This window comes from Strix aluco, chromosome Z (genome assembly GCF_031877795.1).
Source record: "Strix aluco isolate bStrAlu1 chromosome Z, bStrAlu1.hap1, whole genome shotgun sequence".
NCBI lineage: Eukaryota > Metazoa > Chordata > Aves > Strigiformes > Strigidae > Strix > Strix aluco.
Window position 1 is genome coordinate 56,531,986 of NC_133971.1, and position 144,179 is coordinate 56,676,164.

The window sequence follows — 144,179 nt, forward strand, 5'->3', positions numbered from 1 at the left end:
CAGTTGCAGTCAAATTTGCATCAGAAGCTGCTTGCTCAGGAAAGATTTCTCACTCCAAGTACTTGCAACATATTGTATTGCCAAGATTCTATTCAAATAAATTGCTTTCTGATAACATTTAGCTGATACAACCACCTACAATGTAGACAGTCATGTACACAGTACAACAGTGGATTTTTGCAGCAACAGAAATTTAATCAGAAATTGGTTCTAAGTTCGAAATAATAGCTCATGTGTTATTTCTTGCAAACATACGGTCCCCTCTAAGGGTAAGGTGTTGGAGCTGGTATTGTAGCACTTCTGTGTCAGCAGGTTCCTTAATGCTCATTTTGTCTAAATTGAGGTAGTCCAGTGATTTTGAATGAGCCCTTTTGCCTTTTAAAAGGCAAAGAGGCAGGGGACCATGAAGTGCCTTGTAAGGTTCATATGGTAAAGCCTTAGTGCATTTATCCCCTGAGCTGGGCATCCGTCGTCTCCTCCTTCCATTTACTGCTGGGATCTCATATGGCTGATAGTACCTACTTCTAGTTTTGTACAAACGGGAGGAACGTGCAAGTCCCGAATCAAGCTGTTTGGAACACAAGTTCGACCCAGATTCCCCTTTATTCTCTTCAATTTCTGTACACTTCTGGGCTAATTTTAGCAGCTCCTCTCCAGTTGTGAAGCCAACCAGGTAGTTAGAATCCATGTGAAGGATCTGATATCCTGCAACCATCCGTCGCATTGGTGAGCAGGGGGTACTGGAACAGCGGGGCTTCTCTGCTTCCATCCTGCCCACAGGACTCACCTCTGCAAGAGGCACAGGGAGAGTGGATAGGGTAGTTCTGGACTCTCCATTTATGTCTACTTCCATTTTACACACAATGTTATCCTCCTAAAAATAAAACAGAGCTTGATCAGAAATAGAGCCTTTATGCAACATGAAGAGTTGAGAGAGGACAGCAGAAATGAGATTTTGTATCACCCAGAAACTCATGACCAGAACTTCTCTAGTCAGCCTTGTCTTATGCTCTGCAGGGTGTTGCATAACAAAATTATCACCAACATCTGCCTTTTAAAATTATCTTAGATTTTTTTTTAATAAAAGATACCATAAATATACTCCTGATATTCTTAAACGTTAAAAACATTCTTGAGTAGTACTGTACACAAAAAAGCAGCATCTTTCCAGTCCATTTTTTCATTCTTTTAGTCCATTTGATTCCTTATAGCCCCTTGCCTCTGAGGCCATCTACACCCATTAGCATATCCACAGCAACTTCTCCCATATTCAGCTGTGAAATTTTTTTATTGATAATCTCAGTAAACAAAGCTTTTTTAAAAAAATATGTCTAACAGCTGCTACCTCAGTCAAGCACGACCACAGACTAGACCTGATCTGCTCAGAGTACTGCAATACTTCCCTCTTCCAGATGTGCAGACAGCTTGCTTTAGATTCAAAGAATGGCATCCTGGCTGTTCAACAACTGTCTTTATATGTCATCAGTAATCCTACCCACCTCTTCCCTCCCCCCCCCCAACCTATCATCTTATTCACAATCAACCAAACTCATACTATTTTATTCTAATGTATTTCTAAGAAAGGAAACAGTATATTAGCATTTAATGAATATAGCACAAGATTCTTATAAGCATCTTAAGAATAACCAATATTGTGAATTCTGTGGTTTTCTATTTCTTTTGGGATATTCTGGTTTTGGACTGCTATGGTTTTCTATTTCTTTTGGAAACAGACTATTTCACCCTGACCTTTCTTCCCTCACAACTATTCCAAATACATCGTTTGGTGCCTTTACAGATACAGCTGTCTGCCACAAGCCATTACCATCTCTAACGTGGAAAGATAAAGTCAATACCCCAGCAAGTATACACCAGTGGATGCCAGAACACAGAGAAGGCTTAATTCTTTTAATTTCTTTGTTTTCAAAATCTACACCATCTTGGTGGCTCAGCTACTTAACAAAATAGAAAGGTCGCATTTGTTTCCAAGTCCTTCCTCCATTGTTAGCCTCACCTTTGCTCTAAACAGTAGCTAGTAGCTCTCTAGTTAATATAATTCACAGAAAATTCAGCATGGCTTTGTAATGTTTAAAGGCAATGAGACTCAAAGAAGAAAGGCAAGTTAGTATGGAAGTGTCAAGCAGAAACAAAATTCTGAATTTCACTATAGGTGACCATAAACCACATTCAAAAGCTCAGTAATGTTTCATAAATGAGACTGTCTTAAAACATGCTATTACCAGTTTGCAAACTTTTAAAGCTGCTACTTGCTGCCATTCTGAGGCTTAGGAGGTCACAGGCTGAGTAGCAAGATGCAACAAACAAGGGAATACTTTATTCAAACTTTGGCAATTAGACATCCTCAAAAATTCTATCAGGTTCAATCTCCATTTCTCTTAAAATAAGAGGGAAAGCTGTGTGCATATCTCACTTGCAAAAGAAAATAATCTAGATTCATGCAAGATTTAAGCCTGCCTTGTTTCTATTCAGGGACTGGGAAGGAGCATTTTAAGTAGTGTTCCCATCTCTGCTTCCCTATTTAGTCTCAAATCAACCTGCTGCTTCCTATACTAATAAACTAGAAGTAGATAAAATCTCCAGTTTTGCTGAAGAGGGTCTTATTTGCCATTGACAAACTTCTATTATGGAGACACTATTACTAATGTTCCTTTAGTCTTAAATGTCCTTTTTCAGTTCTCAAAATGGCGGTCTGCTTCTTCAGTATAAGTTTTGTGTAGCATAACTTTTACAGATACACTTCATCCAGTCAGCTTTTAGAGCATTTTGAATTTTACAATACAGGTAGCACACCAAAAGATAAATAAAGAATTCAAATACTGAAGCAAACCAAACACCAAAATTTCTTGCTGAAAAAAACATGCACGTAAAACTCAAGAATGTTGCCCATTATATTTAACTGACTTTGAAATATATTTATGGGGTCAATTAAAACTTTCAGAATAGCAGAAGCAGTTGCTGTTTCCTACTTTAGCACCATATCTAGTAGTGAGACAATAAATATGGTGAGGTTTCAGCCACTGAGTTAAAGATATTCATGACAACTCCTTAAGTAGGAATTACAGTTCCTGCACCATCAGGAATCATGGTTACTGGAGGCATAGCACACAAAAATTTTACATTAAAACGTTTGGCTACCCTGTGGTTTTAGCCAAGAAACCTAAATATTTACCATTCCTGTTATTTTAATTCCCAATTTTTACCCTGCAGTTCAGAAATCTTGTTAGCAATCTTCTAGAAAGACTCAACCCATTCTGTTAAAAAGGTGAAATGATGCTAGAAAAAGTACAAGTGCTAGAAAAAGTATAAATAAAATAGTCAGACAGCAAGGTTAGAAAGGACTCATGTTGCCTAGTCACATATAAACAGCAACAACAACAAAAAACCCAAACCCAACAATGACTTGCAACAGCAATACATGCCCTAAGGAAAAGGAGGAAGAGATGTCCTCATGCACTTTTTGAGTTAAAAAAGCCTTGAGAGCTTGAAAGCAACCTGAAAGCTCTTCTCAGAACACAGCTTTTAAAATTCATTTACTTCTGTTTGAAACATGGGTGTGTGCCCTGGTAACAAAAAGCAATCAACTTTGAAGAGTAACCACAAACAGGAGGGAAGGAGGCAGGATTCATTGCCGAACAATTACCCCTCACCAGTCAAAAACAGTACAAAGGAAAATCAGAGCAGAAAAGCCTTCAAGTCAGCAAGCTCCAGGCTAGTAGTTCAGCCTGAAACTGCAGAACTTCTTGTCTGTGCTCCAGTGTGAAGAATAGTCCACCCCTAAAACCAATAAATCCAACAGACACTTGAAAGCAACAGTAGTGTCAGAAGCTAGTGCCATAAATGTCAGAAGCTCAAGGGAACAAGGGAACAGCACTGCTAGCTGGTGAGAGGAATGACAGGCCAGCTCCACAGGCAGAGGTCCAAAACTCAGCATGTATGCATGTGCTCAGCTGTTCTTTCCCAAGACTTTTAATGGGAGTTACTCAAGCTGCCATATGTCTTCAACATGCTTTGTCTCCTTATCTGGTGAAAAAAGATAAACATTATTTAGAAAACTTCTATAAGAGAAAATAAATTGAGATTCACAGTACCTGTGAATGTAGATACCATTACATACAAATATTTATTCAGAACTTTTAGACTGCATTTTTAGGCCATTTCCATGGTTATAAGGCATTAGATGACTGCTATTATATTCATTGCTACGTAGTGATGTAAGCTCATCGGTAATTCTCAGCATCAATTATAATACTGAAAAAAACAGTACTTCAATTTAAAAATATTATTTCTTCAGATCACAACTGCCTTGTCTCTTGCTTTTTAAAAAAGAATGACAACAGAGTGATGCCAATTCAAGACAATTTATAATTAAAGATTTACTACAAAATCAAAACAAGGCAAAAAGGAACAAGATGGCATAGCCTTTTCTTTGCTGCCGCTTCACATATTGTAAGAAGTATGGAAAATAACTGAAAATAATAGTTACCACGAGAATTCACTTGACCAACACACACCAGAATTGCTTTCAGAATACAATTCACTTCATTAAGATTTTTATCGATTCTCTTTATAATTTAAAGCAGGCTCTGCATATAAATTAATCTGACCCAATCCACTAAATATCGAGAAAATTGTCTAAAACACAGAGAAGAGAAATAGTGAATAGAAAATCTAGGTTAACTACTATAAATCATTGTATTGCCTCAAAGAATACGTTAATATGCTTGGGATAGCTCAAGGGTAAAAACATCAAAACTTCCACATTTTGCAAATATAAAGGTTTTCCAATTATAGAATCTTTCACAAGGAGGCAGAATGGAAATATGGCAATAGACTCATAAGTGTCAAACATACTGGATAGAGAGATCAACTGAGTTTTTACACTTTCCCTTCTCTGTGCTGCCATTACTTAATATATACAATGCACTTAAAAGATATGTTTGTCTATCAAATATCAGGAGTAAGTAAAGTCATCCTGCACATGTGAAGCACATGTGAAGCCAGCACACATTTTTAATTATTTCAGTTGTCTCTGTGAAGGGGAAGAATAAAGTCTACATCTTTCCCCTTGCAATCTGAAAAGAAATATGTGGTCTTGGAAATCCCATCTCATTTCTCTGTCACTGAAATATCCTAACGGAATTTTTGTAATTGTAGAGCAAAGTTTTCTGGAAATAATTATTTCCAATCTGCGACTAAAACAAGTTAAATACTTAGTTAAAAGGGAAAAAAAATCAAGCTAAAATTCAGCTATGTAAGAGTATCCACAAAGGTGCCACATTTCTTTTCTAGAGCTGGGGCAGCCAGGCCATAGGCTTTGAGATGTATGCAGCTTGTAGGTTCTTCTAGCACAAGCTGGTGATACTGCTGCATGTGCTGCCAGAGAGTTTTTAGCTGTGCTCTTCACATTCAGCTGAAGGGACTTAGACTAATGTTGCTTCACCAGCCTGCTGAAGGTCCCCTGTAATAGCTGTGTTATGTTTTACAGACTGATACCATGTTTGTAGAGACAGGAAAAGGCGGGGCTGTGCGGGGAGAATCACAGAGAACAAGCTCATGAAAGGTACCAATAAACTACTCATGTTCTTCACCAACTCTTGCTGTTCCTTAGGAGAAATTCCAAAATACTCTAAGCTAAAGAAAAACAGAATGGGGGTAATATTAAATTGCTGCACCACATGAGACAACATTCAGATGGAGTATGAAAAAAATTTAGCATGGATTTTTTCTCAAAATTACATGCAAGAAAATGAAATTATGCATAAAGCATATGTTATGATCTTTCAAGCCTTAAGAAAACAAATTAATGGATATTACTGAATTAATAAAGCCAGTGCCATAATTTCAGGATGTGATGCAAAACAACAGTCCACAAAACAACCAGTAAAAATGATAACTGCAGAATAGTTGGAGGGGAGGTTCTTGTCAACAGTTGAAATATTAAGCCTTTCAGCAATCCAGTATACTGGACAATAAATACCATATGACTTATACAGAACATGGAATTATTAAACACTTTGCAAAAGAAAATTAAATTGATTTCTAACAATATGTTCCTACTGCAAGAAGCAAGAACTATTTAACCAGTTTGTTAATCTTGTTATTAATGCAGCTTTAAACAGAAAACAATTATGATCCAGGAAACTACCTTTTAAAAATGAAGAGGATCACAAACTAATTACTGAGTAACTACAACTGGCAACTCCAGTGACTAGCTCAGACCAGATCAGCATGACAGAGCATACAATTTACACATAAAAGAGACAGATGGAATTTCAAAAGTTGGTCCAGGCTAATGAATTTTGCATGAGCAGACTTAGCAAGCAGGGAAAGTAAAAGAAAATGGTGGGAAAGAAGGCCATTTAACTTTTAACATCTCTTTGCTAAGCAACATTAGATAGAAGTGTTTAACAGAGGGTAACCTTTGTGAAACATTTAGAGTCTTTGAAATAAACACTGCAAATTCCTTGCTGGATGGAATCACAGATGAACACTTCCCTGCTCCATTCCATCAGTAAACTGATGGTCCTGGCCAGCATAAAGGTAGCTGATGCATATTGTAAAACAATTTTTATTCCTTAGTTCATCAGTAAGTTAAAGGAATATTTTCTTTATAAGTAAATTTTGTTTTTCTGTGTTTTTGATTTTCATCTTCTCATAGCTTATATATATTGTCACATCTGAAAATATGGCTCTGCAGATATTATCTTGAGACTATCAACCTAAACAACAACAATATTATATTCAGCCTTTGCCTAGGAACAGCTATTCAAAGAAATATATTAGTTAAAAATACAATCTACTCAAAGATCTCAGGAAAAATATGTTTAATATAATTGAGTTTGTTTCATTTTCTTTTTTAACTGAAGCACTTTAAATGACTAGTTCGTCTTGATGTGATCTGCAGCAGATATTTAGGTGTTTGTTGGACAGATGTCTCACTCGCTTAATACCATCCACATTGCTAAAGGTCACTTCCTCAAGCTTACTAGTTACATTTATAATGGCTTTAAAGTTTTGTTCTCTGCCTCCTTCTCAAATGCTCCTTTCCATACTTAAATGCTACCTAAAACCAAGTGTTTAAGTGTAACATATGTATGAAATAAAAATTAATTAAAGCCCAGCAGCACATGCAGGTACAGTAAATTTGTATTAAACTTACAAGTAGTGCAAACAGAAAACTTTGTCCTGGAATACTCAGTTCATCTGACTCTACCATAACATACTGCATTTGCATATGATGGCCAAGCTAGCAGTATAAGTACAATGTTGGTACTGTTATGCAATAACTTAATTTCAGTGATCACATTGCCATTGCCTCACTTCCCTCTGCTTCAAAGTCACTGTGAGAACCACCCTCCTCCATCTTCATTATACTAACAAGCACTCTCCCCCAAGGGGAAAAAAAAAAAAAAAAAAAAATAAAAGCAAGCACACCACTCAAGACAGAATATGGTTCAAAATACACCAACAGCAGCAGGGTGGTGGGAGGAGAAGCTTTCAGTAAGGGAGATGATTGGGAAAAAGTAGGAAAAAGAACCAGTGCTGCACACTTCTACTCCCCATGACAAAACAAAGCATCGGTTCTGCAGTCCTCACTACACCCTTTTTGGAAATACTCCAAGGACTCTTACTGTATTCAGGATGAGCCATGTCAAAAGTTGGCCAACTACTGGTAAAAGCAGCAAGTCCTCCCCATCACAGATCCTCTCCATCACTCCCACTGAGCTCTGTGTAACTGCAGGCTACTGCCATTGATTCATTTCTACATACAGCTATGCAAGCATGTATGTATGTACAGTGACTCAGTCACTATATGTACAGTACTGCCTCACTCTAGAGAGCACACTAACAAGCAAAGACATGCTCATAGAAAACATCTACTAATGCACATAATCTTCTATTTTCTTTATAGTAGGTACATATACACACTTATGTCAGCTAAACCCCTTATGTAATATAGGATATAAATAACTTATATATAAAGAAATTAAGACCTGAGACTATTTTCCTACAGATCTGTAGACCACTCAAAACAGCACCTCAACTGTTCAGCAGTTCCCCAATGCAGAGACAGAACTGGCAAAACACACCTGTCAATAAACCAAAGTAGCTTGAGAAGCTTCATACTCTGTAAAGTAACAAACACTTTAATGCACATTGGAGTGCACAAATGCTGTCAATGAGTATCACGGATGGTACAATCAATGTCTAAACAGAGCTTTGAACCTCCGTTTACCCTTCACTAATCAATCTTTATTACAGAGAAATACAAAGTTACCTACAGAAAGCTGGGCACTTTGTTACTACCAGACTGAATAGTAAGGTCATATTCAGGTTTAGCGTTGGCCGAAGAGTATTAAGAACGGTATGGCGTCTGCTGGTGGTTGCAAGTTGCAACTGGAGCGAGCTATACATGGTTATGGAAAGATACAGGTGCTAACAGGTGAACTCTTGTCTTTTTCACCGTTTACACAGTTACCAGCGGCTGGCACGGAAAGCGCACTTGAGCAACCTCACTGCAGGCTTCAGGCCCCACATGACAATTCCGCAAGCGGGTAGCGGGGCCAACACCCTCGTTTCCTCCTAGATGTGCCCGGACAGCTCCACGAACGCTCTGCGGTAGTTCTCACCGCTGGCTTACTTCCACCGCGTTCATCAGCTACTGCTGGGGAAAGCGAAGCAGCCGTGGGCTGGGAGCGCAGGGTGCACGGACCTGCGGGGAGCGTGGGGCCCGCCGCTCGGCTCACGGAAGAGGCGGGCGGTGGATACGCGCCAGAACCTCCGTGCTGCGCGGGTAAAGCCCGTTTTACGCGCCCGCGACCCCAGACCCAGCCGCTACGCGGCTTCCAAGCCGGGAGCGGCCCCACCGCGGCGCCCAGTACCGCGGGAGGGGGCAGAGGAGCCGCCGCTGCCGCCCGCGGGAGGGCTGGGCCGCGCCCCGCCGAGCGGCTCCCCGTGACTCCCGCCCCGGTCCGGGGGGGGGGGGCGGGCCGCGGGCGGCATCACTGCGGCTCCCAGGCCAGTCCCGCCACGGGCCGCGCCCGCCTCCCCTCCAAAATTGCCGGTCGCCCCACACCGCCCCTCGACCCCACCGCACGGCACCTCTCCCGCCGAGCCGCCAGGGTCGGCCCCACTCCCCCCGCCCTACGGCCCCTTCCGGTGCCCACCCGTCGCCCCCCGCTCTGGTATCCGCTCCGCGAGGCGCGGACAGGGCCCGAGGCCGCGGAGGCCGAGGCACCGCCCCGACGGCTACGCGGAGAAGCACCATCCCCGCCTCCTACCTGCGGCCCAGGGCGGCGGGACCCGGCGCGGAAGGAGCAGCGAGGCAGCCAGCGCGGTGCGCTCCGCACGCCAGGGCTAAGGGCGGGGCGCAGAGGTGGCGGGCGGGCCGCCAGCTAGTGGCGGCGGTGGGCGGTGCCGGGTGGCGCCGCGCGCTCCGGTCTGGGCCAGCCGCGGGATGGCGGGACCCAAAGGCAGCCGGTGGCTCCCCGCACCCCGCAGGGGGATGGATCCAACCGGGGTCCGGCTGGCGCCGTGGCCCCCTGTGGTCTCGACCCCTTCTCTCCCATGCTCCCTTCTCTCTGTAAAACCGCCCCTCGCGTGCTAGTGTCTGTGAGGAGAAGGCCGAGGCTACGCTAGAGGCTGCCGCGGGACAGGCTGCGCTGGGCCCCGAGGTGAGCAGCACCTCGGAGGGCAGCCCTGGGCTGGCCCACAGCACCTTGGAGTGGGGCAGGGGCTTGCTGGCTCCATGCAGCTCTGCGGCTTCCTGTGGTTTGGACCAGGGCTGCACTGGAGGAGGCAGGGGACATCATCAGCTGGGGCGTGAAATGAAGTGTCAGGATCCTCCTGCAGAGGCGACTCTCTGGAGTGATAGGCGGTAAGCCTTCTTGCTCAAGCCTTGTCCTCCACCCCTTCCACCTATTCAGATACTCTCTGACTTAATAAGCTTCAGTCTCACATATCTTTTTGCTTTGTACACAACTACAAGAAAGGATCAAGTAGTCATCTCTTGGTGACTTTCTCTTCACTGAAATACTGCCAGTCTCCATCTATAACCTCTGTGGTATTTTCACATCTACAAAGTTTGAACACTGACTAGATAGAAACCTTTGGTAATGGCTTTGCCAGCAGCCAGTTAGATTATTTCCCTGTTTTATTTTGCTACGCAAGGATTAAGCAAAGATGCTTACTGCACTGAACCTTGCAAGCAATTGCCTAACTTCCCTCCTGTAAGTAAAAATAAAAGGGAAGGGGAAAATAAACTGTGACATCATAGTGCCTTTCCCCCCTGTGGTGGTGCAATTCTTACCCCCCCCCCCCCCCCCCCCTTTGTTGGGCTGCTTGGTGCTAGGTGCGATTCCACCCATCCCCCGAGCTATACACCAATCTGTGGAGATAAGGACTGACAATGTTAACGAGCCTGGCTCCTGCCCCTCCCGATTGCTCGGAAATGGTTAAAATGGCCCATCAACTCCTAAGGGCCTGGCACACCTGTGCCTGGGATGTGGTCAAATGGGAACAATAACAGAGTCGCACATTAATCAAATTATTTTGTGACTGCTGGAAGGCACCAGAAGGTATTTGACAAAAGTCAATTATCTTGGACCCTATAAATGGCGGCCACCAGGGAGACCCTTTGAGCTCTCCTGGATCGCAGCGGCCTGTGACCAGCATCTCCCCTGAGCTGAGATGCCTCTCAGGTACCAAACCCTTAAGGTGTCGTCTGCTCCAGACGGAAGGCCAGGGCGAAGTCCCCCGCTCGAGTCTCAATTATCGCCCGTTGAGGAATGCCAAGGCATTGTGAGTATTTGCTCTAAACTCGAGAGGGAAATTTTCTTTGAGCTAGCTTCTCTTTACTCTGTGTGTGTGTGTGTGGGTACGTACCCTTGTTTCTGTGTGTGTATGTCCGTTCTGTGTTCATTCTACTGAATCCAAACACCTTTGTTTCTGTATGTTTGTCCATTTTGTTATGTGCATGCATGTGTATATATATATATAGGTACCGTTAAGTAAGTTAGTGTGAATCTTGTCATTTTAGAATCTGAATAAGTCGCTTTTCTTTCTTTTAGTATTTCTGAATTATTTTATAATAATAAATTGCTGTTAGTTATTAATAAACCTAGATTTCTTACTAAATATTACCGTGTCAATACTTTCATCTGCGACACCCCCCCTTCTCAATAATAGTTCGTTGGAAGCTGAACCGCGCAGCTGTATTTCTAATACCCCTGGGGTGAAACTGAGCCAGATTTTGTTCTAAAACTGGGTCTTTAAAGACACATGCTTAAATACATAGTGTCCTGGTTTAAGGCCAGAGGGCAACTGAGTACCACTCCTTCCCACTCAGGGATGGAAAGGAGAAAATAAAAGGCTCAGGAGTCAAGATAAGGGCAGGGAGGGATAACTCACCAGTCACAGTCATGGGCAAAAGACAGACTTGATTAGGGAACAAAAAAGAACATAAATTTTGTTTGAACACTGTCACCACCAACACTGATTTACCAATCAGAGTAGGACAGTGAGAAATACAACCGCATCTTAAAAACACCTTCCCACCACCGCTCCCTTCTTCTGAAGCTTAACTTCACATCTGATTCCTCTACCTCCTCACCCCAGCAGCACAGGGGGCAGGGGATGGGTGTTGTGGTCAGTTCATCACCCATTGTTTCTGACCCTCCTTCCTCCTCAGGGGAAGAACTCCTCACACTCCATCATGGGATCCCTGTCACTGGAGACAGTCCTCCATGAACTCCTCCAATGTGCATCTTTCCCACACGGCTGCAGTTCTTCATAAACTGCTCCCAGCAACAGACTGCTCCAGCACAGGCTTCCCCCAGAGTCATGGCTTTCTTCTGGTGCAGTCACCTGCTCTGGTATGGGGTCCTCCACAGGCTGCAAGTGGGCATCTGCTCCACTGTGAACCTCCATGGGCTGCTGGGGAACAGCCTGCTGTCTCACCACAGACTGCAGGGGGATCTGCTCTGGTGCATCACCCCACTCTCCAACAGACCATGGTGTTTCCTCCTCCTCTCAGGTTTCCCTTCTTAAATATGTTGTCACAAAGATGCAGCTACCATCCCTAATTGGCTCAGCTGTGGTCAGAGGTGGGTCTGACTTGAAGCCAGGGAGCTTTGAGGAGCTTGTCACAGGAGACTGTATGCCCTCCCCTGCTACCAAAATCCTGCCACACACTTAGCTAAAATTTATTACCCTCTTTGGGAATGCCTAGATGGCTTCTGTACAAAGCCCATGCTCTGGCCTCCCTCTGGCCACAATGATCAATAAAGCTACAGGTCATCTAGTCTTGTATTGCAGAGAAGATACTCATCCTGACTAGCCAGACTAGGTTCTCATTGTGCACCCAGATACACCTGGAATTTGCGTTTCTTGCAAATTCTCAGCTAGAACAAACAACAGAAAAACAAAGAACAAGGGTTTTGAAGGAATTTTAGCTACAGCCTCTTTAAGCTCTGCAAGCCCTTAAGAGTCAATGGTTTTGCAAATTCACAAAAGTGTTCTAAGGACTAAATTAGTAGATTTAGTACAGAACACAGAGAATACATCTGGTCAAGCAGCAGTGTAAGAAAAGGAATCTGGAGTGTAATTCAGAGTCATTATGATACTCTATGTTGCTTACAGTACACAAACTCCTTTAGTTCATGTTGACATTTGCAATACTAGTTTTAGCCTGAGTGAAATCTCATCTTCCTATGTTGTCTTGCAGTACAAATGAGGCTATAGAATCATGTGAGTCAGTATATCAGAACTTTCCCCCAACAAACTTCCCCCTTTTGCTGTCAACTGAGTTGTCAGTCAGTCTATGAGATGGACTTCCAAGGCTGATGGTCGGGAGGAGGGTCGATGGGCAGCAGTGGTATATGACTTTAGGAGATAACAGATGCTTGGGGGTGATCCTAGAGTGTTCTAGATGAGTAACTATTTAAAATAAAACATGCTTTACAGATTAGCCGTTTTCCCCAGCAAATCAGGTATTTTAGCATTTAATGAACTGCAATATGTAATAACATTTATCGCACTGACAGGATTAATGCGGTGCAAAATTGTCTTTTAAATTTCTAGATACCAAAAGGCAGATCCTGAAAACTTCTCCTAAATATAGGATCCGAACTCCTCACCAAATATTTGAAAATAAACCTAGATCTTCCTAAAACTGCATAATTTTAAAAGTTCTGCATTTTCCATGCAACAGGCAATGTCATTAAAGTTTTTCCAAGACTGACTACTGTATTCCAAGACTGACTGACTAGTATTTCACAATTTTTTGCAGTGCTCTTAAAGTCATCCAGGATTTTACATGCAGAACAAGGATACTCCTTAGATATTCTCTTTAGAGAAGACTTTTTATCCTTGCTTTTGTATATTCCGGGCTTGTACATTGGAAACTGCTATGGTGATTTGAGCATTAATGAAGCTATTAAATCACAAGGGCTGAAAGCTGAGCAATTGAAACTCAGTGTGTTTATTTCTTTGTTTTTGTGCACATGGATTTAATTCCAAAACCTAATGAGACAAACATTTTTTAATTAAATATTCAGTTTCTTTTCCCTTATTAAAGATTGGAGCCATTCTGAAAATCGTTTTGGCTGGAAATCCTTAACCACATTCTGGATAAAATATAAAGTACTTAATCTGGGGGAAGGAGGAAACAGAAAAACAGTTCTGACTGTAGTAGTAGCATAACTTTTGCACTGAAAAAAATAATTAAAACTGGAATATTTTTATATTAAAAGACAAAAAAGAAATATCTATTGCCATACAACTTGTCCATTTTTGCCATCCAAACCCAAAAGCTTGGTCATTTTTTAACATCTCTTAAAAGGCTATTCGGCTAACTTAAAAGAAACTATAGTGAAATTTACTTAAAACTAAACAAAAGGTCTTAAGTACACCATTTAATAAAATCCTGCCTTTATTTTTTATATAGCAAGCTAAAAAAATTTAGTGAGTGCAAAAAGTATCCCTTGGTTTACTTTTTGGGACAAATTCACTTTCTGCCTAATTAAGCTGATTTCAGTAGGAATTGCAGCTACTTAAGCAAGGCTGAATTTGTGTCCAGATGGAGATAGTAAACACAGGAAAGAATGTGAAAAAGGTGGTGGTTTTAGAGCTTTGTGTGTTTTGCAGATGTTCAGTTAGTACCAACTCTGATTCAGACCATCCTGAAGCAACAAATAGAACCAACCAACATGAAAAGATGCACTCTGTCCTACTCTGTAAGATTTAAAAGTTACTGGGAAAGGGAAGTGAAGTTTTGGGTCAGCCTTGGACAAATGAGGCATTTAATGTGCGCATGTAAAGGAGAAGGCAACAGAAAGTACTTGCTAACATTGCTCTAGAGCTGTTAAGTGAACCTAAGTAAGTTTATCAAAATCAATATGTAAATCTATTAAATAAGCAAGAGAAGCCATGAAGACATGTTCATGACCAGCCCAGATTGCTCACAGAGATGGTGCAGTCTCCATCCTTCAAGGTTCTCAAGCCCAAACTGGATGAAGACCTAGGTGACCTGGTCTGATCTCAGAGATAACCCTGATTTGAGCAAGAGGTTGGACTAGAGACCTCCTGAGGCCCTTTCCAGCTTGAATTATTCTGTGTTCCTATGATCCTTGTTTAACCTTATTGTTTCTGGTTTTAATGCATAGCATATGTTGAGGTCAAAATGTATGGGAATTAATAATGGTTTAGAACAGAATGGAGTAGGATAGGATAGAATAAAATATTTCTGTTGGAAGGGACCTACAATGACCATCTCATCCAACTGCCTGACCAATTCAGGGCTGACCAAAAGTTAAAGCATGTTAAGGGCGTTGTCCAAATGCCCCTTAAACACTGACAGGCTTGGGGCATTGACCACCTCTCTAGGAAGCCTGATCCAGTGCTTGACTGCCCTCTTGGTAAAGAAATGCTTCCTAATGTCAAGTCCGAACCTTCTCTAGCACAGCTTTGAACCATTCCCAGGTGTCCTGTTACTATATCCCAGGGAGAAGAGATCAGCACCTCCCTCTCCACTTCCCCTCCTTCAGGAACTGTAGAGACCAGTGATGTCACCCCTCAGCCTCCTTTTCTCCAGACTAGACAAACCCAGAGTCCTTAGCCACTCCTCACAGGACATGCCTTCCAGTCTTTCCACCAGCTTTGTTGGCCTCCCCTGGAAGCATTCAACTACCTGAACATCCTTCTTAAATTGTGGGGCCCAGAACTGCACACAGTTTGAGTCAATGTTCACTTGTTCGTATCTAATATTCAACCTAGAAAAGGCAGGAATTTCCAAGCTTTTACTTCTTTTTTCCATTTTATTTCAAATACAATATCATTTCAGTCTTTTGAATTCTTTTGGTTTCTTTTTCTCCTTTGCAGACCTCAGTAGCTTGTAATTCTACATTTACTGTGCAAGCACTATTTAAGAACTACTATAGACTCTTAGTTAAGATTCACAAATGGTTCAAAATATTTCCCAGAATAGTCCTTTAAAATAAGTTATGGAGACTTTAGATACAATGTTTTAAGTCTAACTATAATCTCAGTGCTCACCCAAGAGGAATAAAAAATTTATCAAGAATATGAAGACAAATAAGACAGGAGGTCCAAATGGACTTGTACTCAGATTTTAAGAGATTCACAAGAGTTTTAGTATTTATATTAGTATACAAGAAATAATTTTATGAAAGGAGCAGTTATTCCTATTCAAAAGATGTATTAAAACAGGGCATTTAGTGAGATGTGAACCCAGACCAAATAGGCTTTTTTGGAAGCAAAGATAATTGCAATTACATTAGGAGAATTCTTGGTCTGGTACAACATGTGCATCACCCAATTACCTTGTTATTCCCTGTTGGTGACTTCTGTCCCTTTTACTGAACAGAACAGAGATATGTAAGTGCGGTGCATCAGCAAATGGGTTTGATGGTATTTCCATTATACTTGGACATCAGGTTATATAGATCAAGAATGTTACACAAAAAGTGTATTTCTCACCAAACACGTTGGGTAAAAGATGTATCCAGGCAAAAATAGCCTAATATACCTCCCTTTTAAGCTAATCCTGAGATACCCATGTAAAATATGCTAATTTCCTTTCCTGTACTTCTCATTTTTCACTTGATTAAAACCAAATAATTTCTCACTAGAACCTGTCAACCACATAATCCTGTTTAGATCAGAACAATTATCACCAAATTAGGCTCTTTTTGAAAGAGCTTGCACCACTAGACATTGTAATTTCCACATAAAAGTTTGTCTTTTCCAGCAGCTTTATGACAGAAAAATATACATTCATGGCAGTATAGCTTGAAAGACAAAAAAAGATTTCTAGTCATGTTCAGTGTTATTTCAGACAGTTGATTCTTCCTTTAGTAGCAGATCACATGATAATTTATAATTCTTAGAAGTCTGGACTAGAAGTCTATTTCTGCACACTACATTCATACATTATGTCACGTGGTGACACACTGTTTTCCATCCATTTGATGTCTTTTTTTCTTTTTTTAGCAAGTACATGTTAGAACTCTTTTTGTATCAGTGCAAAGACTTTAAGCTTCTTGTAAGGTCTTTCCAACTCTAGCTTCTACCTCTTTTATGTATGGATGTTCTCTGTATTTAGTGCATCCTCCTCCTCAAAGAATGACATTTGATGCCACTCACACACACTCAGATCTTTCTAAGATTTTTCTACAGTGTGAATGGCAAATAGAACTTGTCTCCAAAGTACAGATGATTTGCAGGGCTGTCATATTGTATCATAGTTCAGCTTGTTCATTGAAGGAAGAAAGAGGGATCAGAGACAGAACTGCACATCCTTTGAAGACTGAGCCAAACCTCCAGCTAGCTACTATGCAGGGAACTTCAGAGATGGAATACTGAGTCTTTGCTATTAATGGAACTGTATTTGATTAGACCACAGGACTGTTACATTTAGAAATGAATAGTTAGAAAGCTGATGGAGATAATACAGCATGTGGTCTAGAGTATGCTGGGTTTTATTGATTTATTTATAGATATTTGATTTTTTTATTCAGCATCTGTTATCTACAATAATACACTCTGGACTGCTTTGTTGTCATACTGGTTTTTATATTTCAGAGCAGAAGATGGTTGTTTTTAAGGGCTAAGTGAGGCAGACAAGAAATTAGTATTTGAAAATACTCAATAAAATTTGTCCTCTCTACAAAACCAAGCAAAATGAAAATGCTTGTTTAAAAAGAAAAATAAAAGAACATAAACAATGACTAGAAAATACCCTTCTTTTCTTCCACCAGTTCTTCCAGAACTGTTTGGAAAAGCTTTTGCAATTTTTTCTTTAACAAATCACTCTTGTGGGTCTATCAACAATATAATTGCTATAAACTGATAAAGAAAAAATACAGGAAAAATAAAGGAATAATATGCTTCCATCTGTGTTAGCTGACAGGAAACAGTGTTAAATCCCTACATTGTGCCACTTGAATAGTCTATTGCATTGAAATGGCTATTAAAAGTCTTTGATACATCTCTTCTGCCATCTTCCTTTGAACTCTGCTGGTTTTTGTTATTAATCAGTGTATGATAATTATTTCTTTTGTATGCATACCTCCCTAAGCTTGTTTATATGGCTTCCTACAAAATTAGATCAAAGCACATGAGCTTCTCTTAACAAATATTACTTGCTAATATATTTATATAGAAAACTCAAATTTATGTGTCTATTACAATAAAGAAACAAAACAGATAAAACAAAATTAAAAATAATTTTAGAGTTTTTACAAACTTTTTTGTGTTTTGGTCTGTTTGGTAGTGATGCTTAATATTTGAAGGAAATGTTAAATGTTTACTTAAACTACATTTCAGGGAGTTACTGACATTTTTGGGAAAAAAACTACATTTTTGGGAGTTACAGTCATACTCAGCCACTGATTTTCTGTGAACTTTTTCTCTGACCTCTGTCACATCTGTTTGGAATAGGATGTGCAGTTCAAAAAGTTTAATGTGAGAGAGAGTCCAACTGCATAAAGAAATTGGACTAAAACCAGGTTCAAATCAGCTCAGTACAGTCTATGTTCTTACCTTCTTATTGCCAGAGTAGTAATAGGAAACAGAAAAGCAGCCACAGTGGTTCTGTATTTAATGTTACCGTTCTGGAACATGAGGAAGCACTGCAGAACGTGTGACTATGGTTTACCTTTTTGAGGAGTGATTTCAGTACAAAATGATAAACACTCATTTTTTATATGTCCTCTGCTGCCAAGAGAAAATTTTGCTTATTTGTATATTAATGGCTGTCCTGGTTTAACCAGGATAGGGTTAAGTTTCCCCAGCAGTGGGGGGAGCTCTAGCCGGGTTATTCAGATACCATGCGGACATCACATCCTGGCAGGTCACATTTTCCTGGCGCGGGAGCACGGTGCACTCGTGGTTTTATACATCGTGCTTCCCACTGCTGTATTTGGTAGCTCTTTTGCTCTGTTAATTGCTATCACTATTACTGTTATTGTTATTGTTGTTGTTGGTTGTGTTGCTATTGCACTGTTGTATTAAACCTTTCCTTATTTCAGTCTTGGGGCTTTGTATTTCACTCCCTTTGTGGGGGAGGGGCAGCGGCCGCGTGGTCTCAGACCCTGGCAGGGGCTAAACCACCACAATGGCTTATTTGTAAATTGTTTTCCACTAAGCCTACTGAGTCAACTACTCGCTGTACTTCACATATACTCTTAAAAGAAAACCGATGGAGAGAAGTTGCCAGCTAACTTGTTTTTATTTAGGAGCACGTAAAAAAAAGTTATGCCAAGCTTTGGTTGACTGGAATGATACACATACATAAATTTTAACAGGTTTTTTTTTAAATGATAAACAAGTGTACATTCAGTTGTGTGCAACACCAACACTGTCAATAACACAATTACACTACGAAAAATGAAATGTTTTAAGTATAGAGCTGTGAAACCCTTCATATTTTTGGTATCTAACAAGTATTTAACCTGTATTTTTAGAATTAGTCTGCTGAAGCCATTTCACCTGTGGTAAACACTGAAAACAGACCTTGTGTCAAAGTGAATGTAATTATAGTTGCACTGGCTCTGGAGAGCCCTACTCAAAAATACTACTGGGAAGCTATGTCTTCTGCAACTTAAATGTGAAAGGTATTAACTAACTTGTACTTTATGAAGTCCGTTATTAACAACCAGCCCACTGAACTTGCAAAAGTGGACAATATTTTCATACATTTGGGATAATTGTAATAATTCAATAATTTTTCATGCCACAGATAAAAATCACAAGAACTTCTGAGACAGGATGATTACATAACCCAACAACTCAAAGTTCCACTGACTTACTAATGCTTCTCACAGCTCTTATAAAATCTTTAATTATTTTATTTTTATGAGAGCTGTTGTTAACCACCTAGATTGGAAGGAGAGAGGTATGAAAATTCCCAGGCCATGATGAATCCTGAGTATTTTGCAAGAGTAAGCACTGAGTTCTGGTAGACCATAGCCTCTTTCTACTGTGGAGGGATGGTAATAAAGCATAGATGGATTATTTACAATTTTTAGGAGAAACTTACTAGCAGACCAGCTGTAACCATTTCTATTTTTACAAAATCTGCTTTTTAGTATCACTGTCACCTTTTTGTAGAAACATACGGCAAAGCAAATAAAACTGTCTTTTTAGTAAACAAAAGAAGGTTTTGATAAAAACATATAAAAGACAGTTTTATCCACTGAATGATATACAGGTACCCATATACAAGCATGTATACTAAACAACAAAAGAGAAAGTGTATTTGAATGTTACAGGTCTGATGTAAACACAGAGTAAAAATAAGGAGAGTCAAAAGTGACAATACATTAACTCATTCCACCATGCCTAAATATTGCAGCATATATGATATAAAATAATTCAAATGCAGAAAACATCTGCTTATCTTCAAAACCAGGCAAAAGAGATCTCTTTGGAAATGTAGCTAAATTTAAAAAATGCTTGTAGCCAAGTTGTGTGTTACATTTCAGCCCACAAAAGAGATTCACAGGGAGATTATAAACTCCTGAAAATAGAAGTTTATAATGACAACATACAACGCCTACAGTGAAATCAAGAGCCACTGTAACACATACCACTGCATTGGTATTTTCTTTTTGTACAAGTTTACAGTAGATATTTGAAGACACTGAAAAGGGTCATGTGCAGCTTTTCCATTAAAGGTGTGCAGTTCAGTATTTCCTGAAATGTTTTAGAAAATGAGGAAAGACATTTGACCTAAGTATGTAGCGTGCACACTTCTTAAGTGCACTATGAACTGCAAACCTCAATGGCTTTTGAAAGCTCAGTAATTTAGTTGAATGCACACTAAAGAATTGTTTTAAGTTGCTTCCAGTTTTGTCTGATCAACTTCATTTCTTCTCAGAAAGAGTTTCACCACTAAGTTCTACATCCAGCGAGGCCTCTTCAAGAGATAGCTTAACATTAGATACAGAAACAGAAGATCCAGGGGTAGCTGTAAAGAAACAAAAAGTATTAGATTTTACACTTAGGAATATCCATGCTAAAAAGCATCAAAAGCAAGAAAAATGAAAGTTACCTAGCAGAGAAAAAAAGCACTACACTGAATCTAATGAAACCAGAAATGCAATGGGATGATGTTCTAGAGGCCCTCTAAAGAGCAGAGCCATCCAAAAGCAGACTGTAGCTGGCTGACAGTTCAGACTGAATATACTAATGACTGAATGCATCATCAAATATTGGCAGCTTTAGTCAGAACCTGGTCACAGAGCTCTATGTTCAGAAAACATCTTAGAAATTCTGCTATTTACATAAATAAATTTCTTTTGCTTATCTTACTTGGAGGTAGCTGGAAATACTGTCATACTTAGAACAAAACAAGACCCCATGAATTTTCAGGCTATAGTAATTCTTTCACACACCTCAGAGGATAAGAGAAAGTAAATACTAATGCAGTTTTACTGCTAAAACTATTTATGCAATGCTATTGAGTTCTCACTGACCCGTGAAATGATCCCACTTACATAGACAGGGAATGTTAAGAAATAACTACCCTAAGAAATTATGTAATATATAAGAAAGAATCCTACTGCTGGAAATAATGTAATCAAGTTAGCCATTCTGCCTGTGACAGAACTTACATAAGGTTGGTTTCTCTATTGCTAGCCTTTCAGGCAAAGTTTCAAGTGATGTTGGTTGAATTTTTGCAGGGGTATATGTATTTAAAGAAATTTTTCTTCCTGACAGTGGAATCATGTAAGTTGGAGAAGCTGAAAGGGGGGGGAGAAAAGATACACATCATTAATAATAAAATACTCTCATCTGAACAAAATGTCAAAAATTGTAGCCATGGAACCGTGTATCTATCCAGCAATATAGATGCCACAGTTACACAACATGCAGCTCAGCTACTGATTTTTGACTCTAGTGTCAAAACTTCAAAGCATGAAAGACCAATCTAAAGATCTCTTTTTTACCTCGGAAAGCACATGATAACTTCATGCTGCTAAGGCAGCCAAGCCAAATTTCAGTAACAGCTGCCTTGCCAGAAGACTGCCAAAAGCATTAGTGCTACTTCTCATAGGTTATAAAGATTGCACTGGTATAGGCATTTAGTCCAAAACGCCTATGAAAAGTACATACAGTACGTGATTCTCTAGACAACTTCCAAATGTTAAAGGAAAGCAGAATGAAAGCAAAGCACCTATGGCCTCAATTCTATCAGGTCTAATTTCCAATCACTCCTTTGTAGAAAGGTGACAACCAGACTACCACAGGAGTATGACAGTTTTTAAATATTTTTTCATCTTGTGTACTCTAAATTCTGAACTAATTTTCAAGAGACACAAACTTCCTAATCAGTGTAACAAAGCAGTTCAAATAGAACTTTAAAACACTTGTAAGCCTCTCTGAGTTCTTTTTCAGTCACGTTTTCTTAAATTGCTTATTTTCCTTCTCAGAGGTAGAAGGCCTACCCTATCAAATTAGCTGCTGATCTAAATCTAAACGGTATAAAACTAAAATAACAGGAAAAAAGAAGGGAAAATCCTGTAATAGAAAAAAATGAAAAAAATCCTGTAACAGCAAAAAGGAAAAAAATCCTAACAGCTAGGTACCCTTTGTATCAGTAGTAGCAAGTACAAATTTTCTGATCAAAGCATGAGTCTGTAGACATTTCCTCAGGAAGAATGATTTTCAATCACCTGACATGACACATGAATTATAAGCATCCTAATATGTGGTAAATCTGACCTAACTGAAACCGTTTCCAAACACACAGCAGTAGAATCACAATGGGAAGTCATCTTCCCAGAGACATGCACCTGGATAGAACTCAGTTTGCATTTCATTTCAAGATCACTTAAACATTAAACATGCAGCACAAACTACTAAAAAACTAAGTAACTGCAAGGCACTCCACAGGTGAAACCCCAAGTAATATCGAAAGAAACAGGAAATAACACAGGTTTAAGGTGTAAAAGGCTTGTAAAAGACAACACTACTCTGCTGAGGTTACTGCTGCTACAACAGTACAGTATAAAGCTGAAAATACTGCATGCTCACTAAAAAGCTTTCCTTGTAATTCAGCTGTCAGTGAGGACAGTACGGGTAAGATCTTAATGTGAGGAAATAAACAATCACGATTTCATTAAACCCTTAGTTTACTACCCCAGTCAACACAGACATTATTTCAAAGAATTATGAGTGTCCATACTGCAAAACTTAAAATTATGCCCTATGTACACATTTCATTTTTCAAAATGCAGTATTGTTAGTTTACTTGTTAGCTGTAAAATACTGGAAAGATTGACTAGACAATATTTAACAATTTCAAATTAACATAATTACAAACTAAAATTAGTACATGTCTCCTGTAGATTTTCCCTTGATGGAGCAGCAACAGAGGCAAGAAATTCATCCACCTGCTTCAGAGACAAGGAGTTGTGCAGAGTTTCCAAAGGGCAAATAGAAGGAACCATGGAATATAGTTCAAAACCTGGAAGAAAAATAATAAAAAAAAAAAGGATATTTTCAAACATAAGACAGGATTTAAGCTACTGCATGGGCAAGTATTAATGCATGATAAAAAGTATTACTTTAAATCAGCACATGCAGACGTAGTCTTGAAATCATGGACACTAAATATTATAGGAGTTGGAACAAGATGTGCCAACTTCCAGGGTGTACTAAACTAAAGATAGCATGTAACATACCATGGGATACAAATCCCATGTAAACAAAAAGTGGTCTTCAAATATTACAACTGTGCTCTACTCCCAAATCAGTTCATGAAAGATAACTTTCTTCTAAGACAAACTTAGTAAATCACTAAAAAAAAAAGTCAGGAAATGGTAGTATTTCTCCTACTCATTCTCATACCTGGCATAACACTAAATAGGTAACTCATTCATGCAAGTAAACTAGGATAGCTATATTGTTAACTGTTAGCAGATGAGCTAAAATGCTACAACTTCCAAGAAATAAATTTGCAGAATTCACGTTCTAACATCTTCAGTATTCTGTGAAAACAAACTGTTGCCTTCAATATCAAAAGAAAACCACTGTTAGCACTTTTGTACCTTGAGGTTACATGTTTTAACTTTGTAAGACAGGTTTACACCTACCTTTATGCATTTAAACACAGTACTTACAAGAATAGAAGTTTCATGTATTAGAACACGTAAGTACAGAAATCCGAAATCTAAAAATTTATTGGACTTTGGTTTTCTACATTAGTATTGATTATACACCAACCATGCATATCCATATTACTAACATACTAAAAAGCATTTAAACATTTCAGCAAAAAAAAAAACAACCACCAGTTCTCTAAAGTGATGCAGGTTTGATAACTCAATAAACAGCTCTTCACCCAACTGCATTTCAGAAGACGAAAATATGTCCATTAATGTTTCCAACATACAGCTGTAACATTACAACTCTGCAATTCAATATTGTAAATTTACAGTTGCTACATTTCTTTTAAGCTATTTAAATGAAGAAACAATAGTGAACGAAATAATGTTTAGAATTTCAGTTCAAGGTACATTTATAAGAGATAGCATTATGACTGTAAACTGTTCCCTCCCCTAAAATAATAAACATCAATATTCCTGTGATATCCAGTGTTCCCCAGTCACTCCCCATAGAGAAGTAACTCAACAAAATTTCAACCTCCAAATGTCTGTATTCATATTTGGATCCACCTTGGCCATACTCAAATTTGAAGGACAGTCGCTTCAAATATACAATCAACTGAAGTGTACTTATGTCAGCTTCACTTATATTACAAATAAAATGTTGCATTTCATGGAAACGTGGTTTTCATGTACAAAAGAAACGCTACCACATACTTAATTTCTATTTTCCTATAAAGGCAGTAGCTAAGCTTCACTGTAAGCACTAAGATGTTTGGCATACATATTAATATCCTAAATAACTGTGCATGCATGCAAAGCGCAAACCCTTTCTTTGCATTACAGTAAAATATGAGATTTATCTCTTTACCCTGACAAAAAAGTCACTATCACTTGAACGAGAATTTATTTTTTTAATTTTGCAAAGAATGTAGTGGGACAATGTCAGGTTAACTTTATAGTAACTATTACTGTTATAGTTCAGAGGAATTTCAAAATACACCAATGCCCTTTAAAAAAAGAAAAGAAGTTTTCTTCTTTCAGGAATTCTCCCTCCATAGGTTTTTGTTCAGTTTTAACAACTCTGCTATCAGACAGCCATATCCCAGCATGTTGTTGTAGTATCTCTGCATCTAAGGGATATGACTTAAAAGATTCCCTGGAAATCTATCTGCAGTGTTATATTTTAATATTTTATGACAAATATTTTATGATAATTTTTTATAATAAATATTTTATGATGTTATGAGAAATAAATTTGAATTTTAATGATGAAGCAGCCTGACAGTATCCCGTTAAAAAAGCAATTTTCTGTAAACTAACAGCTTTTGAGTTTTGGCTATATTTATTCTTAAAGCACTGTCCCCATCAAAAGGCAAGACAATGAAAGGGTAAACGCAGCATCTCAAAAAGCCACCCTGCTGTCTTACATTTAAAAGCTATAGAGACATACCACTGGAGCCTAGAAATTCCACAGAGGAAATGGACCAGCACCTAAAGAGGTGTGAGTGTTCTGCACAGGGACCCAGAAAATAAGGTAAAGCACTGTCAGAAGATACTTGTTTCACCATGTTCCTTGAACTAAAGATGGGGGGGTAGTCTGAAATGAGTTAAGAGGGTGTGATAACAACATAAAAATAAGAAAAAACAGAGTGAAAGGGACAAGGAGAATCAAAATGATAGTCCAAAGGACAAACAAAACAACATCAATATGTTTTTATGTTAGTAGAGAACCCTTGGAAACCTGCAATACACTTAAGTTTCATAGGAGCTCAAAGAGCATGCATTAATCTTGTAAGAGATGGGTGGTAAAACTGCTGTATTAAATGAATCAGAACAATCCATGCATTCATTAAAAGCGATTTAGCTCATTTTTTAAAGAATGAGTCACAGAAAGTGCTAGATGGAACAGAAACTAACCAAATTATTAGACACTGAAACTCAAATGCAGTTCTTCCTGACCTTGTATTTTTTTGAAACACTATTTGGTTTGAGTCTAAAGATAACAAATGGACTCCTAACCTTCCTATTTGAAATAGGACACTAGAATTGGCCTTTTAGATCAAACACTGTCTTAATGGTATTAATTCAGCCTTACTATAGCAGTTTCCCTTCAAGAAGCACTGCAGTGCAAAAAGTCACCATGGATTCCAATTGAGTATAATAAAGGACACTCTGCTTCTCAGCAAAGCCAAACAAAAAGTCTTTTTTTTAACCTTGTTTCTAAAGCAAATATATTTCAAATCTAACATAAAAATGCCAATGATTTCCACTGTAGTTTCAATACTATCACCATCAATGTACTCAGCCAACAGTCATCCACATTTTAAAAGTGCAGTTAAGAAATCTGGAAAAGCTACATTAAGATCTGGTCGATGCTGAAGACCGAGCCTAGTTTCCATGAACAGGATACATTTTGGGCCTATATAATCACACAGAAAGGTAGGCATGAAATATTTTGCTGAGGAAGAGAAAGACATACCTCTGTCCTGTGTGTTAAACCAGACTTTTTTTGTAACTATAGTAGACTGAAGACAAGTTAACTCTCAACTCTTGAAGCTCAAGAGGTCAATGTAAGCAACAGGCAGCTCTCTTGCTGTGATTTTTAGTGCAATATTTAAGTAATTTGGACATCTGATGAACAGAGAAGTATGATAAAGTGAAATAAATTTTTGTCCGATGATAAACATAGCAATTTAGCAGGAGTGGAACCAAAATTGTGCTTTAGTTTTTTAATTTAGCATCACTTCAAGAAGATAGTCAAACTCCAGTTGTCAGTTCAGTGATTTCTTTTAGCGTCAGGAGGCTCAGGGAAACAGCTCAGCAGGAGAAAGACAAAGAAGAAACAGCAGCTATCAAGAAGTGTATGCCCAATAAAGATCAGGTTTAATTCTGTTTTTATCTTGTACCATACAGTCTGATCACAAAAGAAATTGGGAAGAATAATTTATTACAGAGATCATGATTAACAGTAGCACTTCAATTTTTTCAAGGATTTTTCTAACAAATGAATTTTGATGTTATATTTATACTAATGAATGGTAAAGAAGGGATTTAGGATATCTGATGATTACAAATATATTTGGAGTTGTGCTTGAAGTTAGAAACAACAGATGGCTGGATGATACTGTACACCCCGTATTTGAAATAAAAATAAAAGGGTTGAAGCAAGGAACCTTTTGTTTTTGTTTTTGTTTTTAAAATAAAAGCAAAACGTACCATTGGTTGGGTGTCGAGCAAATGAGATAGAAAACCTTTTAACAGCAGAACCGCGTGTGGTGTCTGAGAAAGAGAAAAACAGGTACCTGAAATTTGTAACAGCTACCAAAAGAGGGACATTTTAAAAAAGGAAAGGAAGAAGAAAGAAAAAAAAGAAAAGATGAGAAGGTATTAGAACTGAGTGGCATGCAGAAGGGACCAAGGAAAAGGGCTAAAATCTAAATAGAGGTTAAAAAGAAGAAAATTTGGATTGCTGGCAACTACAAGATATGTAATGAAGTGTATGAAAACAAGCAGAATGAGCTGGTGATTCTTGCATACAAGTTTATATCACGTTAGAGTCGAACACAGAGTAGTGAATTGGGGGAAAACTAGCATGAATACTGTTTCACCTCAGTTATAAAGGTGTGCTTTGGCATCTTTACATTCTGAAATCTAGTGAGAGTTTCTTCTCTACCCCAGATTATCCAAAACTGAAAATCTCCTGCTCCTTTGTAATCTAAACCCCACTGAAAAAGGTTCAGGAATCCTAAAATTTTCACCATCAGTATTTAATTTATTAGTTTATAATTTCTTTCATTCCTTGTATATGTTCCAAGTAATTTATTTCATTTCAAGATCCATAAGTAATACTAAAACCTGAAGTTTAAAATGAGAAAAGAATTTCAAACCTAAAATTTTAGTTTACTTAAAAAAGTTTACTTGCTGAAATCTCCTAGCACGCATTACAAGTATATGAACTAGTGTTCAATTCAAGACACAAACAAGAATTAACTATGCTATTAAGTTAAACATAAAGCAAGCTATGGGCAATAAAGAAGCAATAGAAACTCATACAATTAATACTAAGGCAAAGGATTCTAGGATTCCATTAAAATCAGTAACCTAGGATTTAACTTTAGAAGTTTAATGTGGCACATGGTTTGTGCGTGCATGTGCGAGAGTGTGCACATACCATCTATGAAGCCAGAAGAAGTCAGCTTTTTACGATGAGTACGAGCATAATCCTGTAGGTTAGGTGCACTTGAAGAACCCCCGAGCACTGAGGTGCTAAACAGGCCCGCGCAGTGAGACCCTGATGGGAGTTAGAGAAAATACACACAACAACCAGGTGTTCGTCCATTCACATTGGGAATGCATGCAGCATGCAAGCACATGGCTCTTACCACACAAAAGGCAGCTTTTGGCAGTGCCTTGGACAGGTTCACAATATGCTTGTAATGTCAGAGTGGTACTTGTAGGCTGAAACTATCATATTATATTGTGCTTCCACTCATGACACAGCACCCTCTGCTATATGTGCAAAGAGAGGACTGGCTTTAACAAAGTGAATTCTTGTCCTGTTTTCACTTTTGGTAAAGAAAAGTTACCAGTTAGCATCAATGTAAACATAACCAAAACAACAAAACAAAACCAAGATGATGATGATGATGTGAAAGTTGTGTGGTTTAAAACCTGCAGTTCTCAAACAAATATAAACTGGAAAAATACTGCTCATTGTTTTCATCCATATCAACCTTTGAGGCTGCAATGTAGTTGTCATGCATTTCCACAGACTTAGTATGGAAATATTTCTTTTCTTACCTCAACAAATTGTAAATGTGCTATTCATATTTCAGGTACCATCACTGACAATGTTACAAACTGAAAATGCCTAGAAGTTCCATCAAGTTTAGCTTGACTTCCTTTCCTGAGAAGACTTTTGTATATTTCCATGCAAGTGAGAGTACTTTTGTTACAACTCATACATTCCTGCCACTAGGATGAGAGTTTTAACAAATCACTGAAACCCACAGACAGAAAAGAACTTTTATAATCATCAACCATAAATGAAATTTACATACAACAATGAACAAAATGGAAAAAAAGTTGCCATTTTTTTCCTTTAGTTTTTACTGCTAGCTGGAAGGAGAAGTGGTTTTTCATTCAGAACTTATCTTCTACATTCTAGATAAGTAACAGCAGATTTTTTTTTTAAAATCAACTATCTATCCAGTGATACTTCCTTTCATTACTTTTAATGACCCACTGAAGGGAAACATTACTAGCACATGTGACCAATCACAACCAAAATAAATTGGTGCCTGGTCTGTGGCAAAAGCCTTTCACAAACGTAATACCTTAATCTATGCACAGAAATACATCAACTTCCACAAACCATATTGTATCTCACATTGGCAAAAGAAAAGTTGATTAATTTTAGCAAGCACACAATAAAAAACATGACTTTGATAAAAAGAGCACCTGATATATGCATTTTACTAAGGGAAAAACATAATAGGGAGAAAAGTATCACAGAGAGATTAGACATATAGATCTTTACAAAGAAACGAAAAATCTACTTCTGCATTTATGCATACGGCTTATGCATTTTCTGCACTTTTTTCCATGAAAAGACACACAGAAAAAAAATGCAATATTGATTTACAGTAGTGCAAGATTTCATATTTTTGCATATGAGTCATATGTATGCCTGTTTCAAAGAAGCAACAGAAAAGCACCACTTGAACTAAAAGAATTTGAGACAACTCACTGATTACAGTATGATTCATTCTAATGCTGAAAGGAGAAAATTGATTTTAGGGGAGAGAATGTGTGCAAAACCCCTGATATTATCAAGAAACTTGAGGTTTGTTTCCCATCCCCCTCCCCTCAGTAAAACACCTTCCATTCCATCAATTGCTCACAGTAGGAAACGTTAATTTTCAAGAAAAGTGTTTTTATCAGTTTCCAGTGCAGGCCATTTCAATCCAAAAGATTCTTGCAAACCCCAAAAACTCAGTCATGAACTAAATTATATCTTAGAAATCTACTCTATGTTAAAAGTAATCCTGTGTACCTGTTGTGAGCAGTACAGAGTCAGTAGTGTGGATAGTCTCAAATAATTTGCTCTTTTCAGTTATAATTTATTTAAAAACTTCTGCTGCAGAAATATTGTCCAGTTCATAGGCAGACACTCAGCATATATTATTGATAACAAGTACTATTGGATCCTGTTAACATAAAAGCTATTCAAATAATGTATAACTGTACACAAAAACAGGCAGATGAAAAGCTGCTAACATCGAACAAAATTTCAATTGTAGGCACATACCTAGACCACTCTGCTTTTGTTCCAGAATAGTTCTCGGTGTACGTAAGTTACTATTGCTTTCTGATAGAACCTGGATATAAAAAACAGAAAAATAAGGGGAAGTAGAATAGCAGCATGAAACATCCATTTAACTTGATATAGCAGCCTGTTTCAGACAGACAAGTGTTAATAAGCTGTATGATAAGTGTTAGTAAAAATATGTAAAAGAAACATGAAAGATCATGCAACATCCCCTTCTGAAGGGAGTCCATTTCACATATGAGTTCCTTGCAATGAGGTGGTGCAAAGCAAGCATTCAGAATGAGAAAGGACACAAACCAAGACCAATATGAGAACAGACATTTGAGACATTTTATTTCATTTTACCAAATTCACTCTCTTAAACTGCGCCTGTATTGAAAAAAGGAGGGAAGGGAAGGAAAGACAGACAAGCTATTGAGGACACCATACAATCACTGATCCATGCACGGGCTCAGTCAGTGTAATCAATCTTCAGATGCTCACAGCCTTTACTGATACAAACTTTTCCTATGTAAAGTTTTAGAATTTTCCACAATAAAAAGAAATTATGAACATTTTCAAAGAAAAAGGATACAACTGACAGAACACCATCCATTGTCACACATGTAAACAATATCTTGACATACTAAACAATCTTTAGGTCTTCACTGGTACTTCAAAAAGATTTACTGTTTCTTTTTTCCCTGCCTTTCCCCCCCGATATTTAGAAAAATAGTCAAAATAGTGCACAAGTCAATGGATGATGTACTGTACTGGGAGTTTCAGACACCTCTGGATACAGAAAGCAAGAATTATTAGCGCTAGAATTTTTTCCTTGCAATAGTTAATACCAGGCCACTGAAAATATGATATATGCAAAACAAGTTTTGAATAGCAATATAAAATTATTTTAAATGGTATTGGTTGCAATTATTAAACAAAAAGTTTTTCAATTTACCTACCACCAAATTAAGCAATGCTGTCTTTAAAGTCTTAAAGGACAACTAAACCAAAGCAGAAATCTGTTTCATTATGCAGTAGACTAAATCTTTTTTACAGTTGTAACATTTGCAATTCCTATAAAGAAACCAAATTTTTAGGAAAACATATAACACATTCAGTGGAAAAACATGCACTTGCTCTTTTTCCCCCAAACATTCTCGGGAAGTAATTTTAAGAAGTGGAAGAATTTGCTTCAAACATAATCCATAACAAGGGATTAGATGTCCTTAAAGACAGTTGGTTGTTGCTTGGAATGCATAATAATGTTTAATGAAGTAAAGTTTAAAAACCTGTTGCCATGAGCCAAAAATACTGGATGTGAAAGCCAATGATTTAGGGGAGACAGGGGAAGAAGTGATTTGTTCCCCTGATCTGCGTCTTCGACGCCCAGTACCCACACCACTGGTGTAATGCAGCCAGGTACCAATACACTCTGGGCTAGACACACTCAGGGGGCTCTCTTCCTGGAAGTGAGAAAGGGGGCAAAAAACAGCAAAGCATGCAAAGTTAGATTCAACAGAGCCAAATGAACAGAAAAGAAAAAACCCAATCTGCTTGCACCCTTTTATATACTGCTTTTAAAACTATTAAACAGTGATTAGGGAAGAGTAATATTACAATATTAGGAAGTTATCAGATCCACTTTTATCTCTTCATCCAATTATATCTTTTAATACAACATTTTATTCAAATTTCTGATAGACTAATTATTAGATATAAGAGGAAAGTAATTGTTATCAATAATTCACTCATAATTTTAAGAATTTTCCATATGTTGGAAATAGAGTATCTGTTATCCCTGACATACTGTTCAATAGTTTTCCCCCTTTAAGTACATTAAACTTTCCTATTTATTACTTATTTTCATTTCTAGTCCATAACCTTATCTAAAAGATTCTCATTTTTAGAATTGCCTTTGAGACTTTACAGCTGACTCACTGGTAGTAGCACCAACCTAAGCAGTAGTTTTCCAACATTAAAAAAGCCCTAAAAATTATCTGATGCTGGCTGGACACCTATTAAGACTTCAAGGGAGGACAGTCTCAGGCTGAGTCCCCCATGCCCTACATCATTACGTATCATTAGCAATCAACATTTTCAGCAATACAGAATTTGATTTCCAATGCAGATGAGCCTTAATTCCTTGTTTTACTCTTAGAATGCTGCTGCTTTTTTTTTTTCTTTTTATTTTCATGACTCAATCAGTTGCAATCCTTCTATAAATACTCCTAACTATATCCCAGATCAAAACTTTCATATAATCTCACACTCACACCTGAAAGTGTACTTTCACATGAAATGGACATAGGTGAAGAGAGAATTGCCTTATAGGGTTAAAAAAAAAAAATGTTCAAGGCAGTTGCAGTTTAAGTTGCAATGACTTTTTTTTAAACACTTCAAAATACCAACTGGTTTAAACATTACAAATACTGGTTTTGCAAATTTCAGTAGGCCAGATGCAACTTCCAATTTTACTTTTTTAAAAAAAAGTTTCATAGTGTATATTTTCTTTAAATCAGTTATCTTCTTCCAGCAAATAAACAAGCACTGATTGCTGAAACACATTCCATCTGAACACACATTACCTGCACAGCCAAAATTTAGTAATTTATGTTATTGATACCTTTTGAAAGTAATTTCTACATAATTTATGAAAATGAAAATGGTTCAAAGTCTGAAGTGTATGTGAACTCATAACTAGGAGGGGAGTTTGCATGATCATAGTGAAAACAGCGTTTCAAAATCCCAAATATTGATGTTGTGAGCATTTATTATGATAAAACTTGGTTATAGAAAATGTAAGACATTCATATTTATTATCCTTATTAATTTATGAAAGTACTGTGAAATTATACAGATTTCCTTATAGAAGGGAACCATGCATCTTTTTCTCTCCACACTACCAATAACCAAGTTACTTGCAAATCTGTAATGCTTTCACTGAATACAAACAGTCCATTCCCAACACAAACATGAAAGGAAAAGCTCTTGGTGTGACTCTCCATTTTGGATGGTTTAAAGCAACTGAAAATGAGGCAATAAGAAGCTGTTAGTCTGCTTCTAGCATTAATATCACAGAAGTGCCACTATGTGCTATCTGAAGCTTTGCCACTCAAAGGTAAGCATGGTATCAGTGATATGACCGCGCAACCCCCTACCTCTGTGACACTAAAGCTGTATCTGTGAAGCACATCTAGATGTTATGGCCTTCAAGACAGGAGACTAGACTGCTCAGGATGTTATCTAAAGAATTCATGAAACACAAACCCCACCCACTTAAAAAAAAAAGCTTCCAGTTCATTCTCTTACCTTGCTTGACAAGTGGAGTGACTTTCACACCACTTAAAAGCAAATACAGCAGAAGACATGTCTCTCACCTCCTGTACCTCCCCTACTGCCCCCAATCCCTCCATCCCCTCTCAGCATGATCACCCTGAAGGTTTGCTTAATTCCCAATAGCAGCTGTTATTATGTATTATAAGGATGAATAAAAAAGCAATGTATGTTAGTTTGAAGATGTAGGTTTAGACTGAAAAAGTCTTCATTTTCAAATATTGGCTTTTCTAAAATGGCTTAAAAAGAAAAAAGGAGAGAAGTCTTATCACAAAATAATATTCCATTTAAAAAAATCCCAAACCTCCTTCAGACAATTTACTGCCATGGAGGATTTCTCATAGAATAAGAGCAATCCTTTTGTGAGACATAACATCATACTGGTTCTGTGTAAGCAAAAGCAGAATTACATTTGTTTTTGTTTTGTTAGAAGTAAGCAAAAGTTAATTTCTGTGAAAGACATTATCTGGAACATAAACACTTACTTCAACAGAACCAATCTTCCTGGATCTTGGAAGGGGTGACTTTCTGTGTATGTGAATTGGGTCTGATACCATTGGCTTGAACATCACTACCGACCGATCTGCTTCATCTCTTTTAGGAGCGTGTGCCTCCTCATCACTATCATTTCTATGAGAGGTTTTCTTCGAGCCTTCATTCTACAGACAATACATAATTCATTTTCAATTTAGCTGCCCACCTTGCAACATGTAGACAGACGTGGCTTTTAAATATATCTTCTGTATAAACATAAAGCAAGCTGATTTTAAAAATACAAGAAGTAAATCACATATTATTGAACAAATTGCTCTAGACTTTAATAATCTGTGTGCACTTGTCCTAACCAGCCACTGCATATGATAGTGTGGTCCTAATCAACCACACTGTTCAGCCAACCTATCTTACTCCAATTTTCTGTTGACACAGTACTAAAATCCTGACCCTGAAGTGAACAGAAGAATTCCAGCCAAACTTTGCTTTCATTCATTTGTCAAAAAGCAGGTGGTAATTCCACAGACCTGCCCATAAATCTTTGAAAATATCGATCTGTATTCATAAACATGCCAAACTACCTTACTTTCTTAAATATTTCTTTCAGTTGCCAGACTAACATTGATATGACACTGATGTTGATATCACTTTTCTTAGAATAAATATTTTGTATTTCTAGCAAAAATCTGGCAAAGCCACAGAAGGTCCAAATTGTCCATGTCCATTACCTCAGTGTCCATTCAAAATGGAATAATGCACTGGGACTGATTGTATTTTGCTAGATATTTTTCTACCAAAATAAAAATCACTTTTGTAATTTTTACCTAACAATTTCCCACGTTTATTTTAGGTATGTCCGCATCCAGAAAAACTAACTTTTGCTTTAAAGAAAGGCATAATTATTACCTCTCTGGAGGCAGGTCTGTATCCATATCCAGCTGGTAAATTTTTATCTTCCTCACAGCCTTTGGCTCCTGGACTAAAGTGCAGCTCTACATGAAAACGTTCTTCTGAAGAAAGTTCCTGAAGGAAAATGATTAAATAAGTTTACACTTTAATACATAGCTTAACACCACTCATTTCTGAAGATATTTATCCAATTTAAATACCTTGTTTGGATCCTCATAAAGCATGATAACAATCTGTGTCATGTAATTGAGTTCATTGACAATATTTAAATAATCCATAGCTCGTTTCCATTGTTCATCTTTTGATTCCTTATGAAGAGAGGGAAAAAAAAATCAATACATAAACCCCAGCTATTTTCTTGAAAGAGACTGGTAATTTCCCTTTTTCCACTTTTACATGGATTTTGCATTCATAGTAGAAGTACGAATCTTTTCATAACTAAGGAAAAAGCAGAGATACAACCAGAAAAAAGAAGTGACTTAAATTACTCATCAAATCAAAGAACAGTGAAGATCGGAACTTCTCATATTTTATTTCAGTGTATCTTTCATGTTCTTTCACCAAACATGATATATGTCTTGTAGACAGAGGCACCATTTTAAACTCTCCTGATGGGAATTGTTAATTTTGCAATAAACTCATTTCAACTAGTACATTGTGGAAAATATTTCTAGATATCACTCTACCAGTCAGACAGAGTAAATGAAGGCTTCTAGTATTTAGAGGAAATTAACCATCACATCCCAAACTACTTAATATGAATATTCACCTTTTTTCATGCTCTAGTAAAAATACCTTTAGCAATCCACCTTAAAAGGAAATTTAAGCTAGGAGTGTATCTGCCCTGGCATATGTCACAGAGGTAGAGGATTAAAAATGCTTTTGCCATCAGTGAGTTTAGTCATCCATTACCTGAAGCAAGCATGTCAATACAACTATTTCAAAAGTTAGTATCTTAATCAAGCTCTGTCTTAGAAGCAGATGTGTAGGCTTTGTGGTGCTGCATTTGTCCTCTCCAAGAGCTCAGTTAGATCACTTCTGAATCTGAAGACCCTGTCTTTTTCAGTCCTTGGTTTCAAAGCCAATCAGATGGATAATAATGCACCACCTTCAAGGTATTCTACAACAGTACAGTAAAGTAAGACAATCCACTGAACAGGAGAAACTTTGCACTACATGAGCATTCTTGAAGTCAGGTAGGGGGGTCTTGACAATATGCCAAAGGTCAAAAATATTAAGCCAGTCCAAAAGTGAATTCAAGAGAACCCTGAATGGTAACTTGGAGGCAAAAAGAGTTGGGAGAATTATAGGTGACAACATAAGACAAAAAAATGGATTATCTGCCCTTTTCAAATCTCTCTGAGACTGTAACATATACAGCTGAACACACCAATGGAACTTAGCATTACTTTAAAGGGCATGATGATTTCCACCAATATGCATTCAAGCAATTTGAAATATGTCTCTGCATATGTAATAGGAAATCAGATGTTTGAAAAAGTGTGATAAATTTCAAAGCCACTTAAGAAATTTAAGCTTCTAATTGATTTAGTTTTAGTAAGATTGTTTCAGTCAGTTTTAGTAAGACTTGAGTCCTTCTGGTTCCTCTCAAAATTTCAGACCTTTAACAGAAAGAGTGTTCAACTTACATCACATAAGGCACCATAACGAAGGGTAGATAGCAGGGAGTGGACATGACTCTCACTGGTGAAATACAACCGTGTACGAACATGGCGTTCAGGGGACATAACACCCCTGGAGTAACTTGAAAGAAAAAAAACCTTATTAGACCATAATGAGATGTGTCCCTATTTTAGAAATAGCTGTAACAAATAAATAAATCACACTTTTTAATTACTATGAGCTAGTAAGATATTTTAGACATGAAAGCTACGGAGTATCTCTATTAAGTCTTATGGAAATTAATATAACTGTGTAAAAAAGTAAAACACTTACAGAGGGTGAAGCTTATTTACAGTATCATCATCTTGAGTTCTCTGAAGGTCAGAACGAATTTTTCTAACTAGAGGAGTACAGTAACCTTTGGCAATCTCTAGTTTCTCAGCCTTAGAAATACCATATTCCTGTGTAAGAAGAAACTGACTTTTAAAATTCAGTTAAAAATTAAAATGCCTTCTAATTCAAAGCTTGTATATTAGAGCCAATTAATCCTCTATTTGTTTGCTCTGACTGCAAACAGTTTTGTTTAACATTTTTATTATATTTGATTACTGACATCCCTTCAAGGAACAAGCTGTTTGCCTTTTGCTGTTTGATTTGATACCAAGAAACAGTTTTTAATTGACTAGTTAAACCACAAAGTCATTTCACCTTCTGGTATGATGAAGCATTTTTTCTCAAGCAAAACGCTTAGGGAGTTATTTCTCCTCCCTACTCTCCTGGATTTAGACATCTATGATGCATTTTACCTCACCTGATTTTGAGTAACTTTTTTTTTTAAGTAGTCAATAAAGAGACATAGGCATATTACCTGTCTAATATGTCTAGCTTAGTCTGGGGTAAACCACCCCACAGAAGATCTCCTATTCACCTCAAATAATACTGAAAAATACAACTGGAAAATAATACATCTGCTACATTATCTACAATATTTAAAAATCTGTTCTTCCAGAAGCTTCATGCTCTGTGCTGCACATGATCTGAAAGTTCTCTCATCATTATGATGGATCTTCAGTTTTCTCTAGAAAGCAACATAAGCACTTCTCCTTTGCATTATTTAGGCTTATCAAGTTTTGTTTTTCTTACTTCAGTACGTGTCCTCACTCTCTAACACTCTATTAAAATTTAAGATTAACAGGCCCACATAACAAAACACATACTTAGTACCATTGCTCTTTTGTCCTCGCTGTCAGGGAGTTTGAGAGACGGGGAGAGGAAGAAATTCCCTCACTTGCGGCATACAATATGGATAATACCTGTCTTACAACAGTACTCTCTAACTGCAGGGACACTTGGGGAAAGCTTTAGTTTGTTCTGTCCTGTTATCACAAAAGTTTCAAGTCCTGCAGCCTACAACATTTCAGAGCTAACTTGAGTTTAACAGCCTGTGGTATAAGTTTGACTTGTCTGCTTCTCATCTGAAATTCTATGTGTACATTTTTACCAGGGAGTGTTAGCATTTTGAAGCAGCAGCAAAGTCTTTTTAAATTCAAATTGCTTAAAACAAGTGAAATTAGATTAGGATTACGTGTTACTTGCAAAAAGCCTAAAAATTAAATTTCTGAAAGCAGGAAGAATGAAATTAAATGCAATTTTAGAACACACAGCTGTTCACAGGGGCTCCATTTAAATCTGACAAATGGCTGAGATAAACCACTTTAAGACACTACAGTAAACAAAGCAGATAGGTTCACATCTTAAATTGCTAGAAAAATTCACTTTGAACAGAGCTTAATGAATTATGAATCAAATTTTCTTAAAAAATCTAATCAGCTTGCTACCAGAAATAAGAGGTAATGTTAAAGGCTTCTATTACTGCAAAACAGACAGAGTAAACATTTTCACAAAATTTGAAAAAGCATCTGTTCTACACTTCATTCTGTTTAATAACTGAGAATGCTTACCTGAGGGATCACAATGTCAGCTAAAGCCTTTGAAAGTCTGTATAATTCCATTGTGTTTTCTAATTTTAAGGAGCCATTGTGCTGCACGTCGTATTTTATACAGTCGTAAATATCAGGAATTTTGCTAATATCATATCTTCCATTTTTTGTTTTAAAGTCTTTTTCTAACTTGGCCCACCTGCGCAGCATCAGTTCTAGTGTTTCACTGTGGTACAGCTGAATATCTGGATAGACACATATCTCATATAAGCAATTAAGTTCATTCAAATAATAAAAGGGAGATTTTAATTACCTGGTATTAACAGTTGAATACAGAGAGATAAAAGGGATCAAGTAAGTTAACTGCATTACTTCTAAGAAGAGGGAATAAATGCGCATATGGTTAATTTTACTGCTGAAAACATCACAGCTACATAGCTACATCAAGATAATAGAAAGCTTTGCTGCAGAAGTGCACCACTGGACTTTTAATCAAAGCTAGAGCACCAAGAATAAAGTATCCTACAGCACAGATCGTATATATAAAAAAAAAAAAAATCAACAAAAAAAAGGCTGTAAGAAAATTCTAGGAGGGACAAAGTGGAACAGGAAACATCTCTGTTTTAGAACAGACCACATATTCCATTTGTCTCTCTCTCCTGCATGTGTCAACAGCAAGAGTCAAGCAACTGGTAGAAGGGATGGATCATTCCCATCCCAGGAGAGGAGATAAGACCAAATAGACAAAACCCACTGATACTATGTACAGCTGACACTTGTACTGCTCAATCTCAGAACAGAAGCTGTTTGTATACTATACACTGCAGAGAACATTGATAACAAGTATTCCAGTATTTAGCTAGTATGAAAAAAGCACTCTGGTCACTTCCAGCATCACTGGTTCACCACCATTAATACTGATCATCATTCTATGCAATACTACTACACATTATATAGTAAACAACAGATCTTCAGCAAAGATACTTAAATATAAAAATCTACCTACGTAACTTAGCTTTAGTACCATCTGCTTTTCCTGCTACTTTTGTAGACTGCTGAGTTTCAAATAATTAAGACAAGAATTTCTGTAAACATTTGAGGAACTTCTGAACACCACACAGAGCCCTTACCTGCAACATAACCATGTGTTCCTCCCGCTTTTTACTTTAAAATTATGCATATGGAATCAGACTGTGAAAATCCCTAACACATTGTTGATGAAAGCTCTGCTAAAAGCAAATTTAATGAAGAAGAGTTACGTTACAATTCTTTCTCAGATATAAAGAGAAACTAAATAAAACTACAAAAATGTTTAAGTACCTGCAGACTTTGGATCTTCCATTCTTTGCCTGATCTGAGAAGTCAAGCTCTGGATCAAGGAATAGACCTTATCACACGTCTTTACAGGATTTTTAATAACCTGCATTGATTTTATCAATGAGATGCTTCCAGATGGAGTAAGCTGCAATTTGACATGAACACAAAATTATGTAAACAATCTGACTAGACTTAAAAGAACTGGGGAGATAAGATGGGACATAGGAAAGATTCCAAGTATTGGAGAAAAAGCATTCAAGCAGGTTGCAATTAATTTCTGAAAGCATTTCTCAATTATCTACTCCCTTTGAGGCTTTAAGAAAAGATAACATATTGAAAGGTAGTAAGATTTACTAGATTCAAAGGTGACAAGAAATTCACAGGGCAACTAATTCTATACAGTAAACATATGCAATTTCAGGAGTTCCTAAACCTCTTTTTTTGTTCCAAGACAGGAAAACCGAAAAGATTTTTAAAACTCTGCACGCACTTATCAACTTTCCGTAACTTTCTTTCAAATAACTATTGTATTCAAAAGCTTACAAAAAAGAAATGTTATCATTAGGCTATGTGTCCCACAAAATACTTTTTGTTCTGTGAAGTACCCTCCTCAGCACAACTGGAAGGAAGAACCGGATTTGCAGCAGAAACTGATACCTGAAAAAAAGTTTGGCTGTTCCTGTTTCAGGTTTTTGTTTCTACAGGACTGCAGCACAAAAACAGAAACAAAAAGAAACCCTTTAAATGCACATATATCAAGAACATAGAAGATGTCCTTCAGTGCTGACTTAATTATAGAAATTGCAGAAGCTGCAAATTATCAGCATCAAGATGAGTGTCACTAAAACAATACAGTCAATATCCATGTAAGTGAGGCTTTGTCTAATTTTTTCAGAAAAGTCTGCATAATCCAAAGTAAGCAAACAATGATATTAAACAATAAGTTATATACATAACACACATACATATCTGCACTTTCCCCAGCTTCCTCAAATGCACAGGATGATTTGGATATGGAAAACTTCTGCCCTCCACCTAATAGTAAGCAGATTCCTAGCTCTCTATTGTGACCAAGTAAATCATTAGGAAGGGTGCTCTGGCACAGAAAAAAAAACCACCTTGTTTTCCCAAATGGCAAGTAAGTTAAAAACAAAAACCCCCAAAACCCACCTAAAACCCCAGAAAAGTTATTATCATTTTATGATCCCAAAGGTTAGTTACTTTCAATGACTGTCTTAGAAGAGTGTGCTGTATCAGTTCCAGGCACATTTCAAATCCTATTATATCTATATTGCAAAAAGAAGGGGTAAAATAAATATATCCTTGAGACCTTGTACTCTCTCACTTTTTCCAAGTACTGCTGAATCCACTGCTGGCGTGGTTTGGATGATACTTTAAATCCATATATTTAAACAAACCCACATAAAGCATACACGCAGGGTAGTAAATTGTTTTTTAACAATTTGCTCTCAATACCTTTTAGAAAATAGCAGTTTAACTTAAACCTCATTTGAGGACTTGTATTCAGTTGTTATACCAGACAGAGTACGGGATATTGAAAGAGAAAGTTTCTTAACAATAATAAACATCATTTACATTTAAAACCAGGAATAATCATTTGTGTTCTGTACAGCATAAACTATATTAATATGCATTAATTTAGCATGCTAATGAGTCATTGATTAGAAAGTATTCTACTGGTTTTCAGCATCTTAGTATTCTTAAGAGTTTTTTTTAAAAAAAGGCCTTGTAGCAGATTAAATATTGAAACAACTACAGACAATACATTTTGTAATACTACTCACCGTCAAAGTAGAGATTACAGGAAGTGTAAACAATATAGTTTCATTTCCTGAATAATTAAAATATTTTTAATGGAAAAGTGGAAGAGATTTATGAGTGAGGTCCCTATCTATCTACTCCTATTTCAAAGTTTGTAGCTATTCTGATTACTCAAATTGCAATACAGCTCAAAATATCTAATATCACAATTGGTACAGCTTCCTTTGTAGTTCAAACTATTTGCAAGCACAAAATTTTTCAGAACAGATGCATAAAATCACTGCAGAAATTTGTGTGGCTATTTATATCATTTCATAGGAAACTAATCATATGCTAACCTTATCATAGTCATCAGCAGTAAATTCTCTGTCTCTCTGGAGAATTTCATGGAGTCTTGCTTTAACACGATGCTGACAGCTGCTTAAAGAATCACTGTCACTGTCCAACAGACCATTCATATTAGCACTTTTCACCATCTGGACAAGAATAGGAGTCAGCTCTCCCTCTAAGGCCAGTAGTCCCTGAAGCAAATAATACAATTAATCAAGCAAACAGAAAAAGATGAGAATATAAGACTATCTGAAAAATACACCCAAATCACTAACTTAAAATTCAAGACTGTATCACTTGTCTATGGATTAGATAAACAGGGACTTGGCAGACAATGCAGATATTTGCATAGGAATGTTCCCAAAACACTGCCTTGGTGTGCAGGATTTCTACAGTTGGTGCAACAGTGATGGTGACATGTCATAGAGCATGTTCCCCAGCAGCAGCTGAAGTGACCCTAGTATCTCAGTGGTGCCAGCATTGCTCCTGGGAGGCCACAGCTGTTCAGGTCTTGGGCTGCAGGGAGTGCACAGCGCCTCCCTGAGGCTGGGAACAACAGCAGCCTGACTTGTGTGGGACGTGCTCTGCTCAAGGCATTGAGTCACCAGATAGCAGCTATGGGAAGAGTTAGCAAACCAAATAGCATCTGGGAGGACAAATGGGAGATAGAAAGGATCTTTGCAGAGACCCTACAGAGGCAAAACCCCAAACTCTGTGTGGCACAGGAGGACAATCAAAGGCTATAGTTGAACAAGAGGTGAATGGAGACTTCCAAAACGGAGAAAGCTGGAGAATTTGTGACTTTTCTGGAAACAGAAAGGCTCTGAAGTAAGGAAGGAAATGAAGTGGTATCTCCTCAAGCCTGCTGACCAAGCAGAAAGCAGGACAGATGTCTGAAATACTTCTCCATCAATACATGCAGCATGGAAACAAAGAGAAGAAATAAGAAGCCTGAACACTTGCAGAGCTTTAAGTTTATTCAGATTACAGAGATGCGCTGGAATAGTTCACACGAATGGAGTTTTGCTATAGCTAGATACAGGGCATTTTGGAAGCCAGGAAGGCAAGGAGGCAGCAGAGTTGGCTCTATTCAATGGAGCATCTTAAACACCGGGACCTTTGCTTTCAAACCAGTGACAAGCAAGTTGTGATCTTACTTGTAAGGATCAGAGGACAAATAAGCACAGGGCAACATCACGGTGGGCCTCTGCTACAGACCACCAGATACAAAATGGGAAACAGATGAAGCCTTCTTAACAGAACTGGAGGAAAGCTGATTGCAGGCCCTGTTTTCCATCGGTGGCCTTAGCCCTGGGTACCTCATGCATGGGCAATATTGCAGGGGATAAGCAATCCAGATTTCTGGAAAACCTAAACCCCTCTCTATCACTCTGTATTACTGAAGGTCATTCACCTAAGAAGTATTTATGTGACACTAGCACTGTCTGTGTCCTCTCACACAGTATCACTGAAATGAGGAAATAAGTGAATAAATTATTAACCAGTAGAAGTATTATGCATGCAAAGGGCTATTCAGGAGGAGGAGCAAAAGAGGAATTTGACTAGCATGAAGACAGGTAAAAGAATACTTTGGCAAATATTATAGATGTAGGAAGTTCTGGATTCTGTGTTTTGTACTATAGTTCCTATAAATTCACGTTTGTAACGAAAAAAAAAAGTCTATGCTTTTTAAATATCACCACAAAATTTATAATTTCACATCAAAAAATACATGTAAAAAATATTTCTATGAAGTGCCAAGACATAGTACTGCTACCATGCCTTACTTACTAGGCATCCATTCTGACTGGCCCAAAGTAAAAAGTCTCCTGTAAAAACTTTAAGAAACTACTTCTGTTAATTTCAAAAAAAGCATCAATGTATGGTCTGTACAATTTCCCATTAAAATATATGCAAAGTAGTTTATTTATTCCACATTTCTAATAGCTTCAAACCCACTAATTTCCTCTATAAAGTTACAAATCAATAAATGAAAGATAGTTGGAATGAAAAGTGTTGTCTTCTGAACTCCAAACCTTCTGGTTCAAATCACTGAAGTGACTGAAAATTGAAATTTTTGCTCATGTAAAATGAATACATTATCTCAAATCAGTTCTAATGTCTGTGCTTTAACCAACACAAGCATACAGTCTGTCACAGAGATCTGACAAAATTTGAGGAAAGTAAGCCCTAAACAAATAAGCAAACTAAAAATGTTGCCAGTCACATCCTGGGCTGCATCAAAAGAAGTGTGATCAGCGGGTCAAGAGGTGATTCTTCCCCTCTGCTCTGCTCTTGTTAAGACCCCACCTGGAGTACTGTGTCCAGTTCTGGGGCCCCCAGCATAAGAAAGACAAGGACCTGCTTGAGCGGGTCCAGAGGAGGGCCACAAAGATGATCGGAGGGATGGAGAACCTCCCTTATGAGGACAGGCTGAGAGAGTTGGGGTTGTTCAGCCTGGAGAAGATATGGCTCCAGGAAGACCTTATAGCGGCCTTCCAGTACTTAAAAAGGGCCTACAGAAAAGATGGGGAGGGACTCTTTCTCAGGGTGTGTAGTGATAGGATGAGGGGTAAAGGTTTTAAACTGAAAGAGGGTAGATTTAGATTAGCTATAAGGAAGAAATTCTTTACTGTGAGGGTGGTGAGACACTGGAACAGGTTGCCCAGAGAAGCTGTGATTGCCCCCTCCCTGGGAAGTGTTCAAGGCCATGTTGGACGGGGCTTTGAGCAACCTGATCTAGTGGAAGGTGTCCCTGTCCATGGCAGGGGGTTGGAACTAGATGATTTTTGAGGTGCCTTCCAACCCAAACCATTCTCTGATTCTATGATTCTGGAGGTTGTTATTGGAAAGGACTAAGGTATATTGCTAGGACTGTATAATTAAAACCTGTCTGCATCTGATAAAAGAGCTTCAAATGCTTGGCCCATTAATTGGATACTTTTTCACACTGAACTAAATATTCCTTGAAAATACATTTCTTTTAAAACACAGCCTCATTATACACTGCGGACTCTAATACACCATAAATCTCCCCCAGTCTTCAAAAGAAAAAATAAACTTGAGAACATCAGAATTTTAAAAATTGAAAATACAGTTTAACATTGTACCTTTGCAAAAGCTGCTGCAGTCATCTGAACTCGTCCCTCATCAGAAGCATAGATTTTGAGATCATGTCGGTAAGTGCTATGTAATCTAAGTAAACCACATCCAGGAAATCCAGCATAATCTCCTACCAAACAAACATTTTGCTCAAACTCTCATTTTGCACTTGATTTATGAAGGGATTTATGCAGGTCAAATTTCTTTTTAATTATTATAATTTATTTTTTTTACCTTGTCCACCTGGATACATACACCTGAAAGCCCTTCCAAGCTCCTCTGCTTGCACCCTGCCTGCAGGAGTCAATTCTCCTCCCCATTTTAGAACCAGAAGCAGAGACGGCTCATTTCTTCTATTATCTAATTGTACACAGAGAGAGGGGTTTAGTAGTGAAGTATATTCTAAATATTTTGGGTTTTTTTGCAAATGAATGAAAATATTTGGACTATGCAGGGCTTCAGAAAGGATCTCTTCAGCATTATGAATCTTTAATAGCATTCTAACAATAAGAAAGTATTGAACCGAAGAACTAAAAGGGTACTTAAGCAGAGAAACCTGAAGTAGTTAAATTATGGAGAAAACATAAGTGTAAAATATTTAGCATGCAGTCTGAAGCAAAAAGTAAACTGAGACAGAAAAATTAAAACAAATTGGATGCTAAATACCCTACAGTTATTTCAGTCAATAACCATTGGTCAAGGATGAGAAAAACTTATAAAAGTTTTTAAAACAGCAGTAAATGTTGAGGGGATTTTCTCATCTCAGTCCAAAAACACTAAAGCTTCTTTTCACTCTACTTTTCTGTTACAAAAAAGCAGTGTTAGAATACAAAATTACTGCATAGTTTTAGGTGTACGATTCAGCAGATTAAGAGACTCTGAATATCTGCCAACAACACAAACATTCATTCAAAACAACATATTCCCTTTAACATCAAGACCACTTGGTATACCATTAATCCATGACTATTTAAACACACATGATATTAAGTGATTAGGTGCAAAAGTAATACAGTACCTTCCTCTTCGCTGGAAGTCTTTGGGCAACCATGAGGAAGATATGTTAACTGAACTTTGCGATTTATGCCTGAAAAATGCCCATACCTGGAGTAGGAACAGGGGAAAGTGAGAGGGGAAGAGGGACAGAAACATTCTGAATATTTTCCTCCAAACCTGCTATGCTCCTGTAACAGGATATAATAAATCTATGCTGGTCATTGATTTGAGCATTTGACCATCATTTAATGAAGCTTAGAAAAATCCTGACTCAACAAGCACAGAATGACTACAGAAATATCAACCATTCTATAATGAAACATTTAAAAATACTACCTACTACTTTTTTTCACAACACTGAACATAAAAGTATTAAAAAAAAAAAAAAAGCAGCATTTGCAGATTGCACAAGTATTTATCTAGTCAGAGCTGCAACTGCAGTGGCTATGAGTATTCAGAATCTGATCTGGCAATGTAGATTGGCTACTATTTTGTTAGGCAATTAAGTTCTCAAGCAGAACTCAGTATTTCAAACAATCATCATAAATTTAAGTAATAACTGTCTTTGCCTTGATTTTTTAAAAATTAGTTATCTACTAGCATTTAGAGTTCTGAGAGCCCAGATCCTTAACAAAGCTTGATGCCTTAGGTTTTTGTTTGGGTTTTTTTTGGGTTTTTTTTTTGTTTTTTTAATTATTAAATATTTCAGACTTAATATATACAAAGCCTTATTTATCTGGAATCCTCCAAGTTTGCTGTAAGTAGACAGTATACATGATGAAAGTTCTTACTGGCTCCATCAGACTTCACTATGTCACACACTGAAAGAAGCAGATCCTACACTCTAATATTTTCATTTTAAAAACATGCAAGAAGATAAAATTTGAGATCAAAGAAAGTAACTTTTTCATGTAGAAAGTAAACTGAGACACTAGATAAAGCCGTAAGTTCAATTAAAAAGGAGAAAAAACAGAAATGGCTCAGTTCTCCTTCATAATGTCAAACACGACATCCTTTTTCTTGATAACCCTTGTACTTGAATTAATATATCATTACATATTTGATAACCATTGCAATCCAAGCAGTAACTGGTCAAACAGGTCAAAACAGCAGATACTTTGTCACTATGAAGCATGAAAATTAGACACTTACATTTCTAACACAGTCTTTAGCTGTTCAAGTTTTGCTTTACTTTCTTCAATTTCAGAATCATTGTTTTGCCCAAGTTCTACAAGGAGCTGCCTTGCTATATCAAGCACTTCCTAAAGAAAGAAAACATAGGATTTACTTAAATAATGTTCTACCTATAGAATACCACAGTAAGAAAATAAAGACAAACTTGCCTGCAGCTGTTTTGGTTTTTTCAGTTTTAGTTTTCCAGATTTATATCCATCACATTTTTCAAAGAGATCAAAAAACCTTTAAGAGAAAGAATATTGATTTAAAATGCAGTTAATAAGTTAAATTATTACTTGAACAAGTGGCTCTGAAACTTAAAGCAGTCTGAAATTAGCAACTTTACACTATTTGAAAAGCAGGTTAAAACTCGCACTAGAGAGGTCAAAGCAACCTTTATTCAAATTCCATTTCCCAAGAAAGTCTTCAACACATTGGAGAAATAAGAGCACTAAAAATGTTCTCTTATTGACTTGCTAAGTGTTAAAGAAAGAGGGAAGATATTCTATAAACCAAATGACATAATACTTAAATATTGTATGTCAATTCTTACTCTTCAAGAATGATCCTGTAGGGATCCTGTAGGAAGTAGAGACTGAAAATACCAAATGAGCAGTCCTACAGGGTTACAGCATCTCTGTATTCAGTATCTCTGAATGCAAGAATTTAGTCCCAAAACAAATAATTGCTTTTTACTGAAATCACACCCAATTCCAGGCCACTTATGTAACTTTATGAATGCTAACATAAAGATGGTATCTACCAGAAATTCAGAGTTATCAAACTTTGACAAAAGTAAAAGACAAAAAGGTGGTGCAATAAGATGACATCTCACACAAGGTTAGGATAAAAAGAGAAAGGCAGAAGTCACAGTCAAGCAGTGAACCAGAAACATTCTCTGCTGCATTATTCTGAATAAAGACATCTATAGAGACAAATACACTTTCATTAAGATCAAGTAGGACTGTTCACAAGGCACAGCATGTGATGAAGGAAGTCTGCACAAGTAATTTGACAGTCCTGTTAGAAAAGAGGTGCATACTTGTGAAACAGCTGCAACATCAGTTAGATTTAAAAGAAAACAAAACAAAGCAACTTGTATGATGTAACTCCTGCTCAACTCCTTGCTTGCAAATCCCCAGGAAGCAAGCCCTGCTCATGCAAACTAATTTTTACCAATATTGTACTTACTTCTGATGTTTTACTTCCATTTTCATTTTTTGTTTTGGTGTTCGGTCCCCATGGCGTATTACAGCTATAACACACCTAAGTTCCATCCTGAAATTTCAAGAGAGTTATATTTCACAATTCTATATATGAGGGTCTTTTATTTAATATTAAAACCACCATGAATCAAGACGACTGACAAAGTTGTAGTTATCTGACGTAACTACAGGAGTGATGGAAGGATATGTAAGAGTATAAGGTTAACTGAAAATGATGCAACGTTTAAATATAAGCATTGATTTTATGACTTAGGTAACTACAGAATATCTATTTTAAGTAGATTTTAAAACAACGATATTGATGTTCATTAAATGAGAGCATGTTTATTAGAAACTATGCATATTAAGTTGGTGCTGGAACAATGATCAGCAGTGAAGGAAGCTATGCATAAAAGATGCTACACTTGAAAATCTGCCATTCTATACTCAGCTTCACTAAGGGTCAGAAACTCTGGTTGCTGACATAGTAATTGTGACTCCTTCCTTGTTTTCATCACACAAAACAAGCGCTCATAGGCCAAAGTGGGCACACCTTGTGAAGAGAAAAAAAAAATTCACACAAAAGTTTTATTAGGAGCTTGCACAATTCAGGTGTAGCTACTATTTTTTTTACATTGTTCCAGAGGTGGTTGGCACAATAGGGATGTCTTCAGCTTCCAAAGGAATCGACCATGGTATCTGAAACTGGGGAGCAAGTTCTCTCATGATGATATTTCTAAAAAAGGGGTTAAAAAGAAAAAACACTAAGTATAAAGCATAGCTTATACAACACATACAAACTCCAAACCAAACAGATAATACATACATGCATTTTTATCAATGTGGTTTTAGAGTACTAGCAGTCATGAGTCTAGATGCATATTTTTGTGCAATTGTGTAATAAAAACCTACTTAAACAACAATTTAAAGCTACTACAACTGCTACAGAGACATTAGCCTAATGGGCCTGGATTTGTAAGAAACCTCAGTTTTTGAATTAAGTTCCTAGGAGTTTCTTGGATATGATTTAGTCTTGTTAATTCACATTCAGACACCTGACTCCACTGCCAGACTCTAAGTCCCTGATAATCAGCTAGCCATTCTCATTAAAGAATAACCGGTACCTTTGGTGGTAACTTCTCAAAAGTTTCTGTGATAGAACTGGAAAAACAGGTAAAGTCTCTCTGGTCATAACGACAAAATGACAACACTGCCTTCACCTACAGAATGTTGTTAAATCTTGCTAATGTTCTGTTTCAAATTCAGATTAATATCTACATAAGAAGTAGTAACACAGATGAAAAAAACTGTCCATCTTAAAGTAGCATAAGCCAAAATTTAATTTCTAAAAAGGTCAGAAAGAATCTGCTGTTACTTAACACTGCAATGTATTACTTTAAGGAATAAAGCATAAGGAAAAAATTATGAGGTAACTTTTTTCAGAGAATTCAACAGCTACAACAATTTCAATAAGAAGAAATCAAAATGGGTCTAAGAACTGTAACTCTAACTCAAAAAGTGGCCTAAAACAACAGGACTACAGTTGTTATCCAAGATTTCAGCTTAGCTCTTCCTCCATTTACCAAGATCCCAGACCATTTGATAATGCAGAAAGTCATGCTGTATTTAATCAGTGCAATCTTACTGTAAAGCCAGTTCAGCTGGCCAAAACGGGATCAGCCTACTTTGAGGGCAACATTTTGTTGGCAGAGTTCACTACCCATTCTATATGATCCCCTGTTAGACCTTTTTTCCCTCCACTAGTAGAAAGAAGACTGTATGACAGAAGATACCTTGATGCTACATCAGTCTGGATTTACCACTATGAAATCCAGAAATGTACAAGTATACACCAGCTACAGATCAAGGACAGTGTATGTTAATTTGGGCACATATTAAACAGCAGCAAGCATAACCATACAGTGGTGTTTCTCTACTTGAAAAAAACCTCAACTACCTTTACGAACTTAATCCGGCTTTCAAAATACTTATTCAGTTAAAGTGTTCACAAAACACTCAGATTCAGATGTTTTGGATGATTGTAGGAATACGGAATTTATTTAGGATTTATTTATTGATTTAGAATTATTTAAAATAGTTTATTTATTTTATTATTTAACTTAATTACTTATTTTATGTTATATTTAATTTTAAATAATTATTTTAGGAATAAGGAATAAATAGCACATAAACTAGTCACATACAACAGAGTGAATAGGCAAAACTCCTGAAATAGATCAGTAAGCTCTTACCCCAGTATCTTAGCACAATCATCATAGTATTTCATGGAGTTTTTCACAAAACTGAAGCCATTCACATCACAGACATAGGACTGTCCATTAGCACGCAGCAAATCAAAGCCACAAACTGTTTGCTGTTTTTAAGAATAAAAGTTCAAAAACATCAAAAGATCACCTTCCTTAGGATTGCTTATTCTAAATAAACTTTATATTTTAACATCTGAAAACATGACAAAAATATGACAGATTTTATATCCAGTACCTTTTGCCAGTGCCATGTTAGGTTCACTCATGTCATGCAAACATCTTGCTATTTTAAACTTTATATCCCCAACTTGATTTTTTACCCTTCCTACATATGCCTAGAAGTATCAGTACGGAAGGTCAAGTTCACATGTGCACAAACTTAAACCTTCAAGATTTACAGCACAAGCAATGGTGAGCCTACAGATACTCAATTCTGACAGTGGTTTCCCCTACACATATTTTTTAAGGGTGGCAGGCAAGAAACGACAAAATAATGATAAAAACATTTTTGTCAAAATTTACATTTGACAGGATAGTTTTGACACTGACATAATACTGATATTGTTAGTAAAGGATACTAGATGCTATTTCAACAGATTACTTTTTTAGATCTTAAAGCCCACTTTGCTAGGTGATAGAGGTTCACATCCTACAGGCTCCATAATGCCACCACAGTTACACACAGGTAATGAGACAGACTGAAAGAAGCCTTTTAATAAGACAGGTGAAAGGAGGGTAAGAGATTGAATGAAGTTCTGAACAAAGGGATCTTAAAACTATAACAAAATGGAAACTATCAAACACTTCAAATAAGGACCTAGTCATGTCAGTACCAAAGTAACATTTAATTGGGCCCAACCTAAATACTAGGTAACAAAGTTACAAAAACTTAACTACTGAAACTGTGTTTTGCTAACTTAGAAACCACTAACAAAATGTGTGAACTGATACACTGTGGGCTAACAAAGCACAATAGCAACATTCAGGAAACTTAGGCAACATAAGCAATCCATCCAGACCTTTTCAATCCACTAAACGAAGAATTCTTCTAGATAAAAAAAATATATGAGTGTGGATATTTAACTTTTCAACTTCCTAGGAGTTCTGCAGCAATTATCACTGCTGGCTCTGTGCACTAAAACCCTATGGAAGTTTCACTTAATAAACAATTAACACTAAATGTTTCATCAGATAGGAAAGTAATCTGCTTACTTTAAAGGCAAGGCATACTTTCCAGGCAATTAACTTCTCTCTTGCATTCAGGATGACTGGATACCTCACTTCTTTTCCTTCACTATCTCGTTCTACCTTGCCATCCAGAGCTGGAGACTTCCGGGCTTCAGCATGAGCATAGTCTGGACCTACTGTGTACACCTTTATTGAAAAACAGGAACTCTTGTTTCAGTGTAATTAAATTACATTACATATATGCATACATTTTGTTAAATTTATCTCAGATGTGAGACTTCAAAAGATACCAGCTGCTTTCATAATTGAAAAGTTCACTCTAAAGTACTTGTCCTCAATGGCATTCTCTGCCTTCAGAGAACACCCATCATTTACTGACAACCTAGGATAAAGCAAGAGGAGAAAACAGTTGGAGCACAGGTAAAGAAAAATAATAATTATAGAAGTTAATGAATAAAAATGAATTTCTTAGTGTTGGTACAGAGGTAAAGAACAATGTTTTTCTCTCCAAAACATCTGCAGAACTTGGAGAGCAGATTAATTTGAGAACTATTTCAGTTTACTTGATTATGGAAATCTGGCTGCAGGACTAAGTGATTCTCTTAATTTTCATATTTTAGGCAGGACTAAGCAAAGCAAAGATCTGTCCAGTTTTAGCATGACAAGGCAGGGGCTTGAAAGAATGTGCTATCTATTCTGCTGCAGTTTCGATGCACACTGCAAGGGTTGGGGCATACTCTAGAACAGACTTGCCAGCATCTCTCAAAAATGGGCTACTGTCACTTTAATTAAAAACAAAACTCTAAACTTTGATAAAAAAGTATTCAACTAAACCAGACGATTGCAAATACTGCCCATTTAGTCAATTCAGGCAAGAGGGCAAGTTGAGTGAAACTGCCTAATATAAAGCTAACAGTCTTGTTACTTGAAGAAAATCCACTATTTATTTCAGGTGTTAAAAGTTCACAGCTGCTGCTTGATGACTACACTACAAGTAGCCAAAATAGTCCCCATCCCCCAAGTCATTTGCATCACTTCAGGTTTCTAGAAACTCTTCTTTTTGGAAACAGTTTGTAAGGCTCTTACACAGATGTCTGTAAACTCAGATTAACATATTGCAAAGTGTTGCACAATATAATCATCTGAAGAGTATAGCTCATGAAAACACAGCAACTTAAAGAACAGAGAATTTGTCTGAGAACATAAAATGAGCATTCCCCTCATGTAACACCAAGTGGAAGTTGACTGCAATTGATAAAAGGGCTCTTTGGCCTAAAATTGGATTAGATCTCACACGCTCTAAACCTCTACTTTTTGTCTAAATAAGGTGATCTCTCATGCATATTGTAAAACATTTCTTTCACATGTTTTGTGATGGGCTTAAAATAGCCAGAACTAACACAAAAGAAATAAAGCATCTCCATCATGGCTGGCTTAACACCTATTCTGCTATTGTTCTATCTTAGCATTCTTTCATGATACTTAATCTTTACATCTGTTAAGAAAATAAATGAACAAAAGAGTGAAAGTAAATACAGATAAGGTCAATGCATTATTTTCTGCAACTTCATATAATTTTAGAAAGTAACGTTTGTTTATTAATTAGAATACTAAGATAGTTGGTAAAATCTATTTCAATTACAGACTACTTCATAATCTTCAGACAAAGTATCTAGGCAGCATCTGCTTACACAGGAAAGTATGTGCTGTTCTGGCACTAAACAATACAAGAAAGAAAGACAATGTGTTGGGTAATAAGCCTCCAGCACTTGATTCTAACAACATAAGCAAAGTTGCTCTACATTACAAGTACTGTGTTTAGCTAGAATAAGAATCATGTTCTTTATTTATGAACTGTATCAAAACTTCATTAAAATTAATCCTTGACACAAAGATATAAGCTCTTGGAGCACTTGATTTAAATATAAATAAGAAGGTGCAGTTGTCATACCTTCACATCAGTGCCATCTGTAGGCATGAATTCCTCATAAATATAGGAGCCTGTTTTTCTCACGCTGCTTTCAGGGGAATAAACACTGCTTCTGCTGCCAATCTGAAACAAATATTTTTCTATTAATAAACTCACAGGCTACTGCCTGAGAAACTTTAAAACTCCTTAAAATAACACACTTGTACTAAGAGAACACTTCCTGTACTAAATGAAGCAAGTACGTTTTGATCACTCCTGAGATTTTTATAAGATTCTAAAAATGCACTGATAGCGTATGCTTCTTTTACCTGTAAGAATTGGCAGTGGATGACAAGTCTATTGCAAGGAACAAGCGTCTTCATTCAATCTACATGTTCTCCTGAAAAGAATTTATCTGATCTGCCACTACTCCTACACAAGCAGGACAGGACAAAACAGGTCCCAGCTAACATACAGACAGGGCAGAATTACTCTGCAATTCTCTTAGGTATCTACAAATTTTCAATAGTTTTAGTGCAATACCCTCACCTTTCGAAAGAGCCTCTGGCTTCCACCTCCAGCAGATGTTGGATAATAAATGTAAACATTGTGGTCCTCAGCACTAACTGGCTTTTCTACAAAAGGCTTTTGGAAAATTTCTCCATTCACTTCCACATGATCTTCTCCTTCAATCAAGCTGCATTCTGAAGAAACAGTGCAAACAACAGAGATGTAATAACATATTCATGGAATTAAATGATTAGAGATTTATGGTAATTTTGTAGGTTGACATTGAAAGATTATATTATATTTTGATTCACTGATTTGTTACTGACTGCACAAAGATTTGATGATCATGTGTTGAACAAGTCTGCATTATGTTGCTTGAATACTGTTCCAGGATTTCTGTTGATTCACTCAGTGTCAGACAGGAAATTGTCTCCTACAGATGCATAAGCTTGCTTGGGTGCTATCTTTTTTTAAAATGTTTTGAAGACAGAGGGTAAGGCTGTTTGCCTCTTTCTTCAGTGACTTTCTCTGAAATATCATGGGGATGGCAGATGGACAGTGAACATGGCATAGTGCAAAATACAATAGTACTTTTAATAGGCTGAGAACTGTCTCATACTGTGTGCTTGATGCACCTTGAACAGTCCTCTGCAATCAGGGATGAGGAATCTCTTCACTGCTGGTTGGCTGCATGTAGCAGCTTTTATTTGACGTTTGTAGCATAAGTGAGTCCTTTTCCCCCTAGATTACACAGACATTTTAACTCAAAATTCCGTACCTCTTTCTTAAGAGCTACACCACAGTAATACTTAAATTTTCTTTTTCTTATTTCTTACTCCTGTGTCTTGTCCTGTCATTGCAATCTCCTATTGCTGCTGTAAGTTTTCATTTTAGTAAAAAGACCTGTTAAGTTTGTTTTCAGGTACAGAAAAAAATTTATTCCAATTTATATTCAGGGTATATAATCTGCAGATCTACCTGGACTAGATTTCCCTTATATGGTTGCTTGTATTTAGAAGGGAAGGTATTCAAGAGCCTGACTTGTTTCTGTCAGTATTACTTTCCTACATAAAATTACTAATTATTGTGGGTAATAAAGCATCGTGAATGCTGCTCTCTTTGGTGACATATTAAAACTCAGTTTGAGTTTGGAGGCCCTTATATTCTAGTTGTTCTATGATGGCTGTAACAGGACTGTAACACCAGGCTTCAGCATCACGCTTTTCAGATGCATACCTGTACTGTCTTTGGTTGGGATGGAGTTAATTTTCTTCACAGCAGCTGGTATGGTGCTATGTTTTGAATCTGTGACCAAAACAGTCTTGATATTTTAGTTATTGTTAAAAGGTGCTTACACAGCCTCAATGCCTCTTCTGTTTCACATAATACCCCCCACAGCCAGTAGGTGTTAAACCACAATACTTTATAAACACTGGAGGAGAAATCAACCTCTGCACAAATGAATTAGTTGTCTAGCAAGTGAAATTTAGCTTTCTGCTATATATGTACTGTTCTCCAGTGGAAACAAAAAGATGCCAGTGGTTGATATTTTAGTCATCAGTTTTTACCTTGGGGATTGTTTGGATCACGGTTCAGAATTGCATAGCGAGGAAGTAAAATGCCTTCAGCTTTAAGAATACCATATACTTCTCTTCTAGAAGAAAAGAACAGAAGTTGCACAGTAAGACAGCAAATGCTGTCAATATTTGGTTTTCACAGTCCATGAGTAAAGGAGAAGAAAAAGACATACTTTTTTTTTTAAAATCACACAGCATAAGATTACATATATAATGCTCTACTTACTAATAAAATGCTTTAAAGGGCCCTGACACAGCTGTATCTCTGCAGTGATCTCATCATTATGAATAAAAATGTAATTTGCTATGACAGTACTGTCATCTCCACTCTGGCAGTGCAACAGCAATTTACATAGAAGATTTCTTTTGTTAAAGGAGATTATTAACATGAAGGGTTGAAAAAGTTTATACAGGACAGCAACTGAAGGCATCCAAAACAGCAAGTCTGCTCACTGTTCAGAAGGCTCCAATGTTTATGTATTTCGTTCACTATTGTTTTGTTAATATTTGCTATGCATGACTGCAGCTCCAAAAGAAAATTCACTTTGAATAACTACACTTCTGTTAAATATCCACTTAACAGGAAAAAAGACCTTTAGTAAGTCACATGGAATTCTACAATTACAGGAGTTTGTACAGTTGCTATACATACCTATGCTACATGTATTTTCAGAGTTTAAATTTTTTTATTTGCTAAGCTTTAGACAAACATATCACCAAATTTCTACCTTGGTAAATCTTCAGACATATAAATATAAAAGCAGTAAAAGAAAAAACACACCTAAAGACATACCTCAGAAAACTATGCATATATTAATAAAGTATAACATTCACTGTAACTGTTTCTATGCAATAATAACAGATTCTTACAGTCTCTGACATGAAAGTAGTTTGCTGTTCTCAGGTAATTAGTGTTGCTTACCTGTCCTGTATGTGATACTGCATATTCAAGTCATTGATTATGAATGGATTCCTGAGCTTTGCATAGGCAACTGCTTTGTCCAGTGGAAATCCTAAAATATTTATTAAGGCAAATAAATTAAAACTACAAGACACAATACCAGTAAATAGTTTAGAACCTTTTTATTCAAGATTTAGAGTACAACCAGAGACATAGTTCAAGCGGGAAGATGCTCCCTAAACTATAGACACACTTAACGTCAGCTTAAGACAATCATGAAACTACAGCCTAATGTTAGTATAGCTGTCAAAAGCAGTGGTCCTGTCACCAATTCCCTCCTCCTCACTCCAAATTCTTCCATAGGGCCAGAACTAAGGCTTTTATTGACTCTGCCTGAAAATATGATTTTTAACTTCAGTCTACTCATCTGTGGTTCACTGTCCAGCCCCACAAAAAACCCTAGATATTAGTAGGGATACATGAACAAGAGGCCAGAGACCCAAAACTCCCACTGAGAAAGCAGCATGCATTAGTTATTGGACCAAGCAAGCTTTAGATCACCATTTGCACTGGCTCCACAAATACTTACCCATGGAATAGCTACTTTAAATACCATGTTAGATGGGACTTTCTCAAGCAATGAAAACAGCATAATTTAAAACACTTGTATTTTAAAAGTCAGTTGTATTATATTAAACAAGACAAATGAATCGCTTCCTAGGAAAATCTAATAAAACTACAAGACAAAAAAAATAAAAAGACCCTCAAAATGGTTAAAGTACTTAGATGTCACAAATTTTGATGGTATTATTAGAAGATTTACCTTTAGAATGAAAAGAAATGAGACAGTCACATAAAGGCCAGTTTTCTACTGGCTCATTCAAAATAACATCTTCTTCAAATATTACCACAGTTATGTACTTAAACATCGAGAGGCGTTCAAGAATTTCTTTCATTGGTTTGGATTTAGATTTCTTAGCCATTGAACAAATCCCAACTGCAATTTGTCTTTCTGGTGGCTGAAGAGAGGGTGGGAAAAAAGCAATTATTAAGATTTCTCAGAACACAAGAGGGTTTTAGTAGCACAATACTAGAGCAGATATTTTCTGTTAAAATTCACATACTGCCTTTAACTTAGATTTAATCAGGTAAAGCAGGTAGCAGGTAGCAGGTAACAAAGCACAGGATCACAGCATGCCACACTGCATCCTTATGAAAAATGCCTCAAAAATGAAACTGTTCAATAGCTCTACACTACTTTTTTTGAGTATCATATCAAGAACAAATACACAGGATCAAAATCTAAGTCAGAAATGTCAAATCTGAATGAAATCATACTTACGGCTTACTCTGAAATTAAGTATCAATTCATTTTTAAACTATTTAATTTTTCTGTATCTACTTAGTAGTCACAAGGCTTCTCATCTTATTACCTATTACTACAAGTGAATTACGAAAAGGAAAACTAGTAAACCCGAAAATAGTATTATAGATTTCTGAGCTATTTTGTGCATAGACAGTTTCACTCTTCCTCTGCATATACTATATTTTCCTTCATGTTATAAGCCTTTAAAAATGTCTTTCCCCCAGTGGTATTCCTAAGTGCAACAACATCCAACCTACTTCTCCTTTGTTTAAAAAGAAACAAAAAAACCATGCTAGAATAATCCTTTATTTCAACTTAATGCTGCTAATTTTGCTCTACACGGTAAAGTGTTTTATTAATACTTTCTTGCATTTAAATTTTTTAGACATGATTGAATTCAATGAAAATTTAATCCATTACCTAAGGTGAAATGTTACAGAGTAAAAGAACAGCAAAATACAGCTAAAAATATTACATAACATGATGACTCAAGCATAATAAATTAAGTTTGTTTTAAACAAACCAAAAATTGGTAAGCAGTGCTAAAATACAATTCAGAACACCCTGCAAGGATAATAAACTAAGGTATAACTTAATTTAGCATGCACCTTCTATATGCCAAGACAAGGAAGAAGAATGAAAACATGTCAGATCTTAATGAAAACATCAGTAAGATGAAAAAAGAAATACTGAGTCTGTTCAAACTGAAAAATCAAAAGTTAACTCTGCAGGAGTTGACAAAACACACAAAGGAAAAAATCTTGATGATTTTTTGCTATTAATTAGCCAAATAAATAAAATGAAGGCTTATGCCATCAAGTTAATTCCCAGAATCCAAATGAAGTCCGCAAAGCTGGCACATCAACCTCAGCTGCCCTAAAACTCTGCATTAAAGTCAAGCACATCTACTTCAAAGTTCAAGGTATACTTACTTTTCACGTGTGCTACATTTCCAAACATAACTGACAGATCACTATCTGAATATGAACAATTTCCCAATTCAGACCACCATTTCAGTACTGACTTCTGTAATCTAACACCATTTCAAACTGAAATTATGCTAAAGAACATACAGAATAGTATACACATGCACCTACAGTACATACAGAGTCATATTCTTCCTCCTCTTCTTCCCCATGGTCATAGAAGTGTTCATAATCTGTAGATCTGGCTGAATCCAATAATTCTTCTCCATCTTCTCCACCTACAAAGAATCTAGGAGGATCATTTTCTGTTGCACTAACAGACATGGTTACAAGATCTATAGAGATCTATGTAGAAATTCCAGTCACTTTGGCAGTTGAGATACTGGGCATGTTTCCTGCCGACTCGCGAACACAAAAGTCCTCTGCTCTCTGGTGTTGCTTGTGCAGTGTTGACAGTGTGATGACGTTGCCTGCCAGACACTGTTTAACTGGTATCATCTGCTCATTATTGCTTTGATTTGCTGCTTCAAGAAACCCACAATAGGCTACAATTTGCCTCTGAGATGATACAACTTTTTAACCTAAAAGAAATATACAAACAAACAAACAACAAGAAGAAAAAACACACTTGATAAAGGCACATAAAAATAAACCCTTCTCATTTAGAAAGAGTGTTTGGGATTTACATACTTCTGAGCAAAGCATCAGTAATAAAATGGTGCACACTACACACAGTCTGTACTTTTACATGTATGTTTAGAGCTGGGGGAATAATTTCAATATTTTCATAGCAGTGCAGACATTTTAAAAGTAGACAACATAACTCATGAAAGTAAAAACTCTCAAATGCATTTTCTTCCTAACTTAAGAAGGGTAAAGTGCAGAGTATGTCTTTTATACAAATAATAAAACCCAAAAATCTTCTCCAATATTTGTGACATTTAACTCACCATCCTTGTCATCAGCTGCTTTTTCCCAAAAAGTTTCCTAATCAAATGGCAGACAAAAATGCTAATGAAAACTATAAAGTCTCCATTAGGACTATTCTTAAATAGAAACCTGTTCTTTCAAAAACTGACTAAATCCTTAGTGTGAAAGCAGAATGTATGTGCCAGCTTGATGCTTATTTATTTCCAGCAAAGCATTGCTTTATTTTCACACTGAAAAATTAATATTTACAAAGATGTAGACTAGCACTGCCTTCTGTCAAAAGTACTTCTAAGCACTAATGTACCAGTAAAGTGAACACGTATTGAATACTTTTAACCAGTCATGTGAAAATAAAATCTTGGCCAAATAACTTGTATACAGAAACAGAGACTCAGAGCTCAGCCTTCTGTTGTTTTAACTAGGTAACTGTTCTTGCTGTAAGCTGCGCATGGCTTTATACCATTAATTATAATCCATTATTACTACTTAGAAAATTAATAGGCAGTTACTTGTTTAGAAGCTCATCTGATCAAACGCTTTAAGTTGTTTATTAGTCAGATCATTACGTAAGTGCCATTCAACAATGATGTCTCAGCAGAACTGAATTTGTCTTTAAATATCTGTCAAAAAGACTGGCTGTTCTATGAACAAAGTGAAGCAATAGTAAATTCCCAATGGTAATCAACCATTCAGCTTCCTGTGAAAGAGGATGGTAAACAGAGCAAAAGTTACCCAGGAATAATCTGTCCTAAATCAGAGCAATAGGTTATGCATGGGTAAACAATACAGCTGTTTCAGATCCAGAAGCTCAAGCTGAGGTCCTAACAACAGACACATAAGGATCCTGGGGTGACAGCAGAGGGTTAAAAAGATTAATTTCTGAAACGTATTTGTTACGTATCTGCTCTCCTTCAATTCTGTTAATGAAAAATTACTTTCCCTTAGAATGTGAAACTGCAGCCATTCAAACTTCAAGCAACAAGAACAAAATGAAATTTCAAACACCTAAATCATCTTGCTCCCACAAGAGTTAGAGATTAGGTATTGAGATAAATCAATCCTGCTTACAACAGGGTGAAGAAAACAAGCTTTCCAAATCCTATTTCTATCAAGCTTCAGAGAGGTAGAGGTTATTGCCAACATATACTGGCAACTAATAAAAAATTTTGAAATGGTATTAAAAGCAAAAAGGACCTGAAAAAAATGGTAAAGCCTGAAAATGAAGTTTAACAGTTCCTCTTGCATCAGCTTCCCCTCCCACTACCCAAATTCTGTAAATTGGAAACAAGTGTCTTAACAGCTTTTTAAAATGTAAGGTTTTCTCATAAAAAAGGAAAAGCAACCACTTGAAGCAGATAAGCAGGAGACCATCAGAAGAGGTTATTTAAGCTTTCTTTCACTCTATCTATTCCTACAGCGCACTTTGTGAGAGCAGAAGTTGTTGTGAAGTTTGTGTACAATGAATGACTAGTTATTTCATGAGGACCTCTGGCACCACGTGAGTCTCTCTAATCCAAGGTCATTACTTTTCAAAGCAAGTAGAAACCAAATAAAGATTGAAGGGGAAGCACAACATATTTGTCTACCAATGACACAAAGATATAGCCTGACAGACTTAGTTCGCTAACAACCTGATCTGAAACTTCGTGGTTTTCTACCCTCCTAACTCAAGAAGTGTTGTGTTACTGGTGGCAAGTAGACCTGTCAAGTAGAACTTCACTTGCAGAAAACAGACTTTCAACAGTCCCATAGCCTGCTTCGAATTAACAGATTATTTTCTGCAAGATTTATTACATTGTTTACACATCTGAAGGTGGATGAATTACTAGATTGCCACTCCATGCTATTGTCACTGGGCCCCAGAGTTTTCAGAGAGTTTGTAAAAATAAGACTAAAGACACAGAATCAAGAAGAGATACTGACAATTTTCAGGCTTGTAGACTACCACATGGACTCACTGAATTGCATATAAATTGGCATTCTGACTGCTGATGGTTACCAGTTTATCTCCCAGACAGCAGATGCTGTTATTAGCATAAATTTGAGTCAGGATATAATGAATAAATTATTTAATTTTTAGAATAAATGCTTTCAGAGATGGGAGTTAAAATTCTTTCTCTCTAAACGCTTTGGCTACTATAAAAACTGAGGAATCCCCTTCTTTCTTGTAGTGTGTGAAATAAGAGTCCAACAAAAGAGACATGGAAAGCGAAATATGAGAGTGACTGCAACTACACTGAACAACTTATACAAGTCTCCTAAAAACATCTACAGTTATCTGACATCAAAACCACAGTAAGACCATGCTTGGATAAAAACATGGTTCAAGTTGTACACCAAGGAGAAATAAATGGCAGACCAAGAAGATGAAGCTGTCTCCCTGCTGCAGAAGTACTGTCAATGCTGATGGGAGAAACTTCTAACACAGAGTGCCCTATGCAGCATTCCATCTTGCTGCCCCTGGAGCAGGAAAGACTCTTCCCAGTACCATTTTTCTGTATTACGAAGTGAGCAGATGCAGCGATATAGGGGCAGAGAAGCTCTACGTTAGATCCTCTCATACTTGATGCATGAGCATAAGCCTCATCACACAGTGAAGATCAGATTACGTGCGTGCCTCAACCATGGAAGATTACAATGTAAGCAAGAAAAAACTCCAAAGCTTCGTGTTGCAATATACACTGACCCATTTCCAAAGAGCATCAAGAATATCCAGGCAACAATCTCCTACCATGCAATGACCTTTCTAGGTAAAATTAATTAGACCGTTCCCTTCAAACCTCAGCTGTTACACAAGGCTTCTGTTTTACAGCTCACAGATTAAAAAAAAATCTCTGCTAATTTTGAAAAATACAACTTAACTAACAGTGTTGTTTCTGAAAAGGACTTCCAACCAAATGTATGGCCTATTCATTCCACATGTCCTAAAACTTCCTATTCATGACCACCACATGATACGTCTTGGCCAAAAAAAAAAAAAAAAAGAGAAGAAAATTTTTAAAGAAAACAGTAAATCTGCCAATTTTACATTTTTATCTTAAGATAAACTCATCTCAGTTTTTCCCTAGTAAGTTAGATGTCGCACTGCAAAAGAGAAGTAAAAATCCTTAACTGATATGATTATCGCTTACTAGAGGAAGGTATACAAAATAACATTCTAAATATATAAAAGTACACATAGACAAACTTAACATTAACATACAAATAGAGCTGTATTTGAATCACAGATATGGGTAGTCTGTTTAGCACCCCAATGTGGTGTTCATTCCAGTGGCGAACTACAGCCTTTTTTTCTAACAGAGTATTTCTCCACTTCCACAAGTATATTCTAAAAGAATAAACCAAAACATAGTCCTCACTAAGTGTTAACAGATATTCCCACAAACAGATTTCCTGTCCCCATTCCACGTTTTAGCAGTTCAAGAATCCAGCCCTGTTGTTTCCCATATGTACTTAGACCATAAAGGTTAGCATTCCAGTAACTGTCAGCAACTCAATATATCAGCAATGTAAAAGGGACTCAAAGTTTTAACAGCCATGTTCCAAATACTAATAAAAACATACACAACTCCTGTATAAATACAGCATTTCACCAGGTTTTCTTCTGTGTTGCTATAGCTATCAGAAGAACAAATATACATGGCCTCTACTGCACTCTAATGGAAACCAATGGGAAAAAAAAAAAAGAGTAAAAATGCTTATCATCTATTATCTCAAGAAAAAAACCAAACACATCATACATTAAATAGCTATAAAACATTTCGAAATCATGACCCACTCAGGAAAACAACTTTAGGAAATGTCATTATAACAAAACAACTACAAAACACTGTGACAATTTTATTGTGGAATTTCACAACCAGGTAACTGTACAAGAAGTGTAAGTCGTGCTCATCTGTTACATGATTCTGTACATATATATATACATAACAATAAGAAAACAACCCACTTCCCTGAACCTTCCCCCCATATTGTTCTTCTAAAGTTTCAGTTCTTACCTGTGTAGGCATATTCAAACTGTGTCCATTACCAGCTTCCTCCAATTCAAATTAAGTAGTTAAAACCCATATGATTTTTAATATCGATTCTTCAGGTAGTCTCAGTGAGATGACAAAAAGCTTTCAACATCTTCCTGCTAGAGCCACTATACCTAACATTTTCATTAACAGTACATTTAACAGCAAAAATGCCTCACTCCTGCTAAGGCATTTTATCCGCTTTAAAATCCAATCCTGCAACATGATTTATGATGTAACAAACCACCAAAGACAGCCAGTTTGTGGGTGGCTGGTGGAGCAGAAAGTATGGGGAGGCGGCAAGGGGGAAGCAATGGGAGACAGGAAGAAGAATCAGCGGAGTCTGAACTCTGAGAGAGCTGACAGCAGTGACTGTGATCCTGAGCGCTCTGTGTGGATGTGTAACACCTTTCTACAGATGATTCAAAGAAACTTTGTAATACTTCAGATATAAATGTGACACTCTAGAACTACTAACAAGGCCCATGCTCAAGAATAACATTTCCTCAGGTCTGACAGATGACCAGGAAGAGAAAGGAGACAGGACAGGCAAAAAGCAGGAAAAAGTGAAAGGATGTCAAGACACAGAAGCTGCTGAAGACAACACGGTGAGCAAACCATACATAACTTGCTTATTGCTGTACCTTACACAGCAAATATCCTCTCCAATTTACTTAAATATTCAATGTCTACTGTGTCATATAGTCAGTAATACAAAACATTAATATTTACACAGTCGTTGTTCTGTTCTACCACACATCCTGGGTGGTGAGTAGCAGCTGTCAGTCCATTACTGAGATGGACTAAATCTAGAAAAAGATGTAGAGCAGCTCTATCCCACTATCCCTCAACCACAAAGAATATTACAGTTTTAGCCTGATAATACTCTGTGTACAACAACAAAAAAAACCAAAACTCAAACCAAACCAAATGAAACAATAATTACAGAAAATATAAAGGTTTCCAATAATTACTTGAATTTACAAGGTCTGGTGGTATAACAGGTTGGTTAAGAAACATGAAACTGAGAAAATCCTTTAGCTCTCCTCATCAAATAAAAACTTCAACAACAGCCTTAAGAAGTTTATCACCATGTTCTGAAACCCAGCTCTGCTCAATAACACAAGGCAAGGAATTGTGCTGATGTACAAAAGAAAAGGAAATAAATAGGCTAGAAAAGGTAGCAAAAGATGTAATTACAGATACTAAGTCACCTGCTATGATCTTGCATTAAACTAAAATCAATCTTTAGATTTCACAATATGCTAACATCTTCCCCTATCATAAGTAACCTACTCATCAATACAGGCTTTTCCAAAGTTTCCCTTTCATTCTGTAAGTATTTTCACAGGAAATCAGATGCAAGATTTAGTCTGCTCTTCTCCCCCCACCTCCCAAATCAAGATAAGTAATCTGCAAAGTATCATAAGGCAGCAGGGCATACCACTGCACGTTCCCCTCTCCACTGGCAGCCAGTGTGGCATGGGCAAAAAGGGGTAGGCACCCACACAGGGATTCAGTAATATAAAACCAATCCTTCTCTCTCCTTCTACTCCATTCAAAAGCAGCTGACTTCATCTGCTCCAACCAGGAGGCTGCAACCCATTCACTCTCCTCCCAGATTCTCCCAGGATTCCACCACAACTTGTTCTACTGAACTCCAGCACAGGGATAGCCACGCCTTTACTACCTTCCTCTCCCCACACCAAGAACCCTGAACCTTTTTGTCCTGTCTAGACTCCCAGTCTGATGTGTTACCACTACTAGCTCTACCTGCTAATCCCAATCTCCTCCGTTACAGGCAATGGGGTAGGGCAGCCTCCAAAATCTGTCAGGAAGCGATGACATGACAAGAACCTCACAAAAGAGAAAATGAAGAGTGGCCTATATTTGATTTTAGCCAGTCACTTGGTTATGACTATAAGCAAAGCACAGCTCTCAGACTGTCAGATGAAGAGCCATAATCTATGCCAAATGACAACTGTGAACATGCTAAATTCTGTTTGCAGAAACACTGCAAATATTTTGTGGTCCAAAAGAATTACTAAGTACTACTTTATGCATTACTCTACTAGAAAAATTATAGCAGCTCCCATTCCAAAGCAGACTATTCACCTTTCAGTTTCACTCCTCTGAGACCTGAAGAAGCATTCTGAAGAATGAAGTGGAGGGGGGAGTCTTCCTTGCCAGGTTAAGTGCTTTTAGTATTGGGTTTATGTGGCAAGGCTTTGGTACTGGGGAGGGCTGCAGGGGTGGCTTCTATGAGAAGACACCAGAAGCTGTCCCCATGTTGTACAGAGTCAGTTCCAGCCAGCTCAAAGATGGACCTTCTGCTGCCCAAAGCTGAGTGCACCAGTGATGATTGTGGTGCCTCTGCAATAACATATTTAAGAAAGGCTAGAAAACACTGCCTAGCAGCTGAGAGAGAGGAGTGAGAAAATGTTAAACAGCCCTGCAGACACCAAGGTCAGTGAAGAAGGAGGGGGAGGAAGTGCTCCAGGCACCAGAGATTCCCCTGCAGCCCATGGAGATCATGGTAAAGCAGGTTGTGTCCCTGCAGCCCTTGGAGGTCCACAGCAGAACAGATAGCCACCCTGAAACCCATGGAGGACCCCACGCCAGAGCAGGTAGATGATGCTGCAGCCCAAAGAGAGGCCATGCTGGAGCTCCTGGCAGAAGCTGCGGCTTGTGGGGAGGACCCCATCCAGCAGCAGGTTTTCTGGCAGGACTTGTGACCCCACAGGGGACCCATGCTGGAGCGTCTGTTCCTGAAGGGCTGCAGCCCGTGGAAAGGACCCACGCTGGAGCAGTTCACGAATAATTGCTTGTAGTGGTATCATGCAAGATTCCCATTCTTGTAACCCAGGTAGTGGAGAGGGAGGTGCTGATCTCTTCTTCCTGGGATCCAGTGATAAAACATGTGACAATGGTTCAAAGCTGTACCAGGGGAGCTTGACCTGGCATTAGGAAGCATTTCTTTACCAAGAGGGCAGTCAAACACTGGATCAGGCTTCCTAGAGAGGTGGTCAATGCCCCAAGCCTGTCAGTGTTTAAGGGGCATTTGGACAATGCCCTTAACATGCTTTAACTTTTGGTCAGCCCTGAATTGGTCAGGCAGTTGGATGAGATGGTCATTGTAGGTCCCTTCCAACTGAAATATGCTATTCTAAGAACTGCAGCCCATGGAAAGGACCCACACTGGAGCAGTTCATGAAGGACTCTTTCCTGTGGGAGGGACCCCATGCTGGAGCAGCAGAAGTGTATGAGGAAGAAGAAGCAGAAGAGAAAAAGCACGATGAACTAACCACAGTCCCCATTCTCCTGTGCTGCTTGGGGGGATGAGGTAGAAGAGTTGGGAGTGAAGTTGAGCCTGAGAAGAAAGGAGGGGTGGGGGAAGAGTGTTTGTAATTTTTTTCTTATTTCTCATTATCCCACTCTGTTTAACTGGCAATAAATTAATTTCCCCAAATTGAGTTTGTTTTGCTCATGACAGTAGTTGGTGAGTGAACTCCTCGTCCTTATCTTGACAGATGAGCTTGCTGTCATATTTTCTCCCACTGCCCTGCTGATGGGAGTGATAGAGTGGCTTGGCAGGCACCTGGTGGCCAGCCAAGGTCAACCCACCACAGTGCTTCAAATGTGTTTCCTGGACAAAAAACTATTGCACTGTTACCTGCACTACATCTTCATCAGTAAAGTATATGCACAGGTGCTTTTACCCAGACTTTTTCCAGCTTGGTGGTTAGGACATTTTTCTGACAAACTTGAAACCACTGAGCCAGGAGGGAACAAAAACATTATTTGCTCTGTACCATTCAAGCGTTCTAACCACTATGCTACCATAATCCAATTTCACTTTCCCCTTATGCCACTAGTTTTCTCTAAAGGTGGCAACTGGGTTTCTTCTTACAGGAGAGAGCTTGCTGCTCTGGATTCCAAGCAAAAGGCACTTAATGTGCAAAATCTTATCAGTGAGACATCTACACTCTCAAGCAGCAGGAATCCAGAAATACCCACCTTACTGGCATTTCCTACTGGAAACAACTCTCATCAGTGTTACTTACTGGGGCACATAAATTTCTTGAAATACTATATAGCTAGGCTAGCCAGCTAACAGCAGCTGCCTAAATCTTCTCTCAGGGACCTGACTTATTTTCCAAGAACTGTGCCACCTAAATGTTTGTGCCTAAAGTAGGATTTCAATCTGACCATCCATATTACAGTAGCTTAGCCCAGGGGACTAAAAATTTAAGAGCTCTACCATGCCATGAGAACCAGGATTCTAGTAAGAAGCCAGCTTTGCAGCAAAGAAAAACATGCTTTTTAGGTTGTTGATGAATGAGATTTCTAGTTTTAAAACACAACTGTTATGCTTTTATTTTCTAGTAATTATACAGTTAGGTAAGCAAAATATTTCCAGTCATTTAGAATTACCAAACTTAAAGTGAAGTAATTTTCAATGCATCTTTCCCTTATCAAATTATTTGCTCGCAGAACTTATTTTCCCCCAATATCTCACCAGCAGAAATGTGACTTTTCAGCACATGTAATGACATTTGCTAAAACTTGAGTTTTAGCCCCAAACACTGCACTATCACAGGGCATCTTTCAACTCTTTAGCAGTCATAGAGTATAAACTGCAAAACGAACCATTACCATCTGTTGGGGATGGCAGCTGGTCTGCCGACAACCTGATTGAAGAAGAGTTTGACGTTGACAAGATTCCGGTGTACCCTTGAGATAAGGAAGCTATGCTTAAAGCAAATAACTTTCAAGGAGCTGCTGACTACATAGCAGGATGAAGCAAGCAGGGAGGAAACTGATAAAGGTTATCCAATGAGAATGTTAAAAACAACTTTTTGACCAATTATATTGTAACACTCTGGCACCTGAAATATATAAAAATGCATGTAGTAATAAAAAAGCTAGCTGCTTGTTCACCCATGTGAATGTGTGTCGTTTTGTCCGTCTCTACAGAGACAACCATCCTTCAAGAAAAGTGTCAGAACAACCATAAAAGTCTAGAAATACCTGCCTGGTAAATATCACTGTCTTCCCTAAACTAGCAAACCGACTACTACAAACTGACATCTGGCATGTGTTACAAGCGTCTCCCACACAGCCACAGAACAGATAACCTTCACATTCATTAACCTCCAAGTTCCTTTCTAAATTAAACCTTGTCGAACACATCACATGAAGACATTTATTTTTGTGGTAAGCTTGAATGTTTCAAGAAAGGCTAGCTTACGAACGTTTAGAGATCCCAAAGATGTCAAAACAGCTTCACCATATTCTCACAAAGAATTTGTTACTTCAACTTTGTAGAGGTGAAAAAGTTTTCGCAAAGATGAGAAAGTTTTTGCAAAAAATTCTGTACCAAAGTTCATTAGGCTCAGCCTATGGAGGCCTGGTGTGTTTTAACCACAAATGCCAGAAGGACGAAACTCTCTTCCACAGAAAGAATCAGCCAACCAACCAGTATAAAAATTTGTATTTCTTACATACCGAACCACAGAAGAGGTATATTACATCAGTCAAATCCTTATGCCCAAACCAGTTCTACGTAGCAAGAATAGTTTTGTTATTGGTTGAATCAAAACTTGTTCACCAAAACAAAGGAAGATTCTATGGGAATTTTGATACCCCAGGCAAAAAAAAGTTTGGCTCGCTACTAGAAAAAAAAAATGATGCAGAAAAGATGGAAACAGAGCAGCATAAATAGATGATGGGAAACAACACTTGGAAAGAAAGATGCAACATAATGCAGAACTACCTTAAAACTCAAACAGTAGCTTTTCAGCTTAGGGCACGAGATAGAACTGGTTTGGATGAGAAAGGAAACCACTTCTTCCACTGGGGCTGTGATATTGATCTCCCTGTCTTCCTGCTTGTGTGAGGTGAGTGGCTAACTACAAAATCAACTACTACAGGGGAACAATAAAAGAGTCAAAAACCCAGCATATTCAAAGCTTACCAATACTCAGTAAAGTCCCCAGGTTCAAGAAAACACCACTAGAACAAAGAGAAATGTTACACAGGCCACTCTATACAATCTCTTCCATCTCAGGTCCCAGCAGGTTGTTTTCTGGTTACTAGGTGTAACTGATTCTCAGCTCTAGGACTGCTGGCTACTTTTCTTTCCTAGCTTAATTACAATGTAGATAGCAATCTCCCTTGCCCAGCTAATTTTACACTGAATTTATCATCAGTTTTTGGGATGTTAACAGAGTGCCCAAAATCCAGTAGTTTAAGAGATGTCATGTCCTGCCAGTTAGGAACACTGCCTTTCACCCCATGTACTTCTTTGTACCAAAAAGCATCACCTGCCTTTCTGACAGCACACCACACTGCAAACTCACATCACTGCTATTTCAGTAAAACTGTTTCCGATAACAGAATAAACCACAAAATGATGCAAAAAGCTAGATGTGCTTATTGGCCATGCTCACCATGTTTTACGGATGACTGCATCTTACTGAACAGCACGTTTTAGGTCCGCGGAAAGACAAAGAGAACTAAAAGGGTTTTGCCCATCCTGACACCAGGTAGCGGGGCCGGATCCGGCGAAGCGCTCCCACCACAGCAGTAAGCTGCCCGCTGACCCGACTCCGTTTGTCACGGGATCTGTCGCTCGCTGCGGAGCCAGCCAGCCTGTGGCGGCCACCCCTCCACCGTGGCCAAGCCCGCCACGCCGAGCCGCCAACACCGCCCGGGGGAGCCCAGGCTACAGTCCGCGGCGCGCCTGGCCCCGGGCGCCGCCCCTCCACCCGCTACCGGGGGAGCTGCCGTACCAGGGCAGGAATGGGCGGGCGCCAGCTCCTCGTGCGGAGGCAGGGTACGGAAGCGCCGCATGCGCGGGATAGCGGCAACCGCCGCCGGTCCCCAGGTCGCAGCCCGAGGCGGCGACCCGCCCCACCGCAATCCACCGCCCCCCGCCTAAAATGAGGGCGCCGCCGGCGGGGTCGATCCAGCCCGCACCCTCCACATCCCCCGGGCCATCCAGGGGACGACTGAGGGGAAGGAAGGGGGCCCGAGCGGCACCGGGGAGAAACTGCCTCACCTGCGCGTGGCGCCACCACACGTGGCGCCGCCTGCGCCCCCGCGTCCCATTGAGGAGGCGCCGCCGCCGTCTGCCACCGCGCGGACCGCCCCGCCCCCTCCGCGGCGGCCGGCCCGCCCCCACCCTCCCGCCACTTCCGGGGGCGCCATATAAGTCTCGGGGCGCCAGGGCCGTCATTGTGCTTAACTGGCCGGGAGAAGGTCAGGTTAGCGGTCCGCGGCCCCTGGGACAGGCCATGCCGATACCTCTGCTGGAGCAGGTGCGTGCCCAGGGCCCGGCGGCTCTCCGCAGCGCCCGACGTGCCAACAGCCTCGCCGGGGAGCCGAGAGGAGGGGGTGGGGATCGGCGGCGGGGAAGGGGGGGGGACGAAAAAGATCGCGTCCGCGTCGCTTCGTGCATGCGCGAGGCTTGCCGCGCGGACCGGCGCGCCGGAGAGCGGCGGCTCGGGACTACTGCTCCCAGCGTGCACTGCGCGGGCAGGGCTGCTGCGGGCGGCCGCTCGGTTGCGGCGCCTTAGTCTTGACGGCAGGCGGGAACAGGGCTGGGGCGCGGCCTTGGCGGTGTGGCGTGGCCGCACCGGAGGATGCTGAGGGCGGACGAGACTCGTTCCCTGGAAGAAACGCTTCTGGGGGGTACGGCTGACGCTAACCTGGGTGATAAGCCCTTGGCTTAGCGTACCTACTCTCTCAGCTCTGCTGGCCCCTGCCCTGGCCCTCTGCCTGTCCTGCAGGAACAATGCCTGCTTTTCTCTTCTGTCCTTGTGTAGTGCTCGCAGTAAACAATAAAGGGGTATTTGTGAGGCGGTAGCCAGGGGTTAGGGCAGTGGCTTAATTTACTTGCCTGTGCCTCCAAGGCGGCACTGTGGTCATCTGCAGTGCAGCTTTCATCATAACAGGCCTCTGTGTGGTCTAACGGTGCTAACAGCATGTTAGGGGGTGTCAGGCTTGAAGGTAGAGATACCTAAGAAATGAGGGTGTTCTGAAATGGCAATAGTCTCTGACAAAAATGGCTTAGGCTTGCAAAAGCTGGGGAGGGATAGGCGAGTGTATCCGTCTTTTTTCCAGGCTCCTATAAGCACTTTGGTTAGAAAAGATGTATTCAGTGCTCCATGGGAGTTCTTTCTGGTAGGAAGTGCAGATATAGATAGGGGAAGTACTCAAAAGCTGGACTAGAAAATGTTTTTCAGTTAGAATTGTGATTGTGTGGGGGGGAAAAATGGGCATTAAAAAGTGAAATAGTTTTAAGTATTAGTAGGTATTAAAGGGAAGTTGCTACCAGTATACTTGAAATTGCTAATGTACAGGGATCTGTGAAGTAGGACACTTAGTTTTAACGTTAGACATCACTTGTGTTTTACTAGCTTTTATTTTTCCTTTGTTTTTCCTGTATTTTACTGTAATGTATATAATTTCATTTATACTTTTTCCTAACTACCCTCTGCAGTCGTTACCCAGTTACCCACTTATAAGATGTTTTAAAACCTTTAACTCCTTGCCTAGTAAAGATAAGACAGACCTTGGACAGTCTGAAAAACTCCCTGAGTACATCCCTAATAGCAGACACCTAAAGAAAACAAGTGCCTAAGAAGATGCCAGTATCAAGATAAGTGACTGGAAGCTGGAGGAACAAACAGGAGCTGAAGGACGGATGAAGTAACTCTCTGACCATATATGGACACTAAAGACCTAAAGTTCACTAATGGACAGTGTGCAAAAGGCTGTGGGGACCCCTTAGGAGGGGAGAAGACCCTCACTATTTTTACTACGCATGCTCAGACTATGTAAATGAATTCTAATGGTAGCATAAGACTGCCTTTTCTAAGAAATCTAATGCATATGTATGCTTTTTGTGTATATTAGTCAGAGTGTTTTGTTAGTAAGCGTGGCACTTGTGGTGGAGCGATCCCCAGTGCTGCCCAGCGCTGTGAATAAAGAATAACTGCTGAACAGTTACACTTAATTCTGACTGTTGAGTGAAGCTCTTTGTTTCAGTATGACTCTTGGCTAACACTAAAGCAAAAAGAGCCCTGGTTATATGGAAGTTCCGTTCTCTTTGCCGAAATACTTTCCTTGACTGTAAAGCAGTGCATTCTTTCCAGCTTCCAAGGTATTAAGAATTGGTTACTGATTGTAAAAGTCTTTGATTTTTACAGACTACTAGATACATTATCAGTATTGTTAGAGAAAGCATGTAAATTATCTGAAGTAATATGGTTTATTCTAAATAACAAAACCAGAGGATTTTATAATTTTTTATTTTGAGGGTTTTTTTTAAGATTGGGCCAAATAAAGTAAATTAGGTATTGTGGGAAAAACAAGTAGGGACATAGGGAACTAAATATCCAGGAAGGAAGCTCACTTAATTTTGGGCATTCTTAGGCAGCAATCCAGCAGACTATTTGAATTACCTAACAGATCAGGATCCTACTAAATACATTAAATGTATATGGATACTACGTAATGGATTCTTTCTTCATTGGTTTGTGTACACTCTTAAAACTTTTATAGTAGAAACTGCCATTGTAGGAATGAGGATAGAATTTCTGTTTAGCTGAAGTATGAGCTGTGGTCCTACACAGGTTTCTTATTGCTGTGCAACTTCATTTTGGTAGAATAAGTAACCATTTACTGTATGGAGAATAATCACTGTTTCGGACAAGAGTTTTAACATGCAAAGAGTACTGGAAGATTAAAGATTGTTCTGGAACATCTTTTCTTGCCATGTGTGAAAGTGTGTCAAGCCAAAATGGTCCATCATCCCAGTGGTTAAGGGATAAATCGTAGCTGGCTAGTTTTGACTTCCAGTCATGCTTGGGTAACTGCAGGACTGGCCTTCAGGAGAGCCCTGAGTGAAGCTTGAATGCATGCTCCTGGAGGATAGGATATTTTAATAGCTTTTCACCAGTACTCTTTTACTGTCAGAAATGCTAGTTAATCAACTTCTTTAAAACAGAAACACAAATTTTATTATGGTAGCCTCACCTTCCTTTCTGCTGTTATCCAATTTACCCACTCAGTGGGTTGCTTTGGCTTGTGCTATCAGATGTAAATTTACCAGAAACTGCTGTGCCAGCCAAGATTCTAGAAACTACTCTGTTCTTGCTCCACTCCTGAAACACCCTCTTTCCTCACAGACAGGTTTGTAGTGGTAAAAAGTTTATCTATGCTAGTTCTCTCAGGTACGTGAATTTTAATTTATAACAGTAATGTTGTATGACAAGAGACTTGGCTGTTTTTGATAGCCAGCTCTAGGTTGTGCAAAATGAAGTATTCAGCGGGGCAAAGGTCTTGTTACTGTTTGAATGTGAAGTTCCTGGCATGCGTTTGACACTGATAACACAGCAATGTTTAGCCCAGCTCTCTATGTAGAATATGATGTTCTATAAATAACATACAGCATTTTATTTTCTGTGAGGAATGGAGTAAATAAAAGCAGGCATAATTGTTACCATAAAAGCTGGTAGAGGCACTCTAAGACTCGTTTTGTAGTTTTAGAAAGCAGGCATTATTTATTGCAGCACTGGGCACACAGGTGAATAGCTTTGCAAAAAGTGAGTGCACCCCAGATCTATAAGTGGCAGCTAATATACAGTGAGACTATACATATTCATAACTTTTCCAATAAAGGAGTTACATATGCATTAGACTTCCTGGAACTAATTAAAATATCTGCATCCTAATTACGCATGTGCTTTCTTGCTGGGTGGTGGTCTTGAGGGGTCCCTGGTGGTCGTTGGTAGTCTTTCTCACCATGTCTGCTGGTTGACCTCAGTGCTCACGCATGCTCACAAAGATCTGTTTAGGAGGTGTTGTGCACCTGTGTTGTATCTTGAGCTGCTTTTTTTAATTGTCCCATCCTTGTTCCTGTTATCTTCAAGAATAGGTCCTGACTGTCTTATTTATTACTGTCTTATCTTCAACCCCCTTTCTTCACAAAAACACCAACCTTCAGCTATGTCTGGACATACCAGAAACTACATTGACATTGACCTACTTTATTATTAGTAAAAAAATGTTTAGCAAGAAGAAAAAGCAAGACAAAAGTGTTAGCAAGATGTTTTGACTTACATTTCCCCCCCTTTGAGACTTTCCCCCACTTTGAGACAGGATAATGTAATATCCTGTAAGTCTCATTCCATATCAATTTCCATGTTTAATCCTAACAAGAGTTACATTAAATCATGGTACACACTAAAACACATCAATGGATCATCACTATGATAATTATAAACAAATTTTTCAACCATGTTCAATATGGTAACTAAGAGGTGAATTTATGCTATAATTCCTCAAAACCCCATGATGTGTCTGGTAATCTGATGTGGGATTTTCATTTGTTGCCAAATTTTGGTCAGATCAGTCTTTATTCTACCTGGTTGGTCAACGTACATGCAACAGCTAGTATTTACATCGGTGCACACTCCGCTTTGGGAGGCTAATAGCATATCTAAAGCTATTCTGTTTTGCAAGACTACTTGAGACAGACTAGAGACTTCTGTTTTCAAAGCTTGTATTGCATCTGAGGTTTTGTTTGTAGTAATTTCTAATGTTGCTGACATACTCACTATTGTCTTTAACTCACTCCTAGATATTCTCCCACCTTTTTTAACCACTTCTGCAACAAAATGGGGACTCGTATCTGAAGACATACCTGCTGGTACACTGAACCACGGTAATATTTGGTTTAGCATTTGTTTTAATACCTCACGTGCCACAGGGGTAGGCCTCTGGCCATCCACTAGTTGTGTCCACCAAGACTAGGAGATATTTATAACCTTCTGTCCCTGGTAGTTCAGTAAAGTCTATTTACCAATATTCCCCCGGGGTTATTCCTGGTTTTGTTATCTCTACAATTACTCTTACCTGTGTTAGGATTATTTGCTTGACAGATCTCACATTTTTCAACTACTGATTTTACAGTCTCTGCCATGTATCTGCTAAGTAAGGTCTTCCTTAAATGTTTAATTAGTGTTGTGGTTTGAACTCAGCTGGTAGCAAATGGCCATGTGGCCAGTTGTTTACTCCTCCCCCCCACCCTGTGAAATAGGGGAGGGACCAAAAAAAAAAAAAAAAAGTAAGTTAAATAACAAAAATTTACTTAGCAGAAGAACAACAGTAATGATAGTAGTCCAAAAGGGGTAAAATGCAGTAGTGGCTCACAGAGTGGCTACAGAGCCCATCCCCAGCAGTGATCTTGACCCACCAGGGAATCCTGCCCAGCTGATCTGGAAACTGAAAACAACCCCCTGAGAGAGCACCCCTGATCAGTCGGGACTCAGCCCTCCAGCTGTGCTCCCTCTCAGCCCATGGAAAGTTAACTCTGTCCTGGCCAAAACCAGGATGATCAGTCTTTCTGTTCCCAATGAGTGGCTTCGTGGTCTTCTGCAGCCACCTCTCTCAGTAGACTAGGGGTGAGTATTATTTGCCTTTGAGGGGTTACTGCCCAGCCGTCTTTCTGTTCCTTTGCCCCCAAATCACTAATAAATTTTCTATCATGTTCTTCATAACGCAGGGTTTGGTGCAATATCCTTGGTATTTTTTCAGGAATATAAGATGGAATTTTTGCTTTGGCTGCATTGTTTGCTACTTTGTCAGCTAATTGATTTCCTCGCACGGCAGCATTATTATCTCCTTTCTGATGAGCTTTACAGTGCATAACTGCCACTTGCGCAGGTAGCTGATGGCTTCCAATAATTTCAGAAGTTGTCTTGCATGTTTTATTTTGCTTCCTTGGGAGGTCAAAGTCCTCTTCCTTTCCAAATAGCCCCATGAGCTTGTATCATGCTAAAAGCATACTGTTGAGTCTGCCCACACATTTACTTTCTTTCCTTGACTTAATTCCAATGCTCTGGTCAAGGCTATAAGCTCAGCCTTCTGTGCAGAGACATTTGAGGGCAGCACCTGTGCGTCTATAATAGTGTCTGTTGTAACCATGGTGTATCCCTTTTTCCTCATTCCATCCTGTATGAAAGTGCTTCCATCACTATGTAAGTCCTAGTTTGCATCCAAAAGTGGTTGTTCTTTTAAATCTTCTGGCTGGAACAGACTTCATCGATGGTTTGCAGACAGTCATGTTTAGGAATGCCGTCTGGAGTTGAAGAGGATAAAAATATAGCTGGATTAACAATGGCAGTTGTTTTCAAGTTCACATCATCCTGTTCTAATAAGGCAATCTGATGCTTCAACATTCAGATCAGAGATAGACAATGTTCCCCTCTTTTATTCCAGTACTGCCAGTACTGAATGAGGAGCTGTCAAGGTTTGAACTCAGCCAGTAGCCAGTCACCACGTGGCCTTTCTTTCACTTCCCTCCACCCTGCTCCCCTGTGGGTGAAACAGGATAGGGACCAAAAAAAAAAAAATGTAGGTTGAATTAAAAATTTAGTGGTAGTAAGAAAACAATAGTAAGTCCAAACCAAGTAAAATACAGCAGTGGCTCACCAATTGACAACTGGTACATAGCCCGCCCCAAGCAGCGAACTGCACCAGAAATCCCGCTGCTGACTGGAAAACTGAAATTGAAAATGAGAGAGCACATGTCCCCTTATATACTGAACATGATGTCACATGATATGGAATATTCCAATGACTGATCGGGACCTGGCCCTCTAGCTGTGCTCCCTCTCAACTCAGGGAACGTTAACTCCATCCTGGCCAAAACCAGGACAGTCTCCACCCCTTATTCCATACCATTGACATTATGCTCAGGTTCCAAATACATCCCAAGGAATCACCACCCCTTTTTTCCCTAGGTCTCACAGATATTATTCCCTTAGTCTATGGACCATGCTTCCACAATATTTGCTGAGTTCATTTAGGCCATAACTTTGGGGTCCATCTGTCATGGCAGTCTCTAAGGCTGGAGGAATGAGGTGGAGTTGGCTCAGTCGGTGGAGCAGGAGGCTTTGGATGTGGCAGGAGGATGTTGCGGGGCACCAATTGCAATAACAGGGTTATTTGACAGTTTGGTTCATTGGCTATTCTCACCTAAAATCAAATCTCCCTGAGGCACACATCGGACTTCTCCGTCCTTCTGCATTACCCACCAAGTGCACCCAGGTCCTTGGGCAAAAGTAATCCCATGCATGGGTTTACCTTTACCCAATGCAGGAGTAACCCAGACGGTCTTCCCCAGTATATTCCTAATGCGCACTACTGGGGCTTTATCCCTATCCATGGTATGTAGGAGGTTTGATTGAGCAGGGCCAGCTTGCTTGGCAGATCCTCTCGTATTGACTAACTGGGTTGCTTTTGCTAAATGCACGTCTCAATGTTTGAAAGTTCCACCACCCATTGCTCTCAGTGTAGTTTTCAGCAATCCATTGTATCGCTTCATTTTCCCAGAGGCTGGTGCATGATAGGGAATGTGATATATCCACTCAATGCCATGTTCTTTGGCCCAGGAGTCTATGAGGTTGTTTTGGAAATGTATCCCATTATCTGACTCAATTCTTTCTGGCGTGCCATGCCGCCACAAGACTTTCTCCTCAAGGCCTAAAATGGTGTTTCAGGCAGAGGCATGGGGCAAGGCACAAGTTTGTAACCAACTGGTGGCTGCTTCCACCGTTGTAAGCACATAGTGTTTGCCATGCCAAGTTTGCGGGAATGTGATGTAATCAATCTGCCAGGCCTCCCCATATTTATATTTTGACCATCGTCCTCCATACCAGATGGGCTTTAACCATTTGGCTTGCTTGATTGTAGCACGTCTCACATTCATGGATTACCTGTGCAATAGCATCTGTGGTTAAGTCCACCCCTCGATCACAAGCCCATCTATATGTTGCATCTCTTCCCTGATGGCCTGAGGAGTCATGGGCCCAGTGAGCCATAAATTGTTCACCCTTATGTTGCCAGTCCAGGTCTGCTTGAGACACCTTAATCTTGGCAACCTGTTGGTTGTTCTGATGTTCTTCAGTGGCCCGGCTCTTGGGTACATGAGCGTCTACATGGTGTACTTTCACAACCAGATTCTCTCCCCAAGCAGCAATATCTTGCCATAATTCAGCAGCCCAGATGGGTTTGCCTCTGCGCTGCCAGTTGCTCCATTGCCACTGCTGTAACCACCCCCCACAGTGCATTTGCCACCATCCATGAGTCAGTATAGAGGTAGAGCACTGGCCACTTTTCTCGCCCAGCGATATCCAAGGCCAGCTGGATGGCTTTCACCTCTGAGAACTGAATCTATCCACCTTCTCCTTCAGCAGCTTCAGCTGTGTGGGGCTCCACACAGCTGCTTTCCACCTTTGGTGGTTTCCCACAATGCAACAGGACCTGTTGGTAAACAGGGCATATCCCTTCTCATTATCCAGTACTTTATTATATGGTGGGCTTTTCGCACATGTTTGGCGTCATTCCAAAATCTTTGCTTTCTGGCCAATTTGTGATCACTTCCAATATTCCTGGACAGCTGGGGCTCCCTATCTGAGCCTGTTGTGTGATTAGTGCGACCCATTTACTCGATGTGACATCATTTGCATGGTTTGTAGAGGGGACACTCCCTTTGAACATTCGGCCCAGCACTGGCAGTCAGGGAGCTGTGCTTCAGTCCCAATCACCTCTGAAGCAACTCGGACCCCTTCATATGCTGCCAGTATCTCCTTTCCGATTGGAGTATAGTGGTCTTCTGATCCTCTGTATCCCCGACTCCAAAACCCCAGGGGTCGACCCCGAGTCTCCCCAGGAGCTCTCTGCCGGAGACTCCAGGTAGGGCCATTCTTCCCGGCTGCAGTGTAGAGCACATTTTTAACATCTTGCCCTGTCCGAACTGGTACGAGGGCTACTGCATGAACGATTTCTTGTTTAATTTGTTCAAAAGCTTGTTGTTGTTCTGGGCCCCATATAAAATCATTCTTTTTCTGGGTCACCTAACAGAGAGGGCTTACAATCTGACTGTGATTTGGAATTTGCAGTTTCACGAAACCCACAACACCCAAGAAAGCTTGCGTTTCCTTTCTGTTAGTCAGTGGGGACATAGCTGTTATTTTATTAATCACCTCCACTGGAATCTGACGATGTCCATCTTGCCATTTTACTCCTAAAACTGAATCTCTTGTGCAGGTCCCTTGACCTTACCATGCCTTATGGCAAAACCAGCTCTCAGAAGGATTTGGATTTTCTCCCCTTTCTCAAAAACTTCTTCTGCAGTATTACCCCACAAAATGATGTCATCAATGTACCATAAGTGTTCTGGGGCTTCACACCGTTCCAGTGCAGCCTGGATCAGTCCATGGCAAATGGTGGGGCTGTGTTTCCACCCCTGGGGCAGTCGATTCCAGGTGTACTGGACATCCCTCCAGGTAAAACCAAACTGTGGTCTGCATTCTGCTGCCAGAGAGAAGGATGGAGAAAAATGCGTTGGCAATATCAATCATGGCGTACCACTTGGCCACCTTCGACTCTAGTTCATACTGAAGTTCTAACATGTCTGGCACAGCAGCACTCAGCGGTGGCGTGACTTCATTCAGGCCACGATAGTCCACTGTCAATCTCCACTCTCCATTAGACTTTCACACTGACCATATGGGGCTGTTAAAGGGAGAGCTTTGCTGATGACTCCTTGGCTCTCTAGCTGATGAATCAGTTTATGGATAGGGATTACAGAGCCTCGACTGCTGTGGTATTGCTGTCGGTGCACAGTTGTGGTGGCAGCTGGCACCCGTTGTTCTTCGACCCTCAGCAACCCCACAACAGAAGGATCCTCTGAGAGACCAGGTAACACAGACAGCTGTTTAATTCCTTCTGTTTCCAAGGCAGCTATACCAAAAGCCCACCGATACCCTTTTGGGTCCTTAAAATACCCTCTTCTGAGATAATCTATACCAAGAATACATGGAGCGTCTGGGCCAGTCACAATGGGGTGTTTTTGCACTCTTTTCCACTCTATTGGAGGCTCACCTTGGTCTCCAATACAGTCAACTGTTGAGACTCTCCTGTCACTCCTGAAATACAAATGGGTTCTGCCCCTTTAAAATTGGATGGCATTAGGGTGCCTTGAGCACCAGTGTCCACTAGAGCCTTATACTGCTGGGGGTCAGATGTGCCAGGCCATCAAATCCACACAGTCCAGTAAACTTGGTTGTCCCTGTCCTCTGCCTGGCTGGAGTCTGGGCCCCTCTAATGTTGATCATAATACCCGTTAACGACAACTGGGTTAGTGTGGTGTGCATGGGTTTCAGCCTCATCTTGATCACTCACTTCTTGTGAATACAAGTCAGAAGTTCTTCTCATAGGATTGTGAGCAAAGTCGATGTTTCTGCTCTGTTTGGGCACTTGATTACTGCAAACCAGAGCAGCATTTCTCCTAAAAGAACCACGTTGTGTACTTGTTCTTCCTGCCAGCTCGCATACCCGCTCTTCTAGGAGGTAGGTAGGTTTTCCATCCCATTTCTTCATGTCTTCTCCATAGTCACACAGGCAATGCCACAGCTTCCCCCGTGGTGTGTACCGGTTCTCTCGAGTAGAGAAACGTCTGCTCCTGATAGCCGAGATTCTGGTCCGTGTAGGTGGGGGAGTAGGAAATGTCCTCTTCAAATTGCTGGAAACCTTGAGGTAGTTTCTCCACAGCTGCGAGGAGGGGGAAAGAGAGACTTCCTTCATATTGTCATAGTCAGTGAGCCAGTTCATCCACTGTTGGTCACTCTTCGTTTCTCCAGTCCATTACTGCTAATTCATTGGCATATGATGAGGGTGTGCTCCGTACAAACTTCCTCCACATGGGCCCGGTGCATTGGACCTCATCTGGATCTGTGGGTAGCTGTGCATTATCTGGGTCATAGTAAACTCTCTCCCGCACAGCTAGCTCCCTCAAGTATTGAATGCCTCTCTCCATAGTGGTCCACTTACTTGGATGACATACAACATCTTCCTTGAAGGGATACCTCTCTCTCACACCTGACAGAAATCACCTCCAGAGGCTAAGATTTTTGTGTTTCCTTTCCAATGGCTTTGTCAATGCCCCCTTCCCTAGACAGGGATCCCAGCTGCCTGGCCTCCCTGCTCTCTATTTCCATGCCACTGGCCTCACTATCTCAGCACCAGAGCAGCCAGGTAACGAGTTGCTCACCTGGATGGTGGCTGAAATCTTTTCTTACATCTTGCATCTCGCTCAGGCATAAGGATTGGGTGACTATCACTGTCTCTGACTCCTCCTCCTGTTCTCGTGATGGGCCTGGTTCATCATCACTTGTACACTGTGAGGGGATTTTCTTGTGTATTTCTTCTTCTGTATGGGAGCAACTGACATCGTCATGGGTTGGTTCTCTGGTTCAGCTGCAGCGCCCGTCCTCGGGCTTGTAGTGGCTGCAGTTTCTGTTGCTTTGTTACCAGGTGCAGAGCCCTTCTCTTCCTCTTGAGGGTGCTGAACAGAGTTTAATAGCACTCGGTAAGCATGTTGCAGTGATCTGTGCCTCTCTGGAAGGCACACCTCTGGGTGACAACATACTTTTTCCAAATATTCCACTAGTTGTTCAGGATTCTGCACCTGTGCAGGAGTGGAGTTCCAATACACCGAAGGTGCCCACTGTTCTAGGTACTTGCCCATTCTACTCCATACCCCCAGTCACTCATAATTCTCCAGCCTTGGGGTAGGTTTCGAAGTGATACTGTTAGGTAGTTGCTTAACCATAAACAAAACCTGAACCACATTCAGGAATAGACTAGCTCCTAGCAGTAAGATGTTATCATTTTAATGTCAACATTCCAAGGATATTTGAAATTCCTGAATTTCTCAAATACAGTTGTAAATAGCCCCAGGATGGATATGACTGCATCTTCTCATAGATCAGCATTACATAGTACAGCAAAAACAAAATCTTAACCAAACTCTCACGGAAGGTGAACAACAGCATGGGGAATACATATGGCAAGTGAGGTGATAAAATTTTAAAGAGCCAAGCAATAAACATTATGACCCGATCTGTTATCTCAAACTGCTGACCCCAGGTTGGCTGCCAAAAGACTGTGGAGGTTTGAACTCAGTCGGTAGCCAATCGCCACATGGCCAGTCCTTTACTTCCCACCCACCCTCTCCTCCTCCCTGGTGAAATAAGGGACGGACAGAAAAAAAAAAAGAAATTCATAGGTTGAATTAAAAAAAAATAAATTAGTGGTAGTAAGAAAACAACAGTAACAATAGTAAGTCCAAACCGGGTAAAATATAGCAGTGGCTCACTGACCAGTGACCGGTACGCAGCCCAACCCCAGCATCGATCCTGACTGCACCAGAAATCCTGCAACTGACTGGTAAACTGAAACCACAAACAAAAATGAGAGAGCACGCATCCCCTTATATACTGAGTATGATGTCACATGATATGAAATATTCCAGTGATCGATCTGCCTGGCCCTCTAGTTGTGCTTCCTCTTAGCCCAAGGAAAGTTAGTGCTATCCTGGCCAAAACCAGGACAGGAGCATACAAAGTCACTTTCTAACCCAAAGTCAATTTCTGGGCCTCAGTAATCAATATCACAGTTGCAGCTACTGCTCTTAGACATCCTGGCCATCCTTAGCTAGTGGTGTCTAGCTGTTAGAAAAATAAGCAACAGCTCTCTGTTCAGGTCCTAAAAATTGGTTCAGAACTTCAAGGGCTACTTGTTGCCTCTTGTGTGTTAACAGTTCAGAAACCTTAGTTGGGTCAGGTAAACTCAAAGCTGGAGCTCTCATTAAAGATGCCTTGAGTCTCTTGAGTGTGGCCTTACTCACATTATCCCATTGTAGAACATTCTTCTCAGCAGTTTTCAGCAGTTGATAGAGTGATTTTACTAATAGTCCATAATTAGTAATCCAAAGGCATCACCATCTGACCGTTCCCAGAAAGGCACGCAGCTCATCTGGAGCTCCAGGTTCAGGAAGCTTACAGATAGCTTGCTTTCTTTCTTGGCTCAAACTTCGGTGTCCTTAGTAAATTTCAAATCCTAGGTATAAAATGGTCTCTTTAGTTATTTGTGCCTTTTCCTTTGAGACTCGATGGCTGCTCAGTCCAAGAAAATTCAGCATAATCACTCTTTAGAGATCTACCTCCTTCCCACCCCCAGTATAGTAAAGGTAGGTGAGAGTCTATAAATTCAAAAATAAACATCCTGACTGGCTTTCAAAGAGCATCACCTTATAAGGAGCTAACATAGATTCCACAGTGACTGCATACTCTCACTTCCCCATAATTATATGCCATTTAGCAGATAGGGCACACACACACCAATTACTCTTTTTAGCAGGCTGTGTGTTGTCATATTATCAAGTTTTGGGACACTGGCAGGATAAGGAAGAAATTTGCTTAATGCTGTGGATAACCAGCATTCATTAAGAAATTATGACATGGCAGATCCCAAGCCTGATTCTGCTCTTGTAGACATCAATTAGAGCAGGATCAAACTGTCATTCCATCTACATCTTCATCGTTGCCAGAGCAGGTTTGGAAAAAAAACCAAATCAACTGAAATCACATAGAGCCAGCATTTTTTTGCCTGTGAATATTTCTGCTTGACATTAATTGCTAATTATTTTAATGCTATTTTTGCTAGACCCAAACTTTTCCTGTACCAATGCTGCATTTTACTAATGACATTTCAGTTTATTAATGTGATCAGGGGAGTCAGCCCTTGTCAGAGAATGAGCTGTTACCATGCACGCGGAGTCTGGTTTGGGACTTCAGGATCTAATTGTCAGATGAATTAATGAACAAAATAAATTTCTGTCAGTTTCTGTCTGGGGAGTTGTTTTTTCCTGTTTGACTTATGTGTTTTTTTCCAACTAGGGTCGTTCTTTGAACAAATCTGATCTCTAACATGCCTGCATTTGAAAGCTATGCAAATGTTTAAGAATCAGCAGAACAATTTCTTTCTCTGTGGTCTCATTTTCATGCACCCTGGCCAATGAATATAGTGGAAGTCCCCATTGTTTGGAAGTTTTAAAATACAGGTTGACAAAAACAACTTTGCTTAGAACAGAACAGTGTGTCAAGCGGTGTTCCTTATTGCTCAAGTTGATAGCATGGGGATATCAAGAGCAGTGCAGTGGGTGGTGTAGCATCCTCTTAGATGCTACATTATCAGGATACCTCTGAACTACAAAAAAAATAGTAAAAACTGAAGATGTGTGCCTCTGACAGTTGCTCCATCTAACAAATACTGTGCATTTTGTCAGGTTAGCAATGGTCCGTAGTGGAAAAAATGGTGGACTCCATCTGAAACAGATTGCGTACTACAAACGAACAGGGGAGTATCATCCCACAACGTTATCAGGTGAAAGAAGTGGAATCAGGAGAGCAGCCAAAAAATTTGTTTTCAAAGGTAAAGATATTCTCTCAGACTGCTCTGAAAATAGATTTTTAGGTGAAGGTTTGCTGATACAAAGAAAAAGTGGGATTTTGCTCTGTAGTATCATGTGACTTTAATATATATCCTCTATAAAACAAACACTCCCCTTAACCCTTGTTAATATATAACAGGATGTTTACAGAAATGGGAACTCAGTCTGCTTTAGTCATTTCCAGGAGGGATTTATATACCTATGTAAAAGCCAACCCTCATTCTAGATACTGTGAAAATATGTAGCTATTGCAATCCATAATTCAAAGGACTACAGAAAGAGAAGTCCAGTTCTGCAGCTGTAGACAATGAATGTTTGGTCTGGTCTGGAGGATGCTGTATGTGACTGGGCAGAAGCGCAAGAATGGCTTTGCCATCTGCCACCTTAGAGCCTCTCAGCCTTTCCCAGCTTTATTGCATCCCTGCAAGGAGGTATATGAGCCTTTGTAGTCTGCTGTACTCTCTCAATCCCATCAAATGTGCTGAATCTATGTAGAGAGAAGGCAGGAAGGAGTTAAAGCTGCAAATAGCAATGTCAGGTTGCTGGCAAGAAAACAGTAAGTCTCATAACATGTTCTACCTCCCCTTCCAATCCCCAGCATTAGCTTGTGTTTCAGTCAGGCTTCCTGTGGGAATGTTGTTTGCATTCCGACTTGCCCTTGTAATGCCTCATGGCCAGATTAAGTGAACAATTGGTTCTTTGGAGGAAATAATTGAAGTGTTTATAAACAAAAAGCTACATTTACACAGAAGTGAATTGAAGTTGATTTAATAAATTCTATACTGAATCATGCCCAGTAGTTTAATAAACTAAGCAAAAGATAAAGCATTGCATATAAATTGCTGGTACTTTTCTTCTTTCAGAAAATAAATTGTTCTATGTTGGAAAAGACAGAAAACAAATGCGCCTGGTAATTGTTTCAGATGAAGAGAAGAAAAATGTGCTTGAGAAATGCCACAAAAATGCTGCTGGTACTCATCATGGCATATCAAGGACACTGACTTTAGTGGAATCTAATTACTACTGGACTTCTGTAACAAATGATGTCAAGCAGTGGGTATGGTCTCATAGCTACAGGATATTTTTTTAATGTAACCTGTTGTAAATGTTTTGTAATCATATGGCTTTGATACAGCAAGTACCCATACCGTTTCATGATGAGGAAACGTAAGCTTACAATCAAATTGTAAATGATCTTCGCAAAGCATAGTATTTTCTTTTTTTTTTTTTTCTTATTACTGACAAAGTGACTTGCATATTGTTACTGTCAGTATGTTACTGAGTGGTGGGGAACCGTATTGTCTTTAAGTATGAAGGGCACATCTGGTTTTTGAGAGATATTTCTCTTGCAAGGACTTTTAACATCTTTGTTAGGGTGCAGTGTACCATTCAAAGGGTATGTGGCCAGAGAGGCTCCTGGCAGTTAACAATATGAATGTGGTGCCTCTGCCTTACAATTAGGTGTGTTCAGGATATAGTTAAACAAATCACTGCTTGGGAAAGTTCCCCAGGCAGAATGTGATCCTTGAGGAAACTGTATGTGAATGTCCTTTAAGGCCAAATGCCTGTTGCTGTCACTTGCTGCATCATCTGAATACTCTGGTTTTATGTGCAACTGTAACATGAGTCTTTGCTTTCAGTTCAGACTTGGACAAAGGGACGGACAAAGGGGCTTTGTTTTGTAGATAAAGCTGATCCATGTTATGCATGGAAGAGTATGTACACTGCCAGTGTTTTTCCACCACAGCATACACAGTAGAACCAAAAGGGGAATGATTGGGACTTTATTTCCATCCCAGCTGCTTCGTACTTCTTTCAGTATTTACAGATGGTAATAGATATTAAAATTTATACTGTGGACTTGAAAGACCATAGTGCTTTCAGAATGGGGAGAGTTCAGCTATGAATTCCTGCACATGTACTTCTCCTGGGTTTCACTGTTGTTTGGTTTTGTTTTGTTTTATGCTGGGGCTGAAAAATCTAAGGGTAAAGAATTATGCAAAAGATGATAAAATGAATTTGTTTTGCTTTGCCTGGTTTGACCTAACTTACAGGGGAATAGTGGAGACTTATGATCCTGCTGATTGTCTTAAACCATAACTTTTTATTGATAGCATTTCCCCTGATTTTTTGCAGTGATAGCATTTTCTCTGGTTTTTAGGTGTATGCTTGCCGGCGTTGCCAAGTGGCAAAGAATACAACCACCACAGAACCCAAAACACACCCTATCAAAGCAGAGTACCCCTGGACAGCAGTCACTATAGACCTAATGGGACCTTTTAATGTTACCAACAGAAGCCACAAGTACATCATAACAATGACAGATTTGTTTACAAGATGGACTGTTATCCTGCCACTGCGTGACACTTCAGCAGCTGAAATTTCTAAGGCAATCATAAATGTATCTTTTTTATATGGGCCACCTCAAAAAATGCCTATTGATCAAGGGAAGGAGCTTGTTTACCAGGCAAGTATTTATATGGCTGGTTTATTTTTTTTCTTTTTCAAGAAAAAATACATTTTTCGCTTGTATTAAATACGAATTTTAGATCATTCTTGAAAAAGACTGTAAATACTTTTTTCTTTAATTAAAAAAAAAAGCATGTACAGAAAATGACAAACCAATTACTTGTAATTGTGACATTATGCAATGTTTCCCAGGGTTTTAGTCTTTGAATATGGAAAAAATGTTTTCCTGACAGTCATAGTGCAAGTTTTGTCAACTCAGTTGAACTGGCACAAGCTTTCACACTCCAACATGCTGTATTTCATTCATCCATATTGTCCAGTGTAGCACATAGCTAAAGGTATTTTTGACATTGGCCTACAGTGATTTTTCAGACTTTGATCCTCGCAGAGATGATGAAATCGTGAGACTACAATACAGAGGAAATGACAAATTGAGTTAGTGGCAAAATGTGTTTAGAAACTGTTGATTACTGGCTCCTAAGCCATACTGATTCCCTTAGCTCTCACTCTCAATCCTGGACCGTTTGGTGGGAATATATATATGTATTTAAGATTTTTGCTCAGTCACCATCATATCAACAAAGGGGATGGAAAACTGAGTTTGCTTACTTGAACTGTGATACAGAAGAGGGAAACCATCAGTAATTGTTTTCTTTTTCTTTTGAAGATAAATGAAGAACTGTTTGCACTGTTTGGAATGAAACAAATTGTATTGTCTTATCCTCAGACAGATGATATAAATGAAAGAACATGCAAAACAATCAAAGCTTTCCTTAAGAAATACTGCACCGACCATCCAAATAATTGGGATGAACATTTGTCTGCTATTGCCTATGCTTTCAATTTGACAAATTTGGTATGTGAAGGTTTCTCCTCTTTTGGCTGAAGTCCAGCAAAATATCTGCAAAGCTGTATGCTAAATTTGCTTGCTTTTTGCTCCCCATTTAAATAGGAGCCAGATCAAAACATCCCATATTTCCAAATGTTTAATCGTAACCCACATGTTGTTGAGCCAATGAATATATGTGTGGAAGGAGAGTACAGTATGTTTGCAAAAATATTTGAAGCAACTAAACAAGCCAGTCAAGCACTGGAAGAAGAGAAGACCTCAGATTGTCAGGTAAATGTTTTATATTAAAGTTTTACTAGTAAGAAGACTGAAGATAAAAAAGATGGAAAGGCTTGAAGTGTAAAAGTTAACTAACCTTTTAAAGCAGTGTGGGGCTTTGGGTTTTTTGGGGTTTGTTTTTGTTCCTTTTTTTTTTTTCCCCCTTTGCCTGTGATCCCTAGATTCCAGTGTAACAATTCTCATCTGTATTTGGAGGGCGTACCTTAAGAGACCTGCTGCCAAGAGATTCATATCTGACTTACAGGGCTCCGTATCTACGGAAACTGAAAACCACTGCATAAGGACTATTGATTTATGAAGATACAATCAATTTCCTCAGAACTCTCCAGCCCTACATGTTATCGGTTACACACATCTGAAACCACTTAATGTTATGCTTCTGCTTTATCAACCAATGTTGTGAAAATGCATGATTACTTTTGGAAAAAGAAAATGTAATTCATATGTATCTCTCTGCAGGTGGAGAAAAACACTTCAGATGAACAGAAAATCAGAAACAAAATCTCTGTCAAAAGGAAGCCAAAGCAACCAAATACCCTTCGACTTAAAGTTGGTCATGAAGTCCTCAGGCAAAGAAAAAACTGGTGGAAAGATGGTCGTTTCCAGTCGGAGTGGGTTGGTCCTTGTATTATAGATTATATCACGGATAATGGCTGTGCAATATTAAGGGATGCCACAGGATCCAGGTTGAAAAGACCCATCAAGATGTCTCACCTCAAGCCATATATAAGAGGGTCCAGTGAAAAAGGTGTGTGTGTGTATTTCACATATATATATATATGTATAAAACTTCAGGGTTTTGTGGGGTGTTTTTTCACTTTCCTGCCATGTCTTGGTGTTAGATGAGGTTATCAGAGTGAACAAGTATCATTCGCTCACCAGTGTATTTTAAACTGAGTAATAATGTAATAATGTAAGTTTTCAGTAAGGAGAACAGTGTGAGTGTCTTCAAACCTATGCAGAGCATTGAACAGAGCTAATGAATCACATTTAAAGTCTCTTTAAAAATAGCTTCCATTAAAGTTGTTTCTAATATGTAGTTTGGCCCTATTCATGCTGACTGGTGAAAACATGCTAGAAATATAATCAGACTGAACTGTATTCGAAGAGCATTTTCTGACTGTTTCTGTTTTGATGTAGATAGTTTTCACATTTATTTTGCTTGTGCAAGGGAAACCTAATTTTTTCTTTTTTTTTGCTTTGACTGGTTCCAATGGCACATGTTTTGACTTTTTTTAACAACGAAAGAGTGTCCTCTAAAGCCTTAAAATAGAAAGACTACATCAGAGAACTAATTTTTGGAGAGTTTATTTTAAATTGTGCTACTGAAGAACTAAATGTGTTTCTCTTACCAGAGCAAATAAAATTGTTATGCTCTACAGTTAGGACTGCTAGAAATTCCCAAAGACTTGGGTAATCAACTGCTACTCTTGCTCTTACACATTCAGTGTGTCCTTTTGGAATTCTGTGGTGTTAATCGAACAGTGGCAGCTGTTTTTTTTCTGTTGATGCCGGCTTTGAGTCACTGCAGGCATGTTGACGAAAACGAATACTGTGTTTAGAAGATCTGTCACAGAACAAGCTGCTTTTTGGTTCAGGATTCTTGAAAAGTAGAACAGTTCCTACCCTGTTGTCATGTGTGGTTATGCTTTGGTTCTTGAAAATGCATAAACTACTTTGAGATGGTAATTTTTTTCATCACCTCTTAAAGCTGAAACTAATGGTAAAATTCCATGTGAAAAGCTGATATTTATGCCAGTTGTCAATTATAGATTTGATAACCAAGATGCGGATTTCATATCACGTCTCCAGGACACTACTTTTACTGTTGGGTGATCACTCTGTGGCTTCCAGTCCCTCATTAATTTGCTCATCCATAAGGAGGAAGTCACATGCATTTCAAGCACACAGAAAATCTCCAACTATTACAATGACTTTGGTAAATTGTGTTACAGTATAAATAGTTAAATGTAGTTTGTAGGATCAGAGCCTGATATGTTTACCACTAAATACTGCAGAAGAAGTACATAAACATAGTTTCTTCCCTTTCCCAGGAAGTGAGTAAAGATTAGTTGTCTGACACAGTCAAAAAACTCAATCTATTATGAATAGTTACAAATCTTAAAATTTATATTGTGCAGAGAGGTAAACCAGACTTTGCCAAAATAATTGCCAGCCTTTATCAAACAGCCTAACAGCAATCAAGAAAGAGTATTATTTCAGTTGGATAAGAGCAGTGAATGACATAGTAAATGACATCTTTTTCATCCATAAAGAAACATGTGTATTTTTGTAACTAAAGACTCCTCTTTATTAGCAGGGGTAGACTTTTTTTATCTGCAACTTGTTATTCCTACTGCTGTGGTATAAGTCTGGTGGCTGTCCCACCAGACTGGTGGCATCACCTTGGATGGGAACAAAGCATTTGCAGTGTTCTCTGAAATAAATGTGGAAAAAGTACATCTTAGGTGAGGATATTTGTGGCCTTTGCCTACCAGCTTTCTAAGTGTTATTAAGTGTTTTACTTACCTTACTCCAAAAATCTGAAGTGTATCTTGTATCTATCACACTTTAGATGTGTGAGTTTGGAAGTTTTAAGGAGGAAAGGCAAAGCCTGAAAATGGAGTGTTTATTTTTCATGTCAGGAGAAAATCTTTTGCAGGTAAGAATGGGCAATCAGAAGCAAGGTAGTTTTTCATAACCTTTTGTAATGCTCTTAGTCTAAAGATAAAACCTGAGTCAGTGCATTAATAGAGCTGTTGGTACAGGCATCACAGATTTGCAGTCTGTGTGTGTACTTGGGTTTCTTGGTACCTGGGTATTCGTCGTGGTTTGAACTCGACCAGCAGCCAAACACCATGCAGCTGCTCGCTCACCCTCCCCCCACCCAGGAAATGGGGTAGAGAATTGGGTGGATAAAGGGAGACTCATGGGTTGAGATAAAAAACAGTTTAGTAATTGCAATAAAATAATAACAATAATAGAAAGTACAAATGAGTAATGCACAATGTGATTGCTCACCACCTGCCAACTGATACCTAGCCCGTTCCTGGCTAGTGAGCCCAAAAAACCAACATCCATCAATTGCAATCCTGGAAGTGAGAGAGAGCCCTCTCCTTCCCAGCTGTTCCTCCTTTGTATACTGAGCATGATATTACAAGATATGGAATATTCCATTGGCTAGTTTGGGTCTGGTGCTCTGGCTGTGCCCCCTCCCAGCTTCTTGTACACCTGTACCTGGACAGGACATGGGGAGTTGGAGAGTCCTTGATATCTTAGCAACAACCATAAACATTGGTGTATTATCAGCGTTTTTCTCATACCAAATTCCATACTGAATCCAAAACATAGCACTATTCTAGCTACTAAGAAGAAAAAGTTTACTCTATCCCAGCCAAAACCAGGACAGTATCTTTACAGCGAGGCAGAGGTTCCAGGACACCTCATGCATACATACATTTATGAGTCTGAAGCAACGTTTGTTTTCCTCGTTTGAGTGTAGTTTGGTTTAAATATTAAACTCAAGAGAATGCCCCTAGGTCCAGTGCTCAAATGTTTCAAGGAATGCAAATAGGCAGATTTAGGACACATCTATTGAGAAATATGGCCAGAATAGTGTAGTTTCAGTAGATCTCCACAGTAGATCCCACAGATGTCCCTCTTTGGACCTACATCTCATAAAGGAATTTGAAGCCCCCTGTATAGAGATACTTACCTGTTTAATGGCTCTTCTGATTTAACAGAATACTTAATTTCACACTAGGGTTCTTGTGTGAGCAAGAAGATAGGCCTAACCTCATCTTCCAAAACAGAAGGATTAACACATGACAGTTACATTTTCAATTTGTCTGATCAGGCTGTTATAATTTTATTTGAACTCACTTGGAAAAGTTGAACACTGTAACCATATATTGGATAGAAGAAAAGCTCAGTAGTACTATACAGTAGCAATCACCATTGTTGTCTTTAAACTCTATAAAGCTGTTTTATTTATTCTTTTAATTCTTAAAAAAGCCTGTTGTGTTGCATTAAGACTTCCCATCAGGAGCTTGGAGTAGCCACATTTCTCTCTGTGCATGCACAAAATGGAAGAATCCATATGTCCATTCATTTAAGGTATTAGTTCAATAGGTGACTATGACAGATGTTAAGCTAGTCCTTAACCTAGCAAAGAAAGACTCTTAATATGGAGCATTGCAAGCATTATTTTGTGGATGTAGTGAGATGCAGCCAAACATTGATGCTCAGTGCAATAGGAAATGCACATTATCAGACTGCTGCCACTCAAACATTCTTGTCCTCTGTGGTGGTTTAGCCCCTGCCGGGGTCTGAGACCACGCGGCTGCTGCCCCTCCCCCACAAAGGGAGTGAAATACAAAGCCCCAGGGCTGAGATAAGGAGGGGTTTAATACAACAGTGCAACAGCAACACAACAAACAACAACAGTAACAGTAATAACAATGAACAGAGCAAGATATCTACCAATACAGCAGTGAGAACCGAGAGATCACATAACACACACACTCACCGATTCTCCCACGCTGCCGGCTTGGGCGCCAGGAGGTGACGTCAGCATGGTATTGAATAACCCGGCTAGAGCTTCCCCCCACTGCTGGGGAAACCTAACCCTATCCTAGCTGAACCAGGACATCCTCTTACAAAATTTTTTTTAAAAGTAAGTTAGCACCTCACTAATATATTAAGTATGGCTTGACGGATCTAATTTAATGGCTGCTTTTCTTTTACAGACAACCACTACTTTTTACAAGGTGCAGTAGTTGTTGACCATGACTACATTGGCTTCTCTGAAAGATCCTATAATCCAAGCCAACAAGACTCTGTTGTTGAAGGGGAAATAAATGCCTATACCAGAGATGTCATGTCTGCTGTACAAATGCCACCTGCAGCCTGTGAAGACCAAGTATCAACAGCTAATGAACATCAGCCTGAGCTGACAGAAGATCATTGCATTGAATCAAACACTGCAAAGCTGGAGCAATGGCCTTCACCTTGTTGGACACTTCAGACTAAGACAGAGGATACTTAAGAATAGTCTCTTGTCACATTTCATTGCCAAACAGTTTAGAACTTCTGTGGCAGACTGAAAAAAATGTAATAGCTCCAGATTCCTTAGGCAAATCCACTTTACTCCTTTATGAGTATCACAGATGTCCACTGGTTAATTTGTATGGATGTTAGGAAGGCCTTGCTCTATTACTAAAAACACAAAAGCACAACCCAGTAAAAGCACATATTCTACTACTGTATGACTTTAAGAACATTATAGGTGTCCGGTGGTTAATTTAGGTGGGTGTTGAGAAGTACTCACTTGATGACCAAAAGTACAGGCATGACCTAGTAAAAGCACATGTTCTTATCATGCATTTGAATTTCAGATTTTGTTGGTAGAATGGCAGTGTGGCCGTACCTTATTGTTATCCTCTCAGGACACAATGCATCATGTCACTGTAATGACCTTTTCATTAATCCTTAGATGACTCATTGCTAATGTGTAAAGATACTGTGGGATAAATATAATCTAAGCAACTTGATGTAATTTTTGCCTTCAAGTAGAGAAGCTCATGTCCTCCTTTTTCCTGTTACACAATAGTTTCCTGTTCTTTTGGTAAGCTGCAAACTCTGACTTTTACAGCTTTTAATTTCTAGTCTAACCCACAGCTCTGTGATCTCACAAAATGGCAAAGCTGCCAAAATCAAGTCCATGTTCTGCACACGAAACAATAAGGACTTCAGCTGCTCTCCACTCATCAAAACCCTGCTAGGATGAGCAATTTTAATTTCTCGGGCATGTCAAAATCTTAAGAGCATTCAGCATTCATTTGTGTGTTCTTCACAAACATCTGGTTTCCCTTATGTTTACATCTTCCTAGAGCCAGTACAGGTTTGGAGATTTAGACGGACAGTAGTCTAGGAAAGGTGAAACACTGATATTACTTATTCTCTGAATTCCTTGAATAAGTTATTAGTCGTCTGGATTTTCTGCTTGGAAGACTATGTTTCAAAGTCAGCTGAACAGGAACTATTTCATGTGAAAAACTGATGAGTGCAAGTCAATTCTTTTTATGGGGGACTGACATGAAGAGGAAGAAAACTGAATTTAGAAATTCAGCATCTTCTATCTCATATTGTGGAAGATTTGCTTATCTTGCTCTCTGAACCATGTGCGTTCCCTCTTATCTCTGCTGCTGAAAGGTGTGTGACTTGTAGCACAGGTGGAGGAAAGTACTATTTATTAAGAGTTTCAGTTAATCTTAGGTAACAAGACATGGTCCTCAAGGTTGATTAGGTACGTAACATACAGAAAACCATACCTAATGTACAATACAATAATGTACAAGAGAGCACATCATTGTGATGGGATCCTATCTTAAAATTCGAATGAAAAATACTTTATAGTCAAAAGTATTTTGTGTCTTCTGAAAATCCAGTTCTACATATGTACTTTTTCTCCACCAAGACTATTTCAGAAAGAGGGTATTGGAAGGTGGTTGGGGATGCCAGCTTAACAGGCTCTTCTTCTATGCCAGCTCCAAGGAGCACTTGGAGTGGGACAAGCTTTGTGTTGGCATTGACAAACATACACAAGCTGAGAAACCCATCTTTCTGTTAGCCTGCTGTTACACCCAAGCTGTGCTGTCCCCTGAGGACAGCTGACCTTTGTAGTCATCAGTCTAGTACAGTCAAGAAAGTAAAAGTAGGGTTGGTGAAATAGCTTTGTCTTGTTTTAAAAAAAAATGCTAGGAAATCCTGTCGAACTAGTTACAGCAGGAAAAAACCCCATATGTAAATATGACATAACAAGTAATTGTGAACAGTGGCCTTACTTTGATTTATTTTTTTTCCCCCAGCTATAACCACTATGGTCATACAGTATTTTTTCCCTGAAATAGTTGGTTAAAGACAATTAATCTGTTTGGGTGCTGTGTGCCATCGGCACTGAAGGTTCTTGTCATGGTAATGACAGGGCAGCCTAAATTGTTCCTATGCTAATCCTTAACAGAGGCCCAGACTTCCTAAGTCAACCCCTGCTCTTCTGTATGTACCTTTGTTTCTTCTGCTATGATTGTTGACTAAAAGTGACATCTTCTGCTAGGATGGATGTGTTACATTGTTAGATAAGTTGTGTGTGTGCGCATGCTATATATATATATATACATATAATGCATGCAAAAAAAAATTAGTGTCAGGGATAAAATCAGAGAATAAGGGAGCTCTCTGCAAAATTTCTTTCTGCTTTGTTAGGTGAAAAGAAAACCAGTCCCTTTTGATTTTGACTTCAACTGATCACCTCCCTTATTTGTGCACAGTACAGCAGAGCTGTTTTCTGGAGAAGCTCTGGGGCAATGCAAGTATTGCGTACTTGTTATAGCTATATTGGAGAGAAAGAAAATGCTACAGTGACAGGAGAATGGGAAAACCAGGAAACATTTAATGTACTGTGTAATGCTGATCATTCAGGCTACCTGGTAGTTTTGATCTGTATTAACAAGCAGGCATTAGTGCTTCTTGAGCGCACCTAAATGGGACTTTCTCTGCATGTGGGAGGTTCACTGAAATGAAATACAGGGGTTTCAAACTAATGATGTGAAAAACAATCAATGGAAACTGAAAATCCCCACCAGGAAACCTGAGACATTACTAGCAACATACTATGCTTGGGGAAGCTTAGAGGAACTCGTCGCACCTTGCCATAGCAAAGCATTTGCTGCTCGTGACTGCAGTGAGTTGTGACCTGCCTGCTTTTGGTTTAACCAACTTGGATAAATGTCCATCTGTACTGTTTTTCACTGGCACTCAGGTTTGATTTGATAGCACAATAGCATAAGACTTTCATAACAGAATTCTTAGAAATTGTTTTCTAATAAGAGCTTGTGCCCCCTCGTGGCAAGTCGTTTAGAGAGGAGGAATAGGTGTGAGTACAGCATGAAACAAAAAGTGCAAATTTCTTCATACTTTCCAGCACAGAATATTTAACCTTTGGGTTTGCTAGTAGTGCTAACTACCACCTCAGTTTAATGAAGAACACCATAAAAAACATCTGCTATTGAAAAGACTGTACAAACACTCAGTGTTTTACCATGGAATGAAAACCTTTTATCTCCTGTTTGAATACTTCCTGAACTTTTGTATAGCATTTGCCCATTCTGTGTTAATGTGTTCTTGCTTTCCAGTTTTAAAATTTTTTCCTTCTCCCTAGAACTGAATGTTTCCTGCTGGAGTCATGATTTGTTTTTTGCAGCAAGCAGTTAACAGATCTGGAAATACCACTTTTAAGAATCAGATAAGTTTCCTTACTCGTTTGCTTGGGTGCAGCATCCATATCAATGACCTTTTGCAGCAGACATCATTACTTTAATGACCTAGCGTCAAAATGGTGACCTTCTTGGTATTTTCAAAATAAGTAATGGAATATTTTGGGGGATTGGAGTGGATTGGAGGCTTTCACTTAACTAACTGGACTAGCTAAAAATAAAGTGTGAGCTCTAGATTCTCACCAAGTCATGGAAACTCAGCAAGGCATATCAACAGCTGTCATCATCTGTTGGCCTGAGAGTACACTGCCCACCTATGAATTCAGCAGAAGGAAATGCCATATTGTAAGTCACCAAGACAGGACACTTTTAAATTAGAAGGCTAAAATTGACACAAATAGGATTTAGCAGTGTCTTCAGGAAATAGGTACTACACTCTTCTACACATATGAGAAGACCTCGTGCCCTGGTGTTTAAATCTTGGTAATCAAACTATGTAGACATTTGGAATGAAAAGCAGTACACAAAAAGCTTCCATTTGAAAAGGAAGGCTCTTCCAGATAGCAGTAACCAGACAATAACTTAATTTTAAAACATTTGATTCAGGAACTATTACTCCTGAGAGATACATATGTTCGACTCTGCAGACATTAGGGATTTATTTTGGAGGGTACACTCGAACTTGGACTTTCTCTCCCTCTCTGCTGACATGGTCACATGGTGGCAGCCTGTCCCCGCAGGAGCATGCCCTGCACACTGCAGCACAGTGAATATAATACGCGATCCTTTTAGAAAGTGCTGTGCAAAGGTTTGTTTCTCCAAGTCTTTCTTTCCCAAACTATGTTCTCATCAAAATTATCATCTGGGGACAGCAAGAACTGTCCCCAATGATAATTATGAAAGCATAAATGTATTTCTGAGAGCAATGTGACCTGCATTGTGTGATGGCTGTATGATTGCCCTTTCACATAAATTACAGTACAAAAATAATCTGCTTGTGCACTATGTAATTTATAACTACCAACTGTGGCAAACATTCAATACAGCTTTTAAGCTTCCTAAGAACTGAGCACCTTTAGGTGCTCATTAAACCTTGGCTGCTATTTGCAGGATCTCGTACAAATGCCTGGAAAAAGGCCATACCTTCCATTCCTTATGTATGACACTGTGTGACCTGAGACCCAGCTCAAGGCAACATAGCAGAACTGTGGGATTCAATCCTTTTTAATGCAAGTAATTTTCTCTTGAGCTGCAGTTTTAGGATGTGCTATGGCTTAAGAAAGCAGTAACAAACTTGGGGGGGGAAAGGTTTTGATACTTTAAGGGCTTTAATGCATTAAGGAATGCAGTGGCCACGTATGTGGGCTGTCTTATCCCCATTCTGACAAAATTCTTTAATTAAAATGAAGGGAAGCTGCTACAAGTAAACTTGAAATTGCTAATGTACAGGGATCTGTGAAGTAGGACATTTTAACGTTAGACATCACTTATATTTTACTAGCTTTTATTCTTCCTGTGTTTTTCCTGTATTTTACTGTAATGTATATAATTTCATTTATACTTTTTCCTAACTACCCTCTGCAGTCGTTACCCAGTTACCCACTTATAAGATGTTTTAAAACCTTTAACTCCTTGCCTAGTAAACATAAGACAGACCTTGGACAGTCTGAAAAACTCCCTGAGTACGTCCCTAATAGCAGACACCTAAAGAAAACAAGTGCCTAAGAAGATGCCAGTGTCAAGATAAGTGACTGGAAGCTGGAGGAACAAACAGGAGCTGAAGGACGGATGAAGTAACTCTCTGACCATATATGGACACTAAAGACCTAAAGTTCACTAATGGACAGTGTGCAAAAGGCTGTGGGGACCCCTTAGGAGGGGAGAAGACCCTCACTCTATTTTTACTATGCATGCTCAGACTATGTAAATGAATTCTAATGGTAGCATAAGACTGCCTTTTCTAAGAAATCTAATGCATATGTATGCTTTTTGTGTATATTAGTCAGAGTGTTTTGTTAGTAAGCACGGCACTTGTGGTGGAGCGATCCCCAGTGCTGCCCAGCGCTGCAAATAAAGAATAACTGCTCACAGTTATACTCAATTCTGACTGTTGAGTGAAGATCTTTGTTTCAAAAAAAGAGTAGATTTAGATTTCTCATATGTTTCAGTTTGAAAAATAATAGTTGGTAATTAATAATTTCCTTAGTTTGCTGAACTGTTACCACTGAATATTTGCTAGGAACAAATTGCTCCACTACATCTTTAAAATGGTACTTTTGGCACAGTTCCCTAGAAAAAAAAAAAAAATTTCCTCTACATCATCTATTTTTTTAAAAGTTGTACAATGAAATTAGACAGAGCTTTACTTGCAGAATTTCATGCTTCACATGCGACTAATTAGCAGAAACGAGCTGAAGAAGGGAGCAGTTCAGCAAACATGCCTTCATGACATTCATGTAGTATTAAGAAAATTCTAGTGCACCTCCTAAGCTGACTCCCATGCAGCTCTCCCTTGTACTTCTTTAAATATGTGTGTAACAAAGCCAGCTGGATGCTCCTTGAGGATTTCCAGCCACCATGTCCAGAAACAGAAAGAAGTTTGCAGGTTTTGCTTGAATGCGTAGCTGCCACTGGAAATTTAAAATCCTCCTCTACACTGTTAGCTCCCCTCTTTTTTTTCTGCCAGTAATGTTTAGCTATGCAGATGAATCTAAATTTTTCACAGGTATTGGAGAAGAGTTTGAGGAGCAGTTATAGTGTGAATTTTGCTAACAAATTTTGATAATTCACAATGGGGAAAAAATATTTTCACATTTAAGAATTGAAAAAAAAACAGGTAAAGGCAAACCAGAGTGCTAAAACCCTAGGGTTTGCTAGCATCTATTTTACACAGAAAACACAGTGGCCTAGTTTCAGCTCTTAATTTTAATTGACCTGGACATTTGGTTCTGGGTTTTTTTTTATTAGTATGTTACACAAATCCACACAAACTGTGCACTGAATCATAATGCAGTTTTTCAAATCTAAAAGTATGTCCTAATGTGCAATTAAATAATAAATTTGCTTTTGAATTGCTCAGCAGTGATCTGTTCCCCACAACCTGTACTGCTAACACATACGTAGTCTTTCAAACAGGCTCCGACATACGTGTTTGAATGGCAAGATAGAAATCAACAGTCCCTTCTCTGTACCATGATCCACACTTAATCCTAATCCTTTATAACATGCCAGACAGTAACATGCCAGACAGTACTGACCTAAAAGTTCTGATAAAACATAAATAAATCTAGCTTTGGCAAGCAAGAAGCTGTTGCAGTTTACTGCACTGATCTATAAATCCTCATTAACTACTACAGTGCAGTGCTTAATGAGAGAACTACTTAATCAAGATGCTTCCCAAGGAATCAATTTACACCTAATGATATTTGTGGCAAGGACAGCTCCTTAATTGGTATGGTTATTTCAATCTTATCTCTTGCTCCACTATCATTACCCTTATTCCCTCAAAAAACACCTTGCAAAATGTGCTGTTATAAGAAATCTAAAGCCTATTTTTCAAGCTCAACACTAGCAATAGCCTATTACAACACCTGCAATGACGATAATGAAAGCTGTTTCATAAAACCCTGTGGCAATTACAGCTGTGTACACTCTGCTCATAATGCAGGTTTTAAAAGGAGATTAATCATGCTCTGATCCTCAAACTAGACTGATAAATCATGATGATGTCACACAATGATTCACACTTCAGATGACTCATACAGCCAGGATAATTAGCAGGTCTTCTGCAAGTCTCCTGTTCAGTGAGTGAGCACATTAGGGGAGTGAGGACTCCTGTTGTATGAATGAAAAAGGAAGTGTGGAGAAACAAGAAAATTCATACTGCAAATCAAGTAGTATTAGATGCCTACCCTGACTAATTTGCATATTTAATTTGAGACACAGGTTTCCTCTTAGCTGTGACCATGTTTTATTAAATACCCTGCAGTTTTATGATACAAGTAAAAATCCTCTTTAAATGTTTTAAGTTTGCCTTTGTACATGTATGTAAATTATTAGTCTTTAAAAAAAACCCTTATGATATAGCAAAATGTTTTTCCAGCTTCCATACAAAATAGCACTTTTTCTCTGCTGGTAGAAGACATTAAAATTTTTACTGTATTAAGTGGTTTGTGTAACTTTTACAAAGTTGTATATAAAAAACTTGAAAGTATGCAAAAATTCCAAAGTACACTGACAGCTAATGCTCTGCGAATACTTTATTACACAAATTACATTCAGCTTCTGAAAATAGTGTTCTAACAGTGATACCATCTAAAAATAAGACATCCCAGAAACACATGAAGTTAGGAGGAAGAAGAAGAATTAAATAGAGACTTTTTTCTTTCCTTCAATGCAATATAATGTTAGTGATTTTAAAAAAATAGAAGAAGATTTAGCAGCTTCATTTTCTTGTGGCACTGTATTTTCTCTGTACTGCAACAGGTTAAGGACATTGAAGAGGAAAGGCACAAAACAGAAATTGGCAACTGAATAGTTATGGGAAAAATATTTTGATGAAGCAGATAGTAAGACTTATTTACAAGATCCCCAAATCGAGATGAGAAAATACTACTGCTTTAAATCAGTGCTGCAATTAGAAGACTGTTTGCTTTAATAAGATGTTCACATAAAAAACAACGTCACTGATATGGAACTTCCATCCACTCCTCCACTTAAAAAACAGAACTAAAACCAAACAAAAATTAAAGGAACCAGTGTACAGCCCCACATAGACTAGTACAGTTTACAATTAAATACACAAAATCTTAAACGTGCTTAAGGAAAAAGGAATCTGACATTCTGGATTGAATCGTATAATGGAAAACTCAAAGGCTGGTTTCACGATGATGAAGATGCTGGTGGAGGTGCTGAACACTCTTCCTCTGAATCTGTGCCATCATCTTCATCTTTTTCTTGATCACTTCCTTCAGTGCTTAGTCGGTCAAACCCTTTTCGGCTATAGCCTTTGTGACTAGCAAAGAAGTTCCCAAGGTTAAGGCCACCACCGCCTTTCCCTGTGGAAAGGAAAGGCTTGTCATAAGGTTTGCTTCACTGTATGGGGGGAATAAAAATCTATCTACTCATTCAACAGTATAGTGGAGATTATTTTAAGTGTCCTTCCAGAAACTGTTTTTAAAGATCAGCACATGAGTCACAAAAGCGAAGTACAGAGATTATAAAAGAGGAAGGAAATTAATCTCTGAAGTAGACGTTTCAAACTATTTTTTCAGCACTCACAGTTTCATTAAGCCTTTACACAGGCTATTTGTGTTTCCACCAGTTTGCCCTTAGTCTCAAAGTGCTTCACTTCATTCACCAGATCCACAAATAACTATTATTACAGCTAGTGCTCTCCCACTGGTAGTAACACATCCTCTTCAGCAGGCAGATAATGACGTATGAAAGGTGTCATAAAAGACATTTCCACAAAACACCTGAGGTTTGTCCCCAATCCTTCCTCTGAGAAAGTTCCATCAAATCTGTTTTTCAACTATAAGTGAATACAGAAAAAAACCTCCAGTTACTGAGTTCTTAGAAGTTCTCCACTGACTCAGACTCACCTCTAAGTCTGCCTAAAATTCTGCCTGAACTTGAATCAAGTTTGTGTTCTCCATCAGCTGAAAAATAAGGTAGATTTCGAAAATAAGATTAAAAAAATTATACAATTGAATAATTATCTGTATTTTCTCATACAAAGCACAGACATTCAACAAATTGATCAGCAGCTCTAAGAAGCCAAACTAATACTTTCCAGCTTCTTGACTGAGGTGAAATTATAATTCCTAACAAAAGTATTGTAGTACGGATGTTCAGTTTATGCCAATTCAGCCATTAAGAAGATTCACATATAAGTTATTTCTGAGAATTTAATTCCCTCAGCTGTTCACTTATGTTATTGTTAAGAGTTACAGGAAGGACAAGAACCTTGTCATTTAGAATATGCACAACTACATTCTAGCACACTGCAAAATACAGCTTGACATTTGAAATGGTATAGTTTCCACTCCAAGAAACTGGGTTTCTGGAAGACAGTGATCTGTGAATTTCTTCAGGTATTTTGGAGGAATTTTCTCACCCCCCTCACAAACTATATCCTCCTCCCTGGTAATTCTTTCCATCCTTCATCTGAAGAAAAATTTAATGGCATGACCAAAATGTCTTTTCTTACACACTACTCAGTTTCCATAAATTTGTGCAAGAAGTTTACTTTTACCAATGTAACTGTATCATTACACAGTAAATTAAAGCACTGCTTGAATCCAAATTGAATACAAACATGTTATTATAGATCATGTCCATTAACAGAGCACTGCAGTAGTCTAGAGTGTTAGCACATTTGATGTGCTAAACTTGTATGAACAGAGAGACAGGAAGCTGCAACTCTTCAAATAAAATACATCCAGTTCAGTTGCACAGCAATATTAGATTGCTGAATTACCTACTCTGTCGTAATATGTCCTAGTCAGTGGCTGAACTGTGTTGTCTATTTCTATGTACATTTTCTTCTCTTATGAGAATAAATTGATAAAACTATTTATATAATACAACATAACAAGTGTAATGATCAAAGTCCTACTACAGTCTACCAGTTTATCAAAAATAATGTTATTATATAATATCAAGTAAGAGCAAATTTATGTAGCATTGTAAGTACCGATTAAAGCTCTTACAGCAATGGATAGAGGTGCATTATGGAAATGTCTGACTCACAAAATGCAGCAGGTAATAGTGAACGCTAATATATAATCTCTTGTAAATGTTATCTGATTGCATTTTGCTTATACCTTTATAATATCCATGAAGTCTTTTATTCTCAACAATTTAAAGATCCCAAACTGAAAATCAAACCAGAGTATTAAAATTTATGTATCTAGACAATAACATGAATATATTCTAGTTATTTCTGAGATACCAATTTTTGGCTTGACACCAATTAAAGTTTTAGATACATGTTCTGAATAGGTGGTGGTTTGAGAAGTGATATTAAAGACATAGGGGGATGCATTTGCTGTGTGCACACTGATTCTTAGTTTGTATGCAGTGTCACAGTAACTGTTGGGAAGGGTAAAGGGACAGTAAGTCTCTCCCTTTACACTCTCATCCCTCAGTGTTCCGTAATGTTCTGAACTGGAATAATAAAAGCCTGTTCTCTAGAGTTATTCATGGTTACCTCCATAGCCAGTTGTCTTCCTCCACCGAATAAATACTAAAATTGCCAGCAGGACAACAGCAGGGATAATTAGAAGAGTTGTAATAAGAACAAAGGAAACTCCAGTGCTGGCCTGTTGGACCAAATGTTGTTTTTCCTGCTTCTTTAGAGGGTCTGTTGATTCTGGGTTGTTTTTCAATCTGGCTTCTACAATTGTTTCTGATTCTTTGAAAAGAAGACAATTTCAGTATGTAATCCATATGCATCAAGCAACACAGAACAAGGCATTAAAGAACAAGCTAGAATACCTGAAGTGTTGAGTAACAAGGAAACAAAAGACAAACACTTATGGAGACATTTTTAGCTCTTGATGATGTGATCCCAAACATAAGGCAGAGAGAGTCTGAATGATATCACTCACTAGCAAAGATGCCCTCCCCTTTTCTTGAATGAGGATAGGAGAGGTGTCAGGGGGAGTTTTGTCCTAAAAAGTATCTATCATTTATAACAAAGGAAAATCCCCAAAAGATCTACTTTTGAAAATAGGTTGTGATGTAATATAAATTAAATATCTCCTTTTGATAACACCACTTCCACAAGAAATATATAAATTCAGTATATGCTATATTATCATAAACTAAAAGGAAAGCATTTGAATTTCTTTTTAATAAACTTGCAACAAAGGGTTAAATTTTCAGAATTGCCACAACCCCTGAAAGAACTTTGGCTCTGTAAATCTGGAGAACTTTTGAAAACTGCATCCAGTCATTCCTGACTAATTTGTTGCTTCTCTACCTACAAGAAGAAAAAACATTTCAAAAAAATCCTCTATGCTGTTTTGTGTGTGTATAAAGGATTATATGCTTTGTACTAACTTTTAGTGACTAAAACCATCCAGCTGTATATTTTAAAGTCTGACTTAACTGCACGTCTTAAGAAGTAGCTGCACCAGAATCACACTCTGAATCAACTGTTTTGATTCTGTATCAAACTTAAAATGATGTTCTATTCTGAAAGAATAGCAGATGCTTGTTTAAACTTAACACTAATACAATGATAACACTGATACAATGATAACATGCCTTCTGCTCAAGTAGTAGTTATAGCCAAGAGCAATTTTCCTCCACCATCTTGCACAACTCTGGGCAAAGCTACAGTTCTCCACATATTTTCCCCCACTTCAGCATTGCAAGCAATAGTAACAGTCTGTCACCAGGAAGCTGTGAAAGTGCAGGCCACTCCTGTCCATTCATTAAGCAGAGGATGACAGAAAGTCCATTGGCTATCTGTTTTTCAAGTGGAGTTGAAAGACGTTCATTTCATTCTACATACCCTAAACAGTTTTAGAGATTGTTACTTAAAAGTGTTTCTTATCCTGGTGATACTATTGTATTTTTCTCTGTAACATTAGAAGTGTCAGCTAGCATGCTATCTTCTTAAAGAAAGACAAAATGCATTAATATATCCCTAGATTTGTTGTACTGTGGATGCTGTAATGTCCACACTTTGGAGTGCTTCAGGAGGGCTGATGTACCAACAGAGATACAACAGAAGGATAACAGTTTTGTCAATAAGGATTTCATTGTTTTATAATGTCAGCCTCCTTTATTCTACTTTATTCTATATGCTTGCAATTGGCAGTTGGGATCTTTTGGTGTTTTCCTCCGTCTGCATATACATGGCTAAAGCAAACCACACAAGCTCTGGATTCAATCAAATTAAAACAGTTAAGAATGTTTGAACATTTTATAAAGGCCTCTCCATAGCCTGGTACTGTTTTTCTGAAAGGGAAATTAACTTTTCCTTTTCAACATAAAAGACCTACGTAACAGAATACAAATGGTTAAAATTACTTTTAATGTTCCTGAATTGGTATTTTACCGCTTTCAATCTCCTCTACATGTATTTCTTTATCTCCTTATATTAAGTTTCTACATGATTTTATTTTCTTTTTTCATTTTCATGCAGATAAATTGAAAAAAAAAGCAGCAAATCTAGGGAAATAAATCTAAATAGAAAAAATGGGTTTTTTTTGCCATATGGTGTGACAGGCAAGGCTATGTACTGAAAGACTATGTAGAAAGATAAACCAATTGCCATTTCAAGTAACACTTTTTTGGTGGTTTAGGGTAGTGGAGCAGGGGGTAGTGTGATGGGGAGTAACTATCACAGTTACATTTCAGAGCTATTTCTGCATCTAAGGAAGCTGACGGAGATACCAATCTGGACTGTACCAGATGGTGGTACAGAATTAATCCAGTAGTTAAATTTTTACCTTAGTGTCTGTAAAACACTTGCCATCACTGAAAATCAAGTGTTTAGACTGGCTGTAAGATAGCATCTACTAGGTAACACTGTTACAAGCTGCTTTCTAGTGCTTCCTATGCCAGCTCATTTTATCTGTATGAAATGATAGTGAAAATGAAACAGACAAACTAGTTAGCATTTTTCCCTCCAACTTGGCAGAAGCAGTCCTAGTCTATGTGATAAATACTGGTTCTTCATTTCCATTACGAATTCGACTAACCTTTTATTTCCTGTACCTCAATACCAGCCTTTTTAACTGACCGATGTTCCATTTCTGTAAAACAAAATTATTCTTCAGGACAACTGACATTTCAGAAAGACACTTAGTGACATTTTCCTGCTAGCTTTCTCAAATGTACAGTACAATCCTACAGTAAACAATCCCATCAGCATCTGAACTTCACCAAGTAGAGTCAATACCTCACAAGGCCATGGAAAAAAGAGTGAGCTTGATTCATGGAAGGTGTTTGCAATAATTAACTCTTATGCCACAGCAAGATTTTATGGGCACAGGTAAAGGTTCAGGAAGTCCCACAAAAATAAAACTGTTCATTACAATAAAAAACATGATGGATTAAAGGCTGGCTGAATCAGGGCTCCTTAGCTACTGCAGTTTTATACTGCAGCAAAAGCTAAAAAAGAAAATTATATACAAGGACTTTCCTCATCTAACCTGTAAGTGATGAATAATTGCATTCTTTTTTTTGTTCTCATGTTTCTCTGAATAAAAGCCTACAAGTGTTCTTGTTCAGGTTTTTTTTGCTGGTTGACTAACACCCTGAAGCCTGAGGCTTTCTTTCTCTGTCATACATTTTTTTATCCAATACAACGTAACAGTGGATTATGTTTTTATTCCTGTAAAATATCTAATATCTCTCAGAATCCTACTAAATTGATGTCTGACTAATCAGGTCCCTCTCCTTGAAGTGATGTTGCTTGTCTTACGGGTTACTAGATTAAAACTGTGAAGTGTTCCACTTTATGAAAATAGGACTTCAAATTACACTAGATTCATTTTCTAAGAGATAAATACTCCTAAAGAAATGACTATAAATTTTAAGCTGACTTGTGTTTTTACTTCAACCCCTGGGAATTTCCTGTATGAAAACCTATCAAAGGAAGCAGTTGACTTCTCAGCTAATGATACATTAAAATTACTAAAATGCTAGAGAGTCATGCTTTTGTTCAAGCAGGTACTGACATGACAAGGGATGGATCAACCACGAGACAAATGCATTTTGATTCCTCCTGCAACAAACAAACTCATGCACTCAGGACTCTTCTTTGACAAGAGCATTCAGCAGTGCTGAAAAATGGTCTTTTAATGAAAACTGAGCAGTAGCACACAACTTCTGCAGGCAGAGTTTGTAGCATACTTGTCATTAAGCCACAAGGTTCTTGGCCAGTGGTAATCAGATAAGTGGTACTGATCTGAAGATACAAAATGTGAAGTTGTGACATTAAGAACAAAAAGAACATACTTTCTGTGGATGCAAACTTCCACACTGCTCTGGCTTGAACATCTCCAATGAATACTGTTTTATCTTCTGAAGCAACAATATCATGTGGCATCTCAAAGCTCTGTGAAGATAAGCAGTCACAGATTACTCTTAAGTGTCTACACATTAATGAGGCCTCCTTAACACTGAACTTGAGACTGGTCATATTCAGTCCTTAGGCTGGAAAACACAGCAAGTGCTGGTGTGAAGAGAGAGGAATTCCATTTTTAGTGTATGTTTGCCTTCTCCAGTGATAACATGGCGATAATTTGATGTATTGATGCTAAACAATTTTTATATTTATAATATTGTTGAGGTTTGAACTCAGCCGGCAGCCAGACGGCACATGGCCAGCCGTTCACTTTCCCCCCTCCCCGGTGAAATAGGGGAGAGACAAAAAGAAGAAAATTTGTAGGTTGGATAAAAAGAAAGAATTTACTAAATATAACAAGAGAACAACAGTAACAATAGTGAGTCCAAAAGAAACGGGTAAAATGCAGCAGTGGCTTACCGAGCGCGGCGACCGCCTCCCACAGCAACGTGTGACTGGGTACCTGAAAACTGCGCCCACCTGTATACCCTGGGCATGACATCACATGATATGGAATATTCCAATGACTGATCGGGACCTGGCCCTCTAGCTGTGCTCCCTCTCAACTCAGGGAAAGTTAACTCCATCCTGGCCAAAACCAGGATAGTCTCCACCCCTTATTCCATACCATTGACATTATGCTCAGGTTCCAAATACATCCCAAGGAATCACCACCCCTTTTTTCCCTAGGTCTCACAGATATCATTCCCTTAGTCTATGGACCATGCTTCCACAATGTCTGCTGAGTTCATTTAGTCCATAACTTTGGGGTCCATCTGTCATGGCAGTCTCTAAGGCTGGAGGAATGAGGTGGAGTTGGCTCAGTCGGTGGAGCAGGAGGCTTTGGATGTGGCAGGAGGATGTTGCGGGGCACCAATTGCAATAACAGGGTTATTTGACAGTTCGGTTCATTGGCTATTCTCACCTAAAATCAAATCTCCCTGAGGCACACATCGGACTTCTCTGTCCTTCTGCATTACCCACCAAGTGCACCCAGGTCCTTGGGCAAAAGTAATCCCAGTCATGGGTTTACCTTTACCCAATGCAGGAGTAACCCAGACGGTCTTCCCCAACATATTCCTAATGTGCTTTATCCCTATCCATGGTATGTAGGAGGTTTGATTGAGCAGGGCCAGCTTGCTTGGCAGATCCTCTCGTATTGACTAACTGGGTTGCTTTTGCTAAATGCACGTCTCAATGTTTGAAAGTTCCACCACCCATTGCTCTCAGTGTAGTTTTCAGCAATCCATTGTATCGCTTCATTTTCCCAGAGGCTGGTGCATGGTAGGGAATGTGATATATCCACTCAATGCCATGTTCTTTGGCCCAGGAGTCTATGAGGTTGTTTCGGAAATGCGTCCCATTATCTGACTCAATTCTTTCTGGCGTGCCATGCCGCCATAAGACTTTCTCCTCAAGGCCTAAAATGGTGTTTCAGGCAGAGGCATGGGACACGGCATGAGTTTCCGACTAATCAGTGTCTGCTTCCACCATTGTAAGCACATAGTGTTTGCCATGCCGAGTTTGCGGGAACGTGATATAATCAATCTGCCAAGCCCCCCCGTATTTATATTTTGACCACTGTCCTCCAAATGGGCTTTAAATGTTTGGCTTGCTTGATCGTAGCACATGTCTCACATTCATGGATTACCTGTGCAATAACATCCATGGTTAAGTCCACCCCTCGGTCATGAGCCCATCTACATGTTGCATCTCTTCCCTGATGGCCTGAGGAGTCATGGGCCCAGTGAGCCATAAATTGTTCACCCTTATGTTGCCAGTCCAGATCTACTTGAGACACCTTAATCTTGGCAGCCTGATTCACCTGTTGGTTGTTCTGATGTTCTTCAGTGGCCTGGCTCTTGGGTACATGAGCGTCTACATGGTGTACTTTCACAACCAGATTCTCTCCCCAAGCAGCAATATCTTGCCATAATTCAGCAGCCCAGATGGGTTTGCCTCTGCGCTGCCAGTTGCTCCATTTCCACTGCTGTAACCACCCCCACAGCGCATTTGCCACCATCCATGAGTCAGTATAGAGGTAGAGCACCGGCCACTTTTCTCGCCCAGCGATATCCAAGGCCAGCTGGATGGCTTTCACCTCTGAGAATTGACTTGATTCACCTTCTCCTTCACCAGCTTCAGCAACCCCTTGTGTGGGGCTCCACACAGCTGCTTTACACTTTTGATGTTTCTCCACAACACGACAAGACCTGTTGGTAAACAGGGCATATCCCTTCTCATTATCCGGTAGCTCAGTATATGGTGGGGCCTCTTCAGCACGTGCTACCTCTTCCTCTGGCATCATTCCAAAATCTTTGCTTTCTGGCCAATTTGTGATCACTTCCAATATTCCTGGACAGCTGGGGCTCCCTATCTGAGCCCGTTGTGTGATTAATGCGACCCATTTACTCCACGTGGCATCAGTTGCATGGTGTGTAGAGGGGACACTCCCTTTGAACATCCAGCCCAGAACTGGCAGTCGGGGAGCCAGGAGGAGCTGTGCTTCAGTCCCAATCACCTCTGAAGCAGCTCGGACCCCTTCATATGCTGCCAGTATCTCCTTTCCGATTGGAGTATAGTGGTCTTCTGATCCTCTGTATCCCCGACTCCAAAACCCCAGGAGTCGACCCCGAGTCTCCCCAGGAGCTCTCTGCCGGAGACTCCAGGTAGGGCCATTCTTCCCGGCTGCAGTGTAGAGCACATTTTTAACATCTTGCCCTGTCCGAACTGGTACGAGGGCTACTGCATGAACGATTTCTTGTTTAATTTGTTCAAAAGCTTGTTGTTGTTCTGGGCCCCATATAAAATCATTCTTTTTCTGGGTCACCTAACAGAGAGGGCTTACAATCTGACTGTGATTTGGAATTTGCAGTTTCACGAAACCCACAACACCCAAGAAAGCTTGCGTTTCCTTTCTGTTAGTCAGTGGGGACATAGCTGTTATTTTATTAATCACCTCCATTGGAATCTGACGATGTCCATCTTGCCATTTTACTCCTAAAACTGGATCTCTTGTGCAGGTCCCTTGACCTTACCATGCCTTATGGCAAAACCAGCTCTCAGAAGGATTTGGATTTTCTCCCCTTTCTCAAAAACTTCTTCTGCAGTATTACCCCACAAAATGATGTCATCAATGTACCATAAGTGTTCTGGGGCTTCACCCTGTTCCAGTGCAGCCTGGATCAGTCCATGGCAAATGGTGGGGCTGTGTTTCCACCCCTGGGGCAGTCGATTCCAGGTGTATTGGACACCCCTCCAGGTAAAACCAAACTGTGGTCTGCATTCTGCTGCCAGAGAGAAGGATGGAGAAAAATGCGTTGGCAATATCAATCATGGCGTACCACTTGGCCACCTTCGACTCTAGTTCATACTGAAGTTCTAACTAACGGTGGTGTGACTTCATTCAGGCCACGATAGTCCACTGTCAATCTCCACTCTCCATTAGACTTTCACACTGACCATATGGGGCTGTTAAAGGGGGAGCTTTGCTGATGACTCCTTGGCTCTCTAGCTGATGAATCAGTTTATGGATAGGGATTACAGAGCCTCGATTGCTGTGGTATTGCTGTCGGTGCACAGTTGTGGTGGCAGCTGGCACCCGTTGTTCTTCGACCCTCAGCAACCCCACAACAGAAGGATCCTCTGAGAGACCAGGTAACACAGACAGCTGTTTAATTCCTTCTGTTTCCAAGGCAGCTATACCAAAAGCCCACCGATACCCTTTTGGGTCCTTAAAATACCCTCTTCTGAGATAATCTATACCAAGAATACATGGAGCGTCTGGGCCAGTCACAATGGGGTGTTTTTGCACTCTTTTCCACTCTATTGGAGGCTCACCTTGGTCTCCAATACAGTCAACTGTTGAGACTCTCCTGTCACTCCTGAAATACAAATGGGTTCTGCCCCTTTAAAATTTGATGGCATTAGGGTGCCTTGAGCACCAGTGTCCACTAGAGCCTTATACTGCTGGGGGTCAGATGTGCCAGGCCATCAAATCCACACAGTCCAGTAAACTTGGTTGTCCCTGTCCTCTGCCTGGCTGGAGTCTGGGCCCCTCTAATGTTGATCATAATACCCGTTAACGACAACTGGGTTAGTGTGGTGTGCATGGGTTTCAGCCTCATCTTGATCACTCACTTCTTGTGAATACAAGTCAGAAGTTCTTCTCATAGGATTGTGAGCAAAGTCGATGTTTCTGCTCTGTTTGGGCACTTGATTACTGCAAACCAGAGCAGCATTTCTCCTAAAAGAACCACGTTGTGTACTTGTTCTTCCTGCCAGCTCGCATACCCGCTCTTCTAGGAGGTAGGTAGGTTTTCCATCCCATTTCTTCATGTCTTCTCCATAGTCACACAGGCAATGCCACAGCTTCCCCCGTGGTGTGTACCGGTTCTCTCGAGTAGAGAAACGTCTGCTCCTGATAGCCGAGATTCTGGTCCGTGTAGGTGGGGGAGTAGGAAATGTCCTCTTCAAATTGCTGGAAACCTTGAGGTAGTTTCTCCACAGCTGCGAGGAGGGGGAAAGAGAGACTTCCTTCATATTGTCATAGTCAGTGAGCCAGTTCATCCACTGTTGGTCACTCTTCGTTTCTCCAGTCCATTACTGCTAATTCATTGGCATATGATGAGGGTGTGCTCCGTACAAACTTCCTCCACATGGGCCCGGTGCATTGGACCTCATCTGGATCTGTGGGTAGCTGTGCATTATCTGGGTCATAGTAAACTCTCTCCCGCACAGCTAGCTCCCTCAAGTATTGAATGCCTCTCTCCATAGTGGTCCACTTACTTGGATGACATACAACATCTTCCTTGAAGGGATACCTCTCTCTCACACCTGACAGAAATCACCTCCAGAGGCTAAGATTTTTGTGTCTCCTTTCCAATGGCTTTGTCAATGCCCCCTTCCCTAGACAGGGATCCCAGCTGCCTGGCCTCCCTGCTCTCTATTTCCATGCCACTGGCCTCACTATCTCAGCACCAGAGCAGCCAGGTAACGAGTTGCTCACCTGGATGGTGGCTGAAATCTTTTCTTACATCTTGCATCTCGCTCAGGCATAAGGATTGGGTGACTATCACTGTCTCTGACTCCTCCTCCTGTTCTCGTGATGGGCTTGGTTCATCATCACCCTGTACACTGTGAGGGGATTTTCCTGTGTATTTCTTCTTCTGTATGGGAGCAACTGACACCGTCATGGGTTGGTTCTCTGGTTCAGCTGCAGCACCCGTCCTCGGGCTTGTAGTGGCTGCAGTTTCTGTTACTTTGTTACCAGGTGCAGAGCCCTTCTCTTCCTCTTGAGGGTGCTGAACAATGTTTAATAGCACTCGGTAAGGTGGGCTATGCCCCAGCATGTTGCAGTGAGCTGTGCCTCTCTAGAATTACCCGGGTGACAACATACTTTTTGCAAATATTCCACTAGTTCGTCAGGATTCTGCACCTGTGCAGGAGTGAAGTTCCAATACACCAGAGGTGCCCACTGTTCTTGCCCATTCTACTCCATACCCCCAGTCACTCATAATTCCCCAGCCTTGGGGTAGGTTTCCAAGTGATAATCTTAGATAGTTGCTTAACCATAAACAAAACCAGAATCATATTCAGGAACACACTAGCTCCTAGCAGCATGGCAACCATGTTTATGTCAACATTCCAAAGATATCTGAACTCCCCAAATTTCTCAAACACAACTGTAAATAGCCCCAGGGCCGATGACTGCAGCTATCATAGATGAGCATCACATAGTACAACAGAAATAAAATTTTAACCCAACTCTCACTGAAGGTGAGCAACAGCATGGCAAACATGTATTGCAAATGAGGTGATAAGATCTTAAGGAGTCAAGCATTCAACATCTTACCCGTTTTGTTGTTATCTCAAAAAACCTCAGTGCCCCATGTTGGGTGCCAGAAACTGTGGAGGTTTGAACTCAGCCGGCAGCCAGACGCCATGTGGCCGGCCGTTCACCTCCCCCTCCCCCCTCTGGTGAAATAGGGGAGGGACAAAAAGAAGAGAATTCGTAGGTTGAAGAAAAAGAAAGAATTTACTAAATATAACAAGAGAACAGCAGTAACAATAGTGAGTCCAGAAAGAAACGGGTAAAATGCGACAGTGGCTTACCGATCGCGGTGACCGCCCCCCACTGCAACACGTGACCGGACACTGGAAAAGGGCGCGTGCCAGAGAGAGCCCGCGCCCACCTGTATACCCTGGGCATGACATCACATGGAATGAAATACTCCAATGATTGATTGGGATCCAGACCTCTAGCTGTGCTCCCTCTCAACCCAGGGAAAGTTAACTCTATCCTGGCCGAAACCAGGAGAAATATTTATATTCATATTCTTGCATTCAAATTTATCCTGTGAAATATATATTTAAAAAATCATGGAACTTTGTATAAAGCCCACATATTTAGTTCTTGTCAGAGTTTGTATGAAACACAGCTATTTGCAATACTCAGAAAAAATTAACTCTAATATAAGTTAAAATTGGACTGCAAATAACAGACTCTAAGTGTTAACCAGAAATGGGAACCTAAACGTTAATTTTTCAGTCTAATACAATCTATGGAAACTTTTTTTTAAAAATGAACATAATTTTTATGTACAATACTGTATGAACGACATTTAGCCTTAAGATCTACACTTATCTTCTGTAAAGAAGGGATGTAACCATACAGTTGAATATTATTTCTGCTTAGGAATATACCCTATTTTTTCACAAATTACTAGCATCTAAATATATGTATATTTCAAGGCATTCATTCTTCTCTTAAATTAGCTTTTAAGAACTGTCTGACAGCAATAAAATAGGCTTATCCTGACTGAAGGTATTATCTGTAGGAATCATCTTGAGGGTAGTATAATTTTCAAATGTGTACCACATGTAGAAGCTAAGACCCCAAATTCTAATGTCTTTATTAAGTTAATACTATAAAGAATTCCAATTGAATACCTTACATTATAAAACATCTTATTTTCTGTAGTAGCCTGATGAAAGTTGGACAAGTAGGATGTTACCAACATTTTAATATCTATAATTATATGCACCAGGCACTCTGCACAATACACTACCTTTCTAAGTGGAATGAAAGTATCAATTATTTCTCCAGTAGAGAAGTTCATCACAAATCCTTGAACGGGTTCTGCTTCTCCAGGATAAGGCATTCCATTAACTGCAAAGAGGAGACCACCTGCAACAACATTAGATTTGCTTTAACAACCCACACATAGCAAACTACAGTGAAGATGAATTATAATCATATAGATGAAAAAAAGGCTGTCTGAGAGAAAGAGAGATAGACAGAAAGGTAACTCAGCAGGAAACTAAATCACAAGAGGAAAGTTAAGTAAGCCATTACAGGTGAAAATTTGGCATTTAAAGAGATGCACACTTTGTCCAAATCAGAAGAACATGCAAGGCAATATTTTACAGATTGGTTAAATGCAAAAAGAATGTGAAAGCATTAAAAAAAAATAATCTGAAGAATGCTTTGCTAAGTATGCTTGATCTGACAAGGGAAAGTTCTTCAAATATACAAAAAGCAGAAAGTCAGCTAGGGAATCATTGGGACCACAAGAGGAAAAGCTGTGAAAGGGGAAGTCAGGGATGAGTGGCCTGTGGCAGAGAAGCTCAGTTTTTGTCAGTTTTTTCTGTTGAATATGTTGGGGAGATTCTGGCACTAACATTTTTTTTTGTAGCAAAGAGGTCAGAGGAGCCAGCTCAACTGGAAGAAGATACACAAAAGGTGTTAGCTAAGTCAGAGGTTAATAATTCACCAGGTTTAGATAGCATTCACTCAAGTTCAGAAGGAAGTCAAACGTGAAATTACGGACCTCATGCCAAGCTGAATAACCTAGCACTGCAAACAGCCACTCTTCCAGAAGACTAGGTGACTGCCAAAGTAATGCCCATCCATAAGAAGGGCTCAAAAGGGTTCCTGTGAACTACATGTAAACAATTCTGGCATCCATCCCCGGTAAGATAGTAGAATCCGTAATGAAGAATAAGGCATGGGTGAGTGTGGCCTGTTGGAAACAAGTTGGTATGGCTTCTCTAAGGGGAAATTATGCCTCACCTCTGAATGGGGAGAAAAAGCACATAGGTAAAGGAGATTCTATAGACATACTTGGATTTTCAGAAAACCTTTGACGAGGTTGTGCATCAGAGGTTATTAAAGAATGTGAGTTGTCACAGGTCTGAATGAAAGATCCATTAATGAATAGGAAGCAAAGAGCAGAGCTTAAGGGCAGAGTTTATAATTTTTCAGGACAGAGAAGTCTGAGCAGTGTGATCCTGCAGGGATCAGAACCAGTAACAATTCCATTCAATAGTCTTCATCAGTGACCTGAAAAATGGGGTGATCAATGGCATCTCCCAGTTTGAGGAAGATACTGAGTTCTGCAGAGTAGTCAAAAGCTTGATGATATTGGAAAAAGTCTGGAAAGACTTTTTAAAAGATGAGTTGTCAAACTGATGGCAGAAGAGCTTCAGCAAATACTAATGGCGAGTGATGTTTCTGCAAAAAAATAATCTAGATCATGCCTACATGATGAGTGATAAAACATGATTTGGCTTGGAACTGACACTTACAACTCAAGAAAGACATCTCCAAGCCAACACTGAAAGGTCTCTGAAATCTTTAGTTCCATGTACAGTGACAGCCAAAATTTCAACTGAATGTTGGGCATCATCAAGAAAAGAATTAGGAATGGAGGGAACAGTTCTGCCCCTATGCAAAAACTTAGCAAGCCCACATCTTGGGTACTGAGTACTGGTTTACTCTCTGCATCTCAAGAAGGTCCTAATGAAATTAAAGATGCTAGAAGAGAAAGGCAACTACAGTAGGCAAGGGGCTGAAGCAATTAAATGGCTTATTGGGAGACACTAAGGTGGCTTGGGGTTCTTAAGTTTGGAGAGGAGAAGGCTAAGAGGCAGCAGGTATGGGGAGTGTGGAACTGTTATCCACCAACTCCCAAAATACTGGGACTGAGAGGCACTCAATGAAACTGGGTCACTTTTTTGAATTAAAAAAATAAAGTAGGTATTGACCTTCTGAAGCCTGTAGCTGCAGGAAGTCAAGGAGGCAGACAGTACAAGCCAGTTCAAAATGGGATAAGGAAAACTCATGGGCAATAAATCTACAGAAAGATACTTCAAAGAAGAGGTAAGGAGCTACCTCCTAACACCCTTAAATAAAGTGCTTGTGAATGCATGAGGAGTAGGAGAAGAATGGACCACAGAATGCATCCAGGCTTACATATTCTCCTTAGAATGCCTCTGTTGCTGATATTGTCAGAGACAGAGCTATAGCTGTCAATTATCTCATCCAGTAAAGCATTTATTGTCAGATGCAAGAGAAAGAACCTTGCTATTAAATTTGATATCAACTACAGAGTCAGGAGCCTGACGTGACAAAATTCCTTGTCCAGTTCTTGACATTTACATTACCTTCAGGATCAGTATTAAAAATATATAACCCAAAAACTTAATACAGTTATTGTTAACCAGATTGTGATATTAAAACCCACAATTTTTTCAATTTTTTTCTTTCAGATTTTTTGTTTGATGAAACCAAAAACTTTTCTTGATCATTGGAAACCACTTTATTTTGCTCTCTTCAATGGAGCTTGAAATGAATATTTTAAAATGTTATTATTAACTAATTATTGACTGTGCAGTCACTAGGAAGCACACAAGATCATCTACTTGTTGACATCACATTTAGGGAGTCTAATCAATCATTCTCAGAAGCAGAGATTTCATGCAAGCTTCCCTCATCCTGCAACTAGGAAAACAGGATAGTTCCAAAATTTTCCATTACATCAGCTCTACTTTGAAAGAGAATAAATATCTGGCCTAAGCAAATGTGATAGCACTCTTCATGAAATAACACTGTGTACTGTGACATACTGGCATAAAGCAACTACTTGAAATCCTAAAAACAGGAAAAAATTATTACCTGGAACATACGAAACTGCAAACAACTCTCTTCCGAACGATTTGTGTTTGATTTCTCTTATGAACTCCCCAGTCTCTAACATGAAGCACTGAATTCGACCGTTTTCCCTGTCTGCAACACACAGCTGACTGAAGTCAGGGATCAGGGCTAAGCTGTGAGGGATACGAAACTGTCCAGGTCTGGCTCTGCCTAAAGAAGTCTCTGCAATACAAAATATCCAGGTTTCTGTTAAAGTACACATTGAAACTATCAGTTTTGCTTAGAAACAGCAGTATGTCACTTAATGCAATATAACCCGGGGAAAATAATAAAGTCAGCTTGCTTTCTTCTCCTAGCAGTTTTACTTGTTTAGGTAGGTAAACTGTGGTAGTCTTTCGTGTTGTCTTTGTAAACTCTGAACTTACGAATTCACTATTTCCCTATAATATCTGGCATAGTTTTAATGCCTGATACATAAATCTGAGTCAGACAGAAATGTAATTATTCATAAAACCTGGAAGGTATTTCAGTAATAGAAATTTATAAATAAAAGTAATAGCAACATCAGCAATCTCATGGTTCACGATGAGTTCATGATAACGGCAGTATGGGTAAAGTACCAAGAGCTCTGACCAGTACCTTCTCCCCACTGCATCATGTACAATCCATTTGGAGAGAACTGGATGATTCGACTGTTACAGTAGCCATCAGAGACATAAATGCTGCCAGTGATTGGATCCACGGTCACATCAGTTGGTTGACAAAAATGATTTTTGTCACTGCCCGGTTCCAAAGCGACTCCTAACATCAGTAATGGTTCTTTGTCATATGCTCCCAGTTTAAAAACCTTTTTTTTTAGTCAATGGGAAAAAAGAGGTTTCAGTTATGGAAGGTGAAATATAAGAGGGATAACTGCCTATGGAACAGTATCTATTACTGTGTATAAAATAAATTTATATGCCAAACACAACCTTAATATATTGACAATGACACCTATAACCAGTTTTTCAGTAGTGTTGATTCTAGGAAATTTCTGTCTAAAATAAAATTTCCTGTGATTACAGCAAACAAATTCGTTTCACATTATAGATTTAAGTACATAGGAGAATCTATAAGCAAAGATGTAGCAGAAAAATCTGTTCTTTTTCAAAATAACCATTGTTTAAAATCAGGTAGCTTTATTTCTGAATACTATGTCCATGTAGGAAATTATTCAACACAACTATATTCCATGAAGGCCACAGGGGTCAATTTCTTTAGGCATATTCTTAATGTTTATCTTAACAGGCCTAGATAAATAATTTATGTCAAATCTCTAGGAAAAAAAAACCAACTCTTTTGGCAAAATATTAAGGTCCTGGTATTAAAGCTTCAAAAACATACCTGATGGAGAGCTACATCAGTGACCCAGAAGTTACTGTTCTTATCTATACTCAAACCATGTGGTAAATAAAATCTGCAAGCACAAACGTAGAAGAATCAAGTTAAAAACATCTTTCAGGAAGAGTGATGTAGATGTGAAGATTTCACTTTTTATCTACGGATCACAAATGCTGTACATATTAACTACCTGTAGTATTTAATGAAAGAGATAGCTTTACAGAATAGAATTTTCTTAACAGGAGCGTTTCAGCTCTGAAATTCAATTGATGTCTGGTATCTCAGTCAGGCTAATATTCAGTATGTTTAAGGACAATGCACAATACTCATGAGCTCTGCATTTCTGTTAATCTGGCTGATGAAACTATATGAATTGCTAGAAAGCACAGGTGTAAAGATGGTAAATTACTTTTATTAGTTGTTGATTTTGCAATTATTAATTAATTATTAATTTAAATAAAGAGGCTACAATCACACAATGTAATATAAAACACCTGTGAGAATGGGTTTGAGGACTTTTTGGAGTAAAATATACAGAAATGTTAGTCTATTAGTAAGAGCAAAAATAACTTACAGACTTTTGCCCATGGAATGAAGCAGTTTTGCATTACTTGGATTCAGGACAAGAATTGTGTTCTGTTCAATTGGTCCAAGTCCTCTTTGCTGATAAACAAACTTGCTGTCAAAAGAACTACAAAAAAATAGTTTGATAGAAAGCCAGCATTAGAAGACTCCACTGATGAACAATACACATGCAACTTAAAGCCAAGTTTTGTAGTTTAATTCCTGTGTGGGGTTATTGGCTTCTTTATTTCTTTAAATAAACCTTATTACACTACTGTATGATTGTAAGATTTATAGTATTGGATGTCTGAATTTCCTACTGAGGTTATGATTTCCAAACTAAGGGAGCACCAAATCAACACAGCAACAGTTAAGATAATCCTAAAGCAAGCAAGTAAAAAAACTCTTTTTTATTTTAATCTTCTTTGTTGTGGCAAATCAGAAATGGGAAATCAAACAATGTAGCCTAAGTGAAAATATAGCTAATCACCAGGGCATAATTGCCAGTAAAACCAGGTATACTTCATACTGTCTAAGGCAGTGTGTGCGTGTGTTTGTATATCTTTTGCATTTTCTGTTTTAAAACACAATTCAATATTTTGCTAGAGCTTACTATGATAAGATTCAGGTCTTAAGGTTCTTATCCTTTTTAGAGTGTGTTTGCAGAAGGCTATAGGATATGATGAGTATTTCTCCTATCCCCACAACTCTACTCTCAATTCTCAGGGTACATGGAATATATTAATAAACAACATTTAAACATGTCACTAATTCAGACATTAAGAACTAGGATTAACTTCCCAGAAGAGATTCATTAGGCATAAAATTATCACATGATTAGCAAAGAATAAAAAATATATTTGTCTGTACCCCTATGGAGAAGTTGGCTATTACTCTAACCTGTTGAAATATACATTCAGTATTTAATGAAGGTAAATAGAGAGTAAAATATTTTGAACAATATTTAAGTCTAAATGTTAGAAGATGGTGTTTGATGAAAAATGTGTGAATACAAGACATACTCCTGCCTCGCACCTTGTATTTTTAAATCCATTTGTTAATCCCAAGATAAATCCAGCTATGATTGATGCAACTTGGTAAACATGAATACACTTTGTAGTCACAGAGAAGGCTATGGATAAAGGTATTAAAACTTTATACTGCACAGTCATAGTAGCCTCACCTCTCCATAACATTAAATATTTATATGTCTGGAATTTTCAATGTGGAAACCAATACTGGCTTCATATATAACCAGAAAAATCTATGATGGATGTGCTTAAGTTTCTGCATAGGCTATGATTAAAAAATAATATTTAGATATTGCCAATATGTATGGTAACTATCTGTGACTATTTATTTTGTTTCTGACAGAAATCAGTAAATCCTTCTCAGTACGAATGGTTTAACACAAGGTGATAGTTACTAAAACACTCTACTGAGCCTTCCTAAACACTGCCATGATGCTACAGGGATACACAGGATAAATAGTACTGGCACACAATGGCCTACTGATGTGTACCTGCTTGTTTGACCATGGTTCAGTAGGTGTTGTTTTATTCTTTACCATTACTGACAGTAATCTTCCATAACAAGTTCTCTTGGTTTTAAACAGCTTTATTTAAAGGGAAGTCTAATACTCATAGGCACTTCCTCTAGGTATAGATGACCACAACTGGAGAACTAACACTGGACAGTCTGAACTAATATTATTAATGTTCTTAATAATCAGCACAACTAATCACAGAAGAGAATCTTAGTGATAGTAGGTATTGTGCAAAAAAACCCCACAGAAAACAAGACTGTATCTCTGGAGAACTATCTAGACAACTTTAAAAAATTATTTGCTTTCCTTATTATGATTTTCGTTCTTAGTAACAGTGCTGTGAGACTTCTAAGTATTCCCTGCTAACAACTACCCAGCTCTTCTTGGAACTGAGTGCTTTCAGTGTAAATAAGAGATTGTATAGTATTTTATGCAAAGGAAGCCTAGTGAACTTTGAAGTGAGTTTATGGGAGTGATCCTCCATGCATTTTCTCCCTGTAAAATTTCCTTTTCTAGGAGGAAGACTGGCATGCTACAGAAGCACTGTCACTCTTCTTCCCAGTGTTTGAGACCAGTTTCCCAGGTAGTCAATGTCCCTTTGTTTCAACTGATAAATGAGGACACAAATAATGCTGACTACTGCTAGCTTAAAAGAAGCAAGACCAAAACCAACCAACCAAAATAACTGAACACCTTACTATTAAATGTCACATTGCTCTGCAGCTTGGTTTTCCAATAGGTTCTGCAGTTTGATATCAAAGGACCAATAAAATATGCTCCATATGTCACTACTTCTAATTTAAAACCCCAATGTAATTCCATAGCTATTTCTCTACTTTACAGCTGGCCACTTCACACTAATACAAACAATTTATTGCTAAATCTAACGTCCTTCTGCTGGGCTACATATTAAATTTAGACAGACCACCTGATCTCATAACCCCTGAAGGCACAACACTGAGCCTTCACCATTGTGGTACGTGCTCTGCCTAAATTAACCTGCCTAGCCTGTTAAGTAACAAGAATGCAGTTTATATTCTTTCTTATGTCTTTTATAAGTTGCATGAATAGTACACATTTTTCATCACAAAGTGCAAAATAACTTCCAACTGATTCATTGCTTAGCCAGCTGAATAGTTCTAATTTTTTTCTTCTCAACAGCACATGCTGCAAAGAGCAAAGACTGTTCTGAAACTGAGGAGACGATGTGGTAGAAGAACCTGATTTATTTAAAAGGATTTTTTTAAAAAATCATGCACAGAAAGAATGCTACAGACACTAAAAAGCTGCTACTGTATTATAGAGCTTGCCTTTGCATAACTGCTTTTGCGTTCTAAAGCAGACTGAAGTCACCTTATAAAACAGCACAGACCATTCACTCAGCTCTATTCAGTTGAATGAATGAATCCAACTTTTATGGCATATATTAATAATGCATTTGAAACATCTGTGCATTGCCTAACAGCACAGATAATTCTTGTTTATTTTGTTTCTATATTATGCTGGTGAAGTATTGAAACAGAGAAAATAAATTCTAGGATTTCAGGCTTGATTGATGCATCATGTATATGATTTGGTAAGGACTATACTCAATTAACTGTGTATTTACAGCTAATGATAAACATTAACTTAAAAGTCTGATAACTTATTATCCCTCCCCCGTACAATAGTCATGATAAACCTCTTTCAAATACTCATTTTTTTTATTCCTTTTTATTGACAAATGAGAACAAATACGCTCCCTTCCTTTTCAGCATAACCCATGAAACGGACCCCAGACTATTTCATGTGCCCATGATTTACCCAAAGATAAAAAGGGAAGGCTGACTGGCTGAGCACATGTCTGTGTGCCTCTTCTCTGTGCCACAAGATATGAAACAACAGCTTAACCACAGGCACGTTTTCCAAACATATTGTTTTAAAGTCACAATACTATAGATGTATATATATTATATGCATATATACTATATATAAACAGGTCTACAGAAGTTTCAGCCTATCTGATTTAAGGGTTCCCTGCCTTCCTAAATATTAACAGTGCTCCACAAGAAGAAGAAAAAAACCAAACTCGTGAACAAAACCCCTCTGAAATTAGGATTTCATGTGTAGTTATCTTTACAGAAAACCCATAACCAGTTTCAGTTAACAGCAGCTCATTTTGCATCTTGGTTATGTATCTGGGACTGAATGCTTTTGATCATATTTACAAGGCCAGTCAGTTTCACTTTGTTCCAACTTCAGTCTCCACATGATGGCAAATATGGAAAGCTCCGACACAAGACTGATGTACGGATTAACACTACTAATACTAAAAATATGATAAAGCATTCTGGGAAGTTTGATAATCACAGGCTAGAAATACTCCGAATATGAACAACGGCTGCTGTCAAAGACAGGGCTGAATTAAGTGAACCTATAGTGTTACTCAGCACAGTTGGTAGGTATATGAATTTCCAGACTCCGGACCACAGCTCCAATATTCTGGACCACACCGTAAGAAAGTTGAAGTTCAACCTGTCTCAACATGATTGATTCATTATGCTCACTTGCTATTTTAGGGAACATTACTTTTTTTTTGTTTTGTTTAAAATCTGTAGTTTCTCCAGATACTGCTTGGTCTCAAACTCTAGTTTTGTGTTGTGGGTATACCTCAGTTGCCAGACACTCAAAAATACCACATCTCAGAAGAAATGAAAATAACTGCCAGCCTATTTTCAAATATGTTTTCAATTCTTTCTTCAATGACACAAAGAACAGCACTTATGTTCATGCATAGGAGTATGAGAAAACAAAACCCAGTATCAGCTTTTACTTGAGTAATACAAGTTGCAGCAAGCATCACTCTTTCAAATTTTATATTCCGTATTTATATGCACTTCAGCTGGAGAGATCACTGATATAATGCATGAGACATAAATGATTGCCTGATCTGCTGCATTATGTTATTTAGCTAAAAACCCAAAGAACCTACTTTCCTTCATAAAGCAGTATTCTAAGCATAATTTGTTACTATAAGGTTGAGAAAGCTGCCCCCTCTAATTTTCAGAAACTATGTTATCTGACAATGAATTCATTGGGAGTTGAAAAAACCCCTCCTGTTTAACCTTATAGTTCTATACACAGAGAACAGACACTTAGAAAGAAGATTAAAAAAGCGCACTTAAAAAGGGTACTACATACTACTCCATTATAGGTAATACTATTTCCTCCCAGTATTGTGTTACAACTTCATGGAATTTTTTCCAAAGTGTCCATCTAAACAGTTAGACATACAATTTTAAAGCTCAAAGACATAAAGATGTTGTACAAAAAGAGACACAGTACTTTATTTGGAATGTTCTGTTCCTAAAATAACATACCTTTGAGCATATTACTTTACAAACCCTAGAAAAATGGCCATTATAAAGTTTGGACTGTTTTGTTGGTTTGAGTGACACTAAATGCAGTAAATTTTATAAAACAAGTAGAAGAAAGCATGTTTTGAGAGAGTGCCTTGTAACAATCCAATCTTGTTCAGTGGACATAAACACAAGAAAGAATGAAGATACACTGGAGCTAGCTTTGCGTGTCTTAAACCCAGGTGCTAATAGTAGTAAACCATACTAAAACATCATTCTTCCAGGCTAATTAGTCCTGCTAAAAGACATGGAGAAGAAGGGATAATTAATCTCAGTAAATATCATACTAGCATGGTCATACAGTTTAAGGACCTAATGTACTATGTTCTTTTTCTCTGGAGACACATTCTTACCATCTAAAGACCCAGTAACCCCATCATCTTGAACTGTCAGTTACCACTTCTATTCTAAGTCTCCCAAACGCACTTTCAGCTGAAGAACTGAATTTTAAATGGAAAAGGAACTGCAATCTGTCTTTTTGTTTCTTGAGAAGGTATACAAACAGCACACACCAGTTTGACCTTCTAACATGCCATTATCACTATGCCACTATCTACTATCTACATGCCAGTATCTACTTACTTTTCATCCCAGACGTGATCACCTCTGTGGAAGATAACTAGGTTATTTTCAGCATCCAGAGCCAACCCAGAAACTTGGCCTAGTTTGAGGTCTAACCCAGGCCACTCCACAGCCTCTTCTACATGGAAATCTGACCAAAGAAACAAATAAACAAAAGATAGACATTCATGTAGTATATTTATTAAAAAAAACATGGTTAACTGGCATTTGGTGCAGACTGTTGGAAATTATACGGACATTTTCTGACATGCAGTATTTTCATTAATGCATTGCAATTTAATTCCAAGCATAGTTTTATTATAGTAAAGCATGCACAAGCACTGGCATCCTGTTACATATAGGATGACTGAACTTCAAAACTGCTTTTGACTCCATTCTTTTCTTCATCTCATAAGGATACAGATACTCAGACTCTAGAAGTTTTAGAAGCTCTGTGAATACTTTCTACATTGAAAGACTACAGAAATATACAATACTATCTATCCAAAATCAGCAGGCAAATTTAAATATTAACCTATCAGTGTTTTATTAAAAAATGCATAACAAAGCCTATGAATCACACTATCAAAAGTGGGTGATTCATGACTTTTTTTCAAAAAAGCTCTTAACACTAAGAAAAAAATACAGGAAAGGAAGAAAAACAGCAACAAAAAGCAAATAAAACGGTAATTCTGTTAATTTTGCCTATGACATTTCTTACAGCCAACATATGCGTTAGTTCTGGATAGTGTTTGTATCCTAATCCAAGTATTATAGGCATGAATAGGAAAGAGATGTCTAAATCTGATGACAGAGATGAAGAAAGGTACAATATCTGTCATTGTTTATGCTGTGACACACTTTTTAAGTACTGGTTGAATAACACAAATCTGATTTTCACACTGAATCAACAGCACAGGATTTAGCAAGTGAACTACTACTAAAAAGTCAGATACTTCTTCTGTTTGTCTTAAATCCTAAAACTCCTCACTCAAGGGAGACAAATTTAGTTTAACTTAAAGATGAAAATTAAAAATATAAAAATATGTTTACTTCAATCTTTTGTTTTATGTAAAAACAGACTAACACTTATTAAAGGTATGAACAGTTCAAAATCTGAAAAAGTTGCAGAGCATTAGCTACAAGGCTTAATTTCTCACAAATAGACTACTTAAACGCTATTTGGAAGAGGTTGGTCTGGGTTGCTCTGGCAGTGTTAAGAGACAGTTGAACAGTATTTCCCAAAATAAAAAATGTAATGGCAAGACAAATGTCACTAATTCTGATAAAAGAAACAAAAAATCCCAATAATCCTAAAATGCCTTCTGCATCTTAGGAAACCCATCACTCCTTCCTTCCAGAAATTAATTTGTTCAGCACAATTCAGATATCTCTAATGTGCAGAATTTGTATGTAAGTATGTATAGCCAAACTGAAGGTGAATAGAAAGCAATTTCTTTGCAGTTACATGAAACTGGGGCTGTTTCACTAGTATTCAATGTGTTTGACACCATCATGCTGTACTTTCATCTCACCCAGTTTGTGTGTTTTGCTGTGATCCTAAACACTGATCACTGGGGTACCATCTAGGCAGGTGAAACACATATCCTCATTCACAAAGTGTCAGGGCATCTGTGCTTTGGAACAAGGCAGATCACAGACCTTAATACAGAGCATCCAAAGAATTTGAGATGGTTCAGCTGGAAGTAAATCTTCTAATGAAAGGAAAAATGAAAAGTGAAACAATATCCAAAATTTTCAGGTCATCTGTGCAACCCAGCTGTTCTGATAAGCATTGCCTTCCTTCCATTTCACTTGTAAGAGATGTAGTCTGAGCAGTAACAGCAAGGATGGGGTGAAGGGAAAACCATTTTTTACAATCTACACAGGGAAAAAGTAAAACCAGTGCTGAAAACCTACCACAGACTAAGAGATTATTTTATCTTTGTAGTTTTAGATACCATAGCTAGAGTAGGTGATGGAGAAACTCTTTAGGCTAACACAGACCTAAGGCAAACCAGCAACTGCAGTGAATCCAAGACAGTAACCAGAAACTTCCAAAACAAGAAATTCTACTCTGGAGCAATTTTAGATGAACAAAAGTTCCAAGCTAAAAGAAAAGCTGTAAAGAAAAAAATTATACATATTCATAATTCTGTACAGTTCAGTTGGTCACAGCAGGTGCAGTACCAAGTGCATTCATGGACATTAGGATTTAGAAAAGAAGGATGAAAATCCAGTGTCTGCTTCCTCACTTGCTTATCCCATATCAGTCCAAGTTAACTTGTGGAAAACTGTTTAATGTTACAGTTTTCCTTGCAAAAGGCCTCTGAGCCTTTTGCAAAAAAGCTAGAAACATTAAAAGGCTAAACATAGAAAGCCTAGATTCTGGCTTCTGTAAAATTCAGGCTCTTAAAAGGCAGGCACTATAAAATACAAAATGTTTATACTTACTCTTAAAGGACTAAAAGATTTCTGATAGATCAAAATAATAAAATGAATATACAGTGAAATACAATCTAATCACAAGAACTCCAGACTCTACACAACCTTTAGGTTTTTTCTCACACTTGTCCAAAATTGGTTTATTATTGTTATATTTTCTTTTCCTTTTGCAAGTCTTATACTGAAGGTCAATTGATATGGTTTTATCTTAAGGCAACTAGCTTTTCACAGAAACTTACTAAATTTAGACTTCATTTTTCTAAGACTGATTATTAATTCCCTACAAAACTAAGTGGTCCATGGAAAAGTTACACATGAAACCAATGAAAATTACTTTTCCCCATTAAAATAATTTACAATTACTTAAAAAAATATAAACGCCAGTTTTGTTGTAAATGAGATTTCTAAACTAAGTACCAGATGTTCTACCTTGTAATTTACAGTCATTCCTTTCATCAATAAAACTATAAAAAATTACACAGATTTAGAACATGCAAATCAACCTCTAAGTGAAAGAATAGAGCCTTATTCATTGGCGAAATTGCAATTTACTGTCCAGAAATCCCTGGAAGCTCTTGCTAGCTTTACAAATTTTAGTCATGTTGCATTTACTCAGTGCCATCAGAGTAGTCATTTAAATCTTGACAAATATAAGTAAGCAATGCAGAAAGGAGTTTTAAAAATTGGAAAATCACACTGTTTGCCTTAATTAGGAGGTATAATTGTACTGGTTGCAGTGATGTTGAACAACCTGAATTAGTGACTAGGCTTGGGGTAAGAAGACAACAATAGTGCAGGAAGAGCAGTAGTATGAAGTTATAAACCACAACATTTATAACCTTACTTAATGTATTGGTTACTTGCTATTTCAGGCCAGTCACATGTTTAAATGTGGAATATTTGCAAGACTGAAAATATTAAAAACTATTTTAATTCTGGTAATTTTTAAACAGTTAAATGAAATTAATTTAACAGCAACCAGAGTCTTGTCCAAAGAAATACTGAGAATTTTTTAAATTCAATATAGAAAAGAATTTTATGAAGGGTGCAAATTTTTTGATTTAATAAGGCAAGCTAAAACAACTTATGTTCCACTTCTTCCTCTGAAGAGAAAAGTTCTGTTATGGAAGGTTTTGTTCTTCTAATACGTAAATACTTCCCAAAACAGAAACTAAACATGTGCTTAAAGATTTTATTGCTATCAAAAGTTCTTTTGTCAGAAGATGGTGCTGACGGCTTCTGCAGTTCAGAATTTCTGTAGTTAGTCACAAACATTAAAAAAAATCAATGCCAATTAAGATAATTTCAGTTTTCCTTTTTGCTGTAACTAAAAACTGCATCATTTGAAAGTCCATTTATTAATTAGTACTCCACCAACAAATTCCCCCAAAATATGTATCTACTAAAGTAGCCAAGGGAATACTTTCTGTTGTTAGAACTTATGCCATATGGTGTGCCAACCAAGACATTTATTCAGTTCATTGACACTCCCTCTTCTGGATCAGTTAAAACACAACAGAAATTTCTTTTTTCCCCCTCTACACACCACATGCTATTAGTCTGAACTGAACAACTGGTTTTGCAAAAATGCTACACACATTACTCTTCTGAGCATTTAATTTCAGTGTTGCAAGTGTGTTTAATTTCATAAAATTATTTATCATTTACACTTATGTCAGGCACATGCTAACATCCCACCTGTTTTTGCCCTTGTGCCAATAACCTGACGAGCTCTCATTTAACTGACTAGAATAATGTAACACTGGAAAGACTTCATCTTTGGTTTTCAGTTAAATACAAACCCAGAATTCTGGTGATTTGAATACTCTAGCAGAATCTCACATAAGTGGAGACAATACATGCTAATATTTTGAACTGAAATAAAAATTAAATAGATGATGAAAGATGTATATCTGTGTACAACAGTACCTGAACACATCAAGCTGGCTGGTTGCAATGTAACAGCAAACATGTGATGCTACAGCTTATGCAAACAGATGACTTTCATGCATACATACCAGTTTCTTTTATGAGATACTCATCACATGCTGCATTATCTGGCTTTCCACATTAGCAAGTAAGACTAAGCACAATCAGTATCACAGAGACCAAAATGCAAGTAAAACAAACACAATGCTTCCATGGTTTATGCTGTCATAGAAACCTGAAGGGAATGGCATAATAAAACAGCCTGTCCAAGAATATTTGGATAGCCAAGTCCAATTTGAAATAAATATGCAGAAAATTTTACTTCTGAAAAATTTTTGAGGATTAGCTACCACTCCTTCTGAAGGAGAGAAAAGATGTCCGATAGAATTACAGCAATAAATTCTATAAAATTCTGTACCTGACAAACCAAGTTAATCAGAAAACTCATAAAATGCATTGATTATCCCAGTGACCATTTTGTAGTGGTTACTTCTCCTAAGAAAATTCTTCACTTCCCATGACTGTGTTTATCTTGTTTTAGCAAAATTGATACAAAAACATTAGTCTTGAGACTAGAAAAAATATGTTCCAAAAAGTACTGGTATTGTGCAATTGGTATACATTCTTTCTTCACACATGAAGGGGGAAACAACCCCACTGAAATACTTCTAAAATAGGAGAACATTTCCATAATTAGGAAAACTGTCACATAAAGTACTTCCAAGCATCAACTGATATTCCCTTCAGATTTTGCTAATGAGGATCACAGATCTTACACTGCATTTCACTGCATAAAATTAACCCCTAACCCACCTCCTGTATGTTCTTTTTCCCAGCTTCCCTCACCATGTTTAGGCCGTTGTAAAGAGAAATGTCTGTTCTCTGGTGGCCTCAGGGTAGACTCTAGTCTGTGAAATTTGTGAATTCTGTCTCTGACAAGAATAGTATGGTCCCTTTCATCATGATTTGTGATCTCTCTGGCAAGATCCTTCTTTTGGACTACATTAGCAATCTCAGCTACAAGATAGGATTCTGACTTTTCTGTAGGGTTATGCTTATGCACATGCACAACATCTTCCCTTTCTCCTAGCAGCTTGGAAAGGAGCGAATAGAAATCACCTGCACAGAAAAGAGAAAAGATAAGAGGAAAGGAGGGATAAAACAATTATAACAGATCGTGTAGTTTTAGAAACTTCAGCAAATTATAATGTAACAAAGTTACTCAAATGGTCATTGTCAAAAGTAGTATAAGAGGGAACTGTTTCAGCCTTGGGAATTGAGTGAGCCAAGTCTTTGCTATGAAAAGATAATGGTAAATCTTTATCAACTTTAATTTACATATAAATGTCCACTTTTACCTTACACTCTGGCATCAAACAATTATCACCTCTACACAGAGGTTCTTGGGAAAAAGAAAAAAAGAAAAAGGGAAGAGAAAAGCTGAAGAAAGAAAGAGAAGGAGAAGGAGAAGGAGGAGAAGGAGGAGGAGAAGGAGAAGGAGAAGAAGGAGAAGGAGAAGGAGAAGGAGAAGGAGAAGGAGAAGGAGAAGGAGAAGGAGAAGGAGAAGGAGAAGGAGAAGGAGAAGGAGAAGGAGAAGGAGAAGGAGAAGGAGAAGGAGAAGGAGAAGGAGAAGGAGAAGGAGAAGGAGAAGGAGAAGGAGAAGAAGGAGGAGGAGGAGAAGGAGGAGAAGGAGAAGGAGGAGAAGGAGAAGGAGGAGAAGGTGAAGAAGGAGGAGGAGAAGGAGGAGGAGAAGGAGAAGGAGAAGGAGGAGGAGGAGGAGGAGGAGGAGGAGGAGAAGGAGAAGGGAAAAAAGGAAAAGGAAAAAAGAAAAAGAAAAATGAAAACAAAAATGCAAAAGAAGAAAAAGAAAAAAAGAAAACCAAAAAAGTGTGCAAATTTCAGTGAAAGAATATTTATGATGGATTTATCTGGATTTGCCAGGCTACTGCAGACTTATTCTATGTTACAAAACAAAGAGGTAAAAATTCTGTATTTTTATCCATTTGTTCACTTATAAAGACAATTACAGACAGTCATGATGCATTTCAAAATATATTTCTTTGAAATCTGTCATTGCATAAGAAGCTTAGGCTGTAAGAAAACAAACTTTCACAATTGCAAATAGATTACATAGAAGATACTGTAGAAAGAAGACACTTTCTTCTTTGTGAACCATTAAATTTTCATTTATTAATTCGGTCTGGGTCCTGTTCCTCCTCTTCCTCCAAATAGTAACATTCCTTAGTCACAGCATCATCTGGCAATGCAGGGAACAGTATTTTCTCAAGGTGCTTTCTAGCAATGCAGTTATCACTACACCTTTCTTAGACACCAACAAGCATTTCAGCCAATTCCAGAACAAAAGCTCAAAGCAAACAACTGAAAATTAGGCATGTAAATTCCAGAACCACAATTTTCTTCACAAAATATTCAAACCAGCCAAAGAAGTTTTGATGAACTCAATGTTCAATTCTTTTTGAAGGATTAAATAAAGCGCTGACACTATGACAAGTATACACCTCTCCTGGGATTCTCTGCTAACCAGCAGGTACCCAACTTGTTAGAATTTATTAACCAAATACCTTGGCTGCCTGAAACTTTTATCAGTTCTGTTAAATACAACTGCACCATTTGAATGGAAAGAGACATCCAATATGCTCTAAGATTTAATGCAACTAGGTATACCGCTCTTTTATTTTAAGTACAAATCACTCGTAATTAAGAATTTGTATTATTTTATGACAGGCTACGTAAGACACCTTTTCGAAAAGCAAAACTGTAACTAATAAAGCTTTCACCAAAAAACCCCATCCAGAACCAGAAACCATCACTTGCAGCCTGGAACAGAGGAATTTAAGTCTTTTGGAAATGACCCTAAGAGGATTTCTCATGTTTATAAACAGTCCTAGGTTCAATGATTTTGAGCAGGATTCCATTCCTTGTCCTTGTAAATGAAATATCCCAGATGAAATCTTCTGCAGAAGTAACTACTGAAGTAACAGGGCCAATTTCAATGAAATTAACAAAGCAAATTAGATAAGAGAAAAAACTGTTAAGCTATATAACAAAAATGAATTATTTGCTCCAAATACAATTGTGAAGCATCTAGTCCAACTATTGATTCAGAACAATTCCAAATACTCAAAAAAATATGATAGAAGTTTTGGACACAAACCATATTTATATAAATAGTATATTTATATAAATTTATATAAAAAGATTTATAATTACATCAATCAGGTTCAGTAGTCTCTACTTAAAGCATCCAAGAATTGGTGCTGATGTAGAAACACATCTGGAATTTCCTTTACTTAGGAAACATTCAGTATTAAAATACTCTCCATTAGCCTTAACTATACTTTTGCACCATTTAAAAAATTAAACAAAGTTTATATATACAAATTTTTTGGTTTTATCCATGGCTGGAGACCCACAGCTGAGCAAAATCCACTGACTTCTCTATATGCAATCATTTCTAAAAGAGAGGTTTGAATGGTAAAAGCAGTGTTCTGCCTAATGCAACTGTGAAAAGTCTCCCTAAACCAGCAAGCCTGGTGCTATTTTAAACTGCAGACATTTTTAAAGTCATGTTAGTGATTTTTGCCCAGTTCAGTCTTTCCTAGTTCTGTATCAACAGTATGATCAATTTACTTGTAGTTCTTGGTCACAAAAAGAACAACACGCTACAGTTTGTATAAAGGTTTCAGATCCCTAACTCACAACTCATATGCTCATCCTATTTGAACAAAGAAGTTTGCCAGCTTCCTGCTTCAGCCAAAGATACTGCATTCTGTCTCTGTTGTGCAGTGGCTGGCAGAGAATAATTATCTCACCCTCTAAAATAGAAATTACTTGTTGATTTAAAACAAACAAAAAAGTGCTTCAGTTTACCTGTCTGAAATTAGTTTCTCTTACTACAAAAACAACTGGTAAGAGATAGGACTCAGTGGACAACAAGAAGAAAAGCGAGCAGGGGAATTCAACTTAAAAACAACAAAAGGCCAGGGCACAGTTTTTAGGACAAGATGCTTTCATAGAAAATTCCAGTGGTCTTTATGGGAGCTATTAATCAGGGACTCAACTCCAAGTAGGCTGATCAGTTTTAGTTTTCTTCTAGCACTGAGCCTACGATCATAAGATATATGAAGAACTTTCAAACAGTGGAGTACAGAATAAGGTGATTTGAGTATGTCACTATCAGTGGCTATAGATGAGATATTTTCCAAGTTGAGCTTGTCCTATTGGTGCTTTCATTAAGCAGGGGTGTTGTAAACCCAAGAGTTAAGAATATTTAGGAACTGTCTAAATGTATGAAAAAGCATGTGCCTCAGAGAGTGAAAGTGGTTTGAAGTGTAGCTGCTCTGAAACTGTGATCTTTACCTTAAGTAAATGTGCTTGAGAAGATGAAATCTCTATACTTCAAGTTAAAAAGACATCCATGAAGTCCACATATCTGCCCCAGCATCTACATATGCTTGACACAAACAGTAGCTGAAGTCTTCTGTCAATTTCTTGTCATCCTGACACAACTCAAGAGTATTTACAAAGCAGAAAAGTTGTGTGCAGATGTGAAAAGGAAGAATTGAAGTTTCCAGATTACTCAATGTATGCAGCTGTTCCCTAAACTCCACACATTCAATGGAGGTCCCATATTATTTGGGACCAATGTTTTTCAGCTTGTTTGTGATCCCCAGGAAGATTCCAATAAATTTGAAGTAGTGTATTTTTAAGAAATAGTTCAGAATTCACTATGATGACTAGCAAAGAGCAGACTCCTGTTGTTTCTGATTAACAGTTCCTTTCTGCAAAGCAGTATACAGCAAACATCAAATAACAATCTTGTGTTGCTGATTCACAGCTGTCTTGTACTAGCTGGAACAGTTGAAGGATGTTGCTTGCCTGAAGATACTCAGTGGGAAAGGAACACCAGCAAGATGCACCATGTTATTTGTTTGGTCTTGTTTGAGAGGAGACAGACTGGCCTTCAGAATGCCTGAGTATGACTAGAAGAAGACATGGGTGAATGAACAACTTGCTCTTGATGAAATAACTGAGTCTAGCAGTGCAGTCTCAGGGAAGCTGACTGATTAGATTAGTTTCAGAGAGGATACCTACATGCACTTCTTATATGTAAGCTACCAGGACAGTTCCCTCTATGTCAGGGGTTCTCAACCCTTCCTTCACCATGGACCACCTTAAATACCTTTTGTAGCCGTGGACCACCAAGACTTAACTCAAGATTTAAAGCACTAGACTGCCTCAAGGGGCAGCGCTGGGACTGGGAAAGCACCTTCATGCTTGTTACCGGAGGCCAGCCCTGAAGAGCCCAGTAATGGAGGGACTTGCTGGTGAATTTGACGGCCAAGGGGAGTCACCTGGCAAAGGTGAGGGTGCGCTCCCTCTCATGCGCATCAAGGCAGGTGGGGGTGTGTGTGTATGTGTGGTTGGACTTGAGTATGAGAGGAGATGAGAGGAGTATTGAGAGGAGGGGGCTGTGGGAAAAGGAGGTGCAGTGCTTGTCACAGGCCAGACGAAGTGTTTCTGGGCTGGATGTTCCTTACCCCTGCTTTAAGTCTCTGCGGACCCTCCGTGATGACATCGCGGCCCCCTAGGGGTTCGCAGACCACAGGTTGAGAACCACTGCTCTATGTAATACACTAAAAGATGATTTGCTACAAATACGTACAGTCTATTCTATTCTGGAGGAAGTGACAGCTTCTATTCTGGAGGAAGTGACAGAGACCAACATCTCCAGAATGAAACAATGCACAAGCATATTCCAGTAAGTTTAAACTTAATTACTATGGCAGTTCTACACTAGGAAAATTTTACAGAACAGTGTTTTGGAAAACAGTTATACAAACAAATAAAATCATAACATTGGTGATTTCATCGCAAACCATGAGCTGAATCCCACCTGATCTCAATAAAAGACCAGATTAGTTTAAGGTTAATAAAACAGTTTAGTATGTTGAACACCAAGGTCCGGGTAGAATCCTAATGGTGTTGAACTATCCATGTTTAAAAACAGTCCTTTTCTTTTCAGCAGTAGTGTGAGTTCGCCAACTTGCAGTGAGCAGTCGCTGTCCATGGTCCTTATGCAGCACACCATTATGCTGTTGGAAGTACCAATTTTCAGTTTGGATGAAGTACCTAGCCATGGTGCTACAGGACGAAGCTATGAGATAGATGGGAAATTCAGCCATAGTAAGTCTGTCCAGAGAGCTCCAATGTGTAACTATTAAGATACATATGTGAAAACTCACTGCGTTTTAGAAAAAAGGCAAAGACACTCTGGTGGTGTGAGAGAATTCTCATCTCCACAATATGTATTTGTGTCATAATGCCTGTACACTGTTTCACTGAGACAGTTCAGAGAGGCTCTCCAGCCTGTCACTGACATTTCAGATTTTTTTTAGGAGTCAGACTGAACAGGATTTCAAACATGAAACCACTACTGCAGTCTTCTGACAAAACAATGTCTTATCAGGAAATAACCAGAACTGAGGGATCAAGTGCAAAAATCTAGCAAGCACTCTTCCGTGTTGACAGAGGACTGATACTGCAAAGTTCATCTGTGTGTTGCTGCAGCTCAGTTGGTGTGAATGCTTGTATTGAAAGTCTCCTCTTCTTGAGCATGCCTGATCTGACATTGAGCCAGTATGTAGGTCCTTCCAAACTCATGTCTTGGTCCCTTTATAACTGTAGTAAAAGACAAGTTTTCATAGTTGACTTTGGGTTTCTTATCCCTGAATAAAATGGAGTGTATTCTGAGACTACATATTTCTGTCTTATCAGGATGTGCTTCTGTTTAGTGTCTTCATGTGGCAAAAATAGACAGTGCTTTGCCTTTTCAGAAGTGCTGAAATCAGGATCCAAATGATATGGACTTCAACTACGACTTCACCTCATCTTAAATCTCAGGTAATGTCTATGTAATATGTTAAGAGTCACATCAGAGAATGTGTACTTAAGATGAAGAACTATCTTCCTGATGAAGATATGGAAATTTGGCTACAAGTATCAGCTTCAAGATTGGGAAGAAACAAATGCCTTCCAAATAACTTTTATCAAAATCAAAAGTTTAATTTTCTTTGCCTTCTTTGGCTCCTAGATGAAGCTACTAAGATCATTCTAACAGGTATACATAAGATAACACTGCTGGTAGAAAAGAAGGGGAGAAAGGCACGGAAAGGCATTGTAGAAGTGAATAAAATGTCTATTTGTTTGAAGTTACATTGGACACAGTTTGACATAATAGGCCAAAACAACTTTCAAAATGGCTTCTAGCCTGCTATTATTTTTCATGTGAGTCCTACCATACTAATTTAATCTGTTGCTTTGATGAAAGCATCGGAAAGATTCCTGAGCACTAAAAAATATTAAGTGAGGCTGTTTTCTTTTTCACAGAATCATAGAATCATCTAGATTGGAAAAGACCTTGAAGATCATCTAGTCCAACCATTAACTAACATTGACAGTTCCCAACTACACCATATCCCTAAGCACTATGTCAGCCTGACTCTTAAACACCTCCAGGGATGGGGACTCCACCACTGCCCTGGGCAGACCATTCCAATGCCTAACAACCCATTCTGCAAAGAAATGCTTCCTAATATCTAGTCTAAATCTTCCCTGGCACAACTTGAGGCCACTACCTCTTGTCCTATCACTTATTAGTTGGTTAAAGACACTCATCCCCATCTCTCTGCAACCTCCTTTCAGGTAGTTGTAGAGGGCGATGAGGTCTCCCCTCAGCCTCCTCTTCTCTAGACTAAACAGCCCCAGTTCCCTCAGCCGCTCCTCATAAGACCTGTGCTCCAGACCCTTCACCAGCTTCGTTGCCCTTCTCTGGACACGCTCGAGTAATTCAATGTCCTTTTTGTAGTGAGGGGCCCAAAACTGAACACAAGTCATCGAGGTGTGGCCTCACCAGTGCCAAGTACAGGGGTAAGATCACTTCCCTGTCCCTGCTGGCCACGCTATTTCTGATACAGCCAGGATATCATTGGCCTTCTTGGCCACCTGGGCACACTGCTGGCTCATGTTCAGCCGGCTGTCAATCAACACCCCCAGGTCCCTCTCTGACTGGCAGCTCTCCAGCCACTCCTCCCCAAGCCTGTAGCGCTGCTGGGGGTTGTTATGGCTGAAGTGCAGCACCTGGCATTTGGCCTTATTGAAGCTCATACAGTTGGCCTTAGCCCATCGCTCCAGCCTGTCCAGATCCCTCTGCAGAGCCTCCCTACCCTCGAGCAGATCAACACTCCCACCCAACTTGGTGTCATCTGCAAACTTACTGAGGGTGCACTCGATCCCCTCATCTAGGTCATCAATAAAGATGTTAAACAGGAGTGGCCCCAAAACCAAGCCCTGCGGGACACCACTCGTGACCGGCCACCAACTGGATGTAACTCCATTCACCACAATTCTTTGGGCCCGGCCATCCAGCCAGTTTATTACCCAGCGAAGTGTGTGCCCATCCAAGCCATGAGCAGCCAGTTTCACCAGGAGAATGCTGTGGGAAACGGTGTCAAAGGCCTTACTAAATTCAAGGTAGACAACATCCACAGCCTTTCCCTCATCCAATAAGCAGGTCGCCCTGTCATAGAAGGAGATCAGGTTTGTCAAACAGGACCTGCCCTTCATAAAACCATGCTGACTGGGCCTGATCATCTGTGTTGTGTGATGGTACCACATTTTGGTGGATCTGTGCTTTGTAGATAAGCTTTTCATATAGAGTATGTCATGCCAGACCATTAAGAGAAAAATTTGTTATAACCTTTAACTCAGTGAAATACGTATTTGCTTCTGTGCATCTTAGGGGTCAACTGCCCCCTCCCTCCAAACTGTAGAATTTTCCTGTTGTTAAAACCTTGTTCAGACTTGGTTGATATTGGCTAACTCATTGAATTTACTTGAGGAGATGGACAAATCTGCAATGCAATTACATAAAACTGCTTAGCCCCACAAAAGCAGACTCCCAGTTTGTATGTAATTTTTGTATGCACATTTCAGCGGACCACTTTCAGCTCCTGGTCTTCCCAGGGTATCTTATCAGGTGCTCAAGTGCTTGTAGGATCAGAAACCACTTTCTAAAACAGTCACCCAACTCTCCCTCTTTGGAGACAAAAATAAAACCAAACCTGATCTGATTTTTCCTTTTGGTTTTTTTTGCTTACATACACATAATTCAACTAAAGTTAGAGTTGTATCAACGTAAAATTGAAGCCAGGCTTCTGTAAATGATGGGAAAATTTATCTTAAACTAACAATTAAGAACATGAAACAAAATTCTCTTACGGCAACTACTGTGTTTTGATATTTCACATCATGATCCCAATTAATTTGAAATGGACAAAACAATGCAGTGTGTTTCCAAAGAAACATGTTAGATGAGGATATATACTAAATAGTAGTTTCAGAAAATGAGTCTGCGTTGCAGAAATGTGGCTTTGAAATACATTTTGAAGACAAATTAAGAAGATTCTAAAAACAGGACCTTGTTTCAACACTGTATTTCGAATATTAATGAATATAATAAAGCACACACATCACAAGATCCTCAACCAAATGCTAATGCACTTATTAGTAACACAAGGGTGAAGCAGCTTGTCAGCATAAATCTTGATATAAATTTGTAAGCAGCTTGCTCATTCTGCTCTGGAATAGGATTTAAAAAAAAAATTAGAATTGTATCTTTCTAAAAAAATCCACCTTGAATTGACTAAGATATGTTTCAGGTATGGAATTGTAAATATTGTCTCTAGTAGTTTAAGGTACTTTCAGTCAAGACTCTTACACTGTAAAAGTTAGTTTTTATGTAACAGTAATTTAATTATTTGAGTTAACTCTGTAAAATGGCAGAGTATATAGAAAATCTAGCCCCTTTGGGAGATGTTATCAAAAACTCTAAACACTGGACTAATCTTTGCTCTCATTAAAGGCAAAAGGAAGTTTGCCTTTAATTTATGTAGTCCTTGAGCCTCAACATTGTTCAAAAAACTATAGCTGATGAGGTCTTCCGCTTAGTGTCAATAAAAATCTTGATACTAAACCAATGGATCTAATAGCATATGATCCACAAGAACGTGAAAGTACAGTCTTATTTTAATATACCTCTGAAACATAAATAACATTCAGCATATTTCTAGAAGCTTTATAACAGTCATGGATTTTTTCCTGCAACTAAGTAGTGCACACATCTGTGCATAAGTTGTTACATGTATATGCACATATGCAGAAATGTAGTGAAAAATAATTCAGTATTAAACATTAGTTGCACTTAACCCACTGCATATACAACCAATATTGAAACATAAGAACATATTATTCCCTAATACATACATAGCAATAAAAAACAAAAAACAGGCAAAGAGCTAATAGCAGATAGTTACATATAGAATAGTTACATACTATAGGACTACTTCTTTGCGTCCATTCTTTAGGATTGCACTTACAGATAAATTACAGTCCTCTTTAGCAAATTAAGAACAGGAAAATCGAATGAGATTAAAATGCACTAACAAATTTTACCTACAAGGCTAGAGATCAGTGGTAGACTGATTTTTTTTGTTACTTCTTATATAGCATTCAATCCCATTAGCAGTACAAAACATTTCAAATTGCATCAATTAAAAATAAACAGATTAAAAACTTCATAACTTGCTAACAATCAGGATACAATTTATCAATATTTTACATTAGTGAGTCCCTTATTTGACATAGAAGTAAACAAGTACATACCCTGATCCAAAATCTTGTCCTTTTCTTTTTTGTCCTGCTGCAGCAAAGAACTTTTACCAGTATCCTTGGTTTCTGAAAAATGGATTTAGGATATATGTTAACCTCTGCCTGTGAATGGCATTGAGTGTCTTCCTACTGGGGAAACAAAGGCCTTCTGAAATGAGTATTTGGTATTTTTATCTATAGTAGTCGTACGGAACGGTGCTGCAGTAAAACAACTGGAAATAAAAAGTAAGATTTGTACTTTGCTACACAGACATACCAGTCATTACTTCTGGATAATACTGCTGTTGCAGCTTACATGCCTACCAGTGTTCAATATAAACATTTGATTGCCTTCCACAAGGCAGTGGGATCCAGAAAACTACAGAAATGTTATGATTCGACTCTGTAGGAAACAGATCGAAGATAAAGCGAATATTAAGAACCTGTTAATGTAAAGTACTAACATTTGGCATAGAAAAGAGGTCAATCTTTTGGGTACACAGCTCATGTAGCTATAAAAATATGTTGGAAATTGAAAGACGACAATAGGAAGAAACAGACAAAAGACTATGGCATACATTTCCACCAAAAACAAAAGCAGAATCTCATGATGATCTATAATTAGTGATTTGAATTTTATTCAGAATTACATTTTCTTTTAATGAAAATTTAGCATATCAAAGCAACTCAGACAAACACATCAGTGAGCATAAAAAGTCTTGAATAAAATGGATTAAAATTTTTTTACCTTCATGATGTCCATGTGTCATCTTCAGCATATCAGACTTGACTGGAATAGGAATATTTGCCTCCTGCGGTATATTTCTGAATATCTCAGGGTTTGCATTCTGTGTGCAGGTCATATATGAGACAGCATGCTTGGCTTCCATATAGTACATAATGTAAAAGTTACACATTTCATCACTGGCTGTTCCCCTATACAACACAGAAAAGATGCAGCAGTTAGGAAAAAAATGAGCTGAATACAGCTGTTATTCCATTAATCTAACTTGTTTAACAGAATATTAAAAAGTTGCAATGAAATGTTTACAAGTCCCACACTAAAACATTTAATAGCTTCATTGCAGCAAATATCAAAAGTTTCTTTCAGTTTATACTAAAGAAGACCAGTCTGCACAACATCCCCAGGTATCTCAGAAATTCCTAAGAATTTGGTTTAGATTCTACAGGAAATTGCAAACTATTTAAACTGTTCTTCCTTCTTTTTTCCCCAGTATACTCCTCATAATCCCCAGTTGTCATCAAATATGCACATGTTCTGATTAAATACAACAGAACTGTATCATTCATTACATCACCATTTATGTACTTCTCTATCAATTTAATTTAGGGGCAAACCTAATTTAAAATCGTGGTAAATAACGTCTATGTTTCATTTCAGCAGCTATCTTTTATGACAGATTTTTATCCCCATGTTCAAGTTCATCCATTTATTGGCCAATCACACTGCTTCTAGTGCAGCAAAACTTAATTTCATTATATATTAAGACACTGTAAATATCTCCTGAAGGGAAGATGGCGCTGCCATCTTGAGAATAAATTGATGACAAGCTTCTCTAAGGAAAACTTGAGTGCAAGAGGAATGATTAAACACTACCAAAATTCAGTTCTTTGATAAATATTGTGCATGTACTTGAAACAGAAGAGGCTCTTCTGTACTGCTACATAATCCTGTCTTCAATAGAAAAAACAGCTGGCACAAGAAAGATTTTTTTCTGAAAAGTATTACTTTCTGAAGCAGACAATATAGGGCCTCTACGCAGCTGTGATCTGTTTATTTTTTTCCTCTGCCATATAGGTTGGTATCTTTTATTTATAGCTACAATGTTGACAATGGAATAAGATAGGACTGATAAAGGTTCACAAAATAAAGGGGTTTAAACTAAGATTTTTTAATTAGCTTTCACAATTATCCAGTGAGCCCACACTCATTAAAAGATATGGGGGTGGCCTATTAGTTGCTTGCAAAAGATGTCAGCATTGACTTTTCCAGCAGCATCCTGTAGCATTCATTTATTCACCATAGCAACAATAATGACACCAGACGGAGGGGAGACGGGGAACATGGGAGAAGAGACTGCTTCAAAAGGGGAATTGGTATTTTCCCATGCTTTGCAATTTAGCGTCCCTTGGACACCACAAAAATCAAACTCTGACTTGGCAAGCTCTGCTGAAGCTTTTAGAAAGTATTAACTTTGCTGCTGGACTACCAGTATCTGTCACCATAATTGCCTCCTCTTTAAAAATCAGTTGATAAGGGGATGTGGAACCCACACAAACTCTGGTTCATCTGACACATTACTGTGTCTAAACATTTCAAAGTTGATAATTTTAAATATTTACAGTTAAAAAAACCCAAAACAACTCTGTCAACGACAGTTTTAGTAAATTCACAGAAAACCCAGAATCCTTCCATTAGATTTTGAACTCCTGAGAAACCCTGTTTTGTGAACAGGTTTAATGAGTAGAAATGCTGATGTGCAAGTTAAAAAGAAATAAAATTTTAAAAAATTCCTATTATCACCACTGCCTTGGATATTTAGAACTGTACCCAGTTCTTCGTATCTTAACAATATACAGTGAAGCACAATGAAACAGAGGATTTAGCATTGAAAAGCAAGACAATGATGTTAAAGAATCTTAAATACTGAGGGGGAATGTTTTGCTACAGGCACATGAACCTTCTCTTGAATGGTACAATACCTGTTAAACATATTTTGAAAGTGAAAGATACTGGCTGCGCTATTTTCTGTCTGTTAAGAGTTTTAAACAATACATTACATTGCAACTGGAAAAACAAGCAGCCACCGCAACCAACGGATCTTTCCTTTACAAAGATATGATCTTCACACTGAATGGGCTCCAATTCTTACTGGAGTACTTACTGGTCTTTAGCAAGAATGAGGAGAAATCTTGCTTTATAAATTAGTAATAGTTGATGTCCTTCTTATTTGAGAAAGGATAATTCAACCCTTTAATTTGCAAAAGTTTGACCTTGAGGAGAAATCCAGATAATTGAAATGGATGATTTATGAAAGTTTTGAAGAGATGACTCCTGTCTCGCCTTTTTACACCAGAGGCATTAAGTCTGTGCTTGTGTAATTACCCTGAACTTGTATGCAGTCAATTGCACAAGCAAAATCAGGTCTTTTTTTTCAGCTAGTTTAAGAAAAAACAAAAACAGCCAGAAAATTACAGGGAAAGTGAACATGCAGACTTGATCTGATCCTTTTCAGGTATGGATTATTTCACAGGTATTTCAGGTACGGATTATTTTCCCTTTCTGTTTGCATTTCCCATTTTTTATTGTTTATATTGGGAACTCAAAGGTTCTTTTGGTATTTCTTTTGGACTGATAAGTCACTCTGAATGGGAGCAAGACAACTGCAACATCAGGGCAACACTTTCTAAGATTTAAACAACTTTCATTTAATTTATTTTAGCTGTATATCTTTCCATATACCCAGCATTGTTGTGAATGCATTCCTTTTCATCCATTCATTTCATATTATGGTGATAATTATTTTCCAACCATATATACTTCTATATTATGCATCAGGTTTTGTGTAATGTTTAAA

General features: G+C 38.6%; 4 protein-coding genes across 43 annotated transcripts in view; 1 reads left to right on the forward strand and 3 right to left on the reverse strand.

The window, feature by feature from the left end:
* Positions 1-9,380, reverse strand: part of MACIR (macrophage immunometabolism regulator) — a 10,893-nt gene extending 1,513 nt beyond the window's left edge. Inside the window, exons 1-3 of one of the 6 annotated variants that reach the window (XM_074812865.1) lie at positions 9,303-9,372; positions 3,514-4,041; positions 1-874 (exon numbers count right to left, since the gene is read on the reverse strand). The exon at positions 1-874 is cut by the window's left edge and continues 1,513 nt beyond it. In XM_074812865.1, coding sequence (XP_074668966.1) covers positions 230-853 — 624 coding nt within the window. In that variant the 5' untranslated portion in view covers positions 854-874; positions 3,514-4,041; positions 9,303-9,372 and the 3' untranslated portion in view covers positions 1-229. Of the gene's footprint in view, positions 875-3,513; positions 4,042-8,299; positions 9,055-9,188; positions 9,255-9,302 lie in introns of those variants that run through there. The other 5 variants (XM_074812866.1, XM_074812867.1, XM_074812864.1 and 2 more) reach the window with 5 other exon arrangements.
* Positions 9,381-18,750: 9,370 nt separating this feature from the next.
* PPIP5K2 (diphosphoinositol pentakisphosphate kinase 2) lies at positions 18,751-70,893 on the reverse strand. 20 transcript variants are annotated; one of them, XM_074812827.1, is made up of 32 exons: positions 70,826-70,893; positions 58,997-59,397; positions 57,348-57,543; positions 56,546-56,636; positions 55,615-55,700; positions 54,086-54,240; positions 53,579-53,680; positions 51,652-51,813; positions 50,425-50,546; positions 48,807-48,908; positions 48,159-48,245; positions 47,135-47,210; positions 46,944-47,053; positions 45,814-45,899; positions 45,030-45,155; positions 44,804-44,925; positions 41,702-41,884; positions 39,585-39,726; positions 38,286-38,509; positions 36,658-36,785; positions 36,351-36,465; positions 34,902-35,009; positions 34,699-34,815; positions 33,786-33,959; positions 31,257-31,430; positions 29,965-30,034; positions 27,826-27,945; positions 26,871-26,933; positions 25,105-25,164; positions 22,880-23,011; positions 21,156-21,284; positions 18,751-20,509 (listed from the first exon to the last, which is right to left on the reverse strand). In XM_074812827.1, the coding sequence occupies exons 2-32, from the start codon at positions 59,138-59,140 to the stop codon at positions 20,406-20,408; spliced, it is 3,810 nt and encodes a 1,269-aa protein (XP_074668928.1). In that variant the 5' UTR covers positions 59,141-59,397; positions 70,826-70,893; the 3' UTR covers positions 18,751-20,405. The 20 variants fall into 20 exon arrangements, 18 of the variants coding, with proteins under 18 accessions (XP_074668928.1, XP_074668925.1, XP_074668927.1 ...); XM_074812824.1 differs by having other exon boundaries at positions 58,988-59,397; XM_074812826.1 differs by having other exon boundaries at positions 46,944-47,049; positions 47,131-47,210; positions 58,988-59,397.
* An 85-nt stretch (positions 70,894-70,978) lies between these two features.
* On the forward strand, positions 70,979-94,277 carry GIN1 (gypsy retrotransposon integrase 1). 10 transcript variants are annotated; one of them, XM_074812856.1, is made up of 10 exons: positions 70,987-71,084; positions 72,325-72,477; positions 75,413-75,496; positions 84,968-85,113; positions 85,996-86,189; positions 87,294-87,599; positions 88,269-88,457; positions 88,554-88,721; positions 89,190-89,478; positions 93,479-94,277. In XM_074812856.1, exons 4-10 carry the CDS (start codon positions 84,975-84,977, stop codon positions 93,775-93,777), a joined length of 1,584 nt encoding a protein of 527 aa, XP_074668957.1. In that variant the 5' UTR covers positions 70,987-71,084; positions 72,325-72,477; positions 75,413-75,496; positions 84,968-84,974; the 3' UTR covers positions 93,778-94,277. The 10 variants fall into 10 exon arrangements, with proteins under 10 accessions (XP_074668954.1, XP_074668958.1, XP_074668962.1 ...); XM_074812855.1 differs by having other exon boundaries at positions 70,990-71,084; positions 72,269-72,477; XM_074812859.1 differs by having other exon boundaries at positions 70,990-71,084; positions 72,330-72,477.
* Positions 94,278-101,244: 6,967 nt separating this feature from the next.
* PAM (peptidylglycine alpha-amidating monooxygenase) overlaps positions 101,245-144,179 on the reverse strand; it is a 151,610-nt gene continuing 108,675 nt past the window's right edge. For 3 of the 7 annotated variants that reach the window (XM_074812845.1, XM_074812846.1, XM_074812847.1), the window contains exons 13-26: positions 141,329-141,516; positions 140,596-140,667; positions 130,666-130,971; positions 125,500-125,629; positions 119,984-120,100; positions 119,413-119,485; positions 118,669-118,876; positions 118,051-118,251; positions 115,163-115,281; positions 107,984-108,083; positions 106,723-106,776; positions 104,217-104,420; positions 102,607-102,663; positions 101,245-102,060 (exon numbers count right to left, since the gene is read on the reverse strand). In XM_074812845.1, coding sequence (XP_074668946.1) covers positions 101,885-102,060; positions 102,607-102,663; positions 104,217-104,420; positions 106,723-106,776; positions 107,984-108,083; positions 115,163-115,281; positions 118,051-118,251; positions 118,669-118,876; positions 119,413-119,485; positions 119,984-120,100; positions 125,500-125,629; positions 130,666-130,971; positions 140,596-140,667; positions 141,329-141,516 — 2,005 coding nt within the window. In that variant the 3' untranslated portion in view covers positions 101,245-101,884. The remainder of the gene's footprint in view (positions 102,061-102,606; positions 102,664-104,216; positions 104,421-106,722; positions 106,777-107,983; positions 108,084-115,162; positions 115,282-118,050; positions 118,252-118,668; positions 118,877-119,412; positions 119,486-119,983; positions 120,101-125,499; positions 125,630-130,665; positions 130,972-140,595; positions 140,668-141,328; positions 141,517-144,179) is intronic. The other 4 variants (XM_074812848.1, XM_074812851.1, XM_074812849.1 and 1 more) reach the window with 4 other exon arrangements.

What these genes read in the sequence shown, in the direction of transcription:
- GIN1 (XM_074812853.1), top strand. Translation starts at nt 84,975, where the DNA reads ATGGTCCGTAGTGGAAAAAATGGTGGACTCCATCTGAAACAGATTGCG. An exon ending in GGAAGGAGCTTGTTTACCAG is followed by an intron (nt 87,600 to 88,268) that starts GCAAGTATTTAT and finishes TTTCTTTTGAAG; the next exon opens with ATAAATGAAGAACTGTTTGC. An exon ending in AGAAGACCTCAGATTGTCAG is followed by an intron (nt 88,722 to 89,189) that starts GTAAATGTTTTA and finishes ATCTCTCTGCAG; the next exon opens with GTGGAGAAAAACACTTCAGA.
- PPIP5K2 (XM_074812824.1), bottom strand. Translation starts at nt 59,140, where the DNA reads ATGTCTGTTAGTGCAACAGAAAATGATCCTCCTAGATTCTTTGTAGGT. An exon ending in TTTATGAGGATCCAAACAAG is followed by an intron (nt 34,816 to 34,901) that starts GTATTTAAATTG and finishes ATTTTCCTTCAG; the next exon opens with GAACTTTCTTCAGAAGAACG. An exon ending in TTTTTGGCTCATGGCAACAG is followed by an intron (nt 30,035 to 31,256) that starts GTTTTTAAACTT and finishes TTTTATATCCAG; the next exon opens with GTTCTATCAGAAAGCAATAG.